Source organism: Heterodontus francisci, chromosome 2 (genome assembly GCF_036365525.1).
Source record: "Heterodontus francisci isolate sHetFra1 chromosome 2, sHetFra1.hap1, whole genome shotgun sequence".
Classification (NCBI taxonomy): Eukaryota; Metazoa; Chordata; class Chondrichthyes; order Heterodontiformes; family Heterodontidae; genus Heterodontus; species Heterodontus francisci.
In genome coordinates, this window is record NC_090372.1 from 210,394,771 (window position 1) to 210,538,949 (window position 144,179).

At 45.4% G+C, this 144,179-nt stretch overlaps 1 protein-coding gene across 1 annotated transcript; it reads right to left on the reverse strand.

The window, feature by feature from the left end:
• Positions 1-4,336: 4,336 nt before the first annotated feature.
• On the reverse strand, positions 4,337-118,753 carry LOC137381049 (pituitary adenylate cyclase-activating polypeptide type I receptor-like). Its single transcript, XM_068053445.1, has 15 exons — positions 118,644-118,753; positions 118,350-118,452; positions 115,794-115,881; positions 73,506-73,613; positions 71,687-71,796; positions 60,361-60,458; positions 57,253-57,385; positions 53,188-53,341; positions 45,880-45,940; positions 45,663-45,732; positions 44,693-44,784; positions 22,663-22,743; positions 7,029-7,158; positions 4,668-4,709; positions 4,337-4,525 (listed from the first exon to the last, which is right to left on the reverse strand). The coding sequence occupies exons 1-15, from the start codon at positions 118,751-118,753 to the stop codon at positions 4,337-4,339; spliced, it is 1,569 nt and encodes a 522-aa protein (XP_067909546.1).
• Between the last annotated feature and the right edge of the window lie 25,426 nt (positions 118,754-144,179).

The following is a 144,179-nucleotide window of genomic DNA, read 5'->3' on the forward strand; positions in this document are numbered from 1 at the left end:
GTCAGGTGCCTTGTGAAATGAAATAGGCTTTAACGTCATGCTTTCTGGCCAGGTTTCTCTTAATCCTCTTTAATAAATCAGGGCATTGATTGGAGGAGCAGGATAAAGTGGCATCAAGCATGTTATACAGAATTAAATAGAATTTACAACACAGCAACAGGCCATTCGGCTGAACAGCTCCATGCCAGTTTTTATGCTCCGCATCTCCCACTCCTCTTCACCTAACCCGATTAACATACCCTTTTATTCCTTTCTCCCTCATGCACTTATCTATTTTCCCTTAAATGCTCTATGCTATTTACCTCAACCAGTCCCTGTGGTAACAAGTTACAACATGTTAGTGGGTACTAAAGTTATTTGTGTTCTTGCAGCTCCGAACCCAAAGCCATACTGTGATTAACCCTTTAAAAGAGATGATGCAGTATCATCTAGAGCAATGTAGCTCATCTCAGAGCAAACAGAATCGGGCTCCCTTACAACATTTAAATATTGGGAAATTTTTTTTCTTTGAGGTTTGTCCGTTTCTACTTGTCTGGATCCTCCAGGTTAAAAAAAAACTTTCAAAACCATTTGATAATTTTTTTAAAGCAAGTAGCTGAGCTGAAAAACTGTTTGACTTTGGCACTCTACCATCTCAGTTCTACTAAGATTAAAACAGGGTGAAATTATAGCGACAGGCTCCCCTGAGGGCCCCATTTGAACTGAGGTAATAATCCATTCACTGTAAACCGGCAGAGGCAGGAATTTCACACAGATGGGTTTAGCCGTTTTAGAGTACAGTAGCATAATGGCTTTGTTACTGGACTAGTTAATCCTGAAGACGAGACTAATGATCCAGAGAAATGAGATCAAATCCCAACACAGCAGCTGGGGAATTTAATTAAATAAATCTGTAATAAAAAGCTAGTCTCAGTAATGGTGACCATGAAACTACTGGATTGTTGTAAAAATCCAACTGGTTCCCTAACGTCCTTTAGGGAAGGAAATCTGCCGACCATATCAGGTCTGGCCTATATGTGACTCCAGACCCGTAGCAATGTGCTTCACTCTAAACTTCCCTCTGAAATGGCCGAGCAAAAGCACTCAGTGGCTCAACACTTCCTTCTCAAGAGCAATTAGGGATGGGCAATAAATGCTGGTCTTGCCAGCGATGACCACACCCCCATGAATGAACAAAACAAAAGGTGCTACAGCTATGTAATCCAACTTTTCTCTGGAATATCGTCTTCACCTGTCCCTGAAAAATTATTTACACATGCTGACAAAACGTTACCTCATATCCACCAGTCTTCTGGTGATAGGAAATAATGGGTCTTTCGATGCAGTGGTTCAAATCCCGCAGGATTATTTGTGAGAAGCAACAACAAAGATTGACAACACTGCTTCTAGTTAAAAAAAAAACACTTCACAATAGCCAACACTGTTGCGTTTACGCCACATGTAGCCACACATCCCAATACAACAACTAACTATACAAAGAAGGCAACATTGTCTTCCAATTTTTTTTTACACAGTTTTCATCGAATAACTTTCCTCAGAGATCTCGGTCCAAGCTACGGCGGCCTAATACCGTTCTAGTTAAAATCAAGCACTCTCTATCACCTCTATTGATAGAGTACAGGCTAAACTTGAGTCTTCAATGTGCATCCAGGAATTAGTTATATTGAGATAAAGGACATGTAAGGAGGAAGATTGTAGATCTTTCTCGATATCTGACCCTAGTGAAATCCTCTCCTCTGGAAAGCAAATTGATTCTTAGTCAAATTCTGTTAAGCTTTTAGACCTTGGGTCTGTAAGGCCTTGACGTTACTGATTTAGACAATGTTAGAGACAGAAACTTCTCTGTCTCCTTTAGGGTGTAGCTACATTTCACATTCATTGTTACAATTTGAGGAGAAAGTTTTACTCAGTCCCTGTAGCTTAGCTGGCGATCTTCTTCCCATTAATCAGGAGCTTGTAACCACTCTAGAAAGTTAATGCTCAGGAGTAACAAGGAAGGACGGATGATGAAAAACCTTTGCTTCATTTAATAGAAAGCAAAGTTTTTTTTATTATTCAAAATCTCTCTTTCGAGCTTCCTACGAGAGGCTATGGGCTGAAAGTTTGCCTCTTTCGTCAATTGCAATAGATCATGAAGAAGATGTTTTACTCTATATATAATACGCCAAAATATTGGTCTGGAATGAAGATAAAGGCAGATTCTGGCTTGAGGATTAATCAGGTGTGCTCAGCAGCAACATAAAATGCGGCTATTTTGTGGTCACATGACTGCAGCAAAGCTCACAACAAACACCACCAAAACATTAAAGATACAAAAGCTGCGATATTTCCTTGGTGTTTCCTCTTTCATCTACTTCTGTATAAGATTATACGTCACCCTATGAGGCAATGTGTCACCGTATAGGGCAATGTGTTACTGTACAGGGTTATGTGTAACTGTATAGGGCAACGTGTCACCGTATAGGGCAACGTGTCACTCTATAGGGCAATGTGTCACCGTTCAGGGTTATGTGTCACTCTATAGGGCAATGTGTCATCATACAGGGTTATGTGTAACTGTATAGGGCAACGTGTCACCGTATAGGGCAATGTGTCACTCTATAGGGCAATGTGTTACCGTACAGGGTTATGTGTAACTGTATAGGGCAACGTGCCACCGTATAGGGCAATGTGTCACTCTATAGGGCAATGTGTCACCGTACAGGGTTATGTGTAACTGTATAGGGCAACGTGCCACCGTATAGGGCAATGTGTCACTCTATAGGGCAATGTGTCACCGTACAGGGTTATGTGTAACTGTATAGGGCAACGTGCCACCGTATAGGGCAATGTGTCACTCCATAGGGCAATGTGTCATCGTACAGGGTTATGTGTAATTGTATAGGGCAATGTGTCACCGTATAGTGCAATGTGGCACCGTACAGGGTTATGTGTAACTGTATAGGGCAATGTGTCACTGTATAGGGCAATGTGTCACTCTATAGGGCAATGTGTCATCGTACAGGGTTATGTGTAACTGTATAGGGCAATGTGTCACCATTTAGGGCAACGTGTCACCGTATAGGGCAATGTGGCACCGTACAGGGTTATGTGTAACTGTATAGGGCAATGTGGCACTGTACAGGGTTATGTGTAACTGTATAGGGCAATATGTCACTGTATAGGGCTATGTGTCACCATTTAGGGCAATGTGTCACTGTATAAGGGCAATGTGTCACTGCATAGGGCTATGTGTCACTGTGTAGGGCAATGTGTCACTGTATAGGGCTATGTGTCACTGTATAGGGCTATGTGTCACCGTATAGCGCGATATGTCACTGTATAGGGCTATGTGTCACTGTATAGGGCTATGTGTCACCATATAGGGCAATGTGTCACTGTATAAGGGCAATGTGTCACTGTATAGGGCTATGTGTCACCGTATAGAGCAATGTGTCACCGTATAGAGCAATGTGTCACCGTACAAGGCTATGTGTCACTGTATAGGGCTATGTGTCACCGTATTGGGCTATGTGGCACCGTATAGGGCAATGTGTCACTGTATAAAGCTACGTGTCACTGTACAGAGCTGCATGTCAGTATAGGGCTACATGTCACTCTATACGGCTATGTGTTATCATATAAGGCGACATGTCCATTTAGGGCTATGCATCACTGTTTAAGGAGATATGCCACACTATAAGGTTATGTGCCAGCCTCTAAGACTATGTGTCACATTATAGGGTTACTTATCCCTCTATAAGGTTACATGTCTGTGTATAAGGTGACAGCCATCAAACAGGCCGAATGTCTTGCTTTCGGAGGCTTGGTACAGCAAATGAAGGCAGGGAATATCATCCCTTAAGAGGCTGAGCACTAACACTAAAAGCAGCACATCGACTGAGAAATGTAACAGGCAAATTAGGCAATGGCCCTTCAGACTTAGCAGAGGGAAGGAAGTGAGTCAAGTTCCATAGCACCAAACATTGTGCCGTTAGTGCGATTCCTCCACAGAGATGTCTGCAGTGGGCAGCAAGAGTTCACTAAGACAACAAGCTACCAATGCTCTAAAAAGTCAGCGTTTTAGTTCCAATCCATGACATCTAATCAAAGTTTTGTTTTTAAGGAAACAACTCGTTTTGGGGAGAACAGGAGTCAATATCGGGACTCTTTTAACTGAAACACTGCACGACAGCCAGGGATGCAACACTTTTACCTGAAGGGCAATAGGAACAATATGACTTTAAGTGGTGGCCTTGTTTGCACACGGGCCATGTCAGGGAACGTAATTCTTCCAAAGCTTCTTACGTTGATGAGGGAGGGTTGGGGGTTGGAGGGGTCACGTAGCCCTAACAGTTCATGTGGCCAGGTTCTCGGCGTTGACGCTGGACATGCGGATTTGCGAGCTGCTCTTGCTGAGGACGGAGAGCTGGGTTCCGCCATTGGCCCCGCTGCTCGCCAGAGACGGGTGCCGGTGCTTGAAGTCAACAGCAAAATACCGGTTTACCTTCCAGCTCCTCCATTTCCGCTTGATCTCGGACTGCACCTTTGGGAAGAAACTTAAAAATGTCATTTGAATGTATTCAGCTGCATCGGAACTGAAGGGATCAATCACAAAGCACACACAGAAAAGAAAGGTGGATTTGCTTTTCTTTTAATTGTTTCAGGAAGAAGAAATAGCAACTTACCTCACCATTCAGGAAACAATACAGAACTGCCACAACAAACCCCTGCAAGGAATAAACAAGCCACATCCAGAATTAGTGCAGTAAAAGAAAGCATTAGCATTAAACTGGGATTTGTCCAGCTTTGAGCTCCATTCAGCTTAAGGCTTTCAGCCACCCTTTCATTTTTCCCATTTATTTTTTTCTCTCTGCGTCTCTTCCTCAGATATGATTATACTTGGATCTGGCAGCCCTGTCCCCTTGCTTCCAATCCTCCTCCCAATTTAACGAGCATTCTGAGCCTCAACTTGGGGCATCATCCATGGCTTAGTGGGCGGCACCCTCACCACTGGGTCAGAATGTTATGGGTTCGAGCCCAACTCCACGACACGAGCACAGAAATGAAGGCTGATGCTCCTGTGCCGGAGTGCTGTGCTGTTGGAGGTGCTGTCTTTTGGATGAGATGTTAAACTGAGGCCCCAATTTCAGGTGGATGTAAAAAAATCCCATGGCACTAATTCAAAGAAGAGGACGGGAGTTACCCCCAGTGTCCTGGCCAATATTTAATCCCCCAATCAACATCACATCTGGTCACTATCACATTACAGTTTGGGGGAGCTTGCTGTGCATAAATTGACTGCCACATTTCCTACATTACAACAGTGATTAGACTTCAAAAGCACTTCAGTCATGAAAGAGGCTATATAAATGCAAGCCTGTCTTTATTTTTTGACGATGAGTGGCGACTGGCTATTTGACTGCAGGAGGTGTCTTGTCATCAGGAAGGGGTGGAGGAGAGGGTATTTCCATCTGGTTGCTATGTGTAAATATAGTGGCAAGATTCCCTCTGATTTCTCGTTTCTCGCCAACTTTTTGGAAAGTATTTAGGGGGTTCCCAACATGTCCTCACCACCCGAGGAATTCCTCCCCTCCACCAAACCCCGCCCCCCACCTGATATCGACACAAAGGAATTTTCCAGAAGGAGAGTTACTGGGTAGTGTCACCAACAGGAAATCGGCCTGATTATTTCTCCATCCTTACCACTAAGGATGCTGAAGAGGATGTCCTGATGAATTCAGCCATTTCAGGCAGGCTAATAATTGCAATTCAAAATCAATTATTGCCTTTATATTTTCTTACAAAAGCTTTTTATTCCAATTCATTTCTCACCAAATCTCTTCCCTTCCCTCCCCTCCCCCCGCAGTTGGCATTGACTGCTTGCCTGGGGTACAGTTCCACAGGCACAGGCCAGTACCAGGCCCTTGTAGCCATTCCTTGCAAGGGAACCAAAATGGAACCTCATCATGGGCTAGGATTCCCAACCCTCCAGAATTGGCCTGGAGTCTCTAGGAATTAAAAGTCAATCTCCAGGACATTCCCGCGATTGACTCTGGGGAAATTCAAACAAAAGCGTGTTTTTTCCCCCCATTTTCTTTAAACGTTTTTGTTTATCACTTCTAAAAATATTGAGGATGGGGAGGAAGATAATGGCTACTTGACGGAGAGGCAACATCATCCAGTCAGGAAATGAAGAGTCTTTTTGCTTGCCTATTGGTGCGGGAAGGCAAGTTGCCATGAGATGGACATGTTTGACATCCAATGACTGGAGCACTGTGGTGGGTGGGGGAAGAGTCATATGATGAAACCTCCAGGATAGGACCAATCACGTTGGCAACCTTACCATGTGCACATCAATGGAATCCCCCTCTACCATCGCTTCACTTTGTCGCAAGGTATTAATGGATGGCAATCTGTTGTGGGACTTTATCCTCCCTAGCCCAAGGACAACTAAGGTCAGCACTAGAGTAAATAAGAAGAAACTATTTCCACTGGGAGGAGGGTTGTTAACAAGAGGACTCAGATTTAAGTTAATAGGCAAAAAAAAACAGGGGTGGCAGATGAGGAGTCTTTTTTATATAACGAGTTGTGTGATCTGGATTGCACTGCATGAAAAGGTGGTGGAAACAGATTCAACAGTAAATTTCAAAAGAGAATTGGATAAATAATTGAAAAGGAAAAACGTTGCAGGGCTACGGGGAAAGAGCAGAGAGTGGGATTAATTAGCTCTTTGAATGGGCCAGCACAGGCACAATGGGCCAAATAGCCTCCTGGGCTGCATGATTCTATGATACTATGAAAACAGCCCCAGCAAAGATTTGCGGATGATAATCAGAAGGAAGAACTGTTTCTTGCCTTTGATTTCAGTTCCTACAAACTGACAAAGACATATTCTCCATTTCAATCTCTGCCTATCATAACTACATGTCAGCTTAGCGTGTGAACGGGATTTGCAAGGGGTACGACTGACTCACTGTGGAACCAAGTACCTTCCTGTGTCCTGCTGCGGCACGCTCAGGAATCTTACAGCGCTCTGACCAAGTTACCTGAAAGGATCCTAATCCCAGCTCAAACACCAGCCGTTCCCGGGTATTAACATCTTCTGGGTAAAAGGCAAACACCGTGTAGTGAATCCCAAAGAGCGGAATCAAGAGAAGGGTTGACCGGGCCAGTCTCCTGTGTGGAGTGAGGGAGGAGAAAAGAACAGCCATTAACATTGGTGAGTTCAAGAATGATGAATTGAATTCAAGATGATTTTTTTAACACACAGAATACAAACCGGAAGAAACTAATATTTCAATTCCTGTCACATTTTCACCTCAAAAATAAACTGAGTCGGCTGCTATAATGATCTTTTTCATTCTTCTGCCGGGATATTGCATGCTCACCCTAACAACTGGTTAAATTATCGTAATAAGATGCTACGTTTGAGAAGGAGAGGTGTGCTGAGGTTGGAGTAGTATTTTGCCTGGGCACTTTAGTAATTCAGGCTTGTGTGAAGTGGCAGAGTTTTATCTTGGAAAGTGGTGTAAGTGTGATGTTACTGTTATAAGTGAGGTGCTAAAATTTTAGGAACATAAGAAATAGGACCAGGAGTAGGCCATACAGCCCCTCGAGCCTGCTGTACCATTCAATTCGATCATGGCTGTTCCTTTACCTCAACTCCACTTTCTTCCCTCTCCCCATATACCTTAATTCCTCTTAGTATCCAAAAATCTATCATTCACAGTCTTGAATATACTCAACTACTGAGCATCCAGAGCCCTAACAAAACCCTCTGAGTGAAGAAATCTTTCCTCATCTCAGTCTTAAATGGATGACCCCTTATTCTGAGACTGTGACCCCTATTTCTAGACTCTCCAGCCAGGAGAAACAGCCTCTAAGGACCTACCCTGTCAAGCCCGCTAAGAATTTTATACATTTCAATGAGATCATCTCTCATTCTTAACTCCAGAGAGTATAGGCCCAATTCACTCAGTCTTTCTTCATAGGGCAACCCTCTCCATCCTAGGAATCAATTTAGTGAACCTTTGTTGCACCCCCTCAAAGGCAAGCATATCCTTCCTGAGTTAAGGAGACACAGTATTCCAGGTGTGGTCTTACTAAAGCCTTGTACAATTGCAGCAAGATTTCTTTATTCCTATGCTCCAAACCCCTTCCAACAAAGGCTAAGATAACATTTGCCTTCTTAATAAATGAGATATTACTGATGTTATTGTTATAAATCAGATAGTACTGGATTTCAGCATAGATTTAGGGTAAGGGGTAAGCGGTTTAGAGGGGATTTGAGGAATTTCTTTTCACCCAATGGGTGGTTGGAATCTGGAACGCACGGCCTGAAGAGGGTAGTGGAGGCAGGAACCCTCACAACATTTAAGAAGTTTTTAGATGAACACTTGAAATGTCATAGCATACAAGGCTATGGGCCAAGTGCAGGAATATGGGATTAAAATATTTGGGTGCTGGATGGCCGGCACAGACACGATGGGCTGAAGGGCCTGTTTCTGTGCTGTATAACTCTATGACTCTATGACTACTGCTATTAGTGAGGTGTTACTGTTCTAGATTAGAGTCATAGAATAGTTCAGGACAGAAACAGGCTATTCGGCCCATTGATTCTATGTCGGCTCTTTTGAAGAGCCGACAATCCCAATCTCCTGCTTTTGTCCTATACTTCTGTAATTGTTTTCTCTCCTTCGAGTGATCTATCTAATTCCCTTTTGAAGGCTACTGTTGAATCTGTTCACCTTATCAGGCAGTGCATTTCAAATCCTAACCATTGGTTGCATTAAAAAGCTTTTCCCTCTGGTTCTTTTGCCAATCTGTGCTCTCTAGTTATCAACCCTTTAGCCATTGGAAACAGTTTCTCTTTATTTACTCTTTCTAAACTCTTCATGATCTTAAAGACCTCTATTAATTCTCCCCTTAGCCTTCTCTGCTGTAAGGAGAACAACCCCATCTTCTCCAGTCTACGTATCTAACTGCAATCCCTCATCCCTGGAAAATCTCTTCTTCAAATAGTGCCACAGGCCAGCCTTGGTTAACTGTCTCATTCATAAGACAGCACTTTCAAAAGTGCCAGCCCAGATTGCATGCTCAAAGCTCTCAACTGGGGCTTGAATCCACAATCTTCTCATTCAGAGGTAAAGCATGACACTGAGCCACAGCTGACACCTTGGCTGGTCAGAGGCATCAAGGTATATCATATGCCACAGGTTAAAGTATGATTTGCAATAAGATATAGTCTACAAAGTTGGGTTTCTGCCATTGAAAAGATTGGCCTTTGAAGACCTGCATGAGAGTGAGATACATGAAGTAAGCATCGTGATTTTGAGTTTAATTCATCTGAATTGGACCTGAAGCTGTAGCTGAAGCCAAGCTCAAGACAGGCTCAGCTTGGGCCTATATTGTCCACTACTTCAGCAAGAAAAAACAACCAGGATTAAGAAATTGCCAGGTTTAGGAATTATACCACCTTGAGCCATAGCCTAAACCAGTCCAGACCCTTAATATTCATCACAGGACAAAGCTGACATGCTCTTTAATCAGTACAGTAAGATTATTTGCAGTATTGTAATGTTTTGCTCAATTTCCGACATGGTGCTGGGTTATGCAAGGGGCCTAATATTGCTCTTTTCAGTAAAAGCAGGTTTCTCCGATATTAGCAAAAAGTTAATAAGATCATCTTGCGTGTGAGAATGCAATTTTGTTAGCGGCAATGGAAAACTGTTGGACCTTCAATAACAACAACAACACAAACTTATATTTATATAGCACCTTTAACATCACAACTCATTTCAAGGTGCTGCACAGGAGCATAATCAGACAAAAGTTGACATCAAGCCAAAGCAGGAGACAGGACAGGCAATCAATAGCTTGGTCAGAGGCAGGTTTTACGGAGCATCTAAAATGAGGAGAAAGAGGTAGAAAGGGTTTAGGGACTAGACGGCAGAAAGCACAGCTGCTAATGGCAGAGCAATTAGAAACAAAGATGTGCAAGATGCCAGTGATGGAGAAGCTCAGAGATCTCACAGGGTAGTAGGGCTGGAGAAAGTTAGAGAGATAGGGAGGGGCAAGACCATGGAAGGATTTGAAAACAAGGATGAGAATTTTAAGATTGTGGTAATGCCAGAGCAGGAGCTAATGGAGGTCAGTGAGCAAAGAGGTGATGGGTAAATGGGCCTTGGTGTGAGTTAGGGAATGGTCAGTTTTGGCTGAGCTCAAGTTTACAGAGGGTTGAAGATGTGAGGCCTGCTAGGGGAGTCTGGAGGTTTTTTATTTATTCATTCATGGGATGTGGGCATCGCTGGCTAGGCCAGCATTTATTGCCCATCCCTAATTGTCCTCAAGAAAGTGGCGGTGAGCTGTTTTCTTGAACTGCTGCAGATCTTGGGGTGTAGGTACACTAACAGTACTGTTAGAAAGGGAGTTCCACAATTTTGACTCAGTGACAGTGAAGGAACGGTGATATAATTCCAAGTCAGGATGGTGTGTGGCTTGTAGGGGAACTTGCAGGTGGTGGTGTTCCCATGCATTTGCTGCCCTTGTCCTTCTAGGTGGTAGAGGTCACCAGTTTGAAAGTGCTGAAAAAGAAGCCTTGGCGATTTGCTGCAGTGAATCTTATATATGGTACACACTGCTGCCACTGTGCACCGGTGGTTGAGGTTGGTATGTTGAAGGTGGTAAATGGAGTGCCAATCAAGCGGGCTGCTTTGTCCTGGATGGAATCGATCTTCTGTAGTGTTGTTGGAGCTGCACTCATCCAGGCAAGTAGAGAGTATTCCATCACACTCCTGATTTGTGCCTTGTAGATGGTGGACAGGCTTTGGGGAGTCAGGAGATGAGTTACTCACCACAGGATTCCTAGCCTCTGACCAGCTCTTGTAGCTACAGCATTTATGTGGCTGGTCCATTTCAGTTTCTGGTCAATGGTCACCCCCAGGATGTTGATAGTGGGGAATTCAGAGATGGTAATGCCATTGAACGTTAAAGAGAGATGGTTAGATTCTCTCTTGTTGGATCAATTATTACTTCTGAAGCCCTGAATGTGTCATCTTCAACTCCTAATACAACCAAGTTAAATGTGTCCAATAGTGGCTCTGTTTTGAACATTTTCTTTTCTCCATGAAACCCAATGATATTTCTATCAACAAACTCACACCTGCCTTTGCTTTCTCCCATCCACCCGATTTTGAATCCACCTCAGAAGCTTCACATCCTATTACACACCTTTCTATCTTGTGCAGTAATCGCCAGTGTGCTATACTATTGAAGGATTTTGGACTCTTGAACTATAGGCATTTGGTGCCTTCATTTTAAGGACGATTGAAAGATGGAACTCGATAAAAGATCAGAATGTAATCAAAATTATGAACAGCCAAAGGAAAGAACGCACAACTGCCATCTTAGCCAAAAGCAGAGTGCATGATGGGCTTGCTGTTGCTCCAAGCTGCCTTGAGGAAGACTATGCACTTTCAAAGGACATTGACTGCTAACAGTGAAAGATAAACAAAGGTCAAAGATATGACTGCTGTGTGTTGAACCAGGACAGAGAGAGAGGAGAATCACCAGCCTGTTCTACCTAGCAACAGGTGAAGGCCTAAAACCCAGGATCAAAGTGATTTTTCAGGAGAACCATGTAGGACATTTGAACAAGAAGCCATCAGAGTGGCACCTCCTGGTCTCCCAAGACAAAGGACCTGATCACTCCTTCGTTCTCGAGTTGCGCTTGCTAGGAAAGTTGTATGAGAAGCTATTGGTTTCTTTCTGGTCAAAACTACCCTGTTTGAGTGTCCAATAAAATTATTTAGAAAATAACTACAGCATCTTGCTTGATCCTTGGCCTTTTTTATTGAAGTCTTAAACAGAGAGAAAATACGACACAATCAAGAACCTGGCTGATATCTAAATATATCGCATCTGTAGAACTTTCCCTGTCAACTAGCTCTCTCACTTCTGCCAAAATTGCCTATAAATTTAGTAGGTGAGGTCTCTGTGTAATAAATCCATGCTGACTCATCTTTAGCCCCCTGACTGGGTGAACACATGGCCCAGTACGGTACAGTTATACAAGCCGGGAAGGTCTCGTGTTCGATGTCCAGTCTCTTGCTGCTGTTTTCAACCAGGCCTGCAATATGAGAATTTTCCTCAGCATCCCCGTACTGAAGAAAATATATTAGCCAGTGTTCCTGTTCTTAATCGCTCGGCAGTGACTTCCACCCAATATGGAAACTGCATCAGCATGAACTTCAACTGCGGGCAGGATTAGATTCGATTGAGATGTCTAACCATGTGATTGATAGGTGAAGTTGAAGAAGGAGAGAGACTAAACCGAATCTTACACAGGGCCAGCTACTGGGTTGCTCATCTCTGTGGCTCAGTGGGTAGCAGTCTCATCTCAAACTCAGAAAGTTGTAGATTCACTCCCCTCCAGTGACTTCAAACAATTTAAGCTGACACTGTAGCACTGAGCTGATGGAGATGCTATTCTGTGGATGCAGTGTTAAATCAAGGCCCTTTCTACTCCCTCAAGTGGATGCAGAAGATCCATGGGAGCTATTTTGAAGAAAGGTTGGGGGCGGGAGGGTGCTCTGCCCAGTGTCCTAGGGCAATATTTATCCTTCAACCAACATCCACACATTGCTGTTTGTGGGACCTTGCTGCGTGCAAATTGGCTGCCCGGTTTTCTACATTATAACAGTGACCGTATGTTATAGGCTGTAAGGCACTTTGGGATGTCCTGAGATTATGATAGGTGCCATACAAAATCTTGCTTATTCTGACATACCAAGTTCAAAAGAGAATCAAATACGACAGAATTACTACCATGAGGAAGCTCTTGGCAGTGAGCAATGTTGGCAGGAGAAAGTACCTAGTCTTGTTTAAAGGAAAGAAGGTCACAATTGGTTTCTGCATCGGACTACAGAGGTAAGCTTCTGCCTGGTGAGCTGGAGCAGCCAGGAGGCACAGAATGCCAGGCTCAAGGTGTTTTGGAAGAAAAACTGTCAGACAGGCTAACTCTTTCTCCCCTGCAAATCCAATACAGATGAAAGGAAATGGAGTGGAGATAGCAAGTGATGGCATCCACACCAGTGTATTAAACAGGTGAGGGAAATTGCAGATGGGTTAGTCATATGTTTTCCAAAGCTCGCTAGATTCAAGAATTGTGTCTTTGGAATGAAAAGTTGCAAATGCTTCTCCATAACTAAAGGCATAGAAAGCAGAAAACTATAGTTTAATATTAATTGTGGAGCGGTTACTAGAATCTATTGCCAGAAACAGGGGGACTGAGCACTTGAACAAGTATCAGCTGATAAAGGGGAGTCAGCATGGATTTGTGACCAAATCAGCTGGAATTTTTTGAAGAGTTCACTAGCATTGCGGATAGGGGAATGGCGATGAATTTTCTCGATAAGGGCTTCCAGAAGGCATTTGATAAGGTACCACATAAAAGATTATGAGTAAATGTTCGAGGTAACCCTGCGGGATGGTGCAGGAACATCTCCCAACTCATCCCTGCATCAGCTCATCTGCTGCTGAAACCCTCATTCATACCTGTGTTACCTGTACACTTGGCTATTCTAACACATTCCTGGCTGGTCTCCCACATTCAACCCTCCGTAAACGTGAGGTCGTCCTAAACTCTGCTGCCCATGACTTAACTTGCACCAAGTCCCATTCACACATTACCCCTTGTGCTCGCTGGCTTACATCAGCTGCTGATCAAGCAACACTTTGATTTTAAAATTCTCATCTTTGTTTTCAAATCCTTGCATGGTCTCACCCCTCCCTATCTTTGAAATCTCCTCCAGCCCCACAACTCTCCGAGATATCCACACTCCTTCAATTCTGGCCTCTTGAGTATCCCTGATTTTAATCACTTTACCATTGGCTTCAGCTGACTGGGCCCAAAGCTCTGAAATTCCCTTCCTAAAAGCCACCCATTCTCTAGCTCGCGTCTCCTTTAAGATGTTCCTTGAAACATGTCTCTTTGACCAAGCTTTTGGTCATCTGCCCTAATATCTCCTTATGTGGCTTGATGTGATAAATGTTGTTTGACAATGATCCTGTGAAGTGCCTTGGGACGTTTTACTACATTAAAGATGCTATATAAATGCATTGTTGTTAGAGGTCACAGAGAGTGAGAATAAAGGGTTTGTTTTCAGATTGGCGAGATGTGACCAGTGGTGTTCCCTAACGATCTGTGCTGCGGCCTCAGCTTTACCACTATATATACAGCAATGAAGTAGATCATTGTGTATCCAAGTTGGCAGTCAGTTGGGAGGAGGAAGTTACAAAGGGACATAGACTGTCTAAGTGAGTGGGTAAATCTATGTGCAAAGTTGACAAATGTGCTATCTGCTTTGGATTTGAGAGAGACAATTCAGCATATTTTCTCATCGGTGGGAGAGAAGGAGCTGTGGAGGAGCGAAGAGATTTGGGTGTTCATGTACACAAATCACTTAAAGCAAGAGTACAGGAACAAAGAGTGATCAAAAAAAGGGTAATCGATTGTGCTAATAATGCCAAGGTCATGGGTGGGGCACAGATTTAAAGTAATTGGAAAGATTAGAGGGAAGTTGAGGAGGAATATTTTTCACCCAGAGGGTGGTGGGAGTCTGGAACTCACTGCCGGAAAGGGTGGTAGAGGCAGAAACCCTCATCGCATTTAAAAGAGCTGGAAGGTGGGATAAGGCTGCATAGCTCTTTTTCGGCAAGTGTGGTCACGATGGGCCTAATGGCCTCGTTCTGTGCCATGAAAGTTTCTATAGCTGGAATTTAACACTGCCCTGGGAGCGGGCTAGGAGGTGGCGGGGGAGGGGCATAAAATCCAGTGGGCTGGCGGGAGCGCCATACCCATCGTCTACCTGCCCCCAGCTGGTATTTCACCAGTGACAGGGGAGGGGGCAGGTGGCCTGCCCGTCTTTGGGCCTTTTGAGGCCCTTAAGTGGGCAATTAATGGCCACTTAAGTGCTTCTTGCCATCACCGCCAGTATTTTACCAGCAGCTGATGGGCACCTCAGTACCTGAGGAGGCCACCCATGAATACCTGGTGACCTCCTTGTGACCTGGGGTGGGGGGTACCCTCCTGATCAAGAACCCTGTGCCCTATAGAGGGACCCCCCCCCCCCCACCACCAGCAGCACGGGCTGCCCCTGCAGAGACAACCAACCCTCACCCTACGCTCTGACCACGACACTCCTCCGCTCCGACACCCCCCCCACCACCCCAATCCTTGACTAGGCCTAGCCGACTGTCCCCGGAGCAGCCCGACCCCACATAGCTTTTCAGAGGCCAACGTCAATACTCCTCTTCTGACCACTGCTCCTTATGGCACTGTTCGGACTGAAGAGCTGCCGGCCCTCTGATTGGCCAGCAGCTCTTGGAGGTGGGACGTCCGGCGGAGGGGTCAACATTAAATTCCGGAGGGGTCACCTCAACATTAAATTCCGGACGATGTTTCTAATGTTGGCCTTCATGTCAAGGGAGTTAAATTTCAAAGGGGAGGTAGTTATGCTTCAGTTGTACAGAGCTCTTAAATCACATCTGGATACTGCGTTCAGTTTTGGGCATTAAACTGCACGAGGGATTATAGAACGGGAAAATGGTGGAAATTCCAGGCAGGTCAGGCAGCTGCAGTATAATGTACGTAAACTGTTGCTGGGTGGATTATGTATATCGACCTTAATCATCACAGGATGTGATGTCACGAGTCTGTACTCGGTGCTGCTCAGTGTTTATGTAGATACCCTAGTAAATGGAACCCCTATAAATAAACTCCTGTTAATTTGACCAGAGTCTGCTCTCTTCATTTGATACTAATAGCACATTGACAAGATATTACATGGTGGCAGCGGTAAAAACAACTTTCCCAGCATAAAAGCAGAAGAGATTGAAGACTTTGAAGAAACATGGAAAAATCGATTCCATTATCAGATAGCTCGAGCGAAAGCTGCAGCCCAAACAGGCTGAAGTGTGGCTGAGGTGGATTCGGAGGTTTGATACATACCATTCCACATCAGGTTTAACAGCATAGTCCGACAAAGAGCAGGTCAGTGTTTTGCTTTATGTGGTGGGAGACAGCGCGGATGAGTTCCAGACTACCCTGGGGATCGACGAAAAATAAATCCCATACGGCGAGGTGGTTAAAGCACTGGATACTTTCGGGTCAGAAAAAATGTAATCATCGAGCGAGTTAAGTTCAACAGATGCACTCAGAAAGTCAGTGGAAGTATCGATTTGTTTATTAATAATTTGTATAAAGTAGCGGAGGATTGCGACTACGGGAGTCTGCGAGAGGAACTGAATCAGGACAGGATAGCAGTCGGGGTTATAGACGTAGTGCTGTCAGACCAGCTTCAGTCAAAGGAAGATCTGACTTTCAAAAAAGCCATTTTATTAAGCAGGCAGGTAGAAGTATGAAAGAGTAATCGGCTACGAGTTCGGGGGGATCAGAAGAGTCCGGCTCGAAAGTTCTGGAATTAGTCGGGCCCATTGATAAAACAGAGAGAAATGGTGCCAGCAAGCCCGAGAGGCGGGAAAGACACCTACAGGCAACAATACGGAATTGCAGTAGGTGTGGCCGGGAGCAGCACCTGTGGGGAAAATTGCTCAGCCCGGGAAGCTGAATGTTTCTGGTGCAAGAGAAAAGGGCACCAGAAACATTCAGCTTCCCGGGCTGAGCAACTATCAAAAAATTATACGGGCCAGGTGGAATCCAGCTGAAGGTTCTGGGTGGAATACAGAAAACCTTATCATACAAAAACAACATGATCCTGGGAAGCCTGTGTATCATTCGGAGCCAAGCCTATTCACTCCTTAGTTAAAAAAAGTGTGCCTTGCATTCGAACTGGTATGCAGGGTGGAAGAGATTAAGGGACAGGAGAGTCAGTTTAGTAATTTTATAGCAGAATTCTCCAAACTATTTGAGGGCTTAGGGAAATTAAAGACGGAGTACCATATTACCATAAATATACACACCGAGAAAGGTCCCACACTCACTCCTAGAAAAGATGAAGAAAGAGATTGATGCCTTGCTAAACCAAAGAGTTATCTCCACAGTGACAAAACCCACTGGGTGGTGGTCTGAGATGGTCCCAGTAAGGAAACTAGACAGGTCTATTAGGATTTGTGTGGACCTTACCCAACTCAATAAAGTGGTAGAGAGGAAAATTCATCCAATGGCGTCAGTCGACGACAGCCTTGCCAAATTGGGAAAAAGCTCCATATTCACAAAGTTGGATGTAAATAGCGGATTCTGGCAGCTAGCTTTAGATGAGGAGTCTAAATTGTTGACCACTTTTATCACGCCTTTCGGTAGATTCTACTTCAACAGATGCTATTCGGTATTGTACTGGCACCAGAGATATTCCAGCAGATGATGTCAACAATCCGAGAAGGCCTGGAGGGAATTATCTGCCACATGGATGATGTTCTGATTCATGGAGCAAACCAAGAAGAGCACGACACAAGGGTAAGAGCAGAATTACACAGATTACTAGTGTCACGTCCCACATTAAATTCTTCTTTGGCCTCCTTATCTCGAGAGACAATGGATACGCGCCTGGAGGTGGTCAGTGGTGTGTGGAGAAGCGCCTGGAGTGGCTATAAAGGCCAATTCTAGAGTGACAGACTCTTCCACAGGCGCTGCAGATAAAATTGTTTGTCGGGGCTGTTACACAGTTGGCTCTCCCCTTGCGCCTCTGTCTTTTTTCCTGCCAACTGCTAAGTCTCTTCGACTCGCCACACTTTAGCCCCGCCTTTATGGCTGCCTGCCAGCTCTGGCGAACGCTGGCAACTGACTCCCACGACTTGTGATCAACGTCACAGGACTTCATGTCGCGTTTGCAGACGTCTTTAAAGCAGAGACATGGACGGCCGGTGGGTCTGATACCAGTGGCGAGCTCGCTGTACAATGTGTCTTTGGGGATCCTGCCATCTTCCATGCGGCTCACATGGCCGCATGTGTGTATTCTCACAGTCAACAGTGAGGTTCCTTGGCCACATAATTGCTGGATCTGGAATCACAATCGATCCACAGAAGACGAAGGCAATCAAGATTTCCCAGTTCACAGATCTACAGCGATTCATGGGTATGGTTAACCAGGTAGGGCAATTTTTACCAAATCTAGTACTGTTAACGAGTCTCTATGACAACTGCTAAAGAACAGCAATGCCTGGTGCTGGGGAGGCGGCCAGAAAGACTCTTTTGAGAGGATAAAAGAAATGTTGACGTCGCCAGAGGTTTTGGCACATTCCGATCCAGAGCTAATGACCATTATTGCAGCAGACACATCATCAACAGGATTAGGTGCAGTCCTGTTCCAGGTTCAAAATGATGGACGACACAGGCCGGTGGACTTTGCTTCTCGTTCGCTGTCACAGACAGAATGAAGGTATGCAATGATTGAAAAGGAAGCATAAGTAGCGTGCAAAAAATTTTCGGACTATTTACTGAGCCTCAAGGTCAAGATCGAAACTGACCACACGCCACTAGTAAGGTTACTTAATTCCAAAGAGTTAGCAAAATTACCCCCAAGGGTACAGAGAATTCGACTACGACTTATGGGATATGACACAACTGAATATGTCTCAGGAAAACATCAGGTGACAGTTGACATGTTATCAAGAGCATCAAGTGATCTATTTGAACTGGGAGATGTCTCATTCTTGGAGGAAGTGGAAATCTTTGCTTTAGCTGTTACCGAAGATTTGCCGTCAACTGCACAAAGGTTACAGCAAATTAGAAAGAGGTCGAAGTCTGCGAAAATGTAAGACGGTTCTGCCAAGAAGATTGACCAGAATAAATGCCAAATAACCCAATCCTGGGGAAATATTATGAATAACGAAGCCATCTTACTATTGTGGATGACTTACTAGTCCATGGTGAAAGACTAATTATTCCTAGGACTTTAAGATTAGATGTCTTAGAGAAACTACACCAAGGGCACTTAGGAATCACCAAGTGCTGAGCAAGAGCTAGGAACTCAGTATGGTGGCTGGTGGTTGCCAAGGAGACTGAAGACATGATGTCCAATTGCATTACATGTGCTACCAGACAGGACTCCAGAGAGCCACTGATGTCATCCTCATTTCTGTCCAGGCCATGGGAGACCTAGGAATGGATATCTTTGAATACAGAGGGAAGATTTTCCTCATTGTAGCAGATTATTACTCTCAATGGGTTGAAGTCAAACCAATACATGGCCACAGTTCTGAAGCTATAATAAAGTCACTGAAAGAGATTTTCGCCACACGTGCATTCCAGACATAGTGAACTCTGATCCACAATTCGCGGATGAGGCATTCTAGCAGTTTGCAGAAACGTATGGATTTGCCCGTGTTAGGAGTTCACCGAGATACCCCCAGGGTGATGGAGAAGCAGAGAGAGGTGTTCGCACCATGAAGAAGAATGAGGATTTTCAGCCAACATTGTTAAACTATCGATCAACACCACTCCAAAACGGGCTGGCTCCATGTGAGTTGCTAATGGGGAGGAGATTGAGGACACATCTACCCACCCTCCCAAGTAACCTTCAGCCACGAGTCAGTTCTGAGGACTGAGAAAGGGTGAAGGACAGAGAAGAGAAAGAAAGATCATTTAAAATGGAGAATCATGATAGGCATTACAGAGCAAAGAACCAAACAGACCTACGACCAAGAGACTTTTGGTCAAAGACCAGGGTGGATATGGGAAATGGTAAACAAATCTCCATATCCTCAATCATACACCATCCAGACAACCAAGGATGGATAAAGAGGAATAGAAGATCTTTGGTACTGGCACATCCAAATAAAGAATTGATGAAAGATCAAGAGAATCAGCTACCAGACAGATGATGAGCTGGTGACATAACCAACAACAGAACCCAGCGGTGACAGAGAACACGAGTCATCCGATAGTTCCACTCACACACAGGAAAGTGAGGAAGAAGAACTGAAAGACTCAATTCCCCAAACAAGTGAAAGAAGAACGCGGACGATGGCAGAGTCGGGAAAACCCCAGTGTTACAGACCTGGTGAGTGAAGTCAGAGACTTGTGGGGGAGATGTAGTAAATGTACAGAAGCTGTTGCTGGGTAGATTATGTATATAGGCCTTAAGCATCATCACAGGATGTGATGTCACAAGTCTGTACTTCGTGCTGCTCAGTGTTCATGTCGATACCCTAGTAAAGGGACCCCTGTAAATAAACCCCTTTTAATTTGATCTGAGTCCGCTCTCTTCACTTGTTACTAACAACACATTGACAAGATAATACAGCAGCATCTGTGGAGATATATGGGCCCTGATGGAGTCCAGGAAAGATTAACCAGAATGGTTATCAGGGCTTTGAGGGTTAAACTATGAGTACAGGCTGCTTAAATGTAGCTTGTATTCCCTTGAATTTAGAAGGGATGAGCTAATCCAGGTGTTTAAAATGAGAAAGGGATTCAATAGGACACCAAGAGAGAAACTATTACCTTTGGTGGGACAATTAAGATCAAGATGGATATATTCTTAAGATTGGAGCCAAGCCACTTAGAACTGAAATCAGCAAACAAGTTTTCACAGAAATGGAACTGGAATTTTGGAATTCTCTTCCTCAAAAGGCTGTGGATGTTGAGGGTCAAGCGGAACTTTCAAGATTGAGATCGATAGATTTTTGTCAGGCAAAGGTTTGAGGGGTTTTTGGAGTAAGGGTGGGTATGTGGACTTCAGATTCGGATCAGCCGTGATCTAAACAGAACAGGATCAATGTGCTGAAATGTCTCCTCCTGCTCCTATGTTCCTATAAAGAGAGTGGGATTTCACTGTCCCATGCAGATATCTTTCGACAGGGATTCCACCATCTTGCAGCACGGTTGTAATCCTAAACAAACACTCACAAGTTTCTGTAGAGCTCACATTCGGAGTTTGGAACTTGTTGAGGGACCAATTATTTTTTATTGGTCAGTAGTAATCGTGGGTAGGAATACATAAAACTTGATTCTTCATTCAATGGTTTGTAATAGAGTTTTAGAGGTAAAAATAGGTGTGTGTTAGGTTCGGGGTTAGGGTAAATTTAGCAGTGGGATGGCCCATGTACATCCTGCCCGTATTTTTGGGCCATAGCTAAGTTCATTAGGCCCATTCATTAGGCATCCTGGGTATTTGGCTAAAATAGGCATTGGGCCACACAAGTATGTTAAACTGGCACTCAGTCCCTCCTAGAGGAATTTGCTCTTTATGAAGCTCCCTCCTGGAAACTGTTCCCCCAATGAGCAGTCCAATGAGAGCCTGCTCCGCTCAGGTTTTGTCAGCAGCCACCTGCCCCAGTTCCACAGTATCCCGATCGCCCTCCCCACCCTTATCCCTCTTTTTGTTGCTCCATTCCCCATTCCCACTCCCCTGCCTGGGACTTACCTCTGGCCTGCTGTCGGCGAGGCAGCCAGCCAAATCTTCATTTGTTCAAACAGGCGAGCTGCCCGTCGAGGCAGACCATCTAATTAATATTAATGAAGCCCGAGGCCCACCTTTGGGCTGGCCTTAGATACTTTTGATACCAGGGCCAACAAATTTCCATCAATTCAAGTTGGAGTTAAATGTCTGAATGAGTTGTGTTTCACCATTCTTCATAAATATAAGACAAAGAATTTGATTCCAATTCTCACATTGCATCCATTGGGATTGGGTTGTTTCGATGAATTAATCAATCGATCTAAACCAAACCTTCACATTAAGGCAAGGTTTTGTAGTACTCATAGCTGCACCTGGCTCAGTGGTAACTTGCTTGCCTTTGAACAACAAGGTTATGAGGTTAAGCCCTACTCCAGGTACATGAGCACATAGGTTGACACTCCCAGTGCAGTACCGAGGGAATGCTGCACTGGCAAAGGTGCCATCTTTTGGATGAGACATTATACCAAGGCACCACCTACCCTCGCAGGAGGACATAAAAAAACACCATGGCACTATTTCTAAGAACAGTGGGGGAGTTCTCCCCAGTTTCCTCAAAAAACACCTCTAAAACAGATTATCTGGTAATTTATCTCATTGCTGTTTTTGGTAGCTTACTGTGCAAATATTAGCTGTTCCTCTTCCTAAATTACAGCAGTGATTACACTTCAAAAGTACCTCATTGGTTGTGAAGTGCTTTGGGACATCCAGAAGTTGTGAAGGGTGCTATATAAATGCAAGTTCCCTCATTTCTCTTCCCGACAATTTGCATGAGGCTCTTATATATCAGCATTGTAAGTGCAGCCAACCACTCAATCAGATGATGGCTCAAAGCCATTTCATTCAAACACCATTAATCCAAACTCAACAGTAAACTTAAGCAGCTGGGTGTAACATTGCTTGATGATACAGCATTCAGGCATCATGTTGAATTAATAATGTTTGTTCAGTATAATTGTGAAATCAACAATAATCTCAATTATTCTCTTATCTAAGCAGGGTAGATCCTCTCTGTCAGAACAAATGGCGTCCCGCAGTAAGTGAACTTCTGGACACTACCTCACAGTTCTAATCTCTTTGAAAGGCCAATATTGGCCACTGACTGTTGCCCCATCTTTTCTTTTTCTATATCGCCCTACTGGACAGAAGTTTGAGTATTAATTTCTTCCAGAAACACAGAGGTAAACGTTGCAAATATTCCACGCATGCTTTCACAACAGACATCAGTTCAGTGGGGAGGGAGGAAGGTTTCACTTTCACTTACAGGGTAATGGTGGATAGTTCTGACATCTTGCAAACATGCTGGTTAACTCTCTGAGGCTTACAGTAGCATTTCTGCACACAGCTGTCAAACACGACAAAGTTTTTATTTAGTTTATTTACAGAAGATAGTATCAGAGACTGAGAAAAATGGGGGGAAAAAATCACGATGAATGGAAACAAGGAATGAGAGAGAAAAAAAAAGATATAATAATGTTCGGCTTTTTCCAATAGGCCACAAAACAACAAGAGTCAGAAATACAGTATCGTGTTTGCTGTTCAATTGTTTTATACACACTTAAACTCAATGTCTAACCCGTGCATTAAATGGCGGCATATAGTATCTTACATTAGAACATAAGTAGTTCAGGATTTTAAGGGAAAGGTAAATAATCCCATCCTTTTTGTTTGAACATTTCCACCTACTCAACCTTGTCTCTTGATCTTTTCTCTCTCTAAACTTCATGAATATTACCCTACTCCCTTCCCCTACTATGCAGTTCCCTTGCTGCTAACTCCTCCGCTGCCCTTTACATGGGCATGCTCAGTATGCCTTTGCTTTCTACTCCTAACCTTCAGTTTGCTCCCCCTGGTATTTGGACCCCTTCCCTCACAGTGAATGGATTATTAAATATGGCAGGTACTGAGGCAGCTCTTCACTCTGGAAGGTGCAGTCTTTCGGATGGTACCTTAAACCAAGGTCCCGTTTGCCCTCTTAGGTGGATGTAAAAGATCCCATAGCACTATTTAAAGAAGAGCAGCGGAGTTCTCCCTCGTGTCCTGACCAATATGGATCGCTCAACCAACATCACAAAGAAACAGTGTCTGGTCAGGATTTCATTGCTTTTTGTGAGAGCTTGCTGTTCACAAATTGACTGCTGTGTTAAAACAATGACCCTTCTGAAGTACTTCATTGACTGTAAAGCACCTCGGGGTGTCCTGGGGACATTTAAGGCTCTGTGTAAATGCAAACTGTTTTCTCTATCTTTCAGCTTAAGTTAGATATGGCCAGAAATAGGCAAATAGAGACCTTGGTTTTGCATCTGGAGGTATGGGATACTAAAAAAAGGAGGTAAAGTTTACAAGCCCAGAGGTTGCAATTGGAGTAAAGCAATTCCTGGTGGAACAGGCTCGAGGGATTGAATGGCCTACACCTGTTTCTATGTTTCACAGAATTTCATGGAGTTGTTACGGCACAGAAGGTGGCCATTCGGCCCATCGTGCCAGCGCTGGTTGCTATGTAGTCATAAGAAATAATGGAAAAAATGGCAGCACAGCCTCAAGAAGATGTTGCCAGGGATGAGGAGTTACAGCTATGACTATAGACATAATGAGATTTTAACTAACTCAAAACCCATTCAGTTAGACAGAGTTAAAATCGGGTGGACTTTCCACGGGAGTTGTGAAGATCAAGGTGACCTTATAGAGGTCTGCTAGGTACAATGGGTTATTTTGAGGCAAATAGTGATAGACTGTTTCATTGGCTGGTGAGAAATTACTGTGAGGGCACCAATGTATAGTATTCAGAAAACACTCATAGGGCTGGAGGTTAGAAAGACTAGCACAGAGGGTGGTTAGAATGTGGAATTCTCTACCACAATTTTATTGTGACAGATTCCATAAATTCTTTCCATTAGATGCCTGTTTGAAAAAGATGATAATTCAAGCAGAAGTGTGGGATTAGACCAATTGGTTCATGTGGAGAAAAAGATAGGTACAGACCTGTGGGGCTGAATGGCCTGTTTCTGTGTCATAACAGTCTCCAATTCAATAACTTGCCTCCAGCAGCTTTGACAATTTCTTTCATACTCTTGGAAACATCAGTTGACCTTCCACATAAGCCAAGCCCAACTGTCTAAATCTCTCCTTTCAACGCACAGTTTATTCCCCATATTCCAACTCAGGGTCAGCCACATCCTTACATAATTCAGTAACCCAAATTGAACACACAACAGCATTTTAGGTTTAATCACTATTTTATACAATAGCATTTTGGATTTTATAAACAGGGGCCTCAAGTACAAGAGCAAAGAGGTGATGATAAATTTGTGTCAGGCAATGGTTAGACCACAGTTACAGTTTTGGGTATGGCATTATAGAAAGACTATTAAAATTAGAGAGTGTACTTTTACCAGCAAGATACAAGGCTATGGGGAGATAGCAGGGCTGTAAATTAGTTTTGGATTGCTCTAGCAAAAAGCTGGTAGAGATACAATGGGCTGAATGGCCTCGTTTTACATTGTAAGCTTCTATGGTTCTGTTGTAGCAACTCTGTCTGCTGGTCCTATTTGAAGACTGTTCCAAAACACTGCATCTTCAGGCATAGAAATTAGGACTGAATTAGGATCATGTTGCATCTAGCACTTGGTAAAATGTACTGAAACTATTCTAATATATACCTTGGCAACAGTTAGTCATGGGTAGCACTCTTGCCTCTAAGAGAGGCAGTTGTGGGTTCAAGACCAACTCCAGAGACTTGAACACATAATGCAGGTTGGCACAGTGCAGTCGAGGGAGTGTGTACAGCAACTTTTTGAAAAGTTTATAGATACTAAAGTCCACACAAATAATGTAATGTCGCATCGAATTAGTTTATGTGAAAACATACTCTTTCTGCTGAAATGTTAAACTGAGGGTTTTCCTATCAAGTGGATGTAAAAGATTCCACTATTGGAAGAGTTCTCACCAATATTTATCCCTCAACCAATATCAATATCAATATAACAGATTATCTGGCCGTTATCACACTGTAGTTAGTGGGAGCTTGTTGTGTGCAAAGTTGCTGCTGTGTTTCCTACATTACAACAGTGACTACACTTCAAAAGTACTTCATTGATTTATAAAGCCCTTTGGGACGTGCTGTGGTCGAGAAAGGTGCTATATAAATGCAAGTCTTAATTTTCGTTGGTGCTTCCAGCACATGCAAAGATGGAAAAGGTTCAATGTTGCCCACTTTCATCCCTAGAGTACCAGTGAATGAATAGGGATCGATCGCAATCCCGTAACATCAATAAACATGTGTTCCTGTTGCCTGCATTATCTATCCCAAACTCGGTTTCCTTTCAAGTCCACAGATGGGCAAATCGAGGGGACTGAAATATCTTTCAGTCCAGGTGTGCATATATAAAAAAATAAACAAAACTCGAGACGCGAGACAGGCCAGCTGACAGAACGGAAAGTAACGACTTGCTGAAGTAAATTCCCACAGGTATTCAGAGCCCACCCTATCATGGACCATACAGACTGACAGCTGGAGAGTTACGAGGCTGCAAGTTATAAGAAGTAAAAGCTCAAGGCCAAAGAGACTTTTGGTGATGGAAATTTCCAAAACGTCAGAATAATTCACCATTGAAAGAACCAGATCATTTACAAACGTACAAAAAAGAAGTTGACAGCAGGTTAATTGAACCTGACCCACACACAGTACGATAGCAGAAGCATCGTGACTTAAACACCTCCTCCCTCCAGAGTTTGACATGCAACTGAAGTGCTGGAACCTGCGAGGCTATGGACCAGGTGCTAGAAGGTGGGATTAGATTGGGCAGCTAGTTTTGTCGGCCGGCAGACACGATGGGCTGAATGGCCTCCTTCTGTGCCGTAATTTTTCTATTGTTCTATTTTTCTATGGTTCTAGTTTGACTGGACCCAGATGTATGTAGTCCCATTGACATAATAAATTACAGGAAGCACAGATACGAGATTGTGTGTGCTTGTTAATATTCTGAGGACAAATTGCTTGCCATGAACACGAAATGCTTTCAGGATTAGCATATACGGAGGCTAGCATATATGCAGCGGCCAGAACAATTGACAATTTCAAAAGTAAGACTGTCAGATTTTTGTTAGGGAAGGGTATTAAGGGAAAGGGAGGCAAGTTGGGTGGATAGAACTTTGGTACAGATCAGCCATGATCTAATTGAATGGCGGAATGGGCTCAAGGGGCCGAATGGCCTATTTCTGTTCTCCTGTTCGAACACAGCTATAGCTCTTCATTCACTCCATTTCAAAGATCTAATAAAGTCCCATGGGATCCAAAGAAATGCAGCAAGGCAGATACAAAATTGACTCAGTGGCAGGAAGTGATTGGTAGAAAAATTAGAGGGGAGATGAGAAAATACATTTTCAGCCAGAGGGTGGTGGGGGTCTGGAACTCGCTGCCTAGAAAGGGTAGTTGAGGCAGAAACCCTCAACTCATTCGAAAGGAGTCTGCATATGCACCTCAAGTGCTGTAATCTGCAGGGCTACAGACCAAATGCTGGAAGGTGGGATTAGAATAGGTAGGTCATTTCTCGGCCAGCAGCAAGTGGCCTCTTTCTGTGCCTTAAACTTTCTATGATTCTATGATTTCTATGATTCTATGATTCTAATCTCACACACATTATGGGATGGCAGGACATGTGGTTCTGGCTCTCAGCGAACCTTCTAAAATTGTTTTCTCGTTTCTCGTTTTCTCCTCGAGTTGCTGTTAAGTTCTGTAGGTGCTGGCACTGTCCACCCTCTCACCCAAGTGAATATTGTCTTCATGCACCAGTTTAGACAGTGAGAGTTGATAAGCAATTGAACCGTGGGGGATATCACATCCAAACCCGATCCTGCCTTCTCTGGATAACTATCAGGAGCAGCAGTTACATGGATGAAGAATAACGGATATGGGAACAGGGAGGGTAAATGTCCATATTTATCCATCCACCAACATCATTATAAAAAATCCCAGATTATCTGGTCATTATCACAGTGCTGTTTGTGGGAGCTTGCTGTGCGCAAATTGGCTGCTGCATTTTCTACTTTACCAGAGTCCCCACATTTCAAAAAGTATTTCAGTGGCAGTAAAGCGCTTTGGGACATGCCTGAGATCACGAAAGGCGCTATAGAAATGCAAGCTTTTTCTTTTTTCTTTAATCGAACTGTGTGCTCGCGTGGAGGGTAAGGGCCGACATGAACTGGTTGGGCTGAATGGCCTCATTCCATGTTGCATATATGTATGGGTCCCCAGACCACAGGTAATCCAGTAAAATATAGAACCTGTGCTGCTTTCCGGACTGTGACCAGCAAACACAGCGCCAGCTGAGAAGATCTCATGAGTTAGAACCACAATAGGCAATACATTTACCCAGAGGGGAGACAGTACCTGTTGCACTGTTAGCCATAGCACAGTGGGTAGTACTGTCACCTCTGAGTCAGAAGGTTCTGGGCTCAATCCTTATTCCAGAGACTTGAGCACATAATCTCGAGGGGTTGCCCAATGCAAATACTGAGGGAGTGCTGTCTTTCCGATGAGATGTTAAACTGAGGCCCCCATCTGCCTTCTCCGATGAATTTAAAAGATCCCATGGCACTATTTTGAAGAAGAGCACAGGAGTTTCTCCTTGGTATCCTGAGCAATATTCATCCCCATATCACTAAAAAAAAATAGATTGCCTGGTCATTACCTCATTGCTGTTAATGGGAGCTTCCTGTGTGCAAATTGGCTGTTGCGTTTCCTACATTGCAACAGCGACCGCACTGCAAAAGTACTTCATTGGCTGTAAAGCACTTTGAGATGTGGAAGGCGCTTTAGAAGAGTAAATTGCGTCTTTTTAAGAAGTAATGAAGGATGTGCACGAGAGCGGGAGAAGCTTCCCCAACAGTGGGCAAAACCAGAGACAGTGGACGGAATTAGAAAGAGGTAATCAGAGCACAAATATTGTAATCCAAAATGTGTCTGGCCGTCTGGGTGATAACATGTAAGTCAGTATGTCAACTGCAGGATGCTCAGAATCAAAAATTCAGTGCTTCATAAATTCGAACAGGAAATTCAGAATTAAACATTCTTGTGCATTTAGATCATTCCATTCACTGTTTGATAGAGAGTGCGATATCCATTAATTCCTGCCAGTCCTTCAACTCACAAGTAATTGTGTGCAATTGCTTCTCTTACTTTGCTGGACCATTGCATCTCACTCAACTGTCAGTGAGCGATGATCCGCCAAGACACTTAGAGAAAGACAGACACGTAGAACCAGTGAGAGATAGGGACAACACCCTTACAACCTGCACGTTCTCACTTTTGTGATTATCTTGAATATAAATCACCAGTCTTCAAAGACAAGACTTACTTCCAGAAGGAACACTCCAAGTTCGGTCCTCTCTCTTTCCCTGTACACTTTAATTACAATCAGTTTAGAACCATAAAACTACAGAAGCTTACTCCACAGACAGAGGTTATTTGGTGGATTACGTTGTTGTTGGCTTGTTGCTAGAGCACCACAAAATGAATCCTTCTCTCCTCCTAGCTTTTATCTTCCTCTGCTTCAAATACTTATCCAATTTTCCTTTAAAAGGTGTGATGGTCTCTTCCTCAACCTTTCCCAGTGGAAAAGCATTCCAGTTCCAACAACCCTCAAACAAAAATATTTCTCCTAACCACTGATTTTATTCCTTTTCGTGAAGAATGTAAATTGTTGAGACCTGGGTAGTTAACGCCCAACCAGATGAAACCCTGTTTCTCCATTCACTCTCTTAAAACCTATTGTCATTTTAAAACCTCAATTAAATCCCCTCTTAACCTACTCTGCTCCAGTGGAAATAGTCCCAACAAATCTTTCCTCATAAGTATAGTTAGGAAAGGGTTAATTAGACTGTCTTGAAGTCCTTTACTATAGTAGTAATATTAACTTCTGCTTTTTGCTTATTAAGTGAATCTCTGTTAAAGGAATGTTTGCTTTTTGTATAACCAGGGCTAAAAGGGTTACATTATGAGGACAGGTTTATAGACCAGGCTTGTGTTGCTTTGCGTATAGAAGATTAAAGAGTGATCTAATCGAGGTGTTTAACATGATTAAAGGATTTGATAGGGTAAATAGAAACTATTTCTTTGGGAAGGGAGAGAGAGCCTGAGGGAAAACAGTGCCATGGAGGGAGAGTCAGCAGGAGCGAGAAAGAGAGCAAGAGAGCATGTGGGAGTCAGTGCGAGGCAGGGAGAGCGAGTCTGTGGGAGTCAAGGAGAGCGAGTCAGTGGGAGGCAGTGGGAGGCAGGGAGAGCGAGTCAGTGGGAGGCAGGGAGAGCGAGTCAGTGGGAGTCAGGGAGAGGCAGGGAGAGGCAGGGAGAGCGAGTCACTGGGGTCAGTGGGAGGCAAGGAGGGCCTGTGGGAGACTGTGAGAGGCAGAGAGAGACTGTGGGAGTAGGTGGGAGGCAGGGAGAGTCAGTGAGAGTCGGTGGGAGGTAGGGAGAGTCTGTGGGAGACAGTGGGAGACAAAGAGAGTCTGCGGGAGGCAGAGAGAGTCTGTGGGAGACAGTGGGAGACAGAGAGAGTCTGTGGGAGTCGGTGGGAGGTGGGGAGAGTCTGTGGGAGACAGTGGGAGACAAAGAGAGTCTGCGGGAGGCAGAGAGAGTCTGTGGGAGATAGTGGGAGACAGAGAGAGTCTGCGGGAGGCAGAGTGAGCCTGTTGGAGTCACTGGGAGGCAGGGAGAGTCTGTGGGAGTTGGTGGGAGACAGGGAGAGCCAGTGGGAGGCAGACAGAGTCTGTGGGAGACAGTGGGAGGCAGAGTCTGTGGGAGACAGAGAGTGTCTGTGGGAGTCAGTGGGAGGCAGAGAGAGTCTGTGGGAGGCAGAGAGAGGCAGGAAGAGTCTGTGGGAGGCAGAGAGAGTCTGTGGGAGACAGTGGGAGGCAGAGAGAGTCTGTGGGAGACAGAGAGAGTCTGTGGGAGACAGTGGGAGGCAGAGAGAGTCTGTGGGAGTCTGTGGGAGGCAGAGAGAGGCAGGAAGAGTCTGTGGGAGGCAGAGAGAGTCTGTGGGAGACAGTGGGAGCAGGAAGAGTCTGTGGGAGGCAGAGAGAGTCTGTGGGAGACAGTGGGAGGCAGAGAGAGTTTGTGAGAGTCGGTGGGAAGCAGAGAGAGTCTGTGGGAGGCAGAGAGAGTCTGTGGGAGACAGTGGAAGGCAGAGAGAGTCTGTGGGAGGCAGAGAGAGGCAGGTAGAGTCTGTGGGAGGCAGAGAGAGTCTGTGGGAGACAGTGGGAGGCAGAGAGAGTCTGTGGGAGGCAGAGAGAGGCAGGAAGAGTCTGTGGGAGGCAGAGAGAGTCTGTGGGAGGCAGAGAGAGGCAGGGAAAGCCTGTGGGAGTCGGTGGGAGGCAGAGAGAGTCTCTGGGAGACAGTGGGAGGCAAAGAGAGTCTGTGGGAGTCGGTGGGAGGCAGAGAGAGTCTGTGGGAGACAGTGGGAGGCAAAGAGAGTCTGTGGAAGTCGGTGGGAGGCAGAGAGAGTCTGTGGGAGGTATAGAGGGGCAGAGAGAGTCTGTGGGAGGTATAGAGGGGCAGAGAGAGTCTGTGGGAGGTATAGAGGGGCAGAGAGAGTCTGTGGGAGGTATAGAGAGGCAGAGAGAGTCTGTGGGAGGTATAGAGGGGCAGAGAGAGTCTGTGGGAGGCAGAAAGAGGCAGAGAGAGTCTGTGGGAGGTATAGAGAGCCAAAGAGAGTCTGTGGGAGGTATAGAGAGGCAGAGAGAGTCTGTGGGAGGTATAGAGAGGCAGTGAGAGTCTGTGGGAGGCAGAAAGAGGCAGAAAGAGTCTGTGGGAGGTATAGAGTGGCAGAAAGAGTCTGTGGGAGGTATAGAGAGGCAGAGAGAGTCTGTGGGAGGCAGAAAGAGGCAGAGAGAGTCTGTGGGAGGTATAGAGAGGCAGAGAGAGTCTGTGGGAGGTATAGAGAGGCAGAGAGAGTCTGTAGGAGGCAGAAAGAGGCAGAGAGAGTCTGTGGGAGGTATAGAGAGGCAGAGAGAGTCTGTGGGAGGTATAGAGAGGCAGAGAGAGTCTGTGAGAGGTATAGAGAGGCAGAGAGAGTCTGTGGGAGGTATAGAGAGGCAGAGAGAGTCTGTGGGAGGCAGAAAGAGGCAGAGAGAGTCTGTGGGAGGTATAGAGAGGCAGAGAGAGTCTGTGGGAGGTATAGAGAGCCAAAGAGAGTCTGTGGGAGGTATAGAGAGGCAGAGAGAGTCTGTGGGAGGTATAGAGAGGCAGTGAGAGTCTGTGGGAGGCAGAAAGAGGCAGAAAGAGTCTGTGGGAGGTATAGAGTGGCAGAAAGAGTCTGTGGGAGGTATAGAGAGGCAGAGAGAGTCTGTGGGAGGTATAGAGAGGCAGAGAGAGTCTGTAGGAGGCAGAAAGAGGCAGAGAGAGTCTGTGGGAGGTATAGAGAGGCAGAGAGAGTCTGTGGGAGGTATAGAGAGGCAGAGAGAGTCTGTGAGAGGTATAGAGAGGCAGAGAGAGTCTGTGGGAGGTATAGAGAGGCAGAGAGAGTCTGTGGGAGGCAGAAAGAGGCAGAGAGAGTCTGTGGGAGGTATAGAGAGGCAGAGAGAGTCTGTGGGAGGTATAGAGAGCCAAAGAGAGTCTGTGGGAGGTATAGAGAGGCAGAGAGAGTCTGTGGGAGGTATAGAGAGGCAGTGAGAGTCTGTGGGAGGCAGAAAGAGGCAGAAAGAGTCTGTGGGAGGTATAGAGTGGCAGAAAGAGTCTGTGGGAGGTATAGAGAGGCAGAGAGAGTCTGTGGGAGGTATAGAGAGGCAGAGAGTGTCTGTAGGAGGCAGAAAGAGGCAGAGAGAGTCTGTGGGAGGTATAGAGAGGCAGAGAGAGTCTGTGGGAGGTATAGAGAGGCAGAGAGAGTCTGTGAGAGGTATAGAGAGGCAGAGAGAGTCTGTGGGAGGTATAGAGAGGCAGAGAGAGTCTGTGGGAGGCAGAAAGAGGCAGAGAGAGTCTGTGGGAGGTATAGAGAGGCAGAGAGAGTCTGTGGGAGGTATCGAGAGGCAGAGAGAGTCTGTGGGAGGCAGAAAGAGTCTTTGGGAGGTATAGAGAGGCAGAGAGAGTCTGTGGGAGGTATAGAGAGGCAGGGAGAGTATGTGGGAGGCAGAAAGAGGCAGAGAGAGTCTGTGGGAGGTATAGAGAGGCAGAGAGAGTCTGTGGGAGGTATAGAGAGGCAGAGAGAGTCTGTAGGAGGCAGAAAGAGGCAGAGAGAGTCTGTGGGAGGTATAGAGAGGCAGAGAGAGTCTGTGGGAGGTATAGAGAGCCAAAGAGAGTCTGTGGGAGGTATAGAGAGGCAGAGAGAGTCTGTGGGAGGTATAGAGAGGCAGTGAGAGTCTGTGGGAGGCAGAAAGAGGCAGAAAGAGTCTGTGGGAGGTATAGAGTGGCAGAAAGAGTCTGTGGGAGGTATAGAGAGGCAGAGAGAGTCTGTGGGAGGTATAGAGAGGCAGAGAGAGTCTGTAGGAGGCAGAAAGAGGCAGAGAGAGTCTGTGGGAGGTATAGAGAGGCAGAGAGAGTCTGTGGGAGGTATAGAGAGGCAGAGAGAGTCTGTGAGAGGTATAGAGAGGCAGAGAGAGTCTGTGGGAGGTATAGAGAGGCAGAGAGAGTCTGTGGGAGGCAGAAAGAGGCAGAGAGAGTCTGTGGGAGGTATAGAGAGGCAGAGAGAGTCTGTGGGAGGTATAGAGAGCCAAAGAGAGTCTGTGGGAGGTATAGAGAGGCAGAGAGAGTCTGTGGGAGGTATAGAGAGGCAGTGAGAGTCTGTGGGAGGCAGAAAGAGGCAGAAAGAGTCTGTGGGAGGTATAGAGTGGCAGAAAGAGTCTGTGGGAGGTATAGAGAGGCAGAGAGAGTCTGTGGGAGGTATAGAGAGGCAGAGAGTGTCTGTAGGAGGCAGAAAGAGGCAGAGAGAGTCTGTGGGAGGTATAGAGAGGCAGAGAGAGTCTGTGGGAGGTATAGAGAGGCAGAGAGAGTCTGTGAGAGGTATAGAGAGGCAGAGAGAGTCTGTGGGAGGTATAGAGAGGCAGAGAGAGTCTGTGGGAGGCAGAAAGAGGCAGAGAGAGTCTGTGGGAGGTATAGAGAGGCAGAGAGAGTCTGTGGGAGGTATCGAGAGGCAGAGAGAGTCTGTGGGAGGCAGAAAGAGTCTTTGGGAGGTATAGAGAGGCAGAGAGAGTCTGTGGGAGGTATAGAGAGGCAGGGAGAGTATGTGGGAGGCAGAAAGAGGCAGAGAGAGTCTGTGGGAGGTATAGAGAGGCAGAGAGAGTCTGTGAGAGACAGAAAGAGGCAGAAAGAGTCTGTGGGAGGTATAGAGAGGCAGAGAGAGTCTGTGGGAGGTATAGAGAGGCAGAGAGAGTCTGTAGGAGGCAGAAAGAGGCAGAGAGAGTCTGTGGGAGGTATAGAGAGGCAGAGAGAGTCTATGGGAGGTATAGAGAGGCAGAGAGAGTCTGTAGGAGGCAGAAAGAGGCAGAGAGAGTCTGTGGGAGGTATAGAGAGGCAGAGAGAGTCTGTGGGAGGTATAGAGAGGCAGAGAGAGTCTGTGGAAGGTATAGAGAGGCAGAGAGAGTCTGTGGGAGGTATAGAGAGGCAGAGAGAGTCTGTGGGAGGTATAGAGAGGCAGAGAGAGTCTGTGGGAGGTATAGAGAGGCAGAGAGAGTCTGTGGAAGGTATAGAGAGGCAGAGAGAGTCTGTGGGAGGTATAGAGAGGCAGAGAGAGTCTGTGGGAGGTATAGAGAGGCAGAGAGAGTCTGTGGGAGGTATAGAGAGGCAGAGAGAGTCTGTGAGAGGCAGAAAGAGGCAGAAAGAGTCTGTGGGAGGTATAGAGAGGCAGAGAGAGTCTGTGGGAGGTATAGAGAGGCAGAGAGAGTCTGTGAGCGGCAGAGAGAGTCTGTGAGAGGCAGAGAGAACAAATCAACAAAAAAAAAATCAAGCTATGACATAAGAACAGCAAGTAGGTGACAGGTTGTTCAGGAGCCCTGAGGTGAGAAGCACATAACTAAAGAAGTTTGGGGACTGTGCAGCAGAGCGAAGTAGTCAGGGAGCGAGGTTAAAAATCACAGGCTGACATTTTATTTTGAGGTATGCCTGTTGCTGTTCCTGGCATGCCCTCCTGCACTCTTCAGTCTGCCACTCTAGAATTGGCATTTACAGCCACTCCAGGCGCTGCTCCACAAACCACTGACCACCTCTAGGTGCTTACCCATTGTCTCTTGAGACAAGGAGGCCAAAGAAAGAAACAAATAAATGCCTGGTGCTGCTTCTGGCATGCCCTCCTGCACTCTTCACTGAACCAGGGTTGTTCCCCCAGCTTGATGGTAATGGTAGAGTGGGGGATATGTTGGGCCATGGGGTTATAGATTGTGGTTGAGTACAATTCTGCTGCTGCGTATGGTCCACAGTGCCTCATGGATGCCCAGTTTTGTATTGCTAGATCTGTTCTGAATCTAACCCATTTAGCATGGTGGTAGTGCCACACAACACAATGGAGGGTATCCTCACTGTGAAGACAGACTTTGTCTCCAAAGGACTGTGCGGTGGCCATTCCTACCAATACTGTCATGGACAGATGCATCTGCGACAGGTAGATTGGTGAGGACGAGGTCAAGTAGGTTTTTCCCTCTTGTTGGTTCTCTCACCACCTGTCGTAGGCCCAGCCTAGCAGATACGCCCTTCAGCACTCAGCTAGATCACTGCTACTGAGCCACTCTTGGTGATGGACATTGAAGTCCCCCACCCAGAGTACAATCTGTGCCCTCGCCACCCTCAGTGCTTCCTCCAAGTGGTGTTCAACATGGAGGAGTACTGACTCATCAGCTGAGGGAGGGGGGTAGGTGGTAATAAACAGGAGGTTTCCTTGCCCACATTTGACCCGATGCCATGAGACTTTATGGGATCCGGAGCCACTACTTCCCAATTGTATACCACTGTCCCACCAGGAGGACAGAGCCAGGGACAGTGATGGAGGAATCTGGGACATTCATTGTCTGTAAGGTATGATTCCGTGAGTATGACTATGTCAGGCTGTTGCTTGACTAGTCTGTGGGACAGCTCTCCCAACTTTGGCACAAGCCCCCAGATGTTAATAAGGAGGACTTTGCAGGATCGACAGGGCTGGGTTTGCCATTGTTGTTTCCGGTGCCTAGGTTGATATCAGGTGGTCTGTCCAGTTTTATTAGTATTTGACTTTTCTGTAGCCATTTGATATAACTGAGTGGCTTGCTAGGCCATTTCAGAGGGCAGTTAACCACATTGCTGTGGGCCTGGAGTCACATATAGATCAGACTGGGTAAGGACAGCAGACTTTCTCCCCTGAAGGGCATGAGTGAACCAGATAGGTTTTTTACCACAATCTGATAGTTTCATGATTGTTATTAGTGAAAGTAGCTTTTTAATTCCAGGTTTATTAATGAATTGAATTTAAATTCCATTATCTGCCATAGTGGGATTTGAACCCATGTCCCTGGAGTATTAGTCCAGGCTTCTGGATTACTCTTGTAGCAACATTATCACTATGCAGCCATTCCCAGTATAATTATACAGAACACTTAGAAGAGGCAGGCTTTGATCGTTAAGAAATTCAGCACCAAACAAACAAGCAGACATTGTTCACTGCAATATTGGAAGATAAGCCCCTGCCTGAGTAAGACCTAGATCTAGAAAGTTAGGGAGTGTGAGATAAGTTAGGGAATACAATCTGCGGCTGTAAGAAGAGGACGGGAAAATCAGTGTTGCATGCTAACAGCGGATTAGGTAATATAGAAACGTGAATCGTCTTGAATCAGTTGAGAAAAAAGGTATAAAGAGATGTTGTGATAAATACTCTGAATTTGTTTAAGGTTTGGACAACCAGGTACACCAAGCTCGGAACTACAGTCTGTCTTTTTGGATCCTCTGGCTTGGCCACACGTTTCGCTGTTAACTGCATGGTTAATTATTAGTCAGTGATCATTGCTACTGTATGCTTAATAACTCTATGTAGGTTAGCAGGAAATGCTTTGAGCCCTATCATTTTGAGGAGTAAGATATAAACTTATAAGTAAGAACACCCATTGTCCAACAACAGCATCCTGGTCAATCTATATTGTACACACTATTGCTTTAATGCGCTTTCTTTAATGAGGTGCCCAAAACTGCACAAAACACTCTCACTGAGGTCCAATGTTTTCTGTAAATCCATCATTGCTTTCTTATCCTTGCACTCAACAACACTCAAAGAGCTCGACACCATCCAGGGCAAAGCAGCCTGCTTGATTGGCACCCCATTCACCACCTTCAACATTCACTCCCTCCACCACTGATGCACAGTGGCAGCAGCGTGTACCATATACAAGATGCACTGCAGCAAACGCAATACACCTTCTTCGACAGGACCTTCCAAACCCGCGACCTCTACTGCCCTTAAAAGAAAGTGCATGGTAGCATAGTAGCAGCAAACAGTAGCAATAGCAAGTCTTCGAAACACGTGGATTAAGTTTGTCCTCCAAGGGATTTTTTTTAGGTTAAGTGTCACAACATTTGTGTCTTTGTGAGAAGATTAGAATAGGGGGCAGGACTGGACTATACAGTCTCTCGAGCCTGCTCCCCTGTTCAATACGATCATGGCTGATCTTGGGCTTCAACTCTACTTTCCCGCCCACTCTCCTTATCCCTTGCTTCTCTGAGAGACCAAAATGATATGAAAAAAATATCAAATAAAGAACAATTTACAAACTAAACAAAAATGGGATCTATTGTCAGCAGAGAAAGAGAAAGACATAGGTTATGAGTTAGCGAGAGATTGAAATAAAGCACTGTTCTAGGACCGCTATATACAGGAGCTATCAGAAAACCAGAAAGAATAATAATGGTCAACATTACAAAAGTGTCACAGTTCAAGTCTGTATTGGGAATTAACTTCACATCCTTATAAACCCAGAAGCAGCCAAAGATGCGTTAACCCGTTGAGCCGTCAGCTGTGATCTCCCAACTCCACTGCAGTGCCTCGAAATCTCAAAAAGAAATCGCCATCGGGATGTGGTGACCCCACGAAAGATGTGAGGGCTGATTTAAAAAAAAAAATCAACTTACACTCTGAGCAGATGGAACCTTGTCAGAGCTTCCGGAGCTCCCTATTCAATTCCTGAATGTGTCCCAAGGCTGGTATTCGTAAAACTTCTCCTTTCATTTCTCTTCTCTACGTTCACGCACTATCAAACTTTCAACGTCACTACTTTACTGAGCCTTGACACCACAATTACTGTAAACAGTCTTCTTCTACCTAGCCTGTTACATCCTTGTAGAAGTTTAAACACTTCTATTGTTACCCCCGATGATGTGTTGTTCTAACAGACCCAATTTTCCAGAACTTTGTATTAGTATTTCCTGATAAAGAGGGCGGCATCCCAGTGAATCTACCCTCTCTCAAAGCCTCAAAGTATTTCCAGCACAGAACCAAGCCATTTGTCTCCACAGGTCCATGTTATATTCATCATATCATGTGGTTTGTGAAAAGCCTGCCTACCCGACACGAACCCGACCAAACCTGACTACATGTGTCGGGCTCGGGTCGGATTTGTCTTCTGCGTTCAGCATTCGGGGTCGGCTTGGGCTGGACTGTACTGTTTTGTTTCATATTGTTTTCATTTTAATCTACGACTTTTTCCTGTTTCAATAATATGTTGGTTATTTTCAGTTTGGGTCGGGCATTTAAAACAATTAAAGGACTCAGGCCTGGTTTGGGTTCGGGTTGGCTGTTGTTGGGTCGGGCCCAGGTCGGGTTTTAGTTTTATACCCGAGCCAGGCTTTACGCTGGTGCACTTTTTCAAAGCATACAGTCGGGACACAAAGATTTTCCATCTTCCAGAAAACCATCCCTATAATTTTGCCATTGCAGTGTTTATTGAATGGCTCCAGTGTTCTGCCCTCAACCATTCCTCCTGGTTATCCTGTTGTTGCTGTAGATTTCCCTCTCTGTGTAACAATACTTCCTGAACTGTGGCCTAATCTTTCCCTTCATCTCCTGATCTCCTGTCTTCTTGTGCTGCTATCCCAGGCAGTATTTACTCAGCCAGTGCGATCAAATGAATCTGTGAATTCAGCTGCAGCATTAACTGTGACTGATGTTATTGTATGCAAAATGCCAATGGAGGGACTGGGTGACAGATGATAGAACCAGAACAAAGTAGCTGCGAATGGTACATATCACAAATGTGGGAAATAAACATCACAACAGTAAATGGGATAGCCATTTCCATTCCACACTCCCTCCAGCTTCCCTCCTCTCCTCTCCTCTCCTGAGGGCATTGGCCGTAGCTTCCATATGCGCCAGCATTCCTCCAATCCCCTTTCCTTTAAGTATAGGCCAATGTGGGTGCACTGTTAGCAGGCTATTCGACTGTGGAAGGGGGAGTTGAGTAGCCCCTCAACACATAGTCAGGGCTCGACACATGGTCAGGGCTCGACACATGGTCAGGACTCGACACATGGTCAGGACTCGACACATGGTCAGGGTTCGACACATGGTCAGGGCTCGACACATGGTCAGGACTCGACACATGGTCAGGGCTCGACACATGGTCAGGGTTCGACACATGGTCAGGACTCATGCACAAAGTGGAAGATGGTCAGAGCTGCACTCCAGCAAGGAGCTAATGCCCTCGGGCGAGGAAGGGAGACAAGAAGACCTACTAAGAAAAACTGATGCTAAAGACTATGAAATTAAGAGAATAAAACATGAATATCAGCCTGCTGGTAGAACAAGACAATATGGCAGTGCACTGTTAGTTATTGACTGTGTAAAGAGCTCACACACTCTGCTCACTTTAATATTCAGCCCTTTTTAAGAAATAAGCTTTGTAATCAACACTGTACTACATAACCAATGATTGCTAATTGTGTAGGTAAATAAAACCAGCTTCACACAGTTGCAGATTGATACAACCTTATAACATACTATCAAAATGCTATACACACAGGAAAACAATTAAAAATTTATAGAGAAATAAACTAATGCTTCGATAATGACTCAGTAACTAAACAGCGGAGAGACAATCTTCCTTCCCGAGTTCATTAATCAGTCTTTCCTCAGGAGAGACTAGGGCTGTTCTCCTTCGAGATGATTAAGAGGCGATTTGATAGAGGTGTTCAAAATCATGAGGGGTCTAGACAGAGTAGATAGGGAGAGACTGTTCCCATTGGAGGAAGGGTCGAGAACAAGAGGAACCAGAGGGGACGTGAGGAAAAATCCTTTTACACAGCGAGTGGTTAGGATCTGGAATGCACTGCCTGAGAGTGTGGTGGAGGCAGATTCAACCATGGCCTTCAAAAGGGATTTGGATTATTATCTGAATAGAAACAATTTGCAGGGCTACGGAGAAAAGGTTGGGGGAGTGGGACTAGGTGAGCTGCTCTTGCAGAAAGTCCACCTAGACTCGATGGGCTGAATGGCCTCCTTCTGTGCTGTAACCATTCGATGATTCTATGATACTATGGTGCCCTGTTGCCAACTCTGTTCAGTGAGGTCCCAGGTGCCCTGTCTCCCCTCGCACTGGGTTTTTCTCCTCTCACCTTCAGTAACTTACTAGGCCAAAATATTCTGAGCTGAAGAGTGTGGGAGTAAGTCTAACAAATGGAAGCCACCATTAGATGCGGGGCTACAGCTAAATCTGACTCAAATTTAATTTGCTCCCTGCAGCTACTCACATAATAATCTGAACAATAATGTATCAACATAAATGATTCACATATCTTATGTAATGTTCAAAGATTTGGTCTGTTAGTAAAGGGCTCTCGCTAAATATGATGGTTACGTCAAACATAGATGCTGGGTGTTGCTTTAATCATGGAGGTAATTTCTTCTTTCTTCTTCTTCTTTGGCCTCCTTGTCTCGAGAGACAATGGGTAAGCGCCGAGAGGTGGTCAGTGGTTTGTGAAGCAGCGCCTGGAGTGACTATAAAGGCCAATTCTAGAGTGACAGACTCTTCCACAGGTGCTGCAGATAAAATTGGTTGTCAGGGCTGTTACACAGTTCACTCTCCCCTTGCGCTTCTGTCTTATTTCCTGCCAACTGCTAAGTCTCTTCGACTCACCACTGTTTATCCCCACCTTTATGGCTGTCTGCCAGCTCTGTCGATCACTGGCAACTGACTCCCACGACTTGTGATCAATGTCACAGGACTTCATGTCACATTTGCAGACGTCTTTAAAGCGGAGACATGGACGGCCGGTGGGTCTGATACCAGTGGCGAGCTCGCTGTACAATGTGTCCTTGGGGATCCTGCCATCTTCCATGCGGCTCACATGGCCAAGCCATCTCAAGCGCCGCTGACTCAGTAGTGTATATAAGCTGGGGATGTTGGCCGCCTCGAGGACTTCTGTGTTGGAGATACGGTCCTGCCACCTGATGCAAAGTATTCTCCGGAGGCAGCGAAGATGGAATGAGTTGAGATGTCGCTCTTGGCTGACATACGTTGTCCAGGCCTCGCTGCGTAGAGCAAGGTACTGAGGACACAGGCTTGATACACTCGGACTTTTGTGTTCTGTGTCAGTGCACCATTTTCCCACACTCTCTTGGCCAGTCTGGACATAGCAGTGGAAGCCTTTCCCATGTGCTTGTTGATTTCCGCATCGAGAGACAGGTTACTGGTGATAGTTGAGCCTAGGTAGGTGAACTCTTGAACCAGCTCCAGAGCGTGGTCGTCAATATTGATGGATGGAGCATTTCTGACGTCCTGCCCCATGATGTTCGTTTTCTTGAGGTTTATGGTTCGGCCAAATTACAGGCAGCTGCAAACCTGTCAATGAGACTCTGCAGACACTCTTCAGTGTGAGATGTTAATGCAGCATCGTCAGCAAAGAGGAGTTCCCTGATGAGGACTTTCCGTACTTTGGTCTTCGCTCTTTGACGGGCAAGGTTGAACAACCTGCCCCCTGATCTTGTGTGGAGGAAAATTCCTTCTTCTGAAGACTTGAACACATGTGAGAACAGCAGTGAGAAGAAGAAACCAAACAGTGTAGGTGTGAGAACACAGCCCTGTTTCACGCCACTCTGGATAGGAAAGGGGTCTGATGAGGCGCCGCTATGCTGAAATGTACCATTCATATTGCCCTGGAATGAGGTGATGATACTTAATAGCTTTGGTGGACATCCGATCTTTTCAATAGTCTGCAGAGACCACTTATCATGGAGATAAGTTCTTAACACAGCAATAATAGCGGGTTCATTTCTCCAGGGGACTCAGTGTGTTTCTGTCTCTCACTCTCCACGTTCCTCACCCCCACTGTTTTCACATCCTTCGCCCCCGATTCTGAAGATGCTGATACAGCCCTCACTCTCCCCTTCCCTCTGCTTCTTCCCCACTACCCTCCTCCGCGCCTCCTACCACCAAAATCTGGGCAGGGGTCGTGACCCTGGATATGGAAATGAGACCCAGGAGTTAAAAACCTCTCCAGCCCTCAAGGGATGAGCCTGTCCCTCACCCCGACACGGATGGATCCCGCCCCGCAACACAACTGGGACCTGGGTCATTCAACTTCAAAGGCATCACCATTGAATCCTAACCCTATCCTCTCCCATAGTAGGCATCAGGACAGTGGCCACTACCAAACGCATCTTCCCCTCCCTTCCCCTGTCAGCATTCTGAAGGGATCGTTCCCTCCGCGACACCCTGGTCCACTCCTCCATTAACCCCACCACCTCGTCCCTGTCCCATGGCACCTTCCCCTGCAATCGCAGGAGGTGTAATACCTGCCCATTTACCTCCTCTCTCCTCACGATCCCAGGCCCCAAACACTCCTTTTAGGTGAAGCAGCGATTTACTTGTACTTCTTTCAATGTAGTATACTGTATTCGCTGCTCACAGTGTAGTCTCCTCTACATTGGGGAGACCAAGCGCAGACTGGGTGACCGCTTTGCGGAACACCTCCGCTCAGTCCGCAAGCAGGACCCCGAGCTTCCGGTTACTTGCCATTTCAACACTCCCCCCTGCTCTCATGCTCACATCTCTGTCCTGGGATTGCTGCAGTGTTCCAGTGAACATCAACGCAAGCTCAAGGAACAGCATCTCATCTACCGATTAGGCACACTACAGCCTGCCGGACTGAACATTGAGTTCAATAATTTCAGAGCATGACAGCCCCCCATTTTACTTTCATTTTTAGTTGTTTTTTCTTTTTTCTTTTTTTCTTTTTTACATTTTTTACAACCTTTTTTTGCATTTATTTCATTTCATCTTCGTTTGTTCAGTTTGCTTACCCACTGTTTTTTTTCATGTTTGTACTTGCTGCTGTTCAATATTCAGTCCGTTAACACCTTATCTGTACTAATGCTTTGTCTTTCAACACACCATTAACATATTGTTTGCCTTTGCTCCATGACCTTTTGGTCAGCTATGTGGCCTTGTTCAATCTACACCTTCTCCTTTGTTATCTCTTGCCCCACCCCACCTCACTTGCTTATAACCTGTGACATTTTTAATATTTGTCAGTTCTGAAGAAGGGCCACTGACCCAAAACGTTAACTCTGCTTCTCTTTCCACAGATGCTGCCAGACCTGCTGAGTGGTTTTTATTTCAGATTTCCAGCATCCGCAGTATTTTGCTTTTATATTGGAATGCTTGAATTTTGATTGCTATGAATTGGTGAGGTTAATTTAGCATTAGTCTCCTGAGCGAGCTGACAGTATTAGATAGCCAGAGAATGGTGAGAAAGTGGACCCCACAACTACAAAGAGTACTTGAGGCGATGGCAATTATTTTTTATGTAACAAGTTGTTGTGACAAGACTTGATAGGCTGGGGTGGTTTTCTTTGGAAGAGAGGAGGCTGAGGTGAGATTTAATTGAAGCATATAAAATTATGAAGGGCCTAGACAGAGTGGATAGGAAGGATGTATTTCCATTAGCAGAGAGGTCAATAACCAGGGGCATCAATTTAAAGTAATTGGTAGAAGGATTAGAGGGGAGTTGAGGAGAAACCTTTTCGCCCAGAGGGTGGCGGGGGTCTGGAACTCACTGCTCACTGAAAGGGTGGTGGAGACAGAAACCCTCATTGCTTTAAAAAACACTTGGATATGTATTTGGGATAGAATTTAGTGAGGCTGTTTGGAGCAGGAATGGAGGCAACCGGAACGGGGTGCGGCGGGGGGGGGGGGTCCGGAGAATAGCATTGGACTCGTCCACCCAGAAATCCGAGGTCATGAAGTCGGTTCTGGATTTAGTCAGCAGCAGGAAAGCTCCAAGGCGGCCCACACCAATGTGACGTGACTGCCATTTGTATCGGTGTACAGATAGTTATAACACATTTGAATGCAATTACTAGCGATTCAATGGGGGAGCTTGGGAATAAGTGGACTGCGGGCTGCCCTCATGTACCTTCCGATCCCCGGCCATTGAAAAGTGGTGGCACCGAGGTGAGATCTCAGTGCTGTGACAGGAAGGCGACCATGGAGAGCAGTGGACTGAGGAATAGGGGGAGCAGAGGCCATTGCTGGCAGGCAGTGCTGGGCACTCTGCACGGGTGTGCTTGGTCCCGGGTGAGAAAGTCTGGTGGGCATAGCGTGGGATCACTCTGCACGGGTGGGCATTGTATTAGGTGCAAGAGTTGGGTGGTCTATATCTCGGGCGCACTGCAGTCAGTGCTTCGGAGCCCACCTCCGTCGTGCAATATGACTGGCCCCGCACCTCCATGATATAAAATGACCACCAGCCGCACAATTTCGGTCAGCCAGCCCCGTGCGTCACGGGTGGCGACAACACCCACTCCGGCTTTGCTGCCAGGACCCGCGACGGGAACACTAAATTCAGCCCTTGAGGTGTCATAACCGACAGGGCTACAGGCCAAGAGCTGCAAGGTGGGATTAGGCTGGATCGCTCATCGGCCTGTACAGACACAATGGACCAAATGGCCTCCTTCTCTCTGTAATATTCTATGATTCATACATCTCTCCTGATTTCCCATTAACTGCAATGGAAAAATAAATCGGGTGCATGCATGTAATGAAGGGCTGATTCTAGATAGTTCACGTTGCAGCCAGGGTCAAAATAAGCCCCAGTGAGTTAGAAGGAAGCTGCATTCAGAGCTCTAACCCCCTCCTCAGAGAGACCTGCTGGATCCAACTGTGTCACAAGCAGCTTGGAAACCCCCCCCCCCCCACCGCCCCCCAAAGTGACAACATGCAAAATAATAAAGTCACATCAAAGACCAGGGGCAATTCACCCGCATCCCAAACACCCAAGTGACAAACGCGAACCTTTTCCTGTGTGTACAGCAGGTGACATTTTAACCCAACATGAGTTTCCAAGTCAAACATCAAACACTTACAAATAAATACTGGACTCATTGCCTCCGATATCAGGTGACTGGAGCTTTTGCACCAGAATAAATATGATTCCGATGAACAGGATGAAGTTTACCTGGTGGAAAGCACAAGAGAACGCAATCAGTTGGCAGATTCTTCACTTGCATGTCAAGCTCTGCAAGGATTTACCCAATCACCACTTCCAATCTACCGCCAAACCCCATGAACTTTAACCTGTGTGTTTCGCTTACAACGGTACCTGGGCTGACGTACTGTACAAATGAAGCTCATACAGTACATGCAGGCTCGAGGGGCTGAATGGCCTACTCCTGTTCCTTTTGTTTTGTTCGTACACAAGGACATGAGCATCACTGGCCAGGCCAGCATTTACTGCCCATCCCAAATTGCTCTTGAGAAGGTGGTGGTGAGCTGCCTTCTTGAATAGAATGGAGTGGCTTGTGAGGCTAGTTACGAGTCACAAGTTCTGATGAAAGGTCACCAATCTGAAACGTTAACTCTGTTTTTCTCTCCCCAGATGCTGCCCAACCTGCTGAGAATTTCCAGCATCCCAAGTATTTTCCTTTTCAGTCCATTGCTGTGGGTCTGGAGTCACATGTAGGCCAGACCGGGTAATAACAGCAGATTTCCGTCCCTAAAGGACATTTGATGGATTTTCACAACAGTCAGGTAGTTTCATGGTCAGCATTACTAGCTTATTTGAGATTTATTTAACGAACTGAATTTAAATTTCCCAGCAGCTGTGGTGAGATCTGAACCCATATCTCCAGGTTATGAGCCTGTATTCTAGATTACTAGCCCAGTAACATAACCACTATGCTACTGTACACATCAGTTGCAATACTACTGGCCCATTTTAATTGAATGCAGTGGATGGATGTGTTTAAACATGCACAGAATAGACATGGTTGAGTGGATTTCTTTACGAAGAGGATACAGTTCCTCAGTAACTTTTCCATCCATTTCGATGCTTACCATGATTGACACAATGACTGGGCCTTTAATAACCCACCACAGGGCTCGATGTTCATTTGTTTCCCAACAACTAGAAACAGAGGAAAGACAATGTGTTACAGAGTGCAGGTGAATGAGGGCGGGTTGTCATGGGTGAGCTCGGCTGTTCATTCTCCCTGTTCCCCCCCAACACCGACAATAATTGATCAGGGTGAGGCTAAAAGCAGGCCACACTTACCCAGAATCATCAAAGTGAAGCCTCAGCACTGTCCAAATAGTGACGCAAATGGTGGGAGTACCTGTTAAAAAAAACACAAATGTGTTTTTCCACTCGGAATACATATACATTTTCTTTGATGTCTGAAGTTTTCCATTATTCCGGGTGAAGGGACTGGGCTGAGGGGAGAGCAGAGTGGATAGCTGCTGCCACCTGGTGTGGGCCAATTGCATCACACCTCAGTGCATCGTTTGAGACTTGCATTTATGTGGGACCTTCCATGACGACTGGACGTCCCAACGAGGTTTACAGCCAATCAAATATTTTTGAAGTGTAGTCACTGTTGTAATGCAGGAAACACGGGCATCAATATGCGCACAGCAAGCTCCCACAGACAGCAATGCGATAATGATGAGATAATCTGTTTTTTGTGATGTGGGTTGGAGGATAAATATTGGTGAGCACACCGGGGAGAACTCCCCTGCTCTTCTTCAAAATAGTGCCATGGGATCTTTTACATCCACCTGAGAGGGCAGACGAGGACTCAGTTTAACATCTCATTAAAAGGCGGCACCTCCGACAGTGCAGCACTCCCTCACGGGATTGTCAGCCTAGATTTTGGCATTCAATTCCTGGAAACCAGTGGCATCATCACACAAACTACAGATTGTGAGTTCAAAGTAATTGTTGTGATGCTGTGAGTGCAAAATATTTGGTACCTTTTTATCTTTACGTAGAATTACATAGAATTTACAGCTGAAAAACAGGCTATTCGGTTCATCATGTCCATGTTGGTATTTATGCTCCACATGAACTTCCTCCCACTCTATCTCACCCAATCAGCATACCCTTCTATTGCTTTTTCCATCATGGCTTTATCAAGCTTCTCATTAAATGCATCCAAACTATTCTCCTCAACTACTCCTTGTGGTAGTGAGTTCCACATTCTCACCACTCGCTGGAGACTGTTTGTTCTAAATTCCCTGCTGGATTTATTAGTTACTGGCCCATTACATTAATCACCCCTAGTTTTGGTCTCTCCCACAAGTGGGGCTGCATTTTACATTGGGCGGACGGGAGCCGGCCACCGATGTAAAAGTTGGTAGCGAACCCGCTTCCGCCCGGCCCGGGGATCCGTCCCGCATTTTCCGGGTCCCCGGGGCTTTAATTGTTCCAAGGCGGGACTTCCGCCCACTTGAGGGAGGAAGTCCCACCTCATTGAGCTGCCAGCCAATCGTCGGGCCGGCAGGTCTTAGTCCCAGCAGCGCCACCAGGAGCTCCCTCCCCCAATCCCCCCCATTTACTGCTCCCTCCCCCAATCCCTCCATTTACTGCTCCCTCCCCCAATCCCTCCATTTACTGCTCCCTCCTCCAATCCCCCCCCCCCATTTACTGCTCCCTCCCCCAATCCCTCCATTTACTGCTCCCTCCTCCAATCCCCCCCCCCCCCCCATTTACTGCTCCCTCCCCCAATACCTCCAATTACTGGTGCCCTCCTCTGTTCCCAATAAATGCTGGCCTTGCCAGCAATACCAACATCCCATGAAAGAATTTTTTAAATGTCGAGCGCACTGTGCGTGCATTGTGAGCAGTGAATACAGTAATAGGAAAGTGATAGAATCACCTGGAGGGAGTGTTTTGGGCCTTGAAAGGTGAAACGGGAGGAGGTAAAAGGGCAGGTGCTTGCACAGGAAGACACTGCGGGATGAGAAAGGGGTGTTGGGGGTGACTGAGGACTGGACCAGGGTGCAATAGAGAGAATGGTTCCTTCGAAATGCTGAAAGGGGAGGGGAAGATGTGTTTGGTGGTACCTTACCCCCCACACAGTGAATCCTTTTACCCATCCAATCCCTTTACACCTCCAACACCCACCAGGACGGTTTGAGGGCTCTTCGCTTCTTCCGTGGACAGAGGCCCAACCAGTCCCCATCCACCGCCACCCTCCTCCACCTGGCTGAACTTGTTCTCACATTGAACAACTTCTCCTTCAACTCCACTCACTTCCTCCAAATAAAAGGTGTTGCTACTGAAACCCATCTGGGTCCTGGCTATGCCTGCCTTTTTGCAGGATAGGTGGAACGTTCCTTTTTCCAGCCCTACCCAGACCCTCTCCCTCATCTCTCTTCCGATACATTGATGACTGTAATGGTGCCCCTTCCTGCTCCCACCCTGAACTGGAAAATTTCATTGACTTTGTTTCCAATTTCCACCCTTCTCTCACCTTTACATGTTCCATCTCAAACTCTTCCCCTCCCTTCCTTGACTTCTCTATCTCCATTTCTGGGGATAGGCTATTAACCATTATTCACTATAAGCCCATGGACTCCCACAGTGACACTTCCTCACACCTCACATCTTGTAAAGACTCGATTCCATTCTCTCAGTTTCTCCATCCCTGTCGCATCTGTTCGGAAAATGCAAACTGCCCTCCTACTGCTTCCGATATGTTTTCCCTTTTCCACAACCCAGGATACCCCGCCCACCTCCCCTGTGATTGACAGGGCCCTCGTCCGTGTCCGATCTATTTCACACACTTCTGCTCTCACCCCTTCCCCCCCCCCCCCCCCCTCCCAGAACCACGATCGGGTTCCCCTAATCCTCATCCTTCACCTCACCAGCCTCCATATTGAACAGATCATCCTCTGCCATTTCCACCACCTCCAGAGTGATACCACCATCCTCCCTTCCCCTTTCAGCATTCTGCAGGGACCGTTCCCTCTGTAACACCCTGGTCCACTCCTCAGTCGTCCCCAACACCCCTCCTCATCCCAAGGCGCCTTCCCATGCAAGCATAGGAGATGCAACAACAACAGGAACAACAACTAATATTTATATAGCACGTTTAACATAATAAAATGTCATAGGATCATTATAAAACAAAATATGCCACTGAGCTACATAAAGAGATTTTAGGTCAGCTGACGAAAAGCTTGGCCAATAAGGTAAGCTTTAAGGAGTGTCTTAAAGGAGGAAAGTGAGGTGAAGAGGTAGAGAGGCAGAGAGGTGTAGGGAGGGTATTCCAGAGCTTAGGACCTGGGCAACTGAAGATGCGGCCACCAATGGTGGAGAGATTAAAATCAAGTTTGCTGAAAATCCAGAATTAGATGAGACAGCTATCTCGGAGGGTTGTGGGCTGGAAGAGATCACAGAGGTAAGGAGAGGCGAGGCCATGGAGAATTTTAAAATCAAGCCATTGCTTGACCGGGAGCTAAAGTAGGTCAGTGAGCACAGGGGTGATAGGGGACTGGGACTTGGTGCATGTTAAGGCATGGGCAGCAGAATTTTTAATGACCTCAAGTTGACAAGAGGGTAGAATGTGGGAGACCAGCCAGCAGTGCGTTGGAATAGTCAAGTCATGAGGTAACAAAGGCATGAATGAGGGTTTCAGCAGCAGATTGGCAAGGGCAGGGATGGAGTCAGATGGTGGGCCATAGATTTAAAGTGATTGGTAGAAAGATTAGAGGGGAGATGAGGTAAAGTTTTTTCACTCAGAGGGTGGTGGGCATCTGGAACTCACTGCCTGAAATGGTAGGAGAGACAGAAACCCTCAACTCATTCAAAAGGAGTCTGGATGTGCATCTCAAGTGCCGTAATCTGCAGGGCTACAGACCAAACGCTAGAAGGTGGGGTTAGGCTCGGTGGCTTGTTTCTCGGCCAGCACAGACACGATGGGCCAAGTGGCTTCTTTCTGTGCCGTAAACTTTCTATGATTCTATTGTATGTTATGGAGGTGGAAATAGGCAGTCTTAGTGATGTCACGAATATGTCGTCAGAAGCTCATCTCGGGGTCAAATGTGACGCCAAGATTATGAAAGTCAGATTTAATCTCAGACAGTTGCTAGGGAGAGGGATGGAGTCTGTAGCTACGGAACAGAGTTTGGAGCAAGGACTGAGAACAATGGCTTCAGTTTTCCCAATACTTAATTCTGACCTGATGACAGGTCACAGACCTGAAATGTTAACTCTGTTTCTCTCTCCACAGATGCTGCCAGATCTGCTGAGTATTTCCAGCACTTGCTGTTTCCCTGACCTTTTACCTCCTCTTTCCTCACTGTCCAAGGCCCCAAACACTCCTTCAGGGTAAAAAAAACAATTTACTTCTTCCAAATTAGTATACTGTGCTCGCCGCTCACAATAAATTCTCCTCTACACTGGGGAGTCAAAACTGGGTGACTGCTCTGTGAAACACCTCCGTTCAGTCCGCAAGCGTGACCCGGGCATCCGGTCGCCTGTCATTTTAATTCTCCACCTTGATCTCACGCTGACCTCTCTGTCCTCAGCCTCCTGCAGTATTCCGATGAAGCTTAACCCAAACTCGAGGAACGGCATCTCATCTTTCCGTTGGGCACTTTACAGTCTTCTGGACTCAACATTGAGTTCAACAATTTCAGATCACAATCTCGGTCCCCATTCTGTTTCCTTTTGCTTTTTCTTGTCTTTTTTTGTTTTCAGACAGCAGCTATTCATCATTGTGCTATTTACACCTCCTCTAGACCCATCTCTTGTTCCATTGCCACTCCTTTTCGCCTTGCACCATCATCCCTTTTGTTACTTAATCTCCCCCGCCTTCCACCTGATCACAGATCTTCCCTTCTGCTCTTTCCACTCCTCCCCTTTGTCTGCCTCTGTATTTGCTTAAAACCCGTTACATCTCTAACTTTTTTCAGACCTGACATGTTAACTCTGTTTCTCTCTCCACAGAAGCTGCCTGACCTGCTGAGCATTTCCAGAACTTTCTGTTTTGATTTCCGATTTCCAGCATCCGCTGTTGTTTCAAAACATTGGTTCCATTGAAATGTGAAATGAGAGAAAAGAAATGGTGTTGTTCTGCTGAGCTTTGCCTCTCCCCTATTTGAGGCAAGATTTTAACCCGTCATTTCTGGGATTACTCACTTTCACCAGATCAATGTCCCTAGTGCAATGATACTGGGACAATCAGTAAAAGCTGGTAAGGAATGGGAGAACCTTAGACGGAACGTTACAGGAGACAGGAGGGTGTCATTAGAAGGGATATTGCAGCTAATATTAGAGAAGGGACGTTTCAATACATTGTTTATATTTTTTTAATGACCTTATTAAGCTGCATTGCTACTTTTGGTAATTTATGTTATTTCTTCAACAGATCCTTTTGCTCTTTTACTCTATTTACTTTCTTACCTTCCAAGGAATACAGGCCCAGAAATTTCAGAAGCATCCAATTTTTGGGTGCCTCAGCCACAGGTGGAGAATCGGAGGTCGGGAAAAAACATAGCAGGGGTCTGCCGTATTGTTGGGAGGGTGGCGGAGGTGGGTAGGAGATCGGGGTTAGGAGGAGACTGGGGGAGGATGCACGGTTGGTGCCTGGAGATTGGAGTCGGAGGTGAGGACAGAGATCTAGGAGGTCAATGAGTTCTAACCGTTTTTCCATTTTTGTGCTGTTTAGCCTTACTTTTTCAGCAGGCGTTCAGCACTAGTGATGACTGCCTTGGATACACAGCAAAGTTGCCAGAAGGAGCAGAAGCAGGTATTAGGCCTCATATTTACATATGTTAATGGCCTAATGCCTGCTTCTGGAATCGGTAAACAACGCTTCATTTTCATTTCATTTCATAAAAATGGCATCTTGCACTGACCACACCAGAATTGCATGTGCACGTCATGGATTTTGGACACAAAATGGCAGCTGTTGCGCTGAAAACCCAAGTGCCACAGAATCGAATTTCTAGCCCACGGCCTCCCTGCTGAAAAGTTGGCACCTCCCACTTTGTAGTTATTGAATTGAATTTAATTGGCCATTCATCCACTCACTTTGCAAACCTGTTTATGTCCTCCTGGATTTAATGCAGTCCCTCTCATACAAGGAACACAGAAACATTGGCATTCAGGTACAGCAAGCAATTAGGAAGGCAACTGGTATGTTGGCCTTTATTGAAAGGGGATTGGAGTACAAGAATAAAGAAGTCTTGCTACAATTGTACAGGCTTTGCTGCGATCACACCTGGAATACCGTGTGCAGTTTTGCTCTCCATATTTATGGAAGGATATGCACGCCTTGGAGGTGGTACAGCGAAGGTTCACTAGATTGGTCCCTGGGATGAGAGGGTTGTCCTATGATGAAAGGTTGAGTACATTGGGGCATACTTTCTGAAGTTCTTGAAGGCATTTGACAGGTAGACACTGAGAAGCTGTTTCCCCTGGCTGGGGAATCTAGAACACAAAGGCACAGTCTCAGGATAAAGGGGCTGATCATTTAGGACTGAGATGAGGAGAAATTTCTTCACTCAGAGGGTTGTGAATCTTTGGAATTCTCCACCCCAGAAGGTTGTGAACACTCCATCATTGAATGTATTTAAGGCTGAGATAGACTGATTTTTGGTCTCTCGGGGAATCAGGGAATATGAGGAGCTGGCGGGAAAATTGAGTTGAGGCATAAGATCAGCCGTGATTGTATTGAAAGGTGGAGCAGGCGCGAGGGTCTGTATTGTCTACCCCTGCTCCTATTTCTTATGTCCTTCATGTTCTTCATCCCCCAATTTATTATCCTCTGCAAATTCCAACACCATAGCTCCAGTTCCCGAGTCCAAATCACTTTTCTGGGTCTATTGTAGACTAATTGATGGAGATTGATTACTTTGTTCAGTCAACAATTATCGATGTATCCTTAACAGGATGGTAGAAGGTGAACTATTATATAATACTCCATAGTATATACACAGCACAGAAAGAGTCCATTCAACCCAACATGTTTATGCCAGTTTGAATGATCCACACAGACCTTCACCCACTCGACTTCATCTAACCGTATCTGCATATCTTTCTATTCATTTCTCCCTCTTTATTGCATCTCCTTAAATACATCTACGCCATTCGCCTCATTCTCACCACACTCTGGGTAAAGAATGTCTCCTGAAATCCCGATTGGATTTATTAGTGACTACCTTATATTTATAGCCCTGGTCTGCCCTGCAAGTGGAAACATCTTCTCTACATCTACCCCATTAACTCACTTCATAATCTTAAAGACCTCTATCAGGTCACCCCTCTGCCTTCTCTTTTCTAGAGAAAAGAGCCCCAGCCTATCCAATCTTTCCTGATAGGTGAGATTTGATAACCTTGTGCTAGCATGCTGGTTTTTCACCTAGCAATTCCTAAGTAAGTGGCAACATTTATAATCAACGTTTCCTATTAAATGCAGAAATGTTATTTAAATATGGGAATATTCAAATTTTTTCCACCTTTTCCTCTGCCAAACAACATAACGAAATCATTGCTAATGTCATTATGGTGAGCCTTGCGATGCTCAGCAGGTGAATTAGCTGTCTTCCATAGAGATTGCCAGCAAAAACTCACCCCAGCCTATAAGGATGTACCAGTAGAAGTATCTGCGCTCAGGGAAGAAGGTCTCGACAAGCAGGGTGAAGAGATAGAGTCCTTCAATGAATAGCCAGAAGTAGTTGGACATCACACAATAATGGAAGAAGACCATCATAGCTTTGCATTGGACCTGAAAGCAATCAGAGACTCTTTTATCATAGCGGGGACATGACCTCATCTCAGGCACTCCCAGCAAACACTCACACCATAAAGGCTGGGACCGTCCTTTCCTACTGAGCTGCGCATGAAGAAAGTTTCAGGGATGGAGGGAGAACGTGGTCCCAGTCTCGACTATTTGTTCTTCCAGCCAACACCCCACTCCCCACCCAGAGAGGGATAGGTCTAGAAACCAAATGCCAACTTCTTGTTGGACAGTAAACTGCAGAACAGATACCCCCTCACACCGTTCCATTCACCCATCACCCCTGTGCTCCTGTAATGGCTCATTTTAAAATTCCAATCCTTTTTCGTCATGTCTCTGTAACTTCCTGAAGCCCTACCACCCTTTGAGATCTCTGCGCTCCTCCAATTCTTGCCTCATGCCTTCCTCAATTTTCATTGCTCCATCATTTAAAGAAAAAGCTTGCATTTATGTAGTGCCTTTTACGGCCACTGGATGAAGTAATTTTGAAGTGTAATCACTGTTGTAATGTAGGAAACATGGCAGCCAATTTACAAATAGCAAGCTCCTACAAACAGCAAGGTGACAATGACCTGATAGTCTGTTTTTTGTGACGTTGATTGCAGGATTAATATTTGCCAGGACACCAAGGATAACTCCCCTGTATTTCAAAATAGCGCCATGGGATCTTCACGTCTACCTAAGAGGGCCGATGGGGCCTCAGTTTAATATCTCAGCCAAAAGACAGCACCTCTGACACTATAGCACTCCCTCATTACTGCACAGGAGCGCTAGCCTTGATTTTTGTACTTAAGTCCTGAGTGGGAATTGAACCCACAAACTTTTGACCAAACACCAGTCACACGCCCCCCCACTCCCCATCTAAACCCCCATCATTCATTCCTGGTCTAGCTCTGTGTTGCCTTTTCATTATTTTCCATCCTGATATTTTTCCCCTCATCAACTTTTCTCCCCCGCGCTCACAAAAGGGAGAGAATGGAATTCAGATTCTGCAGGCAAAACCTTCCCTCCTCCCCCCTCCACCACCCCCCCCCCTCCAACCCCCATGGCTGACACACAGTGGCCATGCTTTCAACTGTCTTGGCCCTAAGTCCTGGAATTCCCCCCCTAAACCTCTCTGCCTTTCCACCTGTCTCTTCCCCTTTAAGCCATTTCTTATAACCTACCTCATTGACCAAGCATTTGGACACACGTTCTAATATGTCCTTATGTGACTTGGTGTTTTGTTTGGTAATGCTCCTGTGAAGTGCCTTAGGACGTTTTCCTATATTAAAGGCGCTATATAAATACAAGTTGTTGAGAGGTCAGTTAGTTAGGTTTTTAAAAGAGGGAAAACCCTGAGGTTTTACACCAAAACGTGGAACTAGAATCAAGGGAGGAAGTGTAGATCAATCGATGGAGATTGATAGCTGGGCTTAGTCAACATCTGCATTATGATAGAAGGTGAACCAATTGGACCTTGGTGTTCTTTTACCTAGTTATTTCTTTAAGAGAAGTAAGATGACCAATGGATATTACTAGGTAGAAGTTAATTGAATGAAGACAGTCCAATTAAAACCTTGTTCTGCACGCTCACCTTATGGTGAAACGCAGAAGCTTATTAATTTACATTAGGTCTCATTGCACCCAAGCTTCTTCTCAGTCCACCTTCGAAAACATTGGAGAGACACCAGACCACATAGGAACAGGAGGAAGCCATTCATCCCCTTGAGCCTGTTCCGTGCCATTCCGCGAGAACATGGTTGATCTGCGACCTAACTCCATATACCAGCCTTTGCCCCATATCCTTTAATACCTTCGGTTAACAAAAATCTATCAATCCAAGATTTAAAATTAACAATTGATCCAGCATCAATTGCCATTTTCAGAACAGAATTCCAAACCCCTACCCCAATTTGTGTGAAGAAGTGTTTCCTAATTTAACTCCTGAAAGGTCTGGCTCTAATTGTTAGAACATGCCCCCGAGTCCTGGACTCCCCACCTAGCAGAGAAAGTTTCTCCCAATCTACCCCATCTGTTTCCCTCAATATCTTGAAAACATTGATCAAATCACCCCTTAATCTTCTAAATTCCAGGCAGTACAACCCTAGCTTGTGCAATCTCTCCTCATAATGGCCTTGGAGTCCAGGTAGAATTCTGCTAAATCTACACTGCAATTACTCCAAGGCCAATACTATCCTTCCTAAGGTGTGGTGCCCAAAACTGCTCACAGTAACTCCAGGTGTGGTCTAACCAGGGCTTTTAGCTGAAGTATGACTTCTACCTCCTTGTATTCAAGATATAAAGCTTTTTTGATTATTTTCTGTACAAGTTCATGACATTTTAATTATCTATATACCTGGACTCCAAGAGTCTTTGGACCTCAGGCTTCTAGCTTTTCACTACTTAGAAAGTACCCTGGTCTATCCCTTTTAGGACCATGTGCGACAGACACCAATATTCGGTCTGGGTCACTAAGATGTGCAAATGTTAGTCTTGTGGGTTATACAATCCTCTAAGTAGATACAAGGTAGAAGGAGTCCACTCCCTTAAAAAGAAGATGCTCAGTCTTCTTAGGGAAAGTGGCTGTTGCCATTACATCTGAGGCGGTATCACGGCTGAATTTGTACTGTGGGTTCTACACACCCAGTTTTGACTTGAATCCACCCATCCACTATACCAGTAGCCAACCTGCTTGGTATAACTCAGGTCCACCTGCCCAGTCTAACTCAGATTTCCTTTCTTCGGTATAACCTCGATTTGTCCACTTATTGTAACTGGTATCTTATTCAGCCACCTCACCCTCCTCGTAGAATCAAGATCTCCCTGCTGAGTGTAACTGGCAAATATTTGCCCCCAGACTCACCCTCACAGAGTAACAGTCTCAATCCTTGACTGCAGGTTGTGGCGTTTGCAAGTTTGGGCACACACTGACCCTTATTATCTGACCGCTTAAATTAAAAGTGGGAAAATCTGTGCGCGGCAGCCATCTGACTTTCCAATTTGCTCTTTGGGCCAACCAAGGCTCGTCTTCGGGAGATTGGAGACAGCAGTTACCCTTTTCATCAGATGGTGGACTGGAAGAGGAGAGCACGGTGGAATTATAGAAACATTAGGAATAGGAAGAGGCCATTAAGCCCCTCATTTCCTCTCTTAAAACAGTGACTACACTTTAAAAGTAATTCATTGGGACGTCCTGTGGTCATGAAAGATGCTACATCAATGCAAGCCTTTCTTTTTTTGAGCATGTTCCTCCAGTCAATGAGGTCATGGCAGATCTGCATCTTATTCCCATCTACCCGCTTTGGTTCTGTAACCCTCTGAATAGCCCAGCTCTAATTTTAAATTTATTCCCTTTTGTTCTGGATTCCCTGCATCAGAGGAAATAGTTTCTCTCTATCTCTCCTATCAAATCAACGTAATCATCTTAAACACCGCAATTAGATCACCCCATAATCTTCCATACTTGACAGAATACATGCCTAGTCTGTGCAATCTGTTCTCATGATTTAGCACATTGTGCCCTTATATCTTTCTGGCAAATCTGCACTGCACCCTCTCCAAAGCCAATATATCCTTGTACATGTATAGACTTTGAATGGAGCTCGTTTAGTGAGCCAGGTTTAAAAAAAAAACAAATTTTCGAGATGTGGGCGTCGCTGGCGAGGCCAGCATTTATTGCCCATCCCTAATTGCCCTTGAGAAGGTCCTTGAACTGCTGAAGTCTGTGTGGTGAAGGTTCTCCCACAGTGAAGTTGGGAAGAGAGTTGCAGGATTTTGACTCGGTGACGAAGAAGGAATGGCAACTTTCTCAATTCACATTCAGCTCAATTCCTCGCCTCCTAGTTATCCCCCTGGTTTAATTCACCAGAAGCAAGCCCCCTACCTCCGGACTCAAACCTGAAGCTGCTTTTACTCACAGTAGTGATGGAACAGTGGGTGATTTCGTCCTCAGAGTACAGAATAGCGTCTTTGATGAAGACTGATATCGCCCGGAGGATAAAGGAGACGAATAAATTCATGTGAATGTAGTTGCGAGTACAGTGTAGCTTTCTGAAAGACAGGAGAGTTAATGAGACAGGACACAGGAATGGCAGAAGAGCTCTGCAATGGTGAGGAAGCCTCCATTGCCACATGCAGAATGGAGAGAGGTTCTATCCAATCAGGACACAGGGACATGTGTTCATCATGCACATTGATACATGTTGGATAAGGAGAGGAGGAATTTTGGAAAGAGGGTCAGGAGGGAGTAGAGGCAGGGTGGGAACTCCCAGTGTTCAAAGGAGATTCTTGAAAGCAGGGGAGGAAGTGATGCGACAAGAGATGCTGCAGGAGGGAGTCCAGGAGTGGTTGAAGGTTTCTAGTGGATGGTAGAGGGAAGGGAATTAGGGAAATGAGGACAAAGGGAGGTTAATAGTGTACTTGATAACATTGTCAGGGCTACCAATTTTGATATAAGGGGCTGGATTTTCGTTTGCGGGTCCCAGTACAGCAGTTGGGAGGAAATGTGGGTTGGGAACCCACGCATGACAGTTTCGGGACCCAGAGGGCGATTTTCGAGGAGGTGGCCACTTCCGGGAGCCCCGTCCAATCAGGGATGGCAGGCGGACTCCTGAGGCTGGAGGGCCAATAGGAGACCCTCCAGCACTGGAAGATCAGCAGCCTGACTGTCAGAGTTGGGAGCAGTGTCTCAAGATGGAGGTGGTTTCTGTAGGGCCTTTACAAATATTTAAAATCAAAAAAGGGCAGAACTGCCAGAGTGTGATCATGAAGGGGTAAACCCCTCCACTGGATGGTCAGCAGCCAGAGCTGTGGCCCTATGGCAATGGTGAGTGCAGGGTGGGGGTAGTCCTTTCCATGTAGGCTGGAGCAGTGGGTTAACCCCCCCCAATCCCCAGTCTGCAGGCAGGAGGTTGCCTCCTTCCCTGACCTGTGTTTCAGCCTCAGTGGGGGGCCACACGTCAGCTGGAAAATTCCAGTCGGCGTGTGCAGAGTGCCCTTAACAGGCCCTTTAATTGGCCTCAGAGGTTACCCGTCACTTGCAGGAGGGTAACCATCACCACCGCAACCCCCCTCTCCATCCCTGCCCCCCACCTCACCCGTTCCTCCCTGATCAAAAATGGCCTGGAGGCCAGATCATGCTAACAAACCAGCGTGCTGTCCGGTACGTTTTGCTTCAGGAAGATCAGTGCCTTTAGCAGCATGACTTTTTCTACTGTCCTCAACTTCCCCTAACTACCTCCTGTGCTGAGAGTTGACGTACTGTTACCCTTCAGGCCTAGGGAGAGTCAGTAGGCTATTCCACCATGCACAACATCGCCTTTTACCAGCAACCCTCGCCAGGTGGCAGTCGGAATCTAAGGTGCCAAGGCCTGTTGCTGCACTCCCTATTGCCACTCTGCTGGGAATGGCTGGCCCAGAACCATCTCAGGATCAAGCCTGGGAGTATCCTGGGCTACAGCCACTCATCCTTACATCTCTTCGTTCCCTTGCTCTATTTACCTCCTGAGAGTTCCTCAGAACCCTGGCGCCGAGCTTTCATTCCCACTATCAGCCGGCGTGCTGGGTTCAAAGTGGGCGTGATGCCACACAAAGGCGAATATCCTGCTAAGACGGGGTCGCAGTGCGCGAGGACTTGAGGCTGAATGTGGGCAGGGAAGCTGATGCTAAATGGTTTCAGCACAACAGTGTGAACTTGCAGCACTTCTTTAACATAATAAAGGGGCTTAAGTCGATCGCTGCTCTGCCTGAAACCATCCCCAGCGCAGGGTCAATCTCTTCAAAAAAGGAAGACAGAGCAGCAGGGGACACTGGGGCTGCGGGAATGAAGCAGATGTTTCTGCCCTGTGTGTCTACGTATTTCTTTTTGAATGATTGGTTACATCCTCACATCTTATTTAATAAACAGAAGCGTCCAAAGAAATTGAAAACATACCCAGGAGATTTTTCTTTTGTTTGTGTTCACAAGACCGGGATCATCGTGTATTCATGTGGATTTATACATGCCTGACACCAGCAGAGGGTGCCCCTGCTTTGTATCTAAAGTTCAGCCCTTCTTCCCATGCAGTGCATGAAATTTTAATGTTTCAGACTGAATTTGCAAAATGAACAATGATTTATCTAAATCACACTGATTCTCAGCAATAACTTTCAGAGGGAATTGGACAAACTCTTGAAGGAGAGAAAATTTGCAGGGCTGGGGGGAAAATCAGGGGAGTGGGACTAATTGGGTAGCTCTTTCAAAGGGCCAACTCAGACATGATGGGCCTAATGGCCTCCTTCTGTGCTGTAAGATTCTATGATTCTAAGCATCCTTCTTAACCGTCTTCTTTTATTGCAGGTTTCCTGGAGTGTCAACCTTGGCTTAGTGGCTGCACTTTGACCTCTGAAGACTGTGAGGGGTCTGGTCCCACTCCAAACCCTGGTCAGTGCTGAGGGAGTGCTGCTCTGTTGGAGGTGTCGTCTTTCAGATGAGATGCTAAACTGAGCCCATCTCTGGCAGTGGTGAGGTCTCCACTGCTGTACGTAGATAGAACCATGGGGGAACAAGGAAAAGGTTGCTGAGGAACACATTCCTTCCTTCCTAGAAATTTTACGTATCATTTTTTTGGGGGATTAGCAATCCCAATCCTCCAGGATTATCCCAGAGTCTCCAGGAATTGAAGGTTAATCTCCTGGACACTGCTGCCAGCAAATGAGCAGATAAAGTCACAGGAACATCAAAAAGAAAAGCTTTTGTTTTCCATTTGGCTTTGCGCAATTCAGTTTATTAATTATAAAAATAATAGAGATGGGCGGAGACTGTTTGACTGACAGTCAAGAATCATCCAATCAGCAATGAGAGTCTGTTCACTTCCAATCGGTTGTGGGGAAGGTGGGGAGCTGCAAGGATTGACGCTTTGGGCAACCAATGGCAGGAGCGCATGGGGCGGATAATGGGAGATCATATCTCAAAACCTCCAGGAATAGGTAAGCCCAGAGTTGCCACCTAGAGGGGGGAGGAGTCCATTTTTACTTAAAAGACGTACCTAAAGCGACAGAGTATAATCATAGCAATTACGAGGGAAACCAGGGAGGTGCTGTAACCAACTGTGTAGAGAGCCTTCACGGACACATAGTATAAATCCTGCAACAGAGAAAAGGAGAAGATTACGTCAAAACAGTAGAACTGTAAGTTAAAATGGTAGAGCTTGCCTGGATGGGTGCAGCTCCAACAACACTCAAGAAGCTTGATGCCATCCAGGACAAAGCAGCCCGCTTGATTGGTTCCCCATTCACCATCTTCAACATTCACTCCCTCCACCACCGATGCACAATGGAAGCAACAACAACCATCTGCATTTGTGCAGCATCTTTTTCGTGGTAAGAGGTCCAAAGCCACTTCACAGGAAAGTTAGCAAGCAAAATTTGACAACAAGCCACATAAAGAGATATTAGGGTAGAGAGGCAGGTTTTAAGGAGCATCTTAAAGGAGGAGAGTGCGGTAGAGAGACGGAGAGATTTAGGGAGGGAATTCCAGAGCTTAGGGCCTTGGCAGCTGAAGGCACGGCAATCAATGGTGGAGCGATTACAATGTGGAATGTGCAAAGGGCCAGAATTGGAGGAGTGCGGATTTACAGTGGTGGGTACTATTCACAGGATACAACTCACCAAGACTCCTTCCAAACCCATGACCTCCACCACCTAGAATGACATGGAGAGCAGGCAAATTCTCCAGGTTCCCCTCCAACTCACACACCACCCCATGTTGGACGTATAGAGGCTATTCTTTCAACGCCTCTGGCTCACAATCCTGGAACTCCTTACTTAAGATCACTGAGGGAGCAGCTTCACCACATGGGTTGCAATGGCTCAAGAAGGTAGTTCATCACCACCACCTTCTCAAGGATAACTCAGTATAGGCAAAATATTGCCAGCCTTGCCAGCTTATGTCCACATCTTGAGAAAGATCTTGTAATATTCTATGATAAAAGGCTATTTGGCCCATCAAACCCTATCCACCATGGATGATTACTCTATCACAGAAATATTCCCATGGGAACACTAATTTCCTTCTTTTACCAGCTCTGAAAACACAATTGCTGTCTTTCGGGTGAGACATTAAACATTTAACCCATCTGCCCTCTCAGGTGGATGCACAGCATTATTTTGAAGGGGGGCAGGGCAGTTCCCCTATTGGCCTGGGACACTATTTATCCTGCAACCAACAACTGTGCAGATTGCAAGCTGAGTGTGGAGATTTGAGTTTGGTGAGTGGCGAGTTTGGTAAAGGGGGGAAGGAGGTGCTCCATCTTTCTACTTTTTTTCCCTACATTTTTTAACCCTCCAGTATTTAGTTCTTGCTTCAGTGCAGTGGAAGGAGCTGTTTGGTGGGTTCTTGGTAAGCTATACTACTTATAATAAATAGTCTGTAAAGTCAAGGTGTGGCAGGGCAGCTCTGCCGAGTGGATGGTATAGCATGTGGCATGTGGGAAGTCATGGACACACCATGTGTCATAGACAAACACATCTGCGGGAAGTGTCAACAGATGCAGAAGCTTGAGCTCCGGGTTTCGGAACTCGAGCGGCCGCTGGATTCACTGCTGTGCATCTGCGAGGCAGAGGACTACGGGAGGTAGTCACATCGCAGGTTAGGAGCATGCAGGCAGATAGTGAATGGGTGACCACCAGGCAGTTTAAGAGAACCAGGCAGGTAGTGCAGGAGTCCCCTGAGACAATCTCACTCGCTAATCAGTTTTCTGTTTTGGATACTGATGAGGGTGATGGCTCCTCAGAGGAGTGCAGTCAGAGCCAGGTTCGTGGCACCACAGGTGGCTCAGCTGCACATGAGGGGAGGAAGAAGAGTAGAAGAGCAGTAGTGATAGGGGATTCGTTGGTTGGAGGAACAGACAGGCATTTCTGCGGCACTAAACGTGACTCCAGGATGGTGTGTTGCCTCCTTCGCCAGGCTGAAGGATGCCACAGAGCGGCTGCAGTACATTCTTCTGGGGGAGGGTGAACAGCCAGAGGTTATGGTCCACATTGGTACCAATGACATAGGTAGGAAGGGGGATGAGGTCTTGAAAGCAGATTTTAGGAAGCTAGGAAGGAGATTAAAAAGCATGACATCAAAAACAGTAATCTCAGGATTACTCCCAGTCCCACGTGCAAGTGAGCATAGGAATAGGAGAATTGAGCGATTGAACACGTGGCTGGAGAACTGGCGTAGGAGGGAGGGCATCAGATTTCTAAGACATTGGGACCGGTTCTGGGGCAGGTGGGATCTGTACATGATGGACAGGTTGCATCTTAGCAGGCCTGGGACAATTATCCTCGCAGAGAGATTTGCTGATGCTGTTGGGGAGGGTTTAAGCTAAATTGTCAGGGGGATGGGAACCTGAGAGGGAGCTCAGATTGGAGGGAAGCAAAACTAGTAATTTGTCAGGAGTGTGGAAACCAGGAGCAAGTATCAGAGAGGAATACCAAGGAGCACAGAATAGTATAGGAGATAGATCGCACGAGAGTAGGGAATAGCAAGTTATTAGGTGGTTCAGAGTAATGGAGAATGTAATAAATTCTGAATCAGGGTTAATGTGCATGTATGTGAATGCATGGACTGTGATTAATAAGAGTGGTGAATTACAGGCACAGATTGCCATGTGGAAATATGATGTTGTGGCTATAACGGAGACTTGGCTCAAAGAAGGGCAGGTCTGGGTGTTAAATATTCCCGTATATAAGGTGTTGAGAAAAGAGAGGAAAGGTAAAAAAAAAAGGGGGGAGGGGTGTCGGTATTGATTAAGGAGGGCATTGCAGTGCTGGTGAAAAAGGATGTCCCATAGGGGTGGAGGACAGAATCAATTTGGCTGGAGCGAAGGAACAAAAAAGGTGCAGTTACATTGCTCGGTGTTGTCTATTGGCCACCAGCTAGTGGGAAGGTAGAGGAGGAACAAATTTGCAAGGAAATTACAGAGAGGTGCAAAAATTACAGGGTAGTTATCCAAACTTAGACTGGGATAATAATAGTGTAAAGGGTAGTGAGGGACAAGAACTCGTCGAGTGTGTTCAGGAAAATTTTCTACAGCAGTGTGTTGCTAGTCCAACGAGAAAGGAGGCACTGTTAGACCTGGTTCTTGGGAATGAGGTGGGCCAAGTGGATCAAGTATCTGTAGGAGTGAATTTAGGGGATAGTGATCACAGTAACATAATGTTTAGGCTGACTATGGAAAAGGACAAAGAAGAATCCAGGTTAAGAATAATTAACTGAGGGAAAGCCAACTTCAATGGGGTAAGAATGGAGCTGGGGCGAATAAATTGGAGTCAAAAGTTGGCAGGAAAACCGATAGATGAATAATGGGCTACCTTCAAAGAAGAGATAGTTCGGATCCCTTGAAGGGGAAAAGTACGGCAAACAAATCCAGAGATTAAGATAAAGAAGAAAAAGTGTGTTTATGACAGATGCCAGGTAAAAAATACAATTGAGAATCAGGCTGAATATAAAAGGTCCAGAGGGGAAGTGAAAAAGCAAATACTAGAAGCAAAAAGAGAACATGAAAAGAGACTGGCAGCTAGCATTAAAGGAAATCCCAAAGTTTTCTATAGGCATATAAATAGTAAAAGGGTGGTAAAAGGAGGAGTGGGGCTGATTAGAGATTTACACATGGAGGCAGAGGGCATAGCTGAGGTATTAAATGAATACTTTGCATCTGTTTTTACCAAGGAAGAAGATGCAACCCAGGCAATGTTGTAAGTCAGAACTAGAGGGGTTTAAAATTGATAAAGAGGAAGTATTAGATAGGCTGTCTGTACTTAAAGTTGATAAGACACCAGGATCAGATGAGATGCATCCAAGGATACTGAGGGAAGTGAGGGTAGAAATTGCACAGGCACTGGCCATAATGTTTCAGTCTTCTTTAGACTTGGGGGTAATTCCAAAGGACTGGAGAATTGCAAATGTTACACCCTTGTTTTAAAAAAAAGGTGTAAGGATAAGCCCAGCAACTGCAGATCAGTTAGTTTAACTTCAGTGGTGGGAAAAACTTCTAGAAAAAATCATTCAGGACAAAATCAATAGTCACATGGACAAATGTGAGTTAATTAGGGAAAGCCATCATGAGTTTGTTCAGGGAAAATCATGTTTAACTAACTTGCTGGAGTTTTTTGAGGAGGTAACAGTGATGGTTGATGAGGGCAATGCTGTTGATGATGTGTACATGAACTTTCAAAAGGCATTTGATACAGTGCCCCACAACAGACTTGTGAACAAACTTGTAGCTCATGGAATAAAAGGGATGGTAGCAACATGGATATGAAATTGGCTGAGTGACAGGAAACAAAGAGTAGTGGTTAATGGATGTTTGTCGGGCTGAAGGAAGGTTTGTAGTGGAGTTCCCCAGGGGTCAGTGTTGGGACCCTTGCTTTTCCCAATATATATTAATGACCTAGACCTTGGTGTACAGGGCACAATTTCAAAGTTTGCAGATGATATGAAACTTGGAAGCAATGTGAACTGTAAGGAGGAGAGTGTAGTACTTCAAAAGGACACAGACAATTTGGTGGAATGGGCAGACAGGTGGCAGATGAAGTTCAATGTGGAGAAATGTGAAGTGATTCATTTTGGTAGGAAGAACATGAAGAGACAATATAAAATAAAGGGTACAATTCTAAAGCGGGTGCAGGAGCAGAGGGATCTGGATGTGTATGTGCATAAAGTAATTAAGGGGACAGGGCAGGTTGAGAGAGCAGTTAATAAAGCATATAGTATCCTGTACTTTATTAATAGGGGCATTGAGTACAAGAGAAAGGAAGTTATGTTGAATTTGTATAAGACACTAGTTCGGCCTCAGCTGGAGTATTGTATCCAGTTCTGGGCGCCGCACTTTAGGAAAGACATTGAGAGAGTACAGAAAAGATTCACGAGAATGGTTCCAGGAATGAGGAATTTCAGTTATGAAGATAGATTGGAGAAGTTAGGACTGTTTTCCTTGGAGAAGAGAAGGCTGAGAGATGATTTGATAGAGGGATTCAAAATCATGAGTGATCTGGACGGAGCAGACAGAGAGAAACTGTTCCCACTTGTGAAAGGATCGAGAATGAGAGGGCACAGATTTCAAGTATTTGGTAAGAGAAGCAAAAGTGACATGAGAAATACTTTTTCACCCAGCGAGTGGTTAAGGTCTGGAATGCGCTGCCTGAGAACGTGGTGGAGGCAGGTTCAAGTGAAGCATTCAAAAGGGAATTAGACAGTTATATGAAAAGGAAGTATGTGCAGCGTTGCGGGGAGAAGGCAGAAGAATGGAACTGAGGGAATTGCTCTTTCAGAGAGCCAGTGTGGACACGATGGGCTGAATGGCCTCCTTCTGCACTGTAACGATTCTGTGATTCTGTAATCTAACATAGGTTATCTGATCATTGCTGTTTGTGGGAGCTTGCTGTGCACGTATTGGCTGCTGTGTTTTCCTACATGACAACAGTGACTGCACTCCAAAAAAAGTGTTTCATTGGGAGGTCCTGGGATTGTGAAAGGCGCTATATAAATACACATTCTTTGTTTCAGATAGTTTTTCAGAAGGAATTTTGTGCCCCAAAATCAAATTCCTTCTCCGGGATTCTGTTCCACATGCCCTACTGTCCTGTAGGAGAATAAAGTTACGGAGGAAATTAAAAATAGGGAATAACATTCTCTTTCTGCTTACATTGCATAGCTCATTAAAACGGACAAGGCTGCATAGAATTAAAATAGGCAGCTTCAACAAAAAAAAAGTTGACAAATCTGTTATTATTTGACTCACAGCTTAATTTAACTGGGTATTCCCAATCTCAGCTGGGGGAGGGAGCTTGGCAGCAGGGAATGAAAGAAGCTGAGTCAGTGACTGCTTTCCTTATGCTGGTCCCATGAGCAGGACCAGCTGGGACATATAGCTGTCAGCAATTTAAACAGAAACCCATCACAAAGGCAGGCTCACTCTGTCACTCAGTGACTTTACATCCAATGAGCAATGAGGCATCAGGAGTGGCATGAAGTTGCCAGGATTGTGTGCTGGTTCGGTTGGATTACATTGAATTTACCGCAGAGGAACAGGCCATTCCCTATCTGTGTTTATGCTCCACATGAGCCTCCTCCAACCTCACTTATCAACATACCCTTCTACCCTTTCTCCTGCATGTGTTTATCTACATTGCTCTTAAATCTTTGTCGACGTTGCTGTATTTTAATGCTAGGCGGCCTTGTCTATTTTTATGAGTTAAGCACTATAAGCGGAGAAGGAATTTTATTCCCTATGTTTAATTTCCTCCTGCAGGACAGCAGGACCTATGGAACAGATTCCCGGGGCACAGGAACCCCTCTTAAAGATGCCATCAAAGACCTGCATTTATATAGAACCTTTTGCAACCTCAGGACATCCCAAAGCGCTTTACAGTCAATTAAGTATTCTTTTGAAGTGAATATATTCTATTCACCTCAACCACTCCATGTTCTAACTGAATTCCTTATCGGATTTATTAGTGACTACCTTATATTCCTGACCTTCCCCACAAGTGAAAACAGTTTCTCCACATCTATCCTATCAAACCCTTTCATAACCTTAAAGTCCTCTATCAGGTCACCTCTCAGCTTTCTCTTTCTAGAGAAGCCTATGCAGTCTTTTCTGATAGTTATAACCTCTCAGTTCTAGTTTCATCCTTGTGTTTTTTTTGCACTTGTGCCTCCACTTCCATCACCATCCTGTCTGAGGGGAGAAAAATCTACTCTTTTATCACTGGACCACAGAAAGTAAGAGGGACAGGCAGAGGAATATGACACTGTAAGAGATAGCAGTTGGTTTATGATAACCTCCTCCTATCCCTCTTCATCTAATCCTATCAACGTACTCTTCTATTCCTTTCTCCCTCATGTGTGGATCTACCTTCCTCTTAAATGCATCGATACTATTCATCACCAATCACAACTCATCCGATACTGAAGCAGTCCGTGTAGAAATGCAGCAAGGCCTGGACAATATCCAGGCTTGGGCTGATAAGTGGCAAGTTACATTCGCACCACACAAGTGCAAGGCAATGACCATCTCCAACAAGAGAGAATCTAACCATCTCCCCTTGATGTTCAACGGCATTACCATCGCTGAATCCCCCACTATCAACATCCTGGGGGTTACCATTGACCAGAAACTGAACTGGAGTATCCATAGAAATATCATGGCTACAAGAGCAGGTCAGAGGCTAGGAATTCTGCGGCGGGTCACTCATCTCCTGACTCCCCAAAGCCTGTCCACCATCTAAAAAGCACAAGTCAGGAGCGTGATGGAATACTCTCCACTTGCCTAGATGGGTGCAGCTCCAACAACACTCAAGAAGCTCGACACCATCCAGAACAAAGCAGCCCACTTGACTGGCACCCCATCCACCACCTTCAACATTCACTCCCTCTGCCACCGATGCACAGATGAACTGCCACAGCGCACCAAGTCTCTTTTGACAGTACCTTCCAAACCCGTGACCTCTACCACCTAGAAGGACAAGGGCAAATACTGTGAACACTTCTATTCATCATATTATAAAAAAGGTGTAGAGGCGCTGAAGAAGATGCAACAAACATTTCCCAGGATGATACCAAAACTGAGAGGTTATACCTTTCAGGAAAGATTGAGAAGGCTAGGGCTCTCTTCTCTAAAGAAAGGCTAAAGGGGTGACCTGATGGAGGTCTTGAGTTTGATAGGTTAGATGTAGAGAAGATGTTTTTATTGGTGGGGTGACCAGCACTACTGGCCATAAATACAAGACAGTCACTAATAAATCCAATTGGGAATTCAGGAAAAACCTCTTTACCCAGAGAGTGGCAAGAATGTGGAACTCACTACCATAGGAGTAGTTACAGAACCATAGAATGATTACAGCACAGGAGGAGGCCATTTGGCCCGTCATGTCTGTGCTGGTTCTCTGAAGGAGCAATTCCCTTAGTGCCATTCCCCCACCTTCTCCCCCCCTGCCCTGCACATTCTTCCTTTTCAGATAATTATCCAATTCCCTTTTGAAATCCTCAATTGAACCTGCCTCCACTACACTCTCAGGCTGTACATTCCAGACCCTAACCACTCGCTGCGTGAAAACGTTTTTTCTCACGTCGCTGTTGCTTCTTTTGCCAATTACTTTACATCTGTGTCCTCTGGTTCTCAATCCCTCCAGCGATGGGAACCGTTTCTCCCTATCTACCCTGTGCAGACCCCCTCATGATTTTGAATACCTCGATCAAATCTCCTCTCAAACTTCTCTTGTCCAAGGAAAACAGCCCCAGCTTCTCCAATCTATCTACTTAACTGAAGTCCCTCATTCATGGAACCATTCTCATGAATCTTTTCTGTGCCCTCTCTAACACCTTCACATCCTCCCTAAAGTGTGATGCCCAGAACTGGACACAATGCTCCAGTTGAGGCCGGACCAGCATTTTATACAGGTTTAACATACCTTGCTCGAAGCGAATAGCATAGGTGCATTCAAGGGAAAGCTAAATAAACACATGAGGGAGAAAGGAACAGAAGACTATGCTGATGGGCTGAGATGAAAACAGGTAGAAAGAGGCTCATGTGGAGTATTAATCACCAGCATGGATCTATTGGGCCGAATGGCCTGTTTCTGAGCTGTAAATACTATGCAATCCAGTTCAGGGATAGGTGGTGCCAATTGGATGTCAAGTAGCTACAAGACTGACGTGACTGATGGATCTTCTGCATGTCTCAGTTCAGAAGTTCTATAACAGCTTCAGGATCTAATATGGCTGGCTTTCCAGAAAGGTGCCAAGAGAAGACAAGGAGGAGATTTCCCTTTGGTACTCAAGGGGAATTGGTTAATGGGGGAGATATTTGTCCTTTTCACTCTAATGCTCCCTTTGGAACTGAAATGCTTTTTTGTATTCATTCTCTGGATATGGGTGCCGCTGTCTTGTATTTATGGCCAGTAGTGCTGGTCTCCCCACAAGGAGAAACATCTTCTCTACATCTAACCTATCAAACTCAAGACCTCCACCAGGTCATCCCTTAATCTTTCTTTAGAGAAAGGAGCCCTAGCCTTCTCAATCTTTCCTGATAGGTATATATTTATCGCCCTAATGGCAATGTGGTGAGTCACCTTCTTCAATACAACTCAGTGGCTTGTTAGGCCATTTCAGAAGGCATTAAGAGTCAACCACATTGCTGGAGGTCTGGAGTCACATATAGGCCAGACCTGGTAAGAACAGAAGATTTCTTTCCCTAAAGGCTCACCACCAATTTCTCAGGGACAATTAGGATGGACAATATATGCCTTGCCTTGTCCCTTGAACAAATAACAGTGAGCTAAATGGCATTTATGACAAATTGGAGTTTCACTGTCACCATCACTGACACTAGCTTTTTTAATTCCAAATTTATTTAGTTAATTGAATTGAATTTAAATTGCCCAGCTGCCATGGTGGGAGTTGAATCTAGATCATGAATCTAGGTCTCTGGATTACTCGTCCAGTAACATAACCATGATGCTACTGCATCCCCATTTAGTGCCATATAGTGTGAGTCAATGGAATGGGGTAGGACAGAGTTGACTGTAATTTTGTGATATAACAGCATCGAGGAGAATGGGAGTCTATTTAAAATAATTAGAACATCAAATACATTTGCGAGAGTAAAACAGAGAGAGAAGATGACGGCAAGAGAGATAGATAGGGATAAATAAATCACAAGGGTTTACACAGAGTAAATAAAGAGAAACTGAAGGGTCAATAACCAGAGGGAACAGACTTAAGGTGATTGGCAAAAGAACCAGAGGCAACATGAGGAAAATCTGTGTTACATTACAAGTGGTTAGGACTTGCAATGCACTTCCTGATTGGGTGATGGATACAGATTCAATAGTAGCCTACAAAATGGAACTGGATAAATACTTGAAGGAGAAAACATTGCAGGGATAGGGGGAAAGAGCGGACGAGTGAGACTAAATGAATTGCTGTTTGAAAGAGTTGCCACAGATTTGATGGGCCAAATGACTTCCTTCTGTACTGTAATATTCTATAATTCTATGAAATAGAAAAATAACTAGAGAGAAAGGTGGATAACTACAAAGTGAATTAATATCAGTCAACAAGAACACAAGAACATAAGAAATAGTAGCAGGAGTAGACCACATGGCCCATCGAGCCTGCTCTGCCATTCAAAATGATTATGGCTGATCTTCGTCTTCAACTCCACTTTCCAGCCTGCTCACCATATCCCTTGATTCCTTGAGAGATCAAAATTCTGTCTAACCCAGCCTTAAATATTCAACAATGGAGCAACCACAATCCTCTGGGATAGAGAATTCCAAAGATTCACAACCCTTTGAGTGAAGTAATTTCTCCTCATCTCAGTCCTGAACGATTGGCCCCTTATCCTGAGACTGTGCCCCCGTGTTTTAGATTTCCCAACCAGTGGGAACAATCTCTCAGTGTCTACCCTATCCAGCCCCTTCAGAATCTTATATCTTACAATATCCTTTACAACTGGTTCCCCTTTATCTACCCTACTAGTTACTTCCTCAAAAAACTGTAATAAATTTGTCAAACTGGATTTCCCTTTAGTCATACCATGTTGACTTGATCTAATCATACTGTGTTTTTCTAAGTGCATTGTTAAGACTTCCTTAATAATAGATTCCAGCATTTTCCCAACAACTGATGTTAGGCTAACTGGCCTGTAGTTTCCTGTTTTCTCTCTCCCTTCTTTCTTAAAAAGCAGTGTAACATTTGCCAACTCCCGAATCTACAGAATTTTGGAAAATCATAGCTAGCGCACTCACTATATCTGCAGTTATCTCTTTTAGAACTCTAGGATGTAGGTAATCCAGCAGAAAAATAAATAGGCAGATCAATAGATAGAGCTATAGAGATATAGATGGATAAATCGGTATTCTGTTTGTATTAAAATGATTGTTGGTGTTGAAACCAATAGTGAATATCAATGTGATTTAGAAATGGGCAGATTTATAAGTTAGGAAGAGGCAAAAACCCCAGAAAGGATAGACTGAGGAAAGCTCATTTCCAACAACAGGCAGACTACACTTTGCAGTTTCCACAGGCTCTGCCCAGAGAAAGTGGGGATGGATTTGCTCGGCGTGCTATTTGAGAGAAAACTGTAAATACACTTAATGGATCTTTCCAAGAGAAGTGAACAAGGTAAAATACCTGGCAGGAGACTAAACTCTTTGAAATTGTTATATGGGCCCCAAGAAAGGAGGGAGATAAAATGATTGGTCTGAGGAGGCTTTACATTTGACAGGTGGCTGGGAGAGAGGATGGTGAGGAGGTTTTCAATAGGAGAAGCAAGACATTGGTCAGTCGCTAAGTAATTATTACTGCGCACACGGAATTACCTGGTCATCGATTTCCGTTATGTTTTCATCAACTCCACACGCGTCGTAGTAATGAGGGAAGGTTTCTGACCAGCCTTCATCTGTGCAGTTTCTGTAGATGATCCCTAGAACTGAAGAGTTTTCAATGTGAGGTCTTTTAGTAAAATCAGCATGAGAAACCTACAACCTTTCAGCCCAGCAGGTTTGGGGCAGAGAAATTCCATGGTATCATGCCCGTTCTGCAGGCGCAAAATGTCTAAATATCCAGTATGGTGGAGGGGCCAGAATTGCTCCAACCTGCAAGTTGGTAAAGGTACAGAAACAGGGGGATCGTTCCATGCTCCCAGGTCATCCCTGCCTGCAAGTTCAAGAAGTGCTAGTCAAGGTTAAAGGTCAGCCACTATTACCCAAGGTGTTTTTATTGGGTGAGGGATGGGAGGATTTATTCTGACTGCCATGTGCAGTTATATAAATGCGTGGATGAAGATTTTCTGGATGGTGTTTGAATATATTTATTATCTCACTTGAAATACTAACCAGAATGGATTTCAAGAAGGACTGAATTTCATGGTTGTCGCGGATAGGAAACCTGGAATTATAGCGTGCCAGCTCACCCCTACCTTCTCAAGGGCTATTAGGAATGGGTAACAAATTTGTGCCTTGCCAGCGATGCTCCCATCCCATGAATGAATTCTGTCCTGCCAGATTTAATGCAGGACATCAGCGGAATTTTCTTTCTCCATTTCCAGGCTGGCAGCCAGATTGCAAGGTTGAAGCAGCGAAGCGGAGTAGAGGGACGGAGGGAGAGAGAGATTCTGTGTCGTGGGGAGAAATCGCAGGCCGGAGAGAGATTGCAGTTTGCGGGGCTTTGGATTTCAGTTTGACAGGCGTCGGTGGATCATGGGGAGGGTAGCAGGTCAGTTTGATGGGTCTGGAGAGAAATACTCCTGCTCCTCCGGAAAGGCACTTACTAGCTGGATCGGCCATTCTCTCCTTCCTTCAGCTACCAGGTTTCCAAACCACGGGGAACCTATTTAAGTAACAGAGCTGCTCGACGAGAGCAGGTTAGACCCGCCCCCCAGTAACACCCAATGGAGGGTGGGGGGGGTTTCAGATTTTGGAAATTTTAAGCTCGCCACCGCCCACCCCACCACCTGTCTCCTGCCCAAATTGGGGGCGGGGGTTTACATTTCCTCTGTGATATCAGTAAAAGTTACCGTGAAGCAATTGGATTGTTGTGAAAATCCAACTGGTTCACTAATATCCCTGAAACCTGCTATCCTTACCTACTCTGGGCCTATACGTGACTCCTGTCCGACACCAACATGCTTAAGTCTTAACTGCCCTTGGAATGACCCAGCAAGCCCCTCCATTGTGTCAAGAAGGCCGCCAAGGACAACTGGGGATGGGCAATAAATGCCAGCCTTGCCAGCGAATCACCAGAATGAGTAATGATAAAAATGAATTGTTTGGGCAAAAATGTGATGCTTTTAAAATCAGTGTAAAATGGTGAAGGAGCCATCATCAGTGATCATTCTGAGTGACAGTGCTCTAAGGAAACATCTTAGTTTATGCATCTGAGGATCCTTCTTCTTGTGATATGGATTGGACACTAAGAAGGGACCAAAATATTGCGTCGGAGCCTCTTGCCCTACATATCTCTGCACACCAGTCCCCAAGATGACCACCCCCTGGCAGAAGAAGCTAGAGGGAGATGATCTTTTCAAACACCAACCCATAGACATTTCACAGCTTTGAGATTTAATAGGGTCACTTGTTACTTCAGTTTTGGTGGACGCCAATGGGGTGGCAAGTTCTTGGAATTGCTCTATTGTATTACCATCATCGGTGTTAATGATTCGGAAGAATCCTGGACAGTTGACGGATATAACATCTCCGTAATCTGCATTTGGCCAGCAGGTTATATTGTCCCACATGCCCGGACAATCTGTGAAGAGAAGGAACAGGGTGGCATCAAAAATTAAACCATTAACTAATCATCAGCCTCCTCACGGTTATTATATCAGGAAGAAGAGCAGAGACTTTACCATACGTGTTAGATCCCTACACAAGCTTTCAAATATTGTGGTTCAGTTGGTAGCATTCTTAACTCAGAGTCAGATTGTTGTGGGTTCAAGTTCCCACTCCAGAGACTTGAGCACACAATCTAGGCTAACACGCCAATGTGGTACTGAGGGAGTGCTGCACTGTCAGAGGTGCATGTTTGGGAGATCCCATGTTGCTATTTTGAAATAGAATTACCTCTGGTGTCCCGGCCAAGATTAATCTCTCAACCAAACATCACTTCAACAGTAAATCTAGTCCCCCACTATAACAGGCAATCCCATCGTTATCTCATTACTGCTTGTGGGAGCTTGCTGAACACAAGTCTTTTTTTATTCTTTCATGGGATGTGGGTGTCACTGCAAGGCCAGCATGTGTTGGTCCATTCCTAATTGCCCTTGACAACTGAATGGCTTGCTAGGCTATTTCAGAGGGCAGTTAAGAATCATGGGTCTGGAGTCACATGTAGCCATACCAGGTAAAGACAGCAGATTTCCTTCCCTGAAGGACATTAGTGAACTTAGATGGGTTTTTACAACAGTGGCTCCATGGTCACCGCTAAACTAGCTTTTAATTCCAGATTTATTAATTAAATTCAAATTCCACCATCTGCTGTGGTGGGATTTGAATCCATGCTCTGAGAGCATTAGCCTGGGGCTCTGGGTTGTTAGCTTAGTAAATTGGTTGCCGCATTACCTACATTACAACAGTGACTACACTTCAGAAAGTATCTTGTTGGCTGTAAAGTACTTTGGGGTATCCTAACATTCTGAATGGTGTCATATAAATGTAGGCCTTTCCTTACTTTTCACATTAGAGGGTTAATAATTTCAGGTGGGTTTGTTCCGCTGAGGTTTAGCTGCTGACTCACTGCTCCCTCCTTTCAATGAATGCTGCTGAATCTGAGGCTGAGGTCTGCACCTGGGCCTTGGAGCTGAGCACCATTATTGGGCAATGAATTGACAGCTGCATCGATTTTAACAGCCAGTTGCTTGGAACATTATTACTTTTTCTCCAGAATAAAAGTTTGCTTTCCAGTAGGCTGAAGGAAATTACACCGTCCTGAAATATTTGGGAGGCTCAGGAGCAGCCATTAGGAAGGATGTCAAGGCTTCAGAGAAGGTGGGTATATTTACCAAAATGGTACGAGGGATGAGGGGTTTCAGTTTCTTGGAGGGATTGGAGAAGCTGGGATTGTAGAGCAGAGAAGGTTAAGGGGAGATTTAACGGAGGAGTTCAAAATTATTTGGGGTTTTGATCAAGTAGATAGAGAGAAACTGTTTCCACTGGCAGCCAATTTGCACACAGCAAGCTCCCATATACAGCAGTGTGATAATGACCAGATAATCTGTTTTATTTTTAGTGATGTTGGTTGAGGGATAAATATTGAATGGGACACTAGGGAGAACTCTCCTGCTCTTCTTTTAAATAGTGGCCATGGGATCTTTTATGTCCATCTGCAAGGGAAGACGGGGACCTCAGTTTAACAGCACATCTGAAAGACAACATCTCCGGCAGTCCTTTCCAGTCGCAGTCAGGCTGCTTAAGCGACACTTGTTTCCCTTTTCTCACTGCTATTATCTGAGAGTAAGAAATGCTCTGTTCAGGCTGATTCAGATATGATTTGAGTCATTCAGCGGGTGTGAATAGGATGGCAGTCAGGAGGTGACTTTCTCCAATAGACAGTGAAGTGCATCAACAATGGAAAGGTATTTACTGCTGAAGAAAAGAAAACTGGGTACCTATTTATGCTTTAAGATGAAATCAGACTTTTGATCTTTTGAATAACATACTTAATATGTCTGCATTTCTATAGAGAGCTTTTATTCAACTGGAACACATGCAAGAATTGTGATGAATATTAATGCATCGTTGCTTTCTATTTTGCTACCTCTTTCTCCATGCTTATTCTCCCTAATCCTCTTCGGGCATTATTGTTGCTCCAAGTCCAGGCACCCCTAGTCGATCTTTCAAGTGGCCACGTTAACAACATAAGAACAAAGGAAACAGCAACAGGCCATTCGGCCCATCAAGCCTGCTCCACTATTCAATATGATCATGGCTGATGTTCTTTAACAACTCCACTTTCCCATCCTCTCCCCATATTTCTTGATTCCCTTAGTACCCAAAAATCTATCAATCTCTGTCTTGAACATACTCAATGACTGAGCATCCACAGCTGCTGGGGTAGAGAATCCCAAAGATTTACTACCTTCTGAGTGAAGAAATTTCTTCATCTCAGTCCTAAATGATCAACCCCTTAACCTGAGGCTCTGACTCCCTACTCCTAGGTGGAACAGCCTCTCAGCATTTACCCTGTCAAGGCCTCTATAAATCCTATACTTTTCAATGAGAGCACTTCTCATTCTTCTAAACTCGAGTATATACTCCACATAGGACAGCCCTGTCATTCCAGGAATCAATCTAATGAACCTTCGTTGCAACCCTCTAAGACAAGTATATCCTTCCTTAGGTAAGGAGATCAAAACTGTCTACTCCATGTGTAGGCTCATCAAAGCCCCATACAATTGCAGCAAGACTTCCTTACTCTTAGGCTCTAACCCTCTTGCAATAAAGGCTAACATACCATTTGCCTTCCTCATTGCTGGCTCTTTCTGCATGTTCACCGCATGTGTGATGTAACAGAGTGAGTCCCAGCTATTTGAACCTGAGGGGCATTACAGCCAATGCTCTTCCCATCCTCATAGTCTGTACACAACAACAGCTTGCATTTATATAGCACCTTCAATGTGGAAAAACACTCCAAGGCACTTCACAGGTGCATCATCAGACAAATATCAACGGCAAGGCAATGAAGGAAGAGCTTAGTCAAAGAGGTAGGTTTTGAGCAGCATCTTAAAGGAGGAGAGAGAGAGAGAGAGATATCAAGAGGTGAAGAGGTTTCGAGAGGAAACTCTCGGGTTAAGGGCCCAAGCAACTGAAGCCACGGTCACCAACAATGGAGTGGTAAAAATCGGAATGCGCAAGAGGCCAGAATTGGAGAAGCACAGAGACCTTGGAGGATCGTAGGGCTGGAGGAGGCAATGGAGGAATTTAATATAAGGGGATGCTGGATGACAGGTAGAAGTGGGATCTCCAGACTGGGTGTGACTTAGGTTGAGGGACTGAACGTTGGAATTCCCTGGTGTTGGTGGCTCAGCTCTTAGCGACCTAAAGCATTCTACAGGTAAGTTGGGGGAGAGGAGGCTGCTTACCCAATCAGGACAGCCCCTGTGAAGTTACCCTCTTTACATCTCAGGGGGTTGGGCATAACTCCAAATCAGACTGCAGACTGCAAGAGCAACTCATCTAGTCCCATCTCCTGGTAGCACTGCAAACCTTTTCTCTTCAGATAATTATCCAATTCTCTTTTGAAAGCCATGATTGAATCTGCTGCCACCACACGCTCAGGCAGTGCGTTCCCGATCCTCACCACTTGCTGCGTAAGCAAGGTTTTTCTTGTATTTCCTTTGGTTTGTTTGTTTGCCATTCATACTAATTTGACGGACTTTCTCCACGAACTCAATTTAATTAGACTTGACTCACAGTAATTCAGGGCCATTGTTCCTTGAGGAGCTGAGCTGATGCCTCACATTATTTAACATCTTCAGAGACAATTGATTGAATTACTGCCAGCTTCTGACGTCCAGAGTATCGGTTAAGCTGTTTTAAGGAAGCATCAGGACCTCTGCATCCTTCCTGGATCTGCACAGGTAATCCAGAGGCCTTGCTTAATATTTAAGGAGGGACTGGGGGACCCAGGCAGTTGTGTAGCGAGTAGAGAGAAAGTATGAATTAAGAAAAATCCATTACTTGCCAGTCTCTGTGGGGTCAGGATTTTCTAATATCTATGTGTGGAAGAGAGAATTACTGTGGTCTCTGTGTTGTTTCTCAACTTGTGTCTCTATGGGGCAAAAACACCAGTTTCTGCTTCTCAATGCACCACTAGAATGGAACTCATCAGCTCTGCCTCTGTGAAGAGCTTTGGGACATTTTTCAACATATATTGAAACAGTGGTAAATGTTTCAATATGCACACTGACGTAGTGCACTGGAGGGACATAAGTGGTAATTTATCTCTATAAAACACACATACACGTGTTTGCACATGCATAAACACATATGCATATACACACACCCAAATTTACACATATGTACATGTGCACACATGCATATACACATGCATGCCCAGATTTGTCTTTATTCATTCACAAGATCTGAGTGCCAATGACAAGGTCAGCATTTATTTCCCATCTCCTAATTGCCCTTGAGAAGGTGGTGGTGAGCTGCCTTCTTGAACCGCTGCAGTCCATGTGGTGTAGGTACACCCATAGTGCTGTTAGGAAGGGAGTTCCAAGATTTTGACCCAGCAGCAGTGAAGGAACGGTGATATAGTTCCAAGTCAGGATGGTGCCTGGCTTGGAGGGAAACCTGTAGGTGGTGGTGTTCCCATGCATCTGCTGTCCTTGTAGAGGTTGTGGGTTTGGAAGGTGCTGTATACATACTTATATACAAACAGATATACACATGCATGCACACTAACATGCATGTAACACGCACATTATACTTGGCCATTTTATTTCTAAATGTCTATAGTTTGTGTGGAAATGCTGGCACTGATCTCAAAAGGCATAACAGAAGCCAGCACTAGGATCATGCTCACAACAAAAACAAGAAATGCTGGATTCACTCAGCAGGTCTGGCAGCATCTGTGGAAAGAGAAGCAGAGTTAACGTTTCGGGTCAGTGACCCTTCTTCGGAACTGACAAATATTAGAAAAGTCACAGATTATAAACAAGTGAGGTGGGGGTTGGGCAAGAGATAACAAAGGAGAAGGTGCAGATTGGACCAGGCCACGTAGCTGACCAAAAGGTCACAGAGCAAAGGCAAACAATATGTTAATGGTGTTTTGAAAGACAAAGCATTAGTACAGATTAGGTGTGAATATACTGAATATTGAACATCAGCAAGTGCAAACCTGAAAAAAAACAACCTGAAAAAAACAGTGGGTAAGCAAACTGAACAAACTAAGATGAAATGAAATAAATGCAAAAAATGTAGAAAGGAATGCAAAAAAAAGGAAGAAAAAATAACTAAAAATGACTAAAAATGAAAGTAAAGTGGGGGGCTGTCATGCTCTGAAATTATTGAACTCAATGTTCAGTCCGGCAGGCTGTAGTGTGCCTAATCGGTAGATGAGATGCTGTTCCTCGAGCTTGCGTTGATGTTCACTGGAACACTGCAGCAATCCCAGGACAGAGATGTGAGCATGAGAGCAGGGGGGAGTGTTGAAATGGCAAGCAACCGGAAGCTCAGGGTCCTGCTTGCGGACTGAGCGGAGATGTTCCGCAAAGCGGTCACCCAGTCTGCGCTTGGTCTCCCCAATGTAGAGGAGACCACACTGTGAGCAGCGAATACAGTATACTACATTGAAAGAAGTACAAGTAAATCGCTGCTTCACCTGAAAGGAGTGTTTGGGGCCTGGGATAGTGAGGAGAGAGGAGGTAAATGGGCAGGTATTACACCTCCTGCGATTGCAAGGGAAGGTGCCCTGGGACGGGGACGAGGTGGTGGGGGTAATGGAGGAGTGGACCAGGGTGTCGCGGAGGGAACGATCCCTTCGGAATGCTGACAGGGGAAGGGAGGGGAAGATGCGACTGGTAGTGGCATCACGCTGGAGGTGGCGAAAATGGCGGAGGATGATCCTTTGGATATGGAGGCTGGTGGGATGAAAAGTGAGGACAAGGGGAACCCTGTCACGGTTCTGGGAGGGAGGGGAAGGGGTGAGGGTAGAGGTGCGGGGAATGGGTCGGACACGGTTGAGGGCCCTGTCAACCACAGTGGGGGGAAATCCTCGGTTGAGGAAAAAGGAGGTCATATCAGAAGCACCGTCATGGAAGGTAGCATCATCAGAGCAGATGCGTCGGAGACGGAGAAACTGGGAGAATGGAATGGAGTCCTTACAGGAGGTAGGGTGTGAAGAAGTGTAGTCGAGGTAGCTGTGGGAGTCAGTGGGCTTATAATGGATATTGGTAGACAACCTATCCCCAGAGATGGAGACAGAGAAGTTGAGGAAGGGAACTAGGATCATGCTCCTGGGCCGAAGTAATTTCGCTGGCAACTCAACTCAGCTCTTTATTTACGAATGTGTTGCGATTGAAATTGTTTCGCGGGCTGAAGTGAAACAGTTAAAGGATGCGCCACAGATATCCCATGGCCCAGCTGTCTCCGTAGCCTGAGTGGGGATCACCAACAGGTACAATATCTCACCGCCATGAGCCGATATGACAATCTCCAGTCCTGTTGCTGCCTTGTCCTCTGTAGATATTGCTAACCCTCCACCAGGATTGCCCTGCAATCTCCAGTGATTAAACAGTAACCTGTCGGACTCTGCTGCGAGCAGTATTCCAGGAGATAAAAATATCAGAGGGTCATTCAATAAAATTATGTGCTTTTTCTCATTTTCTTTGAACAAATTGGTTTATTAATGATGCAAATATTAGAGATGGGGACAAAAAATGTTGTTTTACTGGGCAGGGCAGTTTGGAGGCCTGAAGCCATGTGAGAGAAGATGTTTCCACTTGTGGGGCATCCAAAACTAGGTTTCATTAATAAGATCGTCACTAATAAATTAAATAGAGAATTTAGGAGAAAATCCTTTACCCAGAGAGTGGTTAGAATGTGTAAGTCGCTACCACAAAGGAGTAGTCGAGGCAAATAGTATATAGTATAGATGCATTTAAGGCATTTAAGGGGAGGTGGTGGTGTAGTGGTGATGTCACTGGACTAGTAATCTAGAAACCCAGGCTAATGCTCTGGGGACATGTGTTCAAATCCCACCAAGGCAGATGGTGAAATTTGAATTCAGGCGGCACAGTGGCGCAGTGGTTAGCACCGCAGCCTCATAACTCCAGCGACCCGGGTTCGATTCTGGGTACTGCCTGTGTGGAGTTTGCAAGTTCTCCCTGTGACCGTGTGGGTTTTTTGCCGGGTGCTCCGGTTTCCTCCCACAGCCAAAGACTTGCAAGTGATAGGTCATTGTAAATTGCCCCAAGTGTCGGCAGGTGGCAGGGAATATGGGATTACTGTAGGGTTAGTATAAATGGGTGGTTGCTGGTCGGCACAGACTCGGTAGGCCGAAGGGCCTGTTTCAGTGCTGTATCTCTAAATAAATAAGGCAGGGCTCCCTCCATGAGGGAGGAAATATCCAAATGGCACTGAAGGGACCAATATGGCATTAGAAGATCAATACAGTGCTCGAGGGTCCACTATGATGCTGAAGGATCCAGTATGGTGAGCACGCTCATTAAGCACCGAGTATGCAGTGTGTGCTACATTGGTTTCCACAAAAGTTTGGAAAGTGATGACTGCAGCTTCAGTTACTTCTTTCCAACCTTCCCTCAGATATTAACCATCACATCCCAGCGATTTCTTTACCTTAAGTTTAAATCATTTCTTCAGTCTCATCTGTCTTTGAATAATAACCCACACACCCACCTCCAGTGGGTGGTTCCCGTCCCAGTACTCATCTCCTCTCTGAAAGCTGAGGCAAAATGTTTATTGACCATTGCTGCCATCCCCTCCTACTCCTTCAACTCTAAGCAGCCTTTCCCTACCTTGACTATTCTCCGATTACTGATGGGTCTATATAAAGCTTTTTTATTGCCTTTTTTGTTGCTAATTATCTTTCAAAGACCCTCTTAACATTTTCTATCATCCCTTGTTCTAACTTTCGTATATTCTTTACATTTGTCCTCATTTCATATTATTATCCGCTCTATAAATGCTAATTATTTCCTTTTGAATTTGAATTTAATCTAATGAGGGATCTTGCTGTGCACAAATTGGCTGCCATGTTTCAACAGTGACTACACTTCAAAAATACTTCATTGGCTGAAAAGTGCTTTGAGACATCTGGTGGTTGTGAAAGGCGCTATATAAATGCCAGTCTTTCTTTTTCTTTCTCTTTTGTCAATAGCAGTCTTCAACACCCTCTTCTTTAGAAAAAGAAAGATTGGCATTTATATAGCAACCTCAAGATGGCAACCCCAATGAAATACTTTTCGTGTGTAGTCCCTGTTAGAATGTAGGAAACGTGACAGCCAAATTGCACAAGGCAAGCTCCCACAGACACAATGTTATAAATGACCAGATAAATTATTTTACTGGTTGGTTCGGGCATAAATACTCACCTGCAGTTCTTGGAAATAGTGGCTGTGGGATCTTTTACATCCAACTGAGAGGACAGACAGGTCTCCTTTTAACATCTCATCTGAAAGACTACACCGCACCCTTCCATACAGTGTAACACTCCCTCAATACTACACTGAGGTGTCAGCCTGGATTTTGTGCTCAAGTCTTGAGTGTGACATAAACTCACAATTTTCTGAGCTAAAGGCAACTGTGCTGCCAACCTAGCCATGACTAATTCTTTTATTAAGCATGTAAAACTAGGCTGGCTGCTCCTACTACTGTGAGTGTAATATTGAGGGAACGGTGCACTCTGGGAGGTGCTGTCCTCAAGAATCCACTTTGCCTCAGTTAGGTAACATTCCAGTGTTCGAGCCCTACTCCTGAGACCTGAGCACATAGTCTGGCTTTGCGCTTCAGTGCTACACTGTCAAAAGTGTTGTCATTCAGATAACACGTTTAACTGACATCCCGTCTGCCCCGTCAGATGTACGTAAAAGACTCCATGACACTATTTGAAGAGCAGCAGGGGAGTTTCCCTGGTGTCCTGGTCAATATTTCACACCACCGTAACAGATTAACTTACCATTTAACTCACTGATGTTTGTGGGAGCTTGCTGTGCAGAAACTGGCTGCTGTGTGTTCCCTACATTACAACAGCCACTACACTTCAATAGTAATTTTTTCGCAGGGAAATACATTGAGATGTCGCAAGGACTTAAAAAGTGTAAATTTCTTCTTTCAATTAAACCGAGGTCCTGTCTGCCTGTTCCCGGGGTTCAGATGGGTGCAAAAGATTCCAAGACAACGTCTGAAGATAAGTAGGGAGTTCTGGCCTAAGTATTCACTCCCTCCACCACCTGAGCACGGTTGCTGCAGTGGGTGCCATCTACAAGATGCATTGCAGCAACTCACCAAAGCTCCTTTGGCAACACGGCCAAACTCAAAGCCTCTACTGCTCAAAGGACAAGGGCAGCTAGTGGGCACACCACCATCTTCAAGTTCCCTCTTCACACACCATCCTGACTTGGAAATATATCACCATTCCTCGATTGTCACTAGGTCAAAATCTGGAACTCGCTATCTAACTGCATCTGTCTTTTTAATTCTCTACTTTTTCTACATATTCTTTGGGACGTTGGAATCCCTGGAGTTCCCCTTCGACCATCCTGATACAATAATAATGGAGTTTATGACTAATCACGTCAATCAATCTCCATCAATTAGTCTACAACAGACTGGAGGTGAGGAAAACCCCTGGTGTTGGAGAGCTTTGGGAACCACAGATCCAAACTCACATGTTCCTCCCAAGTATGTTACACTCACCACATGTCACATCTCAAATTCCTCATATACTGTATCCTGAAATATTAACTCCTAAAAAAAATGCCATCAAATTCACAGGTGAATGAATGAATACTGTTTCTTTCCACTATCTAGGGGATTCGCGGCCTACATCCAGGGAGAAGACTCGGAGGGCGGAGTTCCAGACCAGTAAGTATAAAAAACTTACCTCGGGGATTCGTGGCCTACATCCAGGGAGAAGACTCGGAGGGCGGAGTTCCGGACCGGTAGGTATAAAAAACTCTCATCGGGGATTCGCGGCCTACATCCAGGAAGAAGACTCGGAGGGTGGAGTTCCGAACCGGTAAGTATAAAAAACTCTCATCGGGGATTCGCGGCCTACATCCAGGGAGAAGACTCGGAGGGCGGAGTTCCGAACCGGTAAGTATAAAAAACCTACCTCGGGGATTCGCAGCCTACATCCAGGGAGAAGACTCGGAGGACGGAGTTCTGGACCGGTAGGTATAAAAAACTTACCTCGGGGATTCGCGGCCTCCATCCGGGGAGAAGACTCGGAGGGCGGAGTTCCGGACCGGTAGGTATAAAAACTTACCTCGGGGATTTGCGGCCTACATCCAGGGAGAAGACTCGGAGGGCGGAGTTCCGGACCGGTAGGTATAAAAACTTACCTTGGGGATTCGCGGCCTACATCCAGGGAGAAGACTCGGAGGGCGGAGTTCCGGACCGGTAGGTATAAAAACTTACCTCGGGGATTCGCGGCCTACATCCAGGGAGAAGACTCGGAGGGCGGAGTTCCGGACCGGTAGGTATAAAAATTTACCTCGGGGATTCGCGGCCTACATCCAGGGAAAAGACTCGGAGGGCGGAGTTCCGGACCGGTAGGTATAAAAATTTACCTCGGGGATTCGCGGCCTACATCCAGGGAAAAGACTCGGAGGGCGGAGTTCCGGACCGGTAGGTATAAAAAACTTACCTCTTGTTAAAAAAAACTGAAAAAAAACTAAACAAAAAAAAAATGAAAAAGTGATGTCACAGGAAAGCTGTGACCTGATTGGCTGGTAGGGAATCTGTACTGAATTTGAAAATAAAACATTGATAAAAATTGATTAAAACCCTAATTAACTAATTAATTAATAAGTAGAGTAACGCAAGCAGAGGGAGGAGATTACTGTATTTAGTTAGCATTTAATATTTATAGTATAAATCTAGCACTAGGGATCATATAGTTAATTGGAACATAATTTAGTCAGGATTTAATAAGTATTTATTTATTTTAAATTAATTTATTAATTAGTGCTAGAAATGTCAGTTAGAGGGGTAAAGTGCTTCACCTGTGAGATGTGGGAGGTCTGTGACGCTTCCAGCGTTCCGGGCGACTACATCTGCAGGAAGTCTACCCAGTTGCAGCTCCTCACAGACCGCATGGATCGGTTGGAGCAGCAACTGGATGCACTTAGGAGCATGCAGGTGGCAGAAAGCATCATAGACAGGAGTTTTAGAGAAGTGGTTACACCCAAGGTGCAGGCAGATAGATGGGTGACCGCTAGAAGGGGCAGGCAGTCAATGCAGGAATCCCCTGTGGCTATCCCCCTCTCTAACAAGTATACCATTTTGGATACTGTTGGGGGGGATGGCCTATCAGGGGAAAACAACAGCAGCAGCCAGAGCAGTGGCACCACGGCTGGCACTGTTGTTCAGCAGGGAGGGACAAAGCGCAGAAGAGCAATAGTTATAGGGGACTCTATAGTCAGGGGCAAAGATAGGCGCTTCTGTGGACGTGAGACTCCAGGATGGTATGTTGCCTCCCTGGTGCCAGGGTCAAGGATGTCTCTGAACGGACAGGGGGCATTCTGAAGGGGGAGGGTGAACAGCCAGAGGTTGTGGTACACATCGGTACCAACGAAATATGCAGGAAGAGTGACAGGGTCCTGCAGGGGGAGTTTAGGGAGTTAGGTAGAAAGTTAAAAGACAGGACCTCTAGGGTTGTAATCTCGGGATTACTCCCTGTGCCACGTGCCAGTGAGGCTAGAAATAGGAAGGTAGTGCAGCTAAACACGTGGCTGAACAGCTGGTGTAGGAGGGAGGGTTTCAGATATCTGGATCATTGGGATTTCTTCCGGGACAGGTAGGACCTGTACAAGAAGGATGAGTTGCACCTAAACTGGAGGGGCTCAAATATCCTGGCTGCGACGTTTTCTAGTGTCACTCGGGAGGGTTTAAACTAGTGTGGCAGGGTGGGGGTGGAACCAGAGCAGTAGGACAGCAGGTGAAATAACTGAGGGGAACTAGTAAATAAGGCCAGTAAGACTAAGAGGAAGAGCAGGCAGGGAGATGTTGCTGAGCACAGCGGGACTGGTGGTCTGAAGTGCATTTGTTTCAATGCGAGAAGTATAACAGGTAAGGCAGATGAACTTAGAGCTTGGATTAGTACTTGGAAATATGATGTTATTGCTATTACAGAGACTTGGTTGAGGGAAGGACAGGATTGACAGCTAAATATTCCGGGATTTAGAAGCTTCAGATGGGATAGAGGGGGATGTAAAAGGGGTGGGGGAGTTGCATTACTGGTTAAGGAGAATATCACAGCTGTACTGCGGGAGGACACCTCGGAGGGGTCATGCAGCGAGGCAATATGAGTGGAGCTCAGGAATAGGAAGGGTGCAGTCACGATGTTGGGGGTTTACTACAGGCCTCCCAACAGCCAGCGGGAGTTAGAGGAGTAGATATGTAGACAGATTTTGGAAAGATGTAACGGTAACAGGGTTGTAGTGGTGGAGCATCCAGGAGGGCTTCTTGACACAATATGTAGATAGTCCAACTAGGGATGGGGCCGTACTGGACCTAGTATTGGGGAATGAGCCCGGCCAGGTGGTTGAAGTCTCAGTAGGGGAGCATTTCGGGAACAGTGACCATAATTCCGTAAGTTTTAAGGTACTTGTGGATAAGGATAAGAGTAGTCCTCGGGTGAAGGTGCTAAATTGGGGGAAGGCTAATTATAACAATATTAGGCAGGAACTGAAGAATTTAGATTGGGGGCGGCTGTTTGAGGGTAAATCAACATCTGACATGTGGGAGTCTTTCAAACATCAGTTGATTAGAATCCAGGACCGGCATGTTCCTGTGAGGAAGAAGGATAAGTTTGGCAAGTTTCAGGAACCTTGGATAACGAAGGATATTGTGAGCCTAGTCAAAAAGTAAAAGGAAGCATTCGTAAGGGCTAGAAGGCTGGGAACAGACAAAACCCTTGAGGAATATGAAGAAAGCAGGAAGGAACTTAAGCAAGGAGGGTAACCAGGGAAAGGGTTGGCCCACTCAAGGACAGAGGAGGGAATCTATGCGTGGAGCCAGAGGAAATGGGCGAGGTACTAAATGAGTACTTTGCATCAGTATTCTCCAAAGAGAAGGACTTGGTGAATGATGAGTCTAGGGAAGGGAGTGTAGATAGTCTGGGTCATGTCGTTATCAGAAAGGAGGAGGTGTTGGGCGTCTTGCAAAGCATTAGGTAGATACGTCCCCAGGGCCTGATGGGATCGACCCCAGGATACTGAGGGAGGCAAGGGAGGAAATTGCTGGGGCCTTGACAGAAATCTTTGTATCCTCATTGGCTACAGGTGAGGTCCCAGAGGACTGGAGAATAGCCAATGTTGTTCCTTTGTTTAGGAAGGGTGGCAAGGATAATCCAGGAAATTATAGGCCGGTGAGCCTTACGTCAGTGGTAGGGAAATTATTAGAGAGGATTCTTCGGGACAGGATTTACTCCCAGTTGGAAACTAATGAATTTATTAGCGAGAGGCAGCATGGTTTTGTGAAGGGGAGGTCGTGTCTCACTGACTTGATTGAGTTTTTTGAGGAAGTGACGAAGATGATTGATGAAGGAAGGGCAGTGGATGTTGTCTACATGGACTTCAGTAAAGCCTTTGACAAGGTCCCTCATGGCAGACTGGTGCAAAAGGTGAAGTCACACAGGATCAGAGGTGAGCTGGCAAGATGGATACAGAACTGGCTCGGTCATAGAAGACAGAGGGTAGCAGTGGAAGGGTGCTTTTCTGAATGGAGGGATGTGACTAGTGGTGTTCCGCAGGGATCAGTGCTGGGACCTTTGCTGTTTGTATTATATATAAATGATCTTGAGGAAAATGTAGCTGGTCTGATTAGTAAGTTTGCGAACGACACAAAGGTTGGTGGAGTTGCGGATAATGATGAGGATTGTCAGAGGATACAACAGGATATAAATCGGTTGGAGACTTGGGAGGAGAAATGGCAGATGGAGTTTAATCTGGACAAATGTGAGGTAATGCATTTTGGAAGATCTAATACAGGTGGGAAGTATACAGTAAATGGCAGAACCCTTCGGAGTATTGACAGGCAGAGAGATCTGGGCGTACAGGTCCACAGGTCACTGAAAGTGGCAATGCAGGTGGATAAGGTAGTCAAGAAGGCATACGGCATGCTTGCCTTCATCGGTCGGGGCATAGAGTATAAAAATTGGCAAGTCATGCTGCGGCTATACAGAACCTTAGTTAGGCCACACTTGGAATATTGCATACAATTCTGGTCGCCACACTACCAGAAGGATGTGGAGGCTTTGGAGAGGGTACAGAAGAGGTTTACCAGGATGTTGCCTGGTTTGGAGGCCATTAGCTATGAGGAGAGGTTGGATAAACTCGGATTGTTTTCACTGGAACGACGGAGATGGAGGGGCGACATGATAGAGGTTTACAAAGTTATGAGTGGCATGGACAGAGTGAATAGTCAGATGCTTTTTCCCGGGGTGGAAGAGTCAGTTACTAGGGGACATAGGTTTAAGGTGCGAGGGGCAAAGTTTAGAGGAGATGTGTGAGGCAAGTTCTTTACACAGAGGGTGGTGAGTGCCTGGAACTTGTTGCCGGGGGAGGTGGTGGAAGCAAGTACAATAGCGACGTTTAAGAGGCATCTTGACAAATACATGAATCGGATGGGAATAGAGGGATACGGAACCCGGAAGTGCAGAAGGTTTTAGTTTAGACAGGCATCAAGATCGGCGCAGGCTTGGAGGGCCGAATGGCCTGTTCCTGTGCTGTACTGTTCTTTGTTCTTTTGTTGTTTGTTTGTATCTCACTGGAGAATCTGTTCATCCGACTGCTCACCACCTCTGGTCCAGTACAGTCCATCCGACTGCTCACCACCTCTGGTCCAGTACACCTACTCAGCATCTATGCTCCAACACTCTGCTCCCCTCCTGATGCTAAAGACCAGTTCTACGAGCAACTCCATAACATCATTAGCAGCATCCCCAACACCGAACACCTATTCCTGCTGAGGGACTTTAATGCCAGGGTTGGGGCCGACCATGACTCATGGCCCTCCTGCCTTGGGCGCTATGGCGTTGGAAGGATGAATGAGAACGGGCAGAGACTGCTTGAGTTGTGTACCTATCATAACCTCTGCATCACCAACTCGTTCTTTCACACTAAACCCTGTCACCAGGTTTCATGGAGGCACCCAAGATCGCGTCGTTGGTACCAGCTAGACCTCATTGTCACAAGGCGAGCCGCCTTAAACAGTGTTCAAATCACACGCAGCTTCCACAGTGCAGACTGCGACACCGACCACTCCCTGGTGTGCAGCAAGGTTAGACTCAGACCAAAGAAGTTGCATCATTCCAAGCAGAAGGGCCACCTGCGCATCAACACGAGCAGAATTTCTCACCCACAGCTGTTACAAAAATTTCTAAATTCACTTGTCACAGCCCTTCAAAACACTCCCACAGGGGACGCTGAGACCAAGTGGGCCCACATCAGAGACGCCATCTATGAGTCAGCTTTGACCACCTACGGCAAAAGTGCGAAGAGAAATGCAGACTGGTTTCAATCTCATAATGAAGAGCTGGAACCTGTCATAGCCGCTAAGCGCATTGCACTGTTGAACTACAAGAAAGCCCCCAGCGATTTAACATCCGCAGCACTTAAAACAGCCAGGCACTGCGCAAACGACTACTGGCCACACCTATGCAGTCATATTCAGCTGGCCTCAGACACCGGAAACATCAGAGGAATGTATGATGGCATGAAGAGAGCTCTTGGGCCAACCATCAAGGAGATCGCCCCCCTCAAATCTAAATCAGGGGACATAATCACTGACCAACACAAACAAATGGACCGCTGGGTTGAGCACTACCTAGAACTGTACTCCAGGGAGAATGCTGTCACTGAGACTGCCCTCAATGCAGCCCAGCCTCTACCAGTCATGGATGAGCTGGACATACAGCCAACCAAATCAGAACTCAGTGATGCCATTGATTCTCTAGCCAGTGGAAAAGCCCCTGGGAAGGACAGCATTACCCCTGAAATAATCAAGAGTGCCAAGCCTGCTATACTCGCAGCACTACATGAACTGCTATGCCTGTGCTGGGACGAGGGAGCAGTACCCCAGGACATGCGCGATGCTAATATCATCACCCTCTATAAAAACAAAGGTGACCGCGGTGACTGCAACAACTACTGTGGAATCTCCCTGCTCAGCACAGTGGGGAAAGTCTTTGCTCGAGTCGCTCTGAACAGGCTCCAGAAGCTGGCCGAGCGCGTCTACCCTGAAGCACAGTGTGGCTTTCGTGCAGAGAGATCGACCGTTGACATGCTGTTCTCCCTTTGTCAGATACAGGAGAAATGCTGTGAACAACAGATGCCCCTCTACATTGCTTTCATTGATCTCACCAAAGCCTTTGACCTCGTCAGCAGACGTGGTCTCTTCAGACTACTAGAAAAGATTGGATGCCCACCAAAGCTACTAAGTATCATCACCTCATTCCATGACAATATGAAAGGCACAATTCAACATGGTGGCTCCTCCTCAGAGCCCTTTCCTATCCTGAGTGGCGTGAAACAGGGCTGTGTTCTCGCACCCACACTTTTTGGGATTTTCTTCTCCCTGCTGCTTTCACATGCGTTCAAGTCCTCTGAAGAAGGAATTTTCCTCCACACAAGATCAGGGGGCAGGTTGTTCAACCTTGCCCGTCTAAGAGCGAAGTCCAAAGTACGGAAAGTCCTCATCAGGGAACTCCTCTTTGCTGACGATGCTGCTTTAACATCTCACACTGAAGAGTGCCTGCAGAGTCTCATCGACAGGTTTGCGGCTGCCTGCAATGAATTTGGCCTAACCATCAGCCTCAAGAAAACAAACATCATGGGGCAGGATGTCAGAAATGCTCCATCCATCAATATTGGCGACCACGCTCTGGAAGTGGTTCAAGAGTTCACCTACCTAGGCTCAACTATCACCAGTAACCTGTCTCTAGATGCAGAAATCAACAAGCGCATGGGAAAGGCTTCCACTGCTATGTCTAGAATGGCCAAGAGAGTGTGGGAAAATGGCGCACTGACACGGAACACAAAAGTCCGAGTGTATCATGCCTGTCTCCTCAGTACCTTGCTCTATGGCAGCGAGGCCTGGACAACGTATGTCAGCCAAGAGCGACGTCTCAATTCATTCCATCTTCGCTGCCTCCGGAGAATACTTGGCATCAGGTGGCAGGACCGTATCTCCAACACAGAAGTCCTCGAGGCGGCCAACATCCCCAGCTTGTACACACTACTGAGTCAGCGGCGCTTAAGATGGCTTGGCCATGTGAGCCGCATGGAAGATGGCAGGATCCCCAAAGACACATTGTACAGCGAGCTCGCCACTGGTATCAGACCCACCGGCCGTCCATGTCTCCGCTATAAAGACGTCTGCAAACGCGACATGAAATCCTGTGACATTGATCACAAGTCGTGGGAGTCAGTTGCCAGCGTTCGCCAGAGCTGGCGGGCAGCCATAAAGACGGGGCTAAAATGTGGCGAGTCGAAGAGACTTAGTAGTGGGCAGGAAAAAAGACAGAGGCGCAAGGGGAGAGCCAACTGTGCAACAGCCCCGACAAACAAATTTCTCTGCAGCACCTGTGGAAAAGCCTGTCACTCTAGAATTGGCCTTTATAGCCACTCCAGGCGCTGCTTCACAAACCACTGACCACCTCCAGGCGCTTACCCATTGTCTCTCGAGATAAGGAGGCCCAAAAGAAAGAAAGAGAATCTGTTCCATGGAGTTACCATTCACTCACTCACTATTTACCACAGATTGATTTGGTATTTACTCTACTTCTTACTCCCCAGTACAAAGTACAAGTCTTTATATCAGAACTAAGTTCAACTGGCTCTTTTCATGTTGAGGATCAAAACTGGGAGCCTCCTAGTTTACATAACTCAGTTACTCACTGAACAAACTTCACTGAGCTACTGGGAAGCCCTTGGGTGGGATTACACTGTCGAAGGTGTAAAAAAAGATTTACAAGAATGATCCAGAACTGCGAGGTTATAACCATCAGGAAAGACACATTAGACTGGGGCTCATTTCTCTAAAGAAAGGACTGAGGGTTCCCTGATTAAGGTCTTCAGTATCATGAAGGGGCTTGATAGCATCGATGTATAGAAGATGTTTCCACTTGCCAGGGGGTCATAATAAAGGGCCCATAAATATAAGATAGTCACCAATAAATCCAATAGGGAATTCAGGAGAAACCTCTTTCGCCAGAGAGTGCTTAGTATGTGGAACTCACTACTGTAAGGAGTAGTTGAGGAGAACAGTATAGATGCATTTAAGGAGAACCTAGATAAACACATAAGGGAGAAAGGAATAGAAGGATTTGTTGATCGGATGAGATGAAGTAAGGCGGGAGGAGGCTCATATGGAGCATAAACACCAGTATAGAGCCGTTGGGCGAATTACCTGTTTCTGTGCTGTAAATTCTAAGTAATTCCATTTAGGAAGCGGTCAATCTCTCAAGACATAAATCAGGCGGGATGGCAGTACATTTTTTTATAAATAATCAGCTAGTGTATTGTTTTCCTATATTGGTTTTCCTGAATTAATCTTTTAGAGTGTAATTGTTCAGGATGAATGCTTCCTCTGGGCTTATTAATTGAATTATGCGGGAGTCATTATCTATGTGATACTCATATGATTATAATTATGACTCAGTTAGAGAAAGTATCTACTTCATACTCTATATTGGATTGCGGTCAGTTCAGTGTGTGCAGCATATGAGAAAATTAGAACTCTGATTATTTCATCTTTGTTTTTATTAATTCTTAAGCACCTTGAGATGTTTCCCTATGTTAACAGCCCAATAAATGTAAGATAGTCACTATTAAATCCTAGAAGGTATGCAGGAGAAACTTCTTTATAGTCATTGCGTCATAGAGTCAGAGTTATTCATGCTTCGAGCAGGCCGTTTGGCCCATCGAGTCCATGCTGGCTGTACATAGAGCAACACAGTTAGTCCCATTCCCCAGCTCCATTCCTATAGGCCTGCAAGGTTATTTCCCTCAAGTGCCCACCAATTTCCTTTTGAAATTATTGATCATCTCCGCTTCCACCACCCTTGTATACAATGAGTTCCAAATCATACAGTCATAGAGAGAGATACAGTACTGAAACAGGCCCTGTGGCCCACCGAGTCTGTGCTGACAATCAACCACCCATTTATACTAATCCTACATTAATCCCATATTCTCTACCACATCCCCACCTTCCCTCAATTCTCCTACCACCTACCTACACTTGGGGCAATTTACAATGGCCAATTTACCTATCAACCTGCAAATCTTTGGTGGCGGGAGGAAACCGGAGCACCTTGAGGAAACCCACACACTCACAGGGAGAACTTGCAAACTCCACACAGGCAGTACCCAGAACCGAACCTGGGTCGCTGGAGCTGTGAGGCTGCGGTGCTAACCACTGCGCCACCGTGCCGCCCCTAAGTCATTACCACTCACTGCGTAAAAAAGTTCTTTCTCACATTCCCCTGCACCCTCTTGCACAAAACCTTAAATTTGTGTCCCTTAGTCCTTGTACCATCATCTAATGTGAACAACATTTCTTTGTCTACCTTGTCTGATCCTGTCATAATCTTGTACATCTCTATCAAATCTCCCCTCTAACTCCTTTGTTTCAGGGAGAACAACCTCGGCTTTTCCAAGCTAACCTTGTAATCCCGTCTCTGACACCATTCTGGTAAATTTCCTCTCCATCCTCTCAAGAACACACACATCCTTCCTAAAGTGTGGTGACCAGAACTGGATGCAATACTCTAGTTGTGGCCCAACATGAGCTTTACAAAGGTACAGCATAACTATTTTTGTACTCAATATCTCTTATTTATGAAGCCCAAGATCGCATATGCTCTGCTAATTACTCTCTCGCTCTCTCGATTTGTCCCACTACCTTCAAAGATCTATGCACAGGATCCTCTAGGACCGCCTGTTCCTGCACACTCTTTAGAACTGTGCCATTAAGCATATATTGCCCCCCCCCCATCCCTTCTGCCACAATGCATCACCTCACCCTTCTCTGTATCAAATTCCATCTGCCACATGTCTTCCCATTCTCCTAGTCTATCTATGTCCTGTTGCAGTTGTCATGTCAGAGCCCCACCTGCCAAGAATGAGGCATATTAATTTTGCCATATGGACATTAAATTTCAAACTGTTGTTGAAGCGAAGAAAGGAATTGCTTAAATTTGATCAGACCCTTGGCTGGAAAAACATTTTTTCCATACCTACAGCTAGTGCTTGGAAGGACAAAGGGGCTATTCCCTGCTCCAGTTTAACCCACAGTGGACTTGAGCACTAGCTATTGTGTGTAAGAAGAGATATTCCAGGGTTGGCTAAGACCAGAGAATCCACAAACAAACATGGTCAGACCAGCTAGTCACATGACTAACTGCTTGGCAACCTAGGTTTTTCTGAATTGTATAAACAGTTTGTACTCAGAGTGTCTGTTTGCTCCTCAACTGAAAAAAAACCTCTCCAGGCTGGCTCGCCACATCCTCCCCTGTGCTCCCATCTCTTCCTCATGGAACTCTAAATCCACTGAAGGCACATGAACCCCAAGAGAGAAAAATCTCCTACAGCGAACAAGGTTTAAGAAGAATACTGGGCCCCAACAAAAAGCAAGATCTACAATCAAAGACTCTACATTGAGCTCGAAGAACCATAACAAAACCCTCTTCAGAGATTGCCTCAAACTTTTCCACTTTATTTTTCTTCTGCTCCTTCCTGTCTCTACCTGCATGTGTGTATCGTGTATGCATGTTAGCGAAGGCACATCGTGTATCCGTAGGCAATACCGGAATTAGAGTTTAAGTTTAAGTTTAATGAATTTCAACCTTTTTTTTCTTTAAACTTAAGAAAACCTGTTTGGCTAGTTTCTTTGCCTTATAATTGGAAGTTAGTGAACAAGGATTCACTAAGGGGCAATTAAAAACACGGTGTGTTTAAAAATTAAACCCTGTTAGGCTAAGACCAGGTGAAGGCTGAGATGGAACCCTTGACCCCTTTCTCACCGGGTTGTAACACAGTCGATTGGTATCATTCTCAATGTTTGCTGTTGCTCCAAGTTTGGTATCATTGGCAAATTTTGAAATTTTATTCTTTATTCCAATATCCAAATCATTTATATATAAGCAAAACAAAAGCATTGGTCCTAGCACTGACCCTTGGGGAACACCACTGTCTACCATCCTCCATTTTGAAAAACAGCCATTTTCCACATCTCACTGTTTTTCATCCTTAAACCAATTTTTTTGATCCAGGCTGACACTGACCCTCCTATTCCATGAGTCTCAGTTTTGTTAACCAGCCTTTGATATTGTACTTTGTCAAATGCTTTCTTAAATCCATATAGACAGCATCCACTACATTCCCTTCATTAACATAATTAACAAAATTGAGGCTCATGAATAGCAGGGTCAGTGTCCAATTGGATAAAAAAATTGGCTTAAGGACAGAAACAACGTGTCGTCTAATGGTTGTTTTTCAGACTGGAGGATGGTAGACGGTGGTGTTTCCCTCGGGTCAGTGCTGGGACCACTGCTTTTTTGCTATATATAAATGACTTGAATCTTGGGATAAAGAATCTCAAAATTTGCTGATGATACCAAACTTGAAAGTGACGCAAACAGTGAGGATGATTTGAACAACAGGAGATGGAGAGGCTAGCAGAATGGGCAGAGAGGTGGCAGATGGAATTTAATACTGGCAAGTGTGAGGTGATGCATTTTGGCAAAGGAATAGGGAGAGACAATATATACTTAATGGCACAGTTCTAAAGAGTGTGCAGGCACGGAAGGAACTGTGCAAGCGCATCAATCTTTGAAGGTGGCAGGACATATTGAGAGAGTGGTTTGTAAAGCATATGGGATATTGGGCTTCAAAATAGAGGCATTGAGTACAAAAGCAGGGAAGTTATGCTGAACCTTTATAAAGCTCTGCTTAGGCCCCAACTGGAGTATTGCATCCAGTTCTGGTCACCACACTTCAGGAAGGATGTGAGGGTCCTCGATGGGTGCAGAGGAGATTTACCAGAATGGTTCCAGGGATGGAGGATTTTAGTTACAAGGTTTAGGTTGAAAAAGCCAGGTTTGTTCTCCTTAGAACAAAGGAGATTGAGGGGAGATTTAATAGAAGTGTGCTTAGATAAATCAGACAAGGAAAAACTGTTCCCGTTAACTAATGTTACAAGGACTAAGGAACACAAATTGAATGTTTTGGGAAAAAGATGCAGGGCAAAGATAAAGAAGCACTTTTTTACACAGCGGGTGGTATTGACCTGGAACTTGTTGCCCACAGGGGTGGTGGAAGCAAAGAAAATCAACGGCCGGGATTTTATGCCACCCCAGTGAGCCGGATGGTGGTGGGGTGGGGGGGGGGTGGGGTGGCATAAAATTGAACGGGAGGTTCCGGGGGCCTTCCTGATCCGCTCCCACCTCCTCCTCCTTTATGTGGGCAGCGGGGGGCGCAAAACGGGCTGCCTGTCCCAGGCCAATTAAAGCCCTTAATGGCCACTTAATGGACTTTGCCCACCTCCACGGGGATTTTACCCATGGCAAGCAGGTATCCTGGAGACCTGAAAGACCTCCCAGTGAAACCTGGCAACCTCTCAGCACACCGGAGGAAGGCCTGGACGAGCAGGCACAAGGTGCCCGATTGAGGGCCGTCCCCACTTCCCCAACCACCCCCAGGACCCAAGATGCCCCCCTTCCCCGCAGATGACCACCCTCGCCAGAGCACGACCGATTAGCCCGGTGAGGCAAACCAAACTTACCTGGACTCCTGGCTCCATGTCTGCGGCTGGGCTGCAGTCCCAGCAGTGGCCACCCTCAAGTGGGTGGAAGTCCCAGCTCAGAACAGTTAAAGCCCGGGGACCCATAAAATGTGGGTCGGATCCCCGGGCCAGGCAGAAGCGGGTTTGCCACCGACTTTTATGTTGGTGGCTAGCTCCCTTCCGCCCGATGTAAAATCCAGCCCAATGATTTTAAGAGGACATTGGATGGCCACCTGAGAGAAATAGACTTGGAGGGCTGTGGGGATCAAGCTGGCGAGTGGGACTAACTGGATAGTTCTGTGAAGAGCTGGCATGGACTCAATGGGCTGAATGGTCTCTTGTTGTGCTGTAAAATTTTTTTTATATTCATTCATGAGATCTGGGCATCGCTGACAAGGCCAGCATTTATTGCTCATCCCTAATTGCCCTTGAGAAGGTTATGCTGAGCTGCTTTCTTGAACCGCTGCAGTCCATGTGAGGTAGGTACACCCACAGTGCTGTTAGGAAGGGAGTTCCAGGATTATGGCCCAACGACAGTGAAGGAACGGCGATATAGTTCCAAGTCAGGATGGCGTGTGACTTGGAGGGGAACTTGCAGGTGGTGGTGTTCCCATGCATTTGCTGCCCTTGCCCTTCTACTTGGTAGAGGTCACAGGTTTGGAAGGTGCTGTCCAAGGAATCTTGGTGTGTTGCTGCAGTGCATCTTGTAGATAGTACACACTGCTACCATTGTGTGTCAGCGAATGTTTATGGATAGGGTGCCAATCAAGCGGGTTGCTTTGTACTAGATGGTCATAGTCATGGAGAGATACAGGACTGAAACAGGCCCTTCAGCCCACCGAGCCTGTGCTGACCAACAACTACCCATTTACGCTAATCCTACATTAATCCCATATCACATCCCCACCATTTTCCTACCACCTACCTACACTTAGGAGCAATTTACAATGGCCAATTTACCTATCAACCGGCAAATCTTTGGCTGTGGGAGAGCACCCAGCGGAAACCCACACAGTCACAAGGAGAACTTGCAAACTCCGCACAGGCAATACCCAGAACTGAACCTGGGTCACTGGAGTTGTGAGGCTGCGGTGCTAACCACTGTGTCACTGTGCCATCACTGTGGTGTCAAGCTTCTTGAGTGTTGTTGGAGCTGCGCCCATCCAGGCAAGTGGAGAGTATTCCATCACACTCCTGACTTGTGCCTTGTAGATGGTGGACAGACTTTGGGGAGTCAAGAGATGAGTTACTCGCCACAGGATTCCTAGCCTCTGACCTGCTCTTGTACCCACAGTTCATCAGAACAGTTCTGATGAAGGGTCACTGACCTGAAACGTTAACTCTGTTTCTCTCTCCACAGATACTGCCAGACCTGCTGAGTATTTCCAGCACTTTCTGTTTTTATTTCAGACTTCCAGCATCCGCAGTATTTTGCTTTTATATAAGGATTTCAGGCAGTTTTTTACGCAAGAAGGGTCACTGACCCGAAACGTTAACTCTGCTTCTCTTCCCACAGATGCTGCCAGACCTGCTGAGTGATTCCAGCGTTTCTTGTTTTTGTTTCAGATTTCCAGCATCCGCAGTATTTTGCTTTTATTTTAGTTTTTTACGCTTGCTTCTCAGCTTCTCAAGAGATGGAAAACTGGCAGGCTTTTTCACAGAGTTGGAACAGATTGAGCTGCATGTTGTTCTCTAGGCAAGTTTTCTCCAACTGTCTTTTCAAACCGCTGTCCATATGCCAACTCACTATCCAAAGCGAAGCCATAAACAATGTGAGGAGTCAAGCCTCCTGACCTCTATAAATCTTGACTTATCACTTCCCTGTAAACATCTTCTCCAAGTCAAAAACAACCCCTGCTGGCTAATTATTGGAAGACAGGTGCCTTCCAGTAACAGTTTACAGTCCAGACCTCTCAGTGACCCTTGTAAAAAAAAAATCCATGGAGTCCTTTTCAGTTTTCAACCACAAATCTTCAAAATTTAACAAAAAAATGGAAGCACTTGTAACATTACTTCATCAAAAAATTCATTTTGATTAGTTAAGTACAGTCTCAGAGAGAGGTGAGAATGTGGAACTCCCTACCACAGGAAGTTATTGAGGCAAATAGCATAGATATATTAATGGGGAAGCCAGATAAACATGAGGGAGAAAGGAACAGAAGGATATGCTGATAGGCTGAGATGGATGGGAGTAAGATGGGAGGACGCTCATGTAGAGCATAAAGACCAGCATAGACAAGTTGGGCCGAATGGCCTGTATCTGTACTGTAAACTTTATGCAAAATCGGCAGTGACCATTGCTCTGTGGACTCAAGCAGCGGCCATTTTGAACACAGCAAAATTCCACAAGCAGCTGTGAGATGGATGAGCAATCAATCTGTTTTAGAGAGAGGGAAGAATGTTCTCCAGGCACCAGGACAACTCTCTGCTCTTGCCCAAGAAAAGCCGTAGCATTCTAAACATTCCCTTGAACTGACAAAATCAGATAGGGTTTCAGTTTCGCATCTCATCTCAAGGACAATACTTTCCTCAGCACAAGAACAAGAACACAAGAAATGGAGCAGGAATAGACCATACGGCCTGTCGAGCCTGATCCACCACTCGATATGATTATGGCTGATATTAGGCTTCAACTCCACTTTCCTGCCTGCTCGCCATATCCCTTGATTCCCTGACAGACCCTAAATATGCCCATCCCAGCCTTAAAAATATTCATCGATGAAGCATCCACAACCCTCTGGTGTAGGGAATTCCAAAGATTCACAACCCTTTGAGTGAAGTAACTTCTCCTCATCTCAGTCTGAAATGATCATCCCCTTATCCTGAGACTGTGCCTCTGTGTTTTGGATTCCCCGACCAGCAGAAACAATCTCTCAGGATCTACCCTATGAAACCTTTTCAGAACCTTGTGCATTTCAATGAAATCGCCTCTCATTTTTCTAAACTTCAGAGAATATAGGCCCAATTTACTCAGCTTCTCATCATAGGACAACCCCCTCAACCCAGAGACCAATCGAGTGAACCTTCGCTGTACCTCTTCCAATGCAAATATATCCTTCCTCATATGTGGAAACCAAAACTCCAATGTGGTCTCAGCAAAGCCCTGCCCAATTGTAGCAAGACTTCTTTATTCCTGTACTCCAATCCCCTTGCAATAAAGGCCAACATGCCATTTGCCTTCTTACTTGCTTGCTGTACCTGCATGCTAACCTTGTGCGTTCCTTGTATGATCACGCCAAAGTCTCATCGCACTGCAACAAATTATAAGTTTAGGTCCCAGAATAGCACTTGAACCTGCAACCTTCTGACAGAAGATGCAGGAGACTGCTACCAACTGGCATTCCACAAAACTATCCAGGAAAATTCCCTCTATCCCCAGGAATATGTTGTATCCACAGGGGGTCCCCAGGAATGTGTCAGTATCTACAGGAGTTCCCTGGGAGTGCACCAACATTTGCGGAGGGGTCCCTGCGAATGTGTTAATATCTGCGGTTGGTGGGGTGGTGTCGCTGTGAGTGTGTCAATATTTGCAAGGGGGAAGTTTTTGGGTGTATATTAGGACCTGCAGAGGGTCTCTGGGAGTGTGTCAGCATCCACAAGGGGTTCTTGGAAGTGTATCAATATTTGCAAGCGTTCGCTGGGAATGTATTAACATCCTCAGTGTATACTGGGAATTCATCAATGTTTTCAGTGGGTCCTTAGGGGCAATGTTCAATGAAGAGTGTAGGAGGGCATGCCAGGAGCAGCACTAGGCATACCTAAAAATGAGGTGACAGCCTGGTGAAGCTACAGCACAGGACTACTTCCATGCCAAACAGCAGAAGCAGCATGCAATAGACGGGGCTAAGTGATCCCACAACCAACGGATCAGATCTAAGCTCTGCAGTCCAGCCACATCCAGTCAGGAATGGTGGTGGACAATTAAACAACTAACTGGAGGAGGTGGCTCCATATATATCCTCATCCTCAATGATGGGGGAGCCTAGCACATCAGTGTAAAAGATAAGGCTGAAGCATTTGCAACAATCTTCAGCCAGAAGTGCAAAATGAATGATTCATCTTGGCCTCCTCCTGAGGTCCCCAGTATCACAGATGCCAGTCTTCAGCCAATCCGATTCACTCCACATGATATCAAGAAATGGCTGATGGCACTGGATACTGCAAAGGCTATGGACCCCGACAACATTCCAGCAACAGTACTGAAGACTTGTGCTCCAGAACTAGCTGTGCTCTTAGCCAAGCTGTTCCAGGACAGCTACAACACTGGCATCCACCCAGCAATGTGGAAAATTGCCCAGGTATGTCCTGTGCACAAAAAGCAGGACAAATCCAGCCCGGCTAATTACCGCCCCATCAGTCTACTCTCGATCATCAGTAAAGTGATGGAAGGTGTCATCGACAGTGCTATCAAGCAGCACTTGCTCAACAATAACCTGCTCAGTGATACTCAGTTTGGGTTTCACCAGGGCCACTCAGCTTCAGACCTCATTACAGCCTTGGTTCAAACATGGACAAAAGAGCTGAATTCCAGAGGTGAGGTGAGAGTGACTGCCCTTGACATCAAGGCAGCATTTGACCGAGTATGGCATCTAGGAGCCCTAGCAAAACTGGAGTCGATGGGAATCGGGGGAAAATTCTCCGCTGGTTAGAGTCATACCTGGCACAATGGAAGATGGTAGTGGTTGTTGGACGTCAATCATCTCAGTACCCAGGACATCACTGCAGGAGTTCCTAGGCCCAACCATCTTCAGCTGCTTCATCAATCACTTTCCCTTCATCATAAGGTCAGAAGTGGGGATGTTCGCTGATGATTGCAGAAGCACCATTCACGACTCCTCAGATACTGAAGCAGCCCATGTCCATAAGCAGCAAAACCTGGACAATATCCAGGCTTGGGCTGATAAGTGGCAAGTTACATTCGAGCCATACAAGTGCCAGGCAATGACCATCTCAAACAAGAGAGAATCTAACCATCTCCCCTTGATGTTCAGTGGCATTACCATCACTGAATCCCCCATCAACATCATGGGGATCACCATTGACCAGAAATACAACTGGACCAGCCACATAAATGCTGTCGCTACAAGAGCAGAACAGAGGCTAGGAACTCTGTGGTGAGTAACTCACCTCCTGTCTCCCCAATGCATCTCCCCATCTACAAGGCACAAGTCAGGAGTGTGATGGAATACTCTCTACTTGCCTGGATGGGTGCAGCTCCAACAACACTCAAGAAGCTTGACACCATCCAGGACAATGCAGTCCGCTTGATTGGCATCCCATCCACCTTCAACATTCACTTCCTCCACCACCGACGCACAGTGGCAGCTGTGTGTACCATCTACAAGATGCACTGCAGCAACTCACCAAGGCTCCTTAGACAGCACCTTCCAAACTCACAACCTCTACCACCTAGGAGGACAAGGGTAGCAGATGCATGGAAACACCACCACCTGCAAGTTCCCCTCCAAGTCACACAGCACCCTGACTTATAACTATATCGGCGTTCCTTTACTATCGCTGGGTCAAAATCCTGGAACCCCCTTCCTAATAGCACTATGGGTGTACCTACCCCATATGGACTGCAGCGGTTCAAGATGGCAGCTCACCATCACCTTCTCAAGGGAAATTAGGCATGGGCAATAAATGCTGGCCTAGCCAGCGATGCCCACATCCCATGAACGAATAAAAAATGTTAATATTTTCAGGGTCCACCATACAGAGCCAATTCAATAGCTTTGATCACAAAAATATAGGCTGACACTCCCAGAACAGTAATGAGGGAGTGCTGCACTGTCAGAGGTGCCATCTTCAGGATGAGATGTTAAACCAAGGTTCCTTCTGCCTACTCAGTTGACATAAAAGATCCCATGGTACTAATACGAAGAACAGGAGGGGAGTTATCCCCTGTATCCAGGCCAATATTTATCCCTCAATCAACATCACAAACACAAATTATATGGCCAGTATTACACTGTTTATTTGCAGGAGCTTGCTGTGTGCATATTGGTTGTTGAATGTCCTGCCTGACACCAGTGACTACACTTCAAAAGCACTTCATTGGCTGTAAAGTGCTTTGGGATGTCCTGAGGTTGTGAAAGGTGCTAGATAAATGCAAGTCTTCTTTTCTTAAAATCACAGACCTAGTAGGTTGGATTTTATGGGCCCACCTGAGGTGGGGGGACACAGAGAATCGCGGTGAGTGGCAGGAGGCGCAGAGGGCCTGTCGTCACCCGGATGCCAAGCGATTTTCCCGGGGCAGGGAATATAGGAACATAGGAGCAGGAGTAGGCCATTCAGCCCATCGAGTCTGCTGCTGATACTGATGAGCTGCCAGCCCTGTGATTGGCCAGCAGCCCTTGGACCTTGGTCTTTAAAGGGACGGAGATCCCAGGGCCATAAACTTCGTCTCCGGACAAGGCGAATTGTGCCCGCGAATGCGAAAAGGCCAAGGTGGGACACCCCTCGCCTTTTTGGTCTGGCACCGGGAGTCATAGAGTCATATAGCACAGAAACAGGCCCTTCAGTCCACTGTGAGCCCCGCCTCCTGCACAAAATCCAGGCCAGTGTGTTGAGAAGACAATAAATGAAAACAATTCTTGTCACTGTGTGCGTGGCTCCTCGACATCATCAACAGGTTATGAGGAGCAGGCAGACAGATGGTACTAAATCTGCTTGGCTCACTCGCTCTCTATGGTTACTTGTTAGCCATTTAATTCTTAATAACTTTTGAATACAGATGAGATCTGAGGGCTACAGAGCACTCAATCTGCTGCAAGCAATAAATCAAATTTACCTCAAAGTGACAGAAAAATAATTTGTTTTGCCAGAAGAAACCCATTTAATTTTCAAATTAAAACAGAATATTTTTTGCAGTGGCAAATTAGCAGAAGTGTTGGAAAATCCAGGCTCGTTTGGAGTGCTGTATATTCTGTAACTGTGACTGTGTGTGTCTGCGTGCTACCATTTCACAGTGGCTAGGGTACAATATGTCCACCCTGAGGTAGACTTCTCCTGCTCCCTGTTGCCAGATACGTTCTGGTAACATTTCTTTTCAAGAAAGAACTTGCATTAATTGAGGGACTTTCCTCAGGACATTCCAAAGGGTTTCACCACCCAGTGAGGATTAGTCGCTGTTGTAACATAGGGAAGCGCGGTTGCCAATTTCCGCACAATCAGTTCCCACAAATTGAAGTGAGATAAATGACTTGTTAATGTTGGCCAGGACACTAGGAGAATTTCCCTGCTCTTCTTCCTTGGGACCGCTTACGTCCATCCGAGATGACAGGGATAAACTTGCTTTAGCCTCTCATCTGAAAGACAGCACCTCAGACAATGCAGTTAGCTCGGTGTCAGTGAGGAGCACTCAAAAGAAGGTTGCCCACATCCCCTGACACCATTGTGGGACAGCAGGAGGGGGTGGCGGGTCAGAAGGAAGAGCAGATCCTGGGAGCAGGCAGTACGAGAGGAGAGGAGGGGGTTAACTATTGCTCGAGCATCGAGAAAGCATGGGCTTCCTTTCACGAGGAGAGCCATCGCTTTTACATTATACTCAAGAGGGTGTCGAAATTCAGTGCTGACTCTTGTAATAACCAGGTGAGAAAGAGGTCTAGGGGTTCCCTTTCAGCCTTCACCTGGTCTTACCGTAACAGAGTTTAATTTTTAAACACACTGTGTTTTTAGTTCCCCCTTGATGAATCCTTGGTTCACCACTTTCGAATCATAAGGTAAAGAAACCAGCACAAACAAGCTTTCTTAGGTTTAAAGAAGAAAAGTTGAAATTTATTAAACTTATACTCTAATTCAGTTAAAGCCTACGGATACACGACGTGCCCATGCCAGCATGCATACGCGAGACACACATGCAGATAGAGACAGAAAAGAGCAGAAGAAAAATAAAGTGGAAAAGTTTGAGGCAATATCTGAAGAGTTTTTGTTCTAGTTCTGGGAGCTCACTGCAGAGTCCTTGATTGTAGGTAGATCTTGCTTTTCGTTGGGGCTCAGTATTCTTCTTAAACCTTGTTCTCTGTAGGAGACTTTTCTCTCTTGGGGTTCATGTGTCTTCAGTGGATTTAGAGACTTGTGAAAAAGAGATAGGAGCAGACAGGAAAGATCTTCTCGGTCCAGCAGCATTCTGCTTTCTGCCCAAACTGTTTGTACAAATGCAAAAAACTCAGGTTGCCCAGCAGGTTAGTCACGTGACTCACTGGTTTGATCCTGTCTCTTTGTGTACTCAGCCATCTTAGCACCTGGAATGCGAGATTCCCCCCCCCCTTCAACATCTGGTCAAAAGTCCATTGTGGGTTGAATGTGTCAGGGAATAGTCCTTTGTCCTTTCCAAGCAATGTCTGCTCATATGTAAATGTCTTTCCAGCCAACGGTCCATTGTGGATTGAATGTGTCAGAGAATGGCTGCTTTGCCCTTCCAAACACTGTCTGTTAACATGCAAATGTCTTTCCAGCCAAGATCTGGCAATTTTTTAAACCAAGTCCTTTCTTCACTTCAACAACAGTTTGAAATTTAATGTCCACGTGGCAAAATTAATATGCCTCATGCTTGGCAGGCTGGGGCCTGCATTACACTCTGGATGGAGAGCGAAGCTAAACCTGTCTTAAAAAGGACTGTGTTCCCAACATATCTGGCTTGTAAACCTGAAATTCATTCTTGCGCGATCCCAAAAAAGACAATTTTAATTTCACAAGTAACATAACCACAGATTGATAATTAACTGTCAGCGCAAACAATCATGTTGTTGGAAACCAGATAACATTGTGTTGGGATACTCTTAGAGCTTGCACAGGCAGGATGGGTTGAATGGCATGTACTCTAGATGGGAATCACTAAAGGGAAAAGGACCAAGTTCATGCAGTTTGCCTTCTCCCATCCAGGTAGTCGCATGGTAGAACGCTAATGGAGTTGTTAAGTAATCATGGCAATCAATCTCAGTTCATTTACAACAGACCCAGACACGAGGTGGTTACCAGACCAGGTAAGGATGGCAGTTTTCCTTCCCTATAGGACATCTGGTTTACTAATGTCCTATAGGACAGGAAATCTGCCATCCTTACTTGGTCTGGCCTACATGTGACTTCAGACCCGCAGCAATGTGGTTGATTCTTAAAATGCCATCTGAAATGGCTTTGCAAGCCTTTCTGGTCGGGGGCAATTAGGGATGGGCAAATAAATGCTGGCCTAGCCAGCGACATCCACATCCCACGAATGAATATAAAAGAAGTAACATATAGTATTATAATCCACAACACTTGTTTCTAAGTCAGTAGACAGTGAGCTCAAATCCCACTGCAGAATGGGAGTACATCATCTAGACTAATGCAGTGCAGTATCAAGGGAAAGGATAGACTGCTGAATGTGCCCTCTATCAGTTTAGATGTTAAACCGGAGCCCTGTTTGCCTCTTCAAGTGGATATAAATGGTTTTGAGGTGAGTTCTTCCCAGTGTTCTGGCCAACCTTCCTCCTGCGGTAACTAGATGGTCTGATCATTTATCACGTACGTGGGATCTTCTAGCTGCTGCATTTACCTTCAGAAACAAGTGACTGTATCTCAGTCACTCATTGGTTGTGAAGTACCTTGAACATGACTGTCCTCTAAAGAAGTGATCTCTCTGTGTTTTAATGGTTAACAAGAGGAGTGGACTATGGCTACAGGAGAACAGAGCTAACAGGAAATCTTGTCACAACACACTGGCACAAAGGCTCCTGACAAAGACTGACTTATGTTGATGACTTATCCAGTAATGACCTGCTGGAAGAAACTACTGTTCTCACTGAAGAATAGTGTTATCAAAACATAATGTGGCCCTGAGCCACAGAAGGACTGGTGACCAAAGGCTTGGTGAAAGAGGTTGGATTTAAGGAGCATTTTAAAGGAGGAGAGAGGAAGAGAGGTTTAGAGAGGGAATTCCAGAGCTTTGGGTCCAGGTAGCTGAAGGCACAGCCACCAATGGTGGAACAATTAAAATCAGGGATGCTCAAGAGGCTGGAATTGGAGGAGCGCAGGGTAACTTGGAGGCTTGTAGGACTGAAGGAGATTACAGAGACAGGAAGGGGCAAGGCCATGGAGGGATTTGAAAACAAGGATGAGAATTTAAAAATTGGCCTGTTGCTGAACCGACAGCCACTGTAGGTCAGCGAGCACAGGGGTGATGGGTGAACGGGACGTGTCGCGAGTTAGGTTACGAAGGCAGAGTTTCGGATGACCTCAAGTTTACGGAGGGTGGAAGGTGGGTGAGTAATGTATCACCGTCAAAGTGTGAGTCTGTGTAATCGGGACAGATCACAGGGTATGCTTGATGGTAAAACGGACTGATGAAGCAATGAACTAAAACTCTGCACTATCTAACTTGTGTGGAGCACCATCTGTTCACCAGGGTCACAGATACACAGTGTTTTGCTTAATTATAAACGGAGTAAGAATAGCCAGCAACAGCCGATACTGCTGGGATTTGAATGTCAAACACTGCTTGGCCCATTCATTAATGCAATTCCAACCAAGAGGTGAATGCATAATTACAAAAGAAGGAACTGAGCCTTCATCAAGATTGCTATAAAGCAATGGATGGCACAGTAACTGTGCAATGCTGTGTTCCTGCTTCCCTGGGACCCAGCGTCATCCATCCCAGTAGAGAAGTGTGTCTATCCCAGCCAACAGCTTTGAAACAGTAAGACAAATGCATCTCCAGTTCTCCATAGAACCGAGTCCGCAACACTGTGGCACCTTCAAGCTTCCCAGCAATCTGCCGCTTTCATCCCTACCCAAGTCACGTCAACTGCTGGGTCTCCTGCTATCATCTGTTTCCCTGCTTTAGGCTGCATCTTACAGCTGATACACACTGCTGATTGTGCAACTGCGCACCAGTTGGCCATGTATAGGGAATTCAGGAGAAAGGTCTTTACCCAGAGAGTAGTGAGAATGTGGAACTTGCTACCACAGGGAGCAGTTAACTAATATTTAGTAATATTTAACACAGATTCATTTAAGGCGAAGCTAGATAAACACATAAGAGAGGAAGGAATAGATGCAATGTTGATACGGTTAGATGAAGGAGGGAGGGAGAAGGCTCATGTGGAGCATACACAATGACATAGACCTCTTGGACCAAATGACCTGTTTCAGTCCTGCAAATTCTACGTAATGCTATGCATCAGCTGTGGCTCTCTCATCTCTGAGTCACAAGGTTAAAATGGGTTCAAGTCCCACTTCAAGACTGGAGTACAAAAATTAAGGCTGACACTCCAGTGTAGTACTGAAGGAGTGCTGCACTGTTGGAGGTGCCATCAGATGTTACACTAAGGCCTCATTTGCCCTCTCACATGGATATAAAAGATCCTATGACACTATTCGAAGAGGAGCAGGAGAGTTCTCCCTGGTGTCCTGGTCAATATTTATCCCTCAGTCAACATCACAAAAACAGATTATCTGGTCATTACCGCACTGCTGTTTGCTAGAGCTTGCTGTGCACAAATTGCCTGCTGTGTTTCCTTCCACACTAACTACACATCAAAAGTACTCATTGAATCTAAGGCACTTTGGGATGTCTGGTGGTCATGAAAGGCACTATATAAATGCAAGCTATTCTTGTATGTAATTATATAATGGAACCTACACAATAATATTTGTCGGGTTAATACATCGTCTGATGAGGATTAGCTCATTAGCTCACAGGGCTATTGGATGAGTGAGATACACAGTGTTAACCAGAGACAGCACCAAATCATCGGCTATTTGCTTGAAGTCACATTGTGAAACTTGCTTACTGTCTGTACTGACCAACGTTTTGTTTTAATTTCTTTGATAGATCAGTCGACAACTAGAATAGTGGATAATGAATGTATTACTAACACCAGAGTAGCATCAGGGGAAATAACATTTTATTGCTGCAGTATGCAATTCCAGATGACAGAGATGTGTCACAAAGGAATTTTTGGTAATTTTCTTGGACATATAAAATGCTAAGTGGTCAATATTAAATGATTTAGGCCAAAATGTTAGTGGTGAGCCTGCCCCTGCTGGGCATGACAGCCATGCAGTAATTTTATGTGATCCTGGCCCTTAATTGGCCTCGGGTGGGACTTCCTCCCCTCTGAGGCAGCAAGTCCTGCCTCCAAGAACTGCCAGCCAATGAGCATGCAGGCAGCGCTCAGGCTCAGCAACACCACTGGGAGCGGTGGCCACTGCTGGGACTGCACCCAACGAGAGGAGCAGCAATGGGCGAGGCCCCGAAATTATGGTAAGTGTGTGCGGCCTTGACGGGAACAATCAGCTGGGCCGCAGTGAGGGAGGGGGAGCCGCTGCGGGGAGGGGAGGGGAATGAGCTCCAGTGAGGGCGGCTTGTGCCATGGGAGGACCCTCTGTGGGGCACAGGATGCCTGATCAGGAGGGCACCCCGCCCCAGCCTGTAAGGAGGCTGCCTGGTTTTACCGGACAGCCACCTGAAGTGCTGAGCTGCCCGTGCGCGGTGGCAGGAGGAGACCCTTAAGTGGCAATTAATTAGCCACTTAAAGGCCTTAATTGGCCTGGGCAGGCGGGCAGTTTGTCACCTCCGCGCCGCAGTGGGGGTCGGAAGGAGATGGGAACAGCACCTGCAGCCCGCTCCCATAGGGGCGGGAGTTAAATTCCAGCCTTAAAATATAGGCCAGCCATGTGACTTACCTGCACAAATTGGTGACTTAACTCATCGAGGCCATTAGGGAAGCTCATAGAATCTTAGAAGTGTACAGCACAGAAAAAGGCCATTCGACCCATCCTACCTGTGTTAGCTCTTGAAAGAGCCATCATGCTTAGTCCCACACCCTTGCTTTTTGATCGTAATCCTGCAAGTTTCTCATCCTCAAGTACCTGTCCAACTCACTTTCAAAATTATTTATGGAGTCGGCTTCCACCACCTTTTCAGGTAGAATGTTCCAGATCTCAGATCCCGACAACTCTGAGAGTGAAATTAGAAATTCTCCTCCCCTTTGCCAGTGTTTTTAAATCTGCGACCTCTGTTTATTGACCATGTTTATTGGCGATATGGGTTGTGTTGTGAAGATGTGCGGGAGTTTAAGACACATCCACACAGAGCAGACCCTGCGTGATGAACGACTAAGAGAAATGGGCCCTCCAGCAAAATAAAAGAAATATGAAACTGCTTTCAAGCAACGTTTGCTAACTCGTCAAATAACTGCGCTACAGCGAGGGAATTCAGTGATAGTGAAAAACTGGTGCGAAAATGGGAGAAGAAGGAATCCGCCCTAAAGAAGATGCCCAAGACCAAACGCACCATGAGCATCGGGACCAGTCACTGGCCTGATCTTGAGAATGGGTCCTCGTAAATTGTCAGTATGGCTACATCATCACCGGAAATGCAATGCGTATTGTTATAACCGAGGTGGGAGGAGTACACTGTTTATTTTAGTCCCACTTCTCCACAGGTCACAACATATATTTTAAATTTTCCCACTTACCGATACAGTCAATCATATACTCTATTTTCTCAGAATAAAACATGCTAACCAGGTTTCTTTAATGAACAACAAAATTATCAGTTGATTATAACACAAGTCTTAACCAGTAATGAAGTAAAGCATAAACACACAGATTGAAATTTTAAAGTTCCCTTTTTATCTTAGCCCCTCACACTCACACACACACCAGTTAACCGGAAGAGTAAAGGGGATTTTTGTTCAGAGTTCTGTTACAAAAAAACAGACAAAAAACACACTTAGGCTGAATACTTGCTCATTCAAGATAAAAACAGATGAGACTTGTTGTGTTCCAAAACTGGCTTATAGCCCGGCCTCCGAGTACACGTAGATGAGTCACTGGGATCTTATAGAACAGTTCTTTTCAGGCGGCATTAAGAATTAATTTATTTGGCTTTTCTTCAAAGCCAGGAAACGAGATGAGTTGACACAGTGGACTTCTCAGGGTCTTTTAGAGAGGTGCTGGAAAGCTGAGCTGGGTTGTGGTCTTCTCTCCTTCCTTGGGAATTCTCTTTTCCTTCTGCAGGCTTTTTAAAGAGATGGAACAGGCTGGGCTGAGCTGGGGTTCTGTCCTGCAAGGGGGATATGGCTGACTCTTATCTGCACACATCTTCCCCAGGTACCAGGGTTACTGTTCTATTTTTAACTTGAGTCATGTGACAACCAGTAGACATTGTTGCCAAACTAGTTCTTTCAATGTCTTCTTGAAGACCCTCTTGAAAAAAAGACTGGTCCAACATTTAAATAAAAGCAAAATACTGCGGATGCCGGAAATCTTAAATAAATACAAGAAATGCTGGAAATACTCAGCAGGTCTGGCAGCATCTGTGGAGAGAGAAGCAGGTCAGTGGCCCTTCTTCAGAACTGGTCCAACATTTCTTCATTTTGACTATGAATTCCTCAAAAATATTTTTAACAAAAATGGAAGCACTTTCATAACTGTATATAGATTCTTAAGTGGGCCAAATCAAACTCTGAGTCCAGCAACAATTTCAGAACAACAGCTAGTTGGTGTAGTCGCTTTATGGAATGCAAACGTTTAGTGTTGCGGCAGAAGACCAAGATTTCTCAGAGACTACCAAAAGACCTTGATGTCAAAATTAGCAGTTTCCAGCGATTCATCATCAGACAATGGCAAAAAGAACTATCCATTATGTCACATTAGCAATGTGGATAAAACGCCCATGAATATCAATATGCCCAGCGAATGAACTGTGGAGTGGAAAGGTTCGAAAACAGTTCTAGTGAAAACTACAGGACATGAGAAGACAAGATCCACAGTGGTATTAGCCTGCTTGGCCGACAGAATGAAATTAAAGCCTATGGTAATTTTCATACGTAAAACCATGTCGAACATCAAGTTCCCTGCAGGAGGTTTTGTGCATGTCCATGACAATGGTTGAATGGATGAGGATGGAGTGAAGTTATGGATCGATAATGTGTGGAATGGGTATCCCGGTGGCCGACATAAAGAATTCAACTTATTAATGTGGAATATGTTCAAATCCCATATAACTGATGAGATCAAGAGGTGTCTGCGAAGAAGTAAAACCCACATTGCAATTTTACCAAGGGGTCTAACGACAATCTTGTGTGCCTCAACAAGCCTTTCAAGGATCATGTTCACGCCGAATGGAATAAGTGGATGGTTGACGGAGAAAAAAACCTTCACAAAGAGTGGAAATGTGTGGCTGGCCCGCTTGGTGTTCTGTGTGGTTCCGTCATCAAATCATGGGATGCTATTAGTGCACAAACTGTCAGATCCTTCAAAAAATGCGGAATATCTAATCCAAATGGATGGAGAGGATGATGATTTGTTGTGGAGGGATGATTGTGAAACTGAAAGCACCACAACTGATCCCGAGTGGGATACTTATGATGTACCATAGCCAAAGTGACTCAGAATGAACTTAATGAACTCTTTATATCAGATGCCAAAGGCAATGAATTTGATGTGTTTTGTAGAATTAAGTTATCCAACAAACTGTGCCACATTAATTTAATATGAATTACCAGGGTTATTTTTTTGGCAACCACCCACACCGGTGGATCACATTTTATACTCAGCATATAAGTCGATCCTCGTTTTGGAACGATATTTGGAGGTTTCAATGGTTGATTTATATGCTGTAATCTATGGTAGATCACCTCTTATCTTTGTCTGTTCCAAGGAGAACAGTCCTAAATGTGATGTCCAGAATTGTCCACAACACTCCAACTGAGGCCTAACCCAATGATTTATAAAGTTCTAGCATCATCACTTTGTTTTTATATTACATTCCTCTATTTATAAACCCAAGTAACCCATATGCTTTTTTTAACCACCTTATCAACTTGCCCTGCCTCCTGTAATGATTTGTGTATATGTACACAAAGGTCTCTCTGCTCACCTACACTTTTCAAAGTATAGTACACTGTCTTTCCACATTAGTCCTCCCAACGCGCATCACCTCACACTTCTTAGTCTTGAAGTTCATCTGCCATGTTTCTGTTGGTGATGTGGGAGAACAATGTTGCACTTGTGATGTAATTCGCACCTCTGTGAGGTTAGGATTAAGGTATATCTTAAAGGAGAGGGTTTAAGAGATTTGAGCAACATCATCCAGGCTGACACTCCATTGCAGCACTAATGGAGTGCTGCATTATCAATACATATTGACCAAAGACAGCACCGACTCACCAGCCATTTTCATTAAGTCACGTCATGGAACTTACTTACATGACCAACTTTTTGTTTTAATTTCTTTAACAATTCCATATAACACTCTTCCATTTTGATCGCTTGATGCCAGCATCAAATGTTCCCTGTATGTGGCAGAGTCCGATGCACCAAAACACTTTCGTCATGCCCATGGTCCCGACTGTGAGATAATCTTCCATTTGTGCCAGCCTGGTCTCAGTGGGTAACACTCTTGCCTCTGAGTCACAAGGTTGTAGGTTTAGGTCCTACTCCAGAGGCTTGAACACAAGATCTGGACTGACATTCCAGAGCAGTACTGAGCGAGTGCTGCAGGGGCAGTGTTGCCATCTTTCGGATGGGATGTTAGACCGATGCTCAATCTGTCCCCCTCAGGTGGAGAAGAAGAGCAGGAGAGCCCTCTCTGATGTCCTGAAGATATTTATTCCTGAACTAACACATAAACAGATTATCTGGTTATTTATCATATTGCTGTTTGTGGGATCTTGCTGTGCAGAATATTGGCTGCCACGCTTCCCACAATACAACAGTGATGACATTGTATGTCTTCTTACCACCCTTTCAACTTGTCCTGTTACATTCAGGGACCCGTGGACATGTACACCAAGGTCTTGTTCTCTGCACTTCTCAGAATCTGACCATTTATTGTGTATTCCCTCGCTTTGTGTGCCCTCCCCAACTGCATTACCTCACACTTCTCCAGATTGAATTGTTAATGACCGAGGTCGGAGGAGTGCACTGTCTTTTCTAGTCCCACATCTCCACAGGTTACAACATATATTTTAAAATGTTTACTCAGTTACCGATATGGTCAATCATAGACTCTACTCTTTATCCCCGAATAAAATACACCAACCAGGTTTCTTTAATAAACAACAAAATTATCAGTTTATTATAAAAACAAGACTTATCCAGTAATGAAGCAAAACATTAACACACAGATTGAAATATGAAAGTTCTTTTATTAAATTCCCCACACACAAGCTCACACACACTGAAAAGAATAAAGAAATTGTCTCTGCAGAGCTCTGTTACCAAAAAAAGGAAAAAAAAAGAATACTTTGGCCAAATACTTGCTAATTCTTGAAGATAAAAAAAGATATGGAGAGATGTCACTTGTCCCTATTAGTTTGGTGTCCCAGTACACGTAGAGGGGTCACTGGGATCTTTTCTGGAGCAGTTCTTTTCAGACAGTGTTGAGAATGAATCTGGCAGGTTTTTTTTCCGGCTTCTCAGGAGAAATGTGGCATCAAGGGTTCTGGTTATCACTGAAATACACATGGATTTTTCAGCAACAGGAAGAAAAAGATGAGTTGGGTGTTTTTCCTTGGCAGGCTGATCTTCAACTGTCTTCAAAACAGTGTACACCCCAACTGAACTGAAAACAATATCCAAACCCCACTGACCTCCATAAACCTTAACAAGTGGCTTCTCTATAAACATCTCCCCTTAGTCCAAGGTTCCTGTTGTTTATTTATCTTAAGGCAGGTGATCTCCAGTAAAGGTTGTTTTTAGCATTCCTTGATTCTTCCAGTAATTGTTTTCACAGTCAAGTGTCCTTTCAATGACCCCAGTGAAAAAAACAAAGTCCAGCATTTCTTTAGACTTCCAAATGAATCCATTTCCACAATTTAAATATGAGTCCTTAAAAACATATTTTTTTAAAAAGAAGCCTCTCGTAACAGAATTCCATTTGCCAAATTTCTGCCCATCTGACCGGCAATGTTTCCTGTGATGCTGCATGAGTGCGCAGCCATTGGGAATGCAGGGGACAAACAGGCCGCACACAAGCAGCGGTCCCTTTAAGATGCATGCATGCCCGGTCACTTGGCAATCTTAAAGAGGACATGCAGTGCAAGAAATGGGCTGGACACAGCAAAGGGAAATTAGAGGGAACACTGCTGACCAGTCCATTTATATCTTCCTGCAGTCTACGGCTTTCTTCCTCACTATCAACCACGCAGCCAATTTTTATATCATGTGCAAACTTCTTAATCATACCCTCTACATTTAAGTCTACATCATGATATAAACCATGAAAAGCAAGGGACCCAATACTGAGCCCTGTGGAAGCCCACCAGAAACAACCTTCTGGTCACAAAAACACCCATTGATCATTACCCTTTGCTTCCTATCACTGATCCACTTTTGGATCCAATTTGTCACGTACCCTTGGACCCCATGGGCTTTCACTTTTCTGACCAGTCTGCTAGGTGAGACCTTATTGAAAGCCTTGCTAAAACCCATGTAGACGACATCAAAACACGATCCTCACTGACCCTCCTTGCTACCTCTTCAAAAACATTTTTTCTGATTTAATTGACGTCTTGAGGTCATGAAAGGTGCAAGTCTTTCTTTCTAGTTTGTACAGTGGTGAATGTACCTTTGGTAGACGTTTCGAGTGGCCATTCCCATAGTAAGCTGAGTCAGGTGCACCACTGAAATATGTTAGTGCCAGAATACCCCATTCAGACCAGTCATTTCAGTGGCACTGCATGCCAGAGTGACCAACAGCCACCAGATGCCAATTGGCTGCAGCCAATGCGATGCCACCAAAGCTCCCTGAGGGCACTGGCATACCTGCCTGGCAAACAGCCACATGAATTCTCTTCAACGTTGCAAGGTCACCCCCCCAGGCACAGCTGGCAGTGGCAACTATTGGTCAAAGCATGGAAACCTTTCCCCACCTCTTTGCAGGCTCTCAAGGGATGGTGCCATGGTGGTCCTCAGAGGACAACCTGCCTCGCAACTAATCTCAAAGCAGGGAGGACCATCCTGACTTTGGTAACATACAGATAAGGGGGTTTGTGTGCTGAGCTGCTCCATTACTAGCCTGTACTCGTATCTGGGCCATGGATTTCCTTTCTCTTTACTTTTGCCTCTTAGTTCTTTGGCCCCAGCTAAGCTTTGACAAAGGCTGTTGCGGGGTTGAGATGCCAATTGAGTCTTTAGAATAGTTAGAGAGGCTTTGGGAATTTTTGTCACTCAATTATAACACCTCACTTTAATTTTCCCATCCCTTTAATTTCACCTACTCCTTTTTAATTATTGTCATCCTATTAAATGTCACTTATTCCCCTTTAACTGTCCCCATTCCAATGCAAACTGCATCCAGCGTTGTTAAATTTGGGATCAGTGGTGCTTTCTGCTCTGGTACATTTCCAGCTTCCTGAAACTAAAGTCTTGGTGTTAGTTTGGTCACTTCTGACCGGCCCTCAAAATTGCTGCGTCTGCCGTCCAATTCTATTTTGAAGCCTAATCATTAAATTCTTACCGAACGCAGTTTCGTCCTCTTCGCTTAATTTGCTCAGGCATCGCTCCATTTCTCTTTTAATCATGCACTCTGGGTGGAAACCATTCGCCTGAAAAAGAAAGCAGATTGGAGTAAAACAGTACTCTTGAGAAATTTAAAACTGCCAAAACACACTGGCACACAGCAAGGCCTCCGTCACCTGCTGGAAAGGCAACACCAACCCATTCTCCTCTCACCCCGCTGGATCATCCAAATTGGAGGACAGTCAAATCCCCCAAGCACTGCACAGGGAATGAAGACAGGCTCAACTCAAATGACAAAGCAACACTGATACTGGAATTGTTCCCCCTGGAGCAGAGATGGTTAAGGGGAGATTAAGTGGGGGTGTTCAAAATTGAAAGGGGTTTTGACAGAGAAAATAGGGAGAAACCGTTTCCACTGGCAGGAGGGTCAGTATCCAAAAGAAACAGATTTAAGATAACTGGCAAAAGCATCAGAGGAGAAATGAGGAGTTTTTTTTTTACACACAGTGAGTTGATTTGAGTTGGAATGCACTGCTTGACAGGGCGGTGGAAGCTGATTCACTTTCAAACAGGGAATTGGATGATTACTTGAAGTGCAGAAATTTGCAGGGATATGGGGAAGGAACGGGGGAATGGGACCAAACGGGTAGCTCTTTCAAAAGAGCCAGCACAGGCACGATGGGCCGAATGGCCTTGCTGTATGATTATGGTGTTTGATTCACTGAAAAGAGATGAGTCACAAGCAACAGAAGAAGCTATGGAAGAAGAATGTCTCGGCCTGGTGGACACCTAGACTAGTGGATAATACATGTATTACAAACACCATGTCTGGAGTAATATCAGGGGAAATAACATCTTATTGCAACGATAGGCAATGCCAGATATCAAAGCGATATGCCAAAGGCAATTTTGGTGATTTTGCTGGCCTCCCACATTCCACTCTCCATAAACTTGAGGCCATCCAAAACACCCCTGCCCATGTCTTAACTTGCATCAAGTCCCATTCCCCTATCACCCCTGTGCTCGCTGACCTACATTGGTTCTCGGTCAAGCAACATCTTGACTTTAAAATTCTCATCTGTGTTTTCAAATCCTTCCATGGCCACACCCCTCCCTATCTCTGTAATCTTCTCCGGCCCCACAACCCTCCAAGATATCTATGCTCCTCGGAATTCCAAGCTCCCGTGCATCCTGATTTTAATCGCTCCACCATTGGCCATTATAAATTGCCCCTAGTATAGGTAGGTGGTAGGGGAATATAGGGACAGGTGAGGATGTGGTAGGAATATGGGATCAGTGTAGGATTAGTATAAATGGGTGGTTAATGGTCGGCACAGACTCGGTGGGCCGAAGGGCCTGTTTCAGTGCTGTATCTCTAAATCTAAAAATCTATAAATCTAAAACCATTGGTGGCTGCACCTCCAGTTGCCTATGTCCCAAGTTCCAAAATATCCTCCCTACACTCCTCTGCCTCTTCTTTCTTCTTTAAGACACTCCTCAAAGCCTACTTCATTGACCAAGCTTTTGGTCATCTGACCTAATATCTCCTTTTGTGGTACAGTGTCATACTTTGTTTTATAATATTCCTTGAAGCACCTTGGGACGTTTTATTACACTAAGCTTGGCAGTTAACTGTCAGTCACCGTAAACTGGTGCATTCTCCATGACAATGCCTCTACCAATCAGAGTTCACTTGCCAACCAATCAGCACTCTCTTTTCATACAGTAAAAAGTCGTTGTTTTCCCTTGCATTGGTATTCTTGCGGATTGTCTTGATGAGTGCAAGACGAAAAGCTTCGGCAACGTGCCTCTATTTTCAGCAATACTCAAGTGCATTAAAGGTCTTATATAAATGTAACTTGTTGATTTTCTAGGACTGCAATGCATATAAATGAGCAAGTGACTTTTTTTTAATTCACTCACAGGATGTGGACATCGCTGGCAAGGCCAGCATTTATTGCCCATCCCTAATTACCCTTGAGAAGGTGGTGGTGAGGTGTTTTCTTGAACCTCTGCAGTCCATCTGGTGTGGGTGCACCCACAGTGCTGTTAGAGATGGAGTTCCAGGATTTTGACCCAGCAACGGTAAAGGAAGGGCGATGTAGGCCAGAATTTTACACCACCCACCCCTCCCCACAGGAGTGCGCTGGTGGCAGGGGAGTCATAAAATTGAGTGCGAAGTGGTGGGGGGGGTGCCATTCCCGAGGACTTCCTGCCCTCGCTGCAATTTTACGAGGGATGGCAGTGAGAAACAGCCCTCCAGCCCCAGGTTATCACAGCCCTTGTGGCCAATTAACTGCCACTTAAGGAGCTCCTCACGCTGCCACTGGTATACTACCAGCAGAGGGCAGGGGCTCAGGCCCTCCAGGAGGCCACCAAGTAAAACCTAGCTTGGGGGTGGGGTCCCTCCTGATCGGGCACTCTGTGCCCCATAGATGGCTCCCCCATGGCCCAACTGCCCCCACTGCACAACACTCTCCCTCAACCAACTGACCCCTCCCCTTGCCTCACCGGGGCCCAGCCAATTGTCCCCGGCAAGGTCCCAGAAACTTACCGTTTTTCCAGGCTGGCGTCCACAATACCACCGAGGCTGGGTGTAGTCCCAGCAATGGCCACCACTCCCGGTGGCGCTGCTGGGACTGAGAGGTGCCAGCCCGCTAATTGGCCGGCAGTTCCATTAGGTGGGACTTCCTGCTTCAGAGGGGTGGAAGTCTTGCCCGAGGCCAATTAAGGGCCTGGAGAATGTTAAATCCTGGCATGAAATCCCAGGCCTGTTGGAGGTGGGCTCGCCCCTGACTTTTTGGCCAGTGGGCAGGGCCTCCCACCCAACGTAAAATGTCAGTCATACTTCCGAGTCAGGATATCGTGACTTGGAGGGGAACTTGCAGGTGGTAATGTTCCCTGCGTCTGCTGCCCTTGCTCGTCCAGGTGGTCGAGGACGCAGGTTTGAACCTGCATTAATTCATGACCTCATTCACAGAAGTCATAAGGGCAAACAAAGAAAATTACAGCACAGGAACAGGCCCTTCGGCCCTCTAAGCCTGCGCCGATCCAGATCCTCTATCTAAAACATGACGCCTATTTTCTAAGGGTCTGTATCTCTTTACTTCCTGCCCATTCATGTATCTGTCTAGATACATCTTAAAAGACGCTATCGTGCCCGCGTCTACCACCTCCGCTGGCAATGCATTCCAGGCACCCACCACCCTCTGCGTAAAGAATTTTCCACGCATATCCCTCCTAAACTTTTCCCCTTTCACTTTGAACTCGTGACCCCTAGTAATTGAATCCCCCACTCTGGGAAAAAGCTTCTTGCTATCCACCCTGTCTATACCTCTCATGATTTTGTACACCTCAATCAGGTCCCCCCTCAACCTCCGTCTTTCTAATGAAAATAATCCTAATCTACTCAACCTCTCTTCATAGCTAGCGCCCTCCATACCAGGCAACATCCTGGTGAACCTCCTCTGCACCCTCTCCAAAGCATCCACATCCTTTTGGTAATGTGGCGACCAGAACTGCACGCAGTATTCCAAATGTGGCCGAACCAAAGTCTTATACAACTGTAACATGACCTGCCAAATCTTGTACTCAATACCCCGTCCGATGAAGGAAAGCATGCCGTATACCTTCTTGACCACTCTATTGACCTGCATAGCCACCTTCAGGGAACAATGGACCTGAACACCCAAATCTCTCTGTACATCAATTTTCCCCAGGACTTTTCCATTTACTGTATAGTTCACTCTTGAATTGGATCTTCCAAAATGCATCACCTCACATTTGCCCTGATTGAACTCCATCTGCCATTTCTCTGCCCAACTCTCCAGTCTATCGATATTCTGCTATATTCTCTGACAGTCCCCTTCACTATCTGCTACTCCACCAATCTTAGTGTCGTCTGCAAACTTGCTAATCAGACCACCTATACTTTCCTCCAAATCATTTATGTATATCACAAACAACAGTGGTCCCAGCACGGATCCCTGTGGAACACCACTGGTCACACGTCTCCATTTTGAGAAACTCCCTTCCACTGCTACTCTCTGTCTCCTGTTGCCCAGCCAGTTCTTTATCCATCTAGCTAGTACACCTTGGACCCCATGTGCCTTCACTTTCTCCATCAGCCTACCATGGGGAACCTTATCAAACGCCTTACTGAAGTCCATGTATATGACATCTACAGCCCTTCCCTCATCAATCAGTTGGTGAAGGGAGTGAAAAATTTGTTCTTGTGAAGTATGGGGAGTTTTTGTGTGATTGGGATTAAAATACATCTTAAAGGAGTGAGTTCCCTCCACAAAATTATTCCTCCATCACCCCGACAACTCATCCCCTTCCCACGGCACCTTCCCATGCAATCGCAGGAGGTGTAATACCTGCCCTTTTACCCCCTCTCTCCTCACCAGCCAAGGCCCCAAACACTCCTTCCAGGTGAAGCAGCGATTTACTTGTACTTCCTTCAATGTAGTATACTGTATTCGCTGCTCACCATGCAGTCGCCTCTACATTGGGGAGACCAAATGCAGATTGGGTGACCGCTTTGCGGAACACCTCCGCTCAGTCCACAAGCATGACCCCGAGCTTCCAGTTGCTTACTATTTTAATTCACTGCTCTCATGCCCACATCTCTGCCCTGGGCCTGCTGCAGTGTTCAAGTGAACATCAACGCAAGCTCAAGGAGCAGCATCTCATTTACCGATCAGGCACTCAACATTGAGATGAACAATTTCAGAGAATGACTGCCTTTTTTTAAATTCAATTTTATATTTTAACCATGTGCCGGTCTTAAACTTGTTTTTCATGTTTTTTACTTTTGGACAGAGCTGTTCATTATTCTGCCATTAACACTCTTTCTGGACTAATGCTTTGTCTTTTAATACAACTATTAGCACTCCTTTTGCCTTTGTCCCATGACATCTTTGTTATTTAACCTCTCCTGTCCTCTGCCCGATCACACACCTTCCCTTTTGTTCTTCTTTCCCTCTTTCCCCCTTTCACTTGCTCAAAACCTATCACATTTCCAGCCTTTGCCAGTTCTGATGAAAAGTCGCAGACCTGAAATGTTAATTCTGTTTCTTTCTCTACAGATGCTGCCAGTCCTGCTCAGTATTTCCAGCACTTTCTATTTTTATTTCAGATTTCTAGCATCTTCAACATTTTGCTTTTATTATATTGTTTGGGAGTGATGCCTGGAAACAAAGGGTAGTGGAAATCTAGAACTATGAGATTCATAGTATTTTATTACTTGAGGGTAGTTTGGGCTAAGGAACTAAGGCTGAAGATACAGACCAGCTACGATCTCATTGAATGGTAGAACAGGCTCGAGGGGCTGAATGGCCTCCTCCTATTCCTATGTTCATTACTGTTTGTATAGCTAACACAGGTCACTGCACAGTCCAAAAATAATTCATTATGGGAAGTGTTTTGATGATGTGATAAGACTGAGCGGACCTGCGAGGAGACAAGTTCCAGCAGTTTAAAAGAGGCATACTCTCACACACTCTCACAGGGACAGTGAGACAGTTCCACGACTGACGTCACAGTTCAGAAAGTGACACATTGCAAGGGGAGGCAGCTGACTGGTAAGTAGGAACAGGTGGGTATTTCTATCCTTTTTTTACTATTTTCAATAGCTGAAGTAAAAGTAAAGGGAGGGAATTTAGATTGTAGTAGGTAGTGTTTGGAGTAGAATAAGGTCCCTAACGTAATTAGTTTTTTGGGCCTCCTTATCTCGAGAGACAATGGATACGCACCTGGAGGTGGTCAGTAGTGTGTGGAGCAGCGCCTGGAGTGGCCAGAAAGGCCAATTCTAGAGTAACAGGCTCTTCCACAGGTGCTGCAGAGAAATCTGTTTGTCGGAGCTGTTACACAGTTGGCTCTCCCCTTGCGCCTCTGTCTTTTTTCCTGCCAACTACTAAGTCTCTTCGACTCGCCACACTTTAACCCCATCTTTATGGCTGCCTGCCAGCTCTGGCGAACGCTGGCAACTGATTCCCACGACTTGTGATCAATGTCACACGATTTCATGTCGCGTTTGCTGACGTCTTTAAAGCGGAGACATGGACGGCCGGTGGGTCTGATACCAGTGGCGAGCTCGCTGTACAATGTGTCTTTGGGGATCCTGCCATCTTCCATGCGGCTCACATGGCCAAGCCATCTCAAGCGCCGCTGACTCAGTAGTGTGTACAAGCTGGGGATGTTGGCCGCCTCGAGGACTTCTGTGTTGGAGATACGGTCCTGCCACCTGATGCCAAGTATTCTCCGGAGGCAGCGAAGATGGAATGAATTGAGACGTCGCTCTTGGCTGACATACGTTGTCCAGGCCTCGCTGCCATAGAGCAAGGTACTGAGGACACAGGCTTGATACACTCGGACTTTTGTGTTCCGTGTCAGTGCGCCATTTTCCCACACTCCCTTGGCGAGTCTGGACATAGCAGTGGATGCCTTACCCACGCGCTTGTTGATTTCTGCATCTAGAGACAGGTTACTGGTGATAGTTGAGCCTAGGTAGGTGAACTCTTGAACCACTTCCAGAGCGTGGTCGCCAATATTGATGGATGGAGCATTTCTGACGTCCTGCCCCATGATGTTCGTTTTCTTGAGGCTGATGGTTAGGCCAAATTCATTGCAGGCAGCCGCAAACCTGTCGATGAGAGTCTGCAGGCACTCTTCAGTGTGAAATGTTAAAGCAGCATCGTCAGCAAAGAGGAGTTCCCTGATGAGGACTTTCCGTACTTTGGACTTCGCTCTTAGACGGGCAAGGTTGAACAACCTGCCCTCTGATCTTGTGTGGAGGAAAATTCCTTCTTCAGAGGACTTGAACGCATGTGAAAGCAGCAGGGAGAAGAAAATCCCAAAAAGTGTGGGTGCGAGAACACAGCCCTGTTTCACGCCACTCAGGATAGGAAAGGGCTCTGATGAGGAGCCACCAAGTTGAATTGTGCCATTCATATTGTCATGGAATGAGGTGATGATACTTAGTAGCTTTGGTGGGCATCCAATCTTTTCTAGTAGTCTGAAGAGACCACGTCTGCTGACGAGGTCAAAGGCTTTGGTGAGATCAATGAAAGCAATGTAGAGGGGCATCTGTTGTTCACGGCATTTCTCCTGTATCTGACGAAGGGAGAACAGCATGTCAACGGTCGATCTCTCTGCACGAAAGCCACACTGTGCCTCAGGGTAGACGCGCTCGGCCAGCTTCTGGAGCCTGTTCAGAGCGACTCGAGCAAAGACTTTCCCCACTATGCTGAGCAGGGAGATTCCACGGTGTTTGTTGCAGTCACCGCGGTCACCTTTGTTTTTATAGAGGGTGATGATATTAGCATCGCGCATGTCCTGGGGTACTGCTCCCTCGTCCCAGCACAGGCATAGCAGTTCATGTAGTGCTGAGAGTACAGCAGGCTTGGCACTCTTGATTATTTCAGGTGTAATGCTGTCCTTCCCAGGGGCTTTTCTGCTGGCTAGAGAATCAATGGCATCACTGAGTTCCGATTTGGTTGGCTGTATGTCCAGCTCATTCATGACTGGTAGAGGCTGGGCTGCATTGAGGGCAGTCTCAGTGACAACATTCTCCCTGGAGTACAGTTCTAGGTAGTGCTTAATCCAGCGGTCCATTTGTTTGTGTTGGTCAGTTATTTTGTCCCCTGATTTAGATTTGAGGGGGGCGATCTTCTTGATGGTTGGCCCAAGAGCTCTCTTCATGCCATCATACATTCCTCTGATGTTTCCAGTGTCTGAGGCCAGCTGAATATGACTGCATAGGTGTTGCCAGTAGTCGTTTGCGCAGCGCCTGGCTGTTCTTCGTGCAGTGCTTCTGGCTGCTTTAAGTGCTGCGGATGTTAAATCGCTGGGGGCTTTCGTGTAGTTCAACAGCGCTTTGCGGCTATGACAGGTTCCAGCTCTTCATTATGAGATTGAAACCAATCTGAAATTAGTACTCTGAATTAAAGGAAGTAACTAAGGAGCTTAATCTAAGGCTAAGTCATGGCAGGAGAGCTCAGCACCGTGGCATGGTCCTCCTGCGCTATGTGAGAAATCAGGGACACTGGAAGTGTCCCTGGCGACCATGTGTGCAGGAAGTGTGTCCAGCTGCAGCAACTGGCTGACCGCATTGCGCAGCTGGAGCTGTGGATGGACTCACTATGGAGCATCCGAGATGCTGAGGACATCGTAGATAGCACGTTTAGCGAGGTGGTCACACAGCAGGTAATGGCTGCAGAGGCAGAAAAGGGATGGGTGATCACCAGGAGTAGTAGTAGGCGCAGGTAGGTAGTGCAGGAGTCCCCTGTGGCCATCCCCCTCTCAAACAGATATACCACTTTGGATACTGTTGGGGGGGATGACCTCCCAGGGGAAAGCAGCAACAGCCAAGTTCGTGGCACCACGGATGGCTCTGCTGCACGGGAGGGGGTGAAAAAAGAGTGGGAGAACCATGGTGATAGGAGATTCAATTGTAGGGGGAACAGACAGGCATTTCTGTGACCGCAAACGAGACTCCAGGATGGTATGTTGCCTCCCTGGTGCTACAGTCAAGGATCTCCCGGAGCTGCTGCGGGACATTCTGAAGGGAGAAGGTGAACAGTCAGAGGTCGTGGTACACATTGGTACCAACAACATAGGTAGAAAGAAGGATGAGGTCCTGCAACAAGAATTTAGGGAGCTAGCTAGCAGATTAAAAAGCAGGACCTCAAAGGTTGTAATCTCTGGATTACTCCCAATGCCACGTGCTAGTGAGTATAGGAATAGGAGGATAGAGCAGATGAATGCGTGGCTGAGGAGGTGGTGCAGAAGGGAAGGCATTAGTTTCCTGGATCACTTGGTCTGTTTCTGGCAAAGGTGGGACCTGTACAAGTTGGACGAGTTGCACCCGAACTGGAACAGGACCAAAATCCTGGCTGGGAGGTTTGCTGGTGCTGTTGGGGGGGATGGGATACAGAGTGGAGTTACAGTAGGGGGTGATGCACAGTCAATTGTAGAAGGGAAACTGAGTCAGTCTGGAAGGCAGAGCAAATATAGACCTGTTAAGGCACAAGTGAAAAATGCAAGGCTGTATTGCATCTTTTTTAATGCAAGGAGTCTTCCTAGTAAGTCAGATGAATTGAGGGCATTGCTTAACACACGGCATTATTATATTATTGCTATCACAGAGACATGGTTGAGGGAGGGGCATGACTGGCAGCTCAATATTCCAGGGTATAGAATCTTCAGGCATGACAGGGGAGGGGGTAAAAGAGGAGGTGGCATTGCACTGTTGATCAAGGAGTCAATTACTGCTGTAAGGAGGGATGATTTTAGTTTAGTTTAGAGATACAGCACTGAAACAGGCCCTTCGGCCCACCGAGTCTGTGCCGACCATCAACCACCCATTTATACTAATCCTACACTAATCCCATATCCCTACCACATCCCCACCTGTCCCTATATTTCCCTACCACCTACCTATACTAGGGGCAATTTATAATGGCCAATTAACCTACCAACCTGCAAGTCTTTGGCATGTGGGAGGAAACCGGAGCACCCGGAGGAAACCCACGCAGACACAGGGAGAACTTGCAAACTCCACACAGGCAGTACCTAGAATTGAACCCGGGTCGCTGGAGCTGTGAGGCTGCGGTGCTAACCACTGCGCCACTGTGCCACCAGGATACCTTAGAAGGTTCCTCAAATGAGGCCATATAGGTAGAACTTAAGAACAAAAAGGGGGCAATCACTTGGCTGGGCATGTACTACAGGCCTCCAAACAGTCAGGGAGAGATCGAGGAACAGATATGTAGGCAAATCTCAGAGAGGTGTAAAAATAGCAGGGTAATAATAGTAGGAGATTTCAACTTCCCCAATATCAACTGGGATAGTCTCAGTGCAAAAGGCTTAATGGCGGCGGAATTCTTAAAATGCATACAGGAGAGCTATTTGAGCCAGTACGTAGATAGTCCTACAAGAGAAGGGGCAGTACTGGACCTAATCCTAGAGAATGAAGCCGGACAAGTGATAGAAGTGTCAGTGGGGGAACATTTCGGGGATAGTGACCATAACTCTGTAAGATTTAAGCTAGTTATAGAAAAGGACAAAGATGGACTGAAAATAAAGTTACTGAATTGGGGGAAGGCTGATTTCAATATGATAAAACAGGATCTGGCCAAAGTGGACTGGGAGCAGCTACTTGTAGGAAAGCCTACATCAGACCGGTGGGAGTCATTCAAAAAGGAAATAGTGAGAGTTCAGAGCCAACATGTACCCATTAAGGTGAAGGGGAGGACCAACAAGTCCAGGGAACCCTGGATGTCAAGGGATATAGAGGATTGGATCAGTAAAAAAATGGAGGCTTATGGCAGATTCAGAGCGTTGAAAACAGTGGAGGCACCAGAGGAGTATAGAAAGTGTTGGGGGGTACTTAAAAAAGTAATTAGGAGAGCGGAGGGGCCATGAAAAAACACTGGCGGGCAAGATAAAGGAAAATCCTAAGGCGTTTTATAGGTGCATTAAGGGCAAGAGGATAACCAGGGAAAGAGTAGGGCCCATTAGGGACCAAAGTGGCAATCTGTGTGTGGAGCCGGAGGACATAGGTGAGGTTTTAAATGATTACTTTGCATCTGTGTTCACTATGGAGAAGGACCATATAGGTGTAGAGATCAGGGAGAGGGATTGTGATATACTTGAACATATTATTATTGAAAGGGAGGAAGTATTAGCTGTTTTAGCGGGCTTAAAAGTGGATAAATCCCCAGACCCAGATGAGATGTATCCCAGGCTGTTATGAGGGGCAAGGGACAAGATTGCAGGGGCTCTGACACAAATTTTCAAATCCTCTCTGGCCACAGGAGAGGTACCAGAGGACTGGAGGACAGTGAATGTGGTACCATTATTTAAGAAGGGTAGGAGGGATAAACAAGGTAATTATAGGTCAGTGACTCTAACATCAGTGGTAGGGAAACTATTGGAAAAAATTCTGAGGGACAGGATTAATTAGCACTTGGAGAGGCAGGGATTAATCAGGGATAGTCAGCCTGGCTTTGTCAGGGGGAGATCATGTCTGACTAACTTGATTGAATTTTTTGAGGTGGCAACCAAATGTGTAGATGAGGGTAAGGCAGTTGATGTAGTCTATATGGACTTCAGTAAGGCTTTTTATAAGGTCCCGCATGGGAGATTGGTTAAGAAGGGGATCCAGGGCAATTTGGCAAATTGGATCCAAAATTGGCTTAGTGGCAGGAGGCAGAGGGTGATGGTCGAGGGCTGTTTTTGCGAGTGGAAGCCTGTGAGCAGTGGTGTACCACAGGGATCGGTGCTGGGACCCTTGCTGTTTGTAGTGTACATTAATGATTTAGACGTGAATACAGGAGGTATGATCAGTAAGTTCGCAGATAACATGAAAATTGGTGGTGTCGTAAATAGTGAGGAGGAAAGCCTCAGATTACAGGACGATATAGATGGGCTGATAAGATGGGTGGAGCTGTGGCAAATGGAATTTAATCCTGAGAAGTGTGATGTGATGCATTTTTGGAGGACCAACAAGGCAAGGGAATAGACAATGGATGGTAGGACCCTAGGAAATACAGAGGTTTCAGAGGGACCTTGGTATACTTGTTCATAGATCACTGAAGGCAGCAGCACAGGTAGATAAGGTGGTTAGGGAGGCATATGGGATACTTGCCTTTATTAGCCGAGGCATAGAATATAAGAGCAGGGAGGTTATGATGGAGCTGTATAAAATGCTAGTTAGGCCACAGCTGGAGTACTGTGTACAGTTCTGGGCACCACACTATAGGAAGGATGTGATTGGTCTAGAGAGGATGCTGAGAAGATTTACCAGGATGTTGCCTGGGCTGGAGCATTTCAGCTATGAAGAAAGACTGAAAAGGCTAGGGTTGTTTTCCTTAGGACAGAGAAGGCTGAGGGGAGATATGATTGAGGTGTACAAAATTATGAGGGGCATTGATAGGTTAGATAGGAAGAAAGCTTTTCCCTTAGTGGAAGGGTCAATAACCAGGGGGCATAGATTTAAGGTAAGGGGCAGGAGGTTTAGAGGGGATTTGAGGAAAAGGTTTTTCACCCAGAGGGTGGTTGGAATCTGGAACGCACTGCCTGAAGAGATGGTAGAGGCAGGAACCCTCACAACATTTAAGAAGTATTTAGATGAGCACTTGAAATGCCATAGCCTACAAGGCTACGGGCCAAGCGCTGGAAAATGGGATCAGAATAGTTAGGTGCTTGATGGCCAGCACAGACACGATGGGCCAAAGGGCCTGTTTCTGTGCTGTATAATTCTATGACTCTCTGACTCAATAACTCTAGATAAATACAATAATTTATTTTAGGCCACCTGTACAGGTCTTGAGAGAATTGCGGTCGGGTTGACGGGGAGTGGGGGCAACTTTAATCTAACTTGATGTGTGGGACAAGTAGAACACTGGTATTATACCCTTCCTGATATTACTCTCCATTCAATGGAGTAATATTGAGATGGCTGTAAAACTATCATTGGACCCAATTCAGTCAGTTTCCTGTTAATTGGGTTAGGGTTAAAATTTCTCCTGTAAAGTTTGGAGTACAAAACTAGTTGCATATTAAAAGGATGGTCTCCTTAAAATTAACTGCAAGGCTAATCTGTTGTGAGAAATTTTTATGCGACAGTGCAGCAGTCCTTTGAGGTTGGTATTTGGGTATGATTTTGGGACAAAGCAGGGGCATTCTTGGCTGCCTCCCACCCAATGACCTGCCTGTTGTAGTAGCACTCGACATCAATAGTGAACACAATGGAGCCACAATTGCTGTATTGTGTGTCAGTGGTTTCTGGGGTTGGATCAGGAATTTGCAGACATATGTATATCTGCACTGATTGAGCTCCATCCCAGGATGGAGAGGATGCAAACCTTTTCTCCACTCCCCTTTCATCTGGCAGAGACATGTTGGGTACAGGGAGGGTGGGAGGGGTGATGGAGGAGTTCCCAGCCTACTAATGGTTTTTTTAGGGCACAATTTCAAAATTCGATGATGTTACAAAACCTAGAAACTGTGAGGAGGATAGTGTAGAACTTTAAAAGGGCATAGCCAAGTTGGTGGAATGGGTGGATAAGTGGCAGATGAAGTTCAATGCGGAGAAATGTGAAGTGATTCATTTTGGTAGGAGGAACGAGAATAGACAGTATAAAATAAAGAGTGCAATTCTAAAGGGGGTGCAAGAGCAGAGGGACCTAACAGTATATGTGCATAAGTTATTGAAGGTGACAGGACAGGTTGAGAGGGTAGTTAATAAAGCGTATCGTATCCTAGGCTTAATTAATGAGAGCAAGGAGGTTATGTTAAACATGTATAAAACACTGGTTCAGCCTCAACTTTGTTCATGAGATGTGGGTGTCGCTGGCTAAGTCAGCATTTATTGCCCATCTCCAATTGTCCTTGAGAAGATGGTGGTGAGCTGCCTTCTTGAACCGCTGCAGTCTGTGTGAGGTAGGTACACCCACAGTGCTGTTAGGAAGGGAGTTCCAGGATTTTGACCCAGCGACAGTGAAGGAACGACGATGTATTTCCAAATCAGGATGGTGCGAGGCTTGGAGGGGAACTTGCAGGTGCTGGTGTTCCCATACATCTGCTGCCCTTGTCATTCTAGGTGGTAGAGTTCGTGAGTTTGGAAGGTGTTGTCAAAGGCGCCTGGATGAGTTGCTGCAGTGCATCTTGTAGATGGTACACACTGCTGCCACTGTGCGTCGGTGGTGGAGGGAGTGAATGTTGAAGGTGGATGGGATGCCAATCAAGCAGGCTGCTTTGTCCTGGATGGCGTTGAGCCTCTTGAGTGTTGTTGGAGCTGCACTCTCATCTCAACTGGAGTATTATGTCCAGTTCTGGGTGCCGCATTTAAGGAAAGATGTGAAGGCATTATAGTGTGCAGAAAAGATTCATGAGAATGGTTCCAGGGAAGAGGAGCTTCAGTTAAGTGGATAGATTGGAGATGTTGGGACTGTTTCCCTTGGAGAAGGCTGAGAAGTGATTTGATAGAGGTATTCAAAATCATGAGAGGACAGAGTAGATAGAGAGAAACTGTTCCCACTCATGAAAGTATCAAGAATTTAAGTAAATGGCAAAAGAAGTAATGGTGTTATGAGGAAAAACCTTTTCACGCAGCGAGTGGTTAGGATCTGGAATGCACTGCCTGACAGTGAGGTGGAGGCAGATTCAATTGAAATATACAAAGGAGAATTGAATAGTTATCTGAAAAGGAAGAATATGCAGGGTCATGAGGTGAAGGCAGGGGAATGGGCACTAAGTGAATTGCTCACTAGAACAGCCAGCGCAGACACGATAGGCTGAATGGCCTCCTTCTGTGCTGTAACAATTCTGTGAATCTGTGATTCTGTAATGGAATGGTGATCAGCCGATCAAAACCTATGGCAGCTGAGAACTGGTGTAAGTCCCAAACTGGGGCCTTAAGTAAAGCACCCCCAAGAATGGCCCAAAGCAAACATATTTGGTCCCAGATGGAATGATTCAATTCTGCTCCTTTTGGACATTATAAAGCTAGTAACTTGCTGCTTATCTTTGACCCTCCCCCATCTCTCGAGATCTCCCCATCAATGAAATTCGGCATCACTCCATCTACCACAGATGCCTCAGTAAGGGGCAGTATGGGTAAGAGGTCAACGTTGATGGCCATCAGCTGTTAAATCAAATCCCTGACATAGATCAGGAACCCTGGAAATTCCAGGGAAAATCATTGTTTAAAGTCAAAACATTTAATTCCATTGAATTGAGATTCCCTCTTTCTTGAGCAGAAAAATTCAGAACTAAAACCTAGAGGTAGACATGAAGACACTTGGGTTTTGAAATCACATCACCTGGTCCAAGTGCTGAATATATTAGCACATTCCTATAAAGTTACCATGTCCACTATTTTAATGAAGGCGTTAATCTGAATTGCATTCACTGAATTGCATAGTCGAGAGCAGTTTCTGTTATTGTGCCAATGTATTGTTTCTTACCGTATAGCACAATTGCAAACCATGTTTATAAAATAATCTAAACATACTGAAGAGGCTAAAAATAAAGATCAAAGGGGTCAAACTTTGTTATTTTTGTTCCAACTTTGGCACAACTTCAGGTTCCACACTGTTGGGGAATTTATGAGATTTATTGCAATGTTATCCAGGGCAGTTGAATGAAAATGTGACAAGGACACAATGACTAGAGGAAACCAGTGTTTAAAGTATCATTAAACACACAGACAAGAGGGAATATTCCTGCTGTGTTTACAGTGTAACTGACACACGGAGATGACTAAAAATCTTTTCCCCAGTTCCTCATTGGACTGGACATGTGTTACTGCTTTGCGTGATGCTCCTCTGCCAACACTACCAAGACCAGTGTGAACTGTCTCCGTCCCCTTCAAATCTGCTGACATCACTGAACTGCTCAAAATAAAAACACCCACGACCACTCCCTTTCCTCTCTAAAGACCTAGAACATGTTGTCGCCTCCCAAATCTATGTCGATCTGTTAAACAATTCCATGGTGAATTCTTCCCATCAGCTTTCTGCCTCTGCTACATTACTGAAAGGGCCCGAATCAAAGTCACAAGTGACATGCTCTGTGACCTGTGACCTCATTCTTCTTGACCTGTCTCCAGCCTTTGACATGGTTGACCAAACCATCTACCTTCCACTGTCGTCCAGCTGGGTGGGACTGCTCTCACCTGGTTCCATTCTTACCTAATCATAGCCAGAGAATCACTTGCAATGGCTTCTCTTCCTGCTCCCAACTGTTACCTCTGGTGTCCCCAAAGATCTATCCTATGGGCCCCTCCTATGTCTCATCTGCATGCTGCCTCTCAGCGACATCATCTGAAAACACATCAGTTTCTATGTGTACACTAATGACATTCAGCTCTTCCTCACCACCACCTCCCTAAACCCCTCTACTGCCTCTGTGTTCTCAAACTGCTTGCCCGATGTCCAGTGCTGGGTTATACCAAAGTACTCAATTTCAAAAGAGAGAAGCCATAGTCTTTGGTCTCCATCAGAAACTCCATTCCCTAGCCACTAACTCATCCCCCTCCCTGGCCACTGTCCAAACCTGAACTAGACCATTCACACCCTTAACATCCTATTGAGAGATGAGCTCTGAGATGAGCTTCTGCTCTCATATCCTCTCCGTCATCAAGACTGCTTACTTCCACCTCCATAATATCTCCTATCTCTGCCTCGCCTCATCCCATCTACTGAAGATCTTATACAATACCCTTCAGAATTATAAAAAGATACCGCATAGAAAGGAGGCCATACAGTCCATCGTGCCTATTCAGGCTCTTTTGAAAAAAGCTATCCAATTAGTCCCACTCCCCTGCTCTGCTCTTTCCCTGCAAATTCTACCACTTTGACTATTTATCCAATTCCCCTTTTGAAAGTTACTATTGAATCTGCTTCCACCATCCTTTCAGGTAGTGCATTCCAGATCATAACTCACTTCATTATCAAAATGTTTCCCCTCCGCTCCTGTTCTCTGGGTTATCGACCCACCTGCCACTGGAAACAGTTTCTCCAATTTAACTTATCAAAACCCACCATGATTTGTTAACACGTCTATTAAATCTCCCCTTAACATTTAGTGTTCGAAGGAGAACAACCCTTTTTTCTCTAAGTCTTTCCATGTAACTGACATTCCTCATCTATGGTATCATTTCAGTAAAGCTCCTTTGCACCCTCTCCAAGACTTTGATATTCTTCCTAAACTCTTCTGGCCCACCTCCCATCTGGTACCACTTTGAGTGGGAAAATTCAGTTTCTGAGCATCCTTGAAACTAATGGAGACAATGTCTGCACAGGATTAGTTATTTGCATTGTAATTAAGGACTTCCAGCCCTTGAAAGGCTGTGTTGTGCAGAGATAAACAAATTGCTCCATTCTTTCCTTTTGCCACATGGCCTTGCCCACCACACAAAATAGTTTCTCTCTATCACCCTTCCTTCAATGATAAGGTCAGAAGTGGGGATGTTCGCTGATGATTGCACAATGTTCAGCACCATTCGTGACTCCTCAGATACTGAAGCAGTCCGTGTAGAAATGCAACAAGACCTGGACAATATCCAGGCTTAGGCTGATAAGTGGCAAGTAACATTCGCGCCACACAAGCCCCAGGCAATGACCATATCCAACAAGAGAGAATCTAACCATCTCCCCTTGACATTCAATGTCATTACCATCGCTGAATCCCCCACTATCAACATCCTAGGGGCTACCATTGACCAGAAACTGGAGTAGCCATATAAATACCGTGGCTACAAGAGCAGGTCAGAGGCTAGGAATCCTGAGGCGAGTAACTCACCTCCTGACTCCCCAAAGCCTGTCCACCATCTACAAGGCACAAGTCAGGAGTGTGATGGAATACTCTCCACTTGCCTGGTTGGGTGCAGCTCCAACACCACTCAAAAAGCTCGACACCATCCAGGACAAAGCAGCCCGCTTGATTGGCATCCCATCCACAAACATTCACACCCTCCACCATCGACGCACAGTGGCAGCAGTGTGTACCATCTACAAGATGCACTGCAGCAATGCACCAAGGCTCCTTAGACAGCACCTTCCAAACCCGCGACCTCTACCAACTCGAAGGACAAGGGCAGCAAATGCATGGGAACACCAGCACCTGCAAGTTCCCCTCTAAGTCACACACCATCCTGACTTGGAACTATATCGCCGTTCCTTCACTGTCACTGGGTCAAAATCCTGGAACTCCTTCCCTAACAACACTGTGGGTGTATCTACCTCACATGGACTGCAGTGGTTCAGGAAGGCAGCTCACCACCACCTTCTTAAGGGCAATGAGGGATGGGCAATAAATGCTGGCCTAGCCAGCGACGCCCACATTCCATGAATGAATAAATAAAAACCCCGATCAAATTCTTTAATCATCTTAGATCATTCCTTAATCTTCTATATTCAACCTGTGCAACCTGTCCAAGTAATTCAGCCACAGTATCCTTCTGAACTCGTTGGATTGGTTTACACATGACAATGGTCACTTAGATGAAATACTGGGGGAATGTTCACCACCATACACCCCAGCCTGAATTCATGATGTCAGCTTTATTGCACAGCCTGAAAACAGCAACCTCCTCTGATCCAAGATAAATCAAGTGTGCAACTGCTGGACAATTGAATTCAATTTACATTGTCGTGTTCTTTTGTCAATTCCTTTGCCTAGGGCACTGTGAAAATGAGGCCACAATTTCATTCCCAATTACCTGCCTTTTTCCATTATACTGTAATGGGTCTCCCATTCTTAAAGTTAATAGAGATTCTATTTAAAAATGTTCTGGAAAAGATTGTCAACAGTTATCTTCATTTGTTAATCAATCAAATTTGATGCCGAGAGACACCTGATGTTATTGAGAATAATCTTGCAGAATATGCAATTCATGTTAGAAAATTAGGATTTTTTTTTTCTTTTTATCATATTCTTGTTTTTTTTTTAAATGAATGAATTGGTCTATTTGATCCGAAGTTTCCAAAATACCAAACTGACCATCTTCCCACTGCAGTATCCAACTGTTTCTTACTTGGACCCAGTACTCTCCAAGCCAGCCTCCCATCTCCAACCCTCCATACGATTGAGATCACTCCTAAAGTCTGCTGCCTATATTTTAACACGTATTGTCCTGTTCACGCATCACCCTGTGCTCATTGACCTGCATTGGCCCCCAGTCCGGCAAAGTTCAGTTTTAAAATTGTCATCCTGTTTTTCAAATTATTCCATGGCCTCGGTCTTCCACATCTCTGTAATCATCTCTAGTCCTACAACGCTCTGTGATCTTCGCGTTCCTCCAATTTTGGTCTCTTACACATCCCCGATTTTCATTGTTTCCTTATTGGTGGCCGTGTCCTCAGCTGCCTAGGCCCTAAGCTCTGGAATTGTCGCCTTAAGCCTCTCCACATCTCTACTCTTCTTCAAGATGCTCCTTAAACTTTTGGCCAAGCTTGTGTCAAATAAGGAGTCTCCCATTTAAGATGGAGACGAGGAGAAATGTTTTCTCTGAGGGTCATTAGTCTGTGGAATTCTCTTCCCCAGAGATCAGTGGAGGCAGGCTCATTGAATATTTTTAAGCCTGAGTTAGATAGATTCTTGATTGGCAAGGGAGTCAAAGGGTATAGCGGGTAAACAGGAAAGTAGAGTTGAGGCCACAATCAGATCAGCCATGATCTTATCAATTGGCGGAGCAGGTTCGAGGTGCCAAATAACTTACATCTGCTCCTAATACATATGTTCATATGTCAACTGTGTTTGATAACCCTCCTGTGAAGAGTCTTGGGAAATTTTACTGTGTTAAAGACACTATATAAATGCAAATTGTTGTTGCTGCTGTTAGGATGCCCTGGCGTTGACTGTATGTGCCTATGACTTCAGGAACTGTCTAAAACTCATATTCAACATATTCAATCATTAGAGAGGAGCAATTAACACAGCAAATAGAATGCTCAACTAATTAACCAAAATGGTAATGTGCAAAGTGGGGGATGTCATGCTGATATTCTATGATGCTCTGGTCAGATTATGCCTTGAGAATATTGTCTTCTTCTGGTCCCCTAAACACTAGGAAGACATTCAAAACCCTGAGGCAGTGAATTGAAGAGTCACAGGACTGATCTCCATTTTAGAAGGACTGGGACTTTGGGAAAACTTGAGTTGTGATGACTTGAGAAGTGATCTTACAGAGATATATTGAAGTATACAATATCGAACACAGTAGAGCTGCAACATTGCTGCAAACTAAAGTGTAATAAAAGAGCAAAAGGGCAAATAGTAAATGGCAAATTTCATACTGATGTCAGGAAAATTCTTTCCTGGAAGAGTAACCAGCACATGGGTAAAATTTTGATTTGGATGGTAATGCTTTGTATCAATGGCCCTGTTATACCTTCAGCCCAATGACTAGTTCCCTCAATGGAACCAAATATCAAGCTGGGAACGTAACATAAATTCTGGCCCTAGTCTTGGTTAAAAATGAGGCGGTGGCTCTACCCATTGGCTGGAAAGCAGGGGGTGAGCCCGCCTCCGTCGGGTCTGGAAGCCATGCTGCTATTTTACAGACCATTAATTGGCTTCAATTGTGGCTTCCGCCCCTCACAGGGTCATCAGCTCTTCAGTCCCAGCAGCTCCACTGAGTGCGGTGGCCACTGCTTAGACTGCACCTAGCCAGAAGAGGAACATGGACGTCAGTCTCTGAAAAGGTAAGTGGAGTCAGGCCTCACCAGGGACAATTGGCTAAGCCCCAGCAAGGAGGTGGGGGAAGGGAATGTCAGAGTGTAGGGCAGGGGGAAATGTTTCAGTGGGGGAAGCCCATGCTTGGCCCACAAGAAATGCTGGAAAAAGTACTTAGCTTGTGGAGCAGGCAGCTCCTGCTTCCCTTTCCCTGGCTGCTTTCTCGAGCCATGGGAAATGTGAGCTTTTGTATGGTCACTTTAAGAGTGATGTCCCTTTAAGAACTTATGAGCTAAGTAAAAGGATGTACTCATGTGACTAGAAGCCATAGTCACTCTGCACTGTAACGTCCTGAACAAAGGTTCTGTATATTGTTTGCTCTGTGTTGTATGTATTAGTTTTAGCTGTGAATAAATCTTCTAGAGACGTTCAAGAAACTGGAATCCACGTACCTCATTGAGGTAGTACTAGGCGGCTTCCTCAGGTGCCAAGGTTCCCATTCCCTGCTGGTATTCACGGTGATAGGAAGAGGCCCTTAAGTGGCCATTAATTGGCTAAAGGCCTCGATTGGCCTAAGAATGAGCGGGCCGCTTGCCACCTCCCCCGCCACTGATAAGATACCGGCAGGGCAGGTAGGCAACAGGCACAGCGTCCCCGCCATCCCACACAATTTTACACCCTCCCCGCTTCTGAGCACACTCCTGGGGGAGGGTGTGTAAAATTCCAGCCTAGATGTTTGGGTAGGACCGTGGAGACAATGGCCCCATATTTATGGGGAGGTGTGGAAAATGGCCAAAGAACCTGGCAAGGCTAGGGATATGGAGGTCCTGAAGAAATTACCATTTTTTGGACCTGTTTCCCGTTGGCAGCCAGTCATTGTGACAGCCTGGCTGGCTGCTGGGAGAGAAAACCAATGACAGGAGGCCACCATCGGGACGCTAAGGGGCAGTCCCTGGAATTCAGGAGGATGGAGAAAGCCAGCCATTATAGCATCGGGGAAAGAAATGATATCACAGCAGTGGGTAGGAGGGGCGAAAGAACTTCAAGGCTGCAACTGGTGGGGGGACGGGGTTTGTAGGGATGGTGTAGACTTCCTTGAGGAGCTGAGGGAAACACTCCTCCTCCTCTTGGCCCACAAGAAATGCTGGAAAAAGCACTTAGCTTGTGAAACAAACAGCTCCTGCTTCCCTTTCACTGGCGGCTCTCCCGAGCCATGGGAAATGTGTGCTTTTGTATATTCACTTTAAGAACTCAGTATGCTAATGAGCTAAGTACCAGGATGTAGTCATGTGACAAGAACCCATAGTCACTCTGCACTGTAACAGCCTGGACAGAGGTTCTGTATATAGTTTGCTCTGTGTTGTATATATTAGTTTTAGCTGTTAATAAATCTTCTTGAGACCTTCAAGAAACTGGAATCCACGTACCTCATTGTGTTGCTTAAGATAACACAAAGAATCGCATGATATGCATGGTAACAGTGAACTTTAAATTGGGTTCCCAACTGCACTGTGGACACCCGGACATCATGAAACCAGACGCCATAAGAAAAGCAACAGGCCCCTACATTGAAAGTTAGGGTTGTGTTTCACATATTTGGGAGTTTAATCATCCCCTCGCCCATCGTAAGGAAGGATAATATCAAGGCCAAAGTCATTTAGGAAAGAATTAGATATTGGGATGAGAGGGTTTTTTCTTGGAGGAATTAGCCAAGATGGGCCTTTTGACTTTCCTCATCCATATCTAACATGTGATGACAGTACTCATAGATGCTGGCTGTGTGTTTCCAAAGTGTTCTGCTTTTATTTCAGTATTTCAGCATCGATAGAACCTCATTATGTCTCTCTAGGCCTATTAAGGCAAGATCACCCATCCTTAGTTGTCAGTAGGGAGCATACTTTGAAAAGTAGATTTACATTATGTCATCCTGCAAGAGGCAAAGGTCTTACAAAACAGCCTAGTGTCAAAGGTCACCATTCTGCAAAGGGGCACAAGATGGAAGGGTGGATTCTTGCAAAAGATCCCAAGGTATACACCATCTTACAGCAAAACTAAAATCTGAACATATTTATATAGCATCTTTAATGTAATAGAATGTCCCAAGGTGCTTCACGGGAGCATTAGAAAACAAAATATGACACTAGGCCACATAAGGAGATATCAGATCAGACGACCAAAAGCTTGGTCAAAGAGGTAGGTTCTAAGCAGTGTCTTAAAAGCGAGGTAGAGAGGCGGACAGGTCCAGTGAGGTATTCCAGAGCTTAAGGCCTAGGCAACTGATGGCACAGTCACCAATGCTGGACCAATGTTAAAATAGAGGATGCTCGAGAGGCCAGAATTAGAGGCGCTAGATATCTGAGGGTTGTGGGGCTGGAGGAGATTACAGAGATGGGGAGGCCATGGAGGAATTTGAAAACAAGGATGAGAATTTTAAAATCAAGACTTTGCTTGATTGGGAGCCAATGTAGGTCAGCAAGCACAATGAGTGAAAGGGGAATTGGACTTGGTGTGAGTTAAGACACAGACAGCAGAATTTTGGATGACCTCAAGTTTACAGAGAGTAGAATGTGGGAGACGAGCCAGGAGTGCATTGGAATGGTCAAGTCTGGAGGTAACAAAGGCATGAATGAGGGTTTCAGCAGCTGAGACAGGGGTGAAATTATGAAGGTGGAAAGAGGCGGTCTTAGTGATGAGTGAATATGAGGTCGGCAGCTCATCTCGGGGTCAAATGTGACACCAAGGTTGCGAACAGACTGGCTTAATCTCAGATTGTTGCCAGGGAGAGGAATGGAGTCAGTAGCTAGGGAACAGAGTTTGGAGGTGAACCAATGACGATAGTTTCAGTCTTCCCAACATTTAACTGGAAGAAATATCCTCTCATCCAGTACTGGATGTTGGATGAACAGTCTGATAATTTAGCAACAGTGGAGGAGTCAGAAGAGGTGACGGTGAGGTAGAGCGGGCTGTCATCAACGTTCATGTGAAAACTAATGTCCTTTCTTCAGCTGATGACATCGAGGGGGATGAGAAGTAGGAGGGATCAAGGATAGATCCTTGGGAGCCCCAGAGGTAACAGTGTGCGATCAGGAAGAGAAACCTTTGAAGGTGGATTTTTCTTACAAAGGGAGCCAAGATCAAATGGCAGCTTTCTAATGAAGCAACTGACTGAATGGTGACCTCTCAGTGGTCCAAGATGAATAGAACCATCCTACAAAGAAACCCAACATTTTACTGGGGCTTCTTACAAAAGGAGATCAAAATCAAGAGACACCATTTTGCAGAGGAGCTCAAGATTGAGTAATCCCTTCTTACAAAGCATTAGATTTCTTTTGTAGGAACATAGGAACAGGAGGAGGCTATTTATCCCGTCGTACCTGTCCCATCCTGGCTGATATATATTTTGACTCCATTTACCCACCTTAGTTCCATAGACCCTTGCCTAACAAAAATCTATGAATCTCAGTCTTGAAATTTTCAATTGAACCCTTCGAGCCCCAACAGCTTTTTACGAACATACGAATTAGGAGAAGGAGTAGGCCACTCGGCCCCTCAAGCTGGCACCACCATTCGACAAGATCATGGTTGATTGGATTGTAACTTCAACTCCACATTCCCGCCTATCCCCAATAACCTTTCACCCCCTTGCTTATCAAGAATCTATCTACCTCTTCCTTAAAAATATTCAAAGTCTCTGCTTCCACCACTTTTGGGGAAGAGAGTTCCAAAGACTCATGACCCTTTGAGAGAAAATATTCCACTTCATCTCTGTCTTAAATGGGTGACCCCTTATTTTTAAATGGTGACCTCTAGTTCCAGATTCTCCCACAAGAGAAAACATCCTTTCTACATCCACCCTGTCAGAATCTTATATGTTTCAATCAAATTGCCTTTTACTCTTCTAAACTGAAGCAAATATAAGCCGAGCCTGTCCAAACTTGCCTCATAAGGCAACCCTGCCCACTCCACACATCTTTTTTTTATTTGTTCATGGTAATTCCTAATTGTCTTTGAACTAAATGGCTTACTCAGCCATTTCAGAGAGCATTAAGAGTCAACCACATTGCTGTGAATCTAGAGTCATACACATGCCAGACCAGGTAAGGACAGCAGATTTCCTTAAAGGAAATTAGTGAACCAGATGAATATTTGCAACAATTAGACTATCTAATTCCAGATTTATTAATTGAATTCAAATTGTATCTGCAATGATGGGATTTGAACCCATGTCCCTAGAGCACTAGCCTACATTGCTAGGTCTATTGACATTACCACTATACCACCACATCCCACCAGCATTACAATCATAGAAAGTTTAAGGCACAGAAAGAGGCCACTTGGCCCATCGCATCTGTGCCCGCCAAAAAATGATCCACCTATTCTAATCCCACCTTCCAGCATTTGGTCCATAGCCCTGCAGATTACAGCACTTGAGGTGCATACCCAGACACCTTTTGAATGAGTTGAGGGTCTCTGCCTCAACTACCCTTTCTAGGCAGCGAGTTCCAGACCCCCATCACCCCCTGGGTGAAAAAGTATTTCCTCATCTCCCCTCTAATTTTTCTACCAATCACTTTAAATCTATGCACCCGCATCACTGTCCTCTCTGCTAAGGTGAGTAGACCCTTCACCCTTACTCCATCCAGGCCCCTCACAGTTTTGTACATTTCAATCAGATCTCCCCTCAGCCTTCCAAGGAGAACAACCCCAGCCTATCCAATTTTTCCTCATAGCTGTATTTTTCCAGTCCTGGCAATATCCTCATAAATCTCCTCTATACCCTCTCTAGTCCAATTACATTCTTTCTGTAATGAGGTGACCAGAACTGCACACAGTACCCAAGAGGTGGCCTAACCAATGAGTTATACAGTTCCAGCATAACCTTCCTGCTCTTATATTCTATACCTCGACTAATAAAGGAAAGGATTCCATATGCCTTCTTAACCACCTTATCGACCTGTCCTACAACTTTCAGGGATCTGTGGACATTCACTCCAATGTCCCTCACTTCCTCTACACGTCTCAGTATTTTCCGATTAATTATGTATTCCTTTGCCTTGTTTGACCTTCCCAAATACATCACCTCACACTTCTCCAGGTTGAATTCCATTTGCCACTTTTCAACTGCTCATCTAACCAGACCATCAGTATCTTCCTGCAGCCTACAGCTATCCTCCTTGCTATCTACCACACAGCCAATCTTTGTGTTATCTGCAAACTTCTTGATCATGCCCCCTACATTTACATCTAAATCATTAATATACACCACAAAAAGCAGGGAACCCAGTACTGAACCCTGCAGAACGCCACTGGAAACAGCCCTCCAGCTGCTAAAACAGCCGTCAACAATTACCCTTTGTTTCCTGCCAGTGAGCCAATTTTGTATCCACCTTGCTGCATTTCCCTGGATCCCACGGGATTTTTTTTTTAACCAGTCTGCCATGTGGGACGTTGTCAAAAGCCTTGCTAAGATCGATGTAGACCACATCAACTGAACTACCGTCATCTATCTTCCTTGTTACTTCTTCAAATAATTTCATCAAATTGGTCAAACAAGATCTTCCCTTAACAAATCCATGCTGACTATCCTTGATTAACCTGTGCCTTGATAAGTGACAGTTTACCTGTCTCTCAGAATAGATTCCAATAATTTGCCCACTACTGAGGTTAGACTGGCTGGCCTGTAAATTTTCGGTCTATCCCTCACTCCCTTTTTAAACCGAGGTACACCATTAGCAGTTCTTTAATCCTCCAGCACCACACCTGTATCCAGTGAGTCTAGTCAACCTTCTCTGAACTGCTTCTAACGCATTTACATCCTTCCTTAAATAAGGAGACCAATACTGTACACAGTACTCCAGATGTGGTCTCACCAATGCCCTGTATAACTGAAGCATAATCTCCCTACTTTTGTATTCAATTCGCCTCACAATAAACAAGAGCATTATATTAGTTTTCCTAATTACTTGCTGTACCTGCATACTAACCTGTTGCAATTCATGCACGAGGACACCCAGATCCTTCTGCATCTCAGTGCTCTGCAAACCCTCTCCATTTAGATAATATGCCTTTTTATTCTTTCTGCCAAAATGGGCAATTTCACATTTTTCCACATTATACTCTATTTGCCAGATCTTTGTCCACTCACTTAACCTATCTATATCCCTTTGCAGCCTCCTCATGTCCTTTTCACAACTTACTTTCTGACATATCTTTGTGTCATCAGCAAATTTAGCAACCATGCCTTTGGTCCCTTCATCCAAATCATTTATATAAGTTGTAAAATGTTGAGGCCCCAGCACCAGTCATTACATCTTGCCAACCAGAAAATGATCCATTTATGCCTATTCTCTGTTTCTTGTTAACTAGCCAATCTTCTATCCATGCCAATATGTTACCCCCTACACAGTGAGCTTTTATTTTCCGCAATAACCTTTGATGTGTCACTTTATCAAATGCCTTCTAGAAATCTAAGTGCAGTACATCCAGCAGTTCTGTTTTATCCACAGCACATGTTACTTCTTCAAAAAACTCCAATAAATTGATTAAACATGATTTCCCTTTCACAAAACCATGTTGACTCTGCCTGATTAACCTTGCATTTTTCTAATTGCCCTGCTATAACATCTTTAATAGTAGCTTCTAATATTTTCTCTATAACAGATTTTAAGCTAACTGGCCTGTAGTTTCCTGCTTTCCTGTCTCCCTCCCTTTTTGAGTCAAGGAGTTACATTTGCTATTTTCCAATCTAATGGAACCTTACCCAAATCAGGGAATTTTGAAAAATTAAAACCAACGCATCAATCATGTCACTAGCCACTTCTTTTAAGACCCTAGGATGAAGACCTTCAGGACACGGGGACTTGTCAGCCCTCAGCTCCAACAATTTGCTCAGTACCACTTCCCTGGTGATTGTAATTTTCTTGAGTTCTTCCCTCTCTTCCATTTCCTGATTGACAGCTACTTCTGGGATGTTACTTGTATCCTCTATAGTGAAGACCGATGCAAAATGTCTGTTCAGTTCATCTGCCATCTCCTCATAATCCATTATTGATTCCACAGACTCACTTTCTATAGTACCAACACACACTTTGTTAACTCTTCCTTTTTAAATATTACTATCTGTTTTTTTTATTTCTATCCAGAGGAGGAGAGTTTTCCAGATTTCCACTAGCCTTCGTGTGAAGAAGTGCTTCCTGATAGCACCCCTGAATGGCCGAGCTCGAATTTGAAGGTTATGGCCCCTTTTTCTGGACTTCATCCACCAGAAGAAATAATTGTTCTCTATCTCCATTAATCATCTTAAACATCTCAATTAGGTCACCTCTTAACCGTCTATATTCAAGGAAATACAAGCCTAGTCTATGCAACCTGTCATTATAATTTAAACCTTTTAGCCCAGGTACCATTCTAATTAATCTGCACGGCACCCCTTCCAAGGCTAGCATATTCTTCCTGAGGGTTGCTGCCCAATTCCTCTTGATGTGAGCTTTATATAACTGCAACAAGTGAAAATCGTGATGAAACATGACATTTTGTTTACAAACTCAAAACAGCTCAAAAGACCCTCTCCATTTTAAATGCTACATCAATCTGACATGGAGAATGTCAGTAAATATAGGTATATCAGGAATAAAAGAATGACTAGAGTTAGATTAGGGCCAATCAAGGATAGTAGTGGGAAGTTGTGTGTGGAATCAGAGGAGATAGGGGAAGTGTTAAATGAATATTTTTCGTCAGTATTTACAGTAGAGAAAGAAAATGTTGTCGAGGACAATACTGAGATTCAGACTACTAGGCGAGATGGGATTGAGGTTCACAAGGAGGAGGTGTTAGCAATTTTGGAAAGTGTGAAAATAGATAAGTCCCCTGGGCCAGATGGGATTTATCCAAGGATTCTCTGGGAAGCCAGGGAGGAGATTGCAGAGCCTTTGTCCTTGATCTTTATGTCGTCATTGTCGACAGGAATAGTGCCGGAAGACTGGAGGATAGCAAATGTTGTCCCCTTGTTCAAGAAGGGGAGTAGAGACAGCCGTGGTAATTATAGACCTGTGAGCCTTACTTCGGTTGTGGGTAAAATGTTGGAAAAGGTTATAAGAGATAGGATTTATAATCATCTTGAAAAGAATAAGTTCATTAGCGATAGTCAGCACGGTTTTGTGAAGGGTAGGTCATGCCTCACAAACCTTATTGAGTTTTT

What these genes read in the sequence shown, in the direction of transcription:
- LOC137381049 (XM_068053445.1), bottom strand. Translation starts at nt 118,753, where the DNA reads ATGCAGGTTCAAACCTGCGTCCTCGACCACCTGGACGAGCAAGGGCAG. An exon ending in AGAGGACGAAACTGCGTTCG is followed by an intron (nt 73,614 to 115,793) that starts GTAAGAATTTAA and finishes TTCTCTTCACAG; the next exon opens with ATTGTCCGGGCATGTGGGAC. An exon ending in CAGTCATTGTGTCAATCATG is followed by an intron (nt 44,785 to 45,662) that starts GTAAGCATCGAA and finishes GCTTTCCACCAG; the next exon opens with GTAAACTTCATCCTGTTCAT.